A 124,200-nucleotide genomic window follows, 5' to 3' on the forward strand; every position below is an offset into this window, starting at 1 on the left:
ACCCTCTTACCAGCCTGCAGACGGGGCATTCAGGACTGTTTGAGACACACAACACAGAGGCATGCATGCACCTACACACCCATGTGGAAAGACAAAATCCCACCGAGTATGTATGCACATATGTAATTCTCATGCTTTAATATTGAGAAAATTCCACTTGCTTTTTTAAAATGAATTAATGTTATCAAAACAAAAGCAGATGCTAAATCACTGAGAAAACCCAAACCCCAGAGCAGAGGCTACACTCCTGTTTGGTTAACTATACAATTCTTGTTCCATTTTCCTCTCTGTGAAAAACTGAAATCCTGACCTCATTCACATTTATGAAATTATTGCTGAATCAGTATTCTGGTACCAGATTTCTGACATACTCAGAACGATCACGAAGACCTTTTTTTATGGCAAACCAAGGTTCATTGCTGATGGAGAAATAATGTTGAATATTTTGTACTCTTTGACTCTTCCAAGGACGATTAGCGCCAACCTAGTATGTAAGTGGAAATATCAGATATAGGCAGATTAAACAAATTTAAGCCCTAACAAATTTAAGCCTAAATTGAAGATTATATGAGAGCACCTAACATCACAGCATTTGCCATTGACACAACGTTATTGAGATAACATGGCTGTAGCAACCAAGGACACCACACCTACCATGATTCCCAGTTTCACAGGAGGGGAGGAGAATGGACATAAGTAAAGCAAATTTGTGATTTACTGCAAAGCTGAATGAACCATTGCCCAGAACAAACAAATGCAAAAAATACAAAGACAGGCAACATTCCTCCACTCACGACAGGAACTGAAGAGGAGGTTTCTGAGGTGTTTTGTGGAAGGGCTGTCAAACAGTTTATGCACCTTTATGTCTGGCATTTAGATGGCATAAATACCTAATACCCGCACATGTACCTCTACACACTTAAAGGAATAGTCTTGCCCCAAGGACGTTTTGGACCACATGGTACCCTTTGGAAACAACTGCTTTAATGGGACAGAAGATAACCTACAGCTCAGCTTTGTAGAAAAGCATGTAGCCAAAAAAGAATGGCAGAGGAAAGATCTGTTTTCAGCTCACAATAGATGGATACTATTTGTAAAGTGGCAAAGCAAGAGTTAATCTAATTCCCTAAAGCTCCTTATAAAATGACAGTTCTTTACCTATACTTATAGCTAATGATGCAAGATGCGAGGAAGTGGAGAATCAGGCCCACTTGACTCTAATCCTACTGAGTAAAATACATATTTGTACATTAATCAGAGTGCGCACAGAAATACCTATATAACAATACATAAGGAAATGAATGGATTAAAGCACAGAAAACTCCAGATGCTGGAAAACATTTTGCGTCCTTATTTTTAGCAGTCAGCATCAGCAAGATTGTCTTTCAAAGGAAGGAGAGAAACTGACTTCACAAAGACACTTGCGTTTCAGGTCAGCGGTACTTAGGGAGTATTTCTGTTCCCAGATGGCTTCCTGAGTATATTTATAAGATGCAAAAAAAAGGACCTGCGAGTATTTCTGCACTCACTGCATTTTAATCTGGACAGGGGATTAAAGGGAGGTGCTTCCCATTGCTTGCATAACGGTCGCTAACCCACTTCACATACTGATGCCTGTCTGAACAATTTCCACACCAGAAGGACAGAAGATACTTGGTCCCTGAAGCCCTACTAGAGGAGCGACAGAAGACCAAAAGATGTACATGGACATCAGCACCAAGGATCAGACACAAGTTATTGCCAATCTCTGTTATTTACTCCTGAAATTCTTTGCACAAGCAACAACAATGTACAATGATCTGATAAACAGTACGGCTTTTTTTTTCTTTCTTTCTTTCTTTCAAGGTCAGTTCCAAGAAACCCTTGCTAGAATCAGCTAATTAATTTTTGGCCTCTTTAACTACAGGGTATTTGAAGCCACATGTTATGAATCATTTTCAGTTGAGATATTAAAATCAGATTACAACAGAAAAGCCTTGTAAATATTTGCCTTCAAATGAGGCTAAGAATAAATATATATTCAGTAATTCATCCATATTTAGCAGATATTAAAGAGACAAAGCATAGCTTTAAATTCACGTATCACTTTATACAAAGAGGGGAAATATGAAACTTGGCTTGATTAGCTTGTTTCTTCCTATGCTTTGTAATACCTTATTAAAATTTGAACTTTGAAATAGATATTATCAGTCAAATAATGTCAGCAGAAATATTTAATCTGTGGTTAGAGCTTTATTAATAGAACTTTTATTTGAAGTGTTTTATGTCCAAAGAGAAAAAAATCATAAAAAAGAAGGCTGAAATGGACTTGGAAGGTTGATTTGACTTCACTGATTCTAGTTTGAAACTTTACATATCTTGCTGCTAAAGAAGACTCCCTATATCTAGCTTCACACACACACACACACTCTCCAGACTTCAAAGACTGCTGCACTCTCACTGGGGAAACTGCTCCTTTTTGACTGGGAAGTGTCCAGGTCTTCATGCAGCGCAAGGTTCAGCTGGTCTACCACACGAGGCAGACAAAGACTGTTGTGTTCGCTGGGAAAGATGCATAAAAGATGTTTTCTCTTTTCCTCCCCTACGGATAGCATTCTAACCATTAAAGAATGTCCACACAGTATAGAAGTGAAACAGGAAAATCATTGCTTCTTGCCTGTTTTTGACAAACGAGTATTGTTAACTGATGAAACAAATTTGTAGACCTCTGATAGACCAAACCTGGAAATTAAATACAATTATTCTGAGGAAAATGAGGGTGACATTGCAGAGCCTCCAAGGGAGACATTAGAAATAAAAATCACTTCAGAAATTCGCTTATAGAGGAGACGCATTTATGGAAATCTGAGTGACTGTCATTCCTAGTATTCCATTTTGTGCTATAGTGATGTCATTGGAAATAGATTTCAGTTTCCCTGTAAAGTATCTTTTCATCTCCACTGACACATGCACCGAATACTGCAGAATGCACCCTATAAAGCAATATATATGAGAGAGAGAATCATGAAGTCTTGCTGTGCGTTCTTGTTTTTCCAGTAAATATTCTAGTTGTCAGCCCTGTCAGTTATGAATCTGCAAGGATAGGATTTATCTTGAAAATAGCTGAAGGAGAGAGAGGGGGGAGAGGGAGAGGGAGAAAGGGGAAGGAGAAGGGAGATAAGAGCGAAGGAAGGAAGGAAGGAAGGAAGGAAGGAAGGAAGGAAGGAAGGAAGGAAAAGCAAAAGAGAAAACATGAAAGAAAAGCGAGAGGGGGGAGAAATAAAGAAAAATTAAAAGAATGAGGAGAGAGAGAAAGAATCCTACTGGACAAATTCTAATAAAATGCCCAGTTTCTTGGTGTGAGTATTTGAAGGAATACAAATACAAATGTGATTTCACAGGGATTCTGATTTCAAAAGTGTTCAATAATCTTAAATTTATTTTAAAATGCAATGCCTCTATTCTTTGTTGCAACCAAAGTCTTCTTTATGTAAGGACAAAATAGAAGAATTCTGCATGTAGTCAAAAAACCCCACTAATGTACCAGACTTTCTTTCTTTTTTTCACACATACATAGATCTAAATATTTGAATCATAAAAAACTACAGGGCACAGCTCTTAAGAACAAAGAGGGAAGGGAGAATGCCTGCCAATTCAGCATGGTTTTAGTCAAACCAAAACCAGTACAAAGCCTGAAGCCAAGAGGTACCTGCAAAGATCCGATCATCCTTATTTTAAACTAAAAACAAAACAAAAAGCCTTTCAGGTCTCTACCTCCCTGCTGATTTGCAAATGCCTGGCTTTGATAATACTCCATGTTATCGGTAGAGGTTATGGCATTATCCACTGTGAGCAGTTCATGAAGACAGGCACTAAAAAGAGGACTTTGAATTCTCTACTTGACATTTTCTTTCAGAATGAAATTTATTAAATGTATTAGAAATCACTCTATAGTAGCAGGGTGAAACATGTTGTTTCACTTCTGAAAACTTGACTGAAATCACACAGCCATGACTGAAGTTTCTGTACATAGCAAAGGGAGCTAAATAAATTGCTTTCCCAGGACTATGGAAGTGAGGATGAGAAGGGGGATGAAGGGAGCTTATTACAAGCATGAAGTATTAAAAGACATGATAAAATAACCAAAGTTTGTAACAGGGAAGGTTTTACTGTGTTGCTGGTGCTGTTTTACAACCAGTCTGCAGGAAAAGAAAACCTCTGCGATTAATGCTCTCCTTGGCACTGCTTCTTTCGCCCCCCAGTCCATCCACAGGTGCCTGCTGGGTGCAGTCCAAGGCAGGAGGACCACATACCATCTGCAGCATCCCTCAGGAGAACCCAGAAGATCATTGTAGAAATTCACTTGGATTTTTATTCCAAGCAGCATTAACACTTGTTCTCCCTCCTAACCTCCCCACTCAGTAGCAAAGTCTTTATTCAGGTACAGAAAAAAAAAAAATAACAACCAAAACCAAGGAGAACACAGTTCCTGCCAAACAAATGCTGATCAGGGCCAGAAGCTTTGGGTCCAACTGTCCTTCAGTTTACAGACAGAACTTTTTATGCCAAACAGGAAAAAAACTAGAAAATTCAGAAGTGAAGGTTTCTACTTTTCTACTTTGTGTTCTTCCAGCCTCAATCTTGTTTCCTTTTGGCTTGGGAATTATTTTTTTATTATTATTATTATTATTATTTATTTATTTTTAGCAATAGGCATTACTTCATGCATATAGATGCTACTGTTTGTGGCATTCATCCTGCAGGATAGCAGAGTTTACTTTGTTGTGACAATGTTAGCACTCACACTTTCTTAGTAGATCTCCACCATGTGACATTACTGGTATACTAAAGCAAGCTTTTAAATTTTAGTACTTTTATAACTAAAAAAAGGCTACCAGAAGATTGGTCACAATGATGAAGAAAAGGGCTGATAGCTGTGACATGAGATCAACTTTTTACAAATGCATCCATTGCTAATGAATGTAGTCCAAATATTTAGACATTTGCTTTAATTCATTTCCAAATACCAAAGAGCTACTAAACAAAGTATTCCTGTTTATTTTAATATTCACAGTTTTGTCGTTGTTGTAGGAGAATTTATAAACAAGTGACATTAAATGGAAGACTGTCAGAAGGAACCAAGGGATTGGGTTCCCAGGGGTCAGTGCACTGCAGAGAAAGTTCTTCCCCAAAGAGCAGCAGCAGCTTTTCAGAGTCCTGCCTCAAATTAGCAGTAATATTAAAGGCAAGTGTTGCATGATTATACCAGCATTTCTTGTATTTTCTCTCCAGCACCCCAGTATGCTGTATTAATTCAATTCTTCCCTTGGGACAAAGGCATAAAATAGCATGAAAAGATGCAAAATAGGATGCTGCAGTTTTTAGCAGAGGAGCTGATTTGTGATGGTTTCTATAGCACTGCAATCTCCAGATTGCCCCAACCAGAGGGCACAGTTAGTTTAACAGGGTTGGTATGGCTCCAGTATGCACCCTTTGGGCAGGTCCACAGGACATAGCAACCAGTTTGGATTATCAAGCTGAAGTATGCATAGGCATCTCCCCTGAAAAGTAGCTACGGTCAGAATATCTCGCTTTCTGGGGCACACAGGGCTGGCTGAAAATCATTTCCCATCAGCAGAGGACCAGCAGCCTTGTCATGGACCTGACCTGAGAGTTACCTCCCTTCCCTTTTGCTGAGCCCATGGCAGGAACTGGAGCAGGCACACAAAGGACATGGTGGGAGCTGGAGGTTCTGAAAGGTGTGAGAAGTGGCAGAGGAAACTGAATAATGAAGTAGACAGGCGGCTGCTCAGGAAGGCAGGAAAGCGATGGCTCACCAGGCTGAGCTTTCCATGCTGCTGAGGAGGAGCAGTGTGTACTCTTTCAGTAGGTATGCCAAACATATGACTGCTGCTGATGGGGAAGGAGTTTCAGCGAACAAGCGCATTCTTTGTAATGCAAAGGAGATGTTTCATTACAAACCAGTTGAGGAGAGTTACTGCGGCTCCATGGATGCGTGAAACGGAGATGCAGCATCCTGACCCATATGGCGTGACCCAGCTGTCAAGGCACCATGGCTGCATGGGCCAGAAAGCAGGTTTTCTGAAAACATCACACAGAGTGAGCTTCTAGGTTTTTATATTTAAACCCTTGAATTTAGTGCATGGCAACTCCCAGAAGGAGTATATCCTACAGTTGTTCAGTATGCAAGCACAGCTACAACCTCAGCATTTAAACCAATATCTGAAATACATTTTAAGTGAGAAAGTAGCAGAGCCACTCACTTCAGTACACAGCTTAGACAAAAATGCAGACTAGTTGGCATCTTTTTGGCTTATAATGCCACCTACATGGCCGCAGTTTGAATCTTGCCCTGACAAAACCCTGTAATGCTCAGGTTGCAAACCTTGTTGAGAAATCTTCAACACCCCTGAGGGGACTATTTTTTTAAAACTGGTTAAAAATATTTCCATCCAGCATCAGTTCTGCAGTTTTCCCCTTTAATGAGTGAAACCAAAGCACAGGGCCCAACTTTTCTGCCACTCTCCTACCGTACAAAAACAATGCTGGCATGTGCTTTGTGCTGCCTTCCCCCATCACCCAGTGGGTGAATTTTGTAGCCTGCCTTGTTAGTGGCACAGCAGGCCGCCAAAAGGAAACTGAGTTGTTTGTATGAGATGAGATGTTGGGCTGCCAACTGTTATAAATCTTGTGCTACTTACAGCTTCGGCTTTTCTTCAAGCCTACTCCACCCCCTGCTGTGGTTTCGACTGTTGGAGCAACATTAGGAGGCACAACTGAAAGCAGTAATATTGGCATTTGTGAGGAAAATAAGAGAAAATGTGAGGAAGTGGCCAGACACAAATTTTTCATTGCAAGAACTGCATGTATAGGACTTGTAGCCACAGAGATTTGGGCCGTGATGGTAGAAAGGGGATTTGCCCTCTGCAATATTTACCTGTAGCTGTACCCATTGCCACCAGCTTGTTTTGCAAGTGTAACTGCTTGTAACCTCACACATGCTTCCCCACTGTCATATCATATTAAATGAGCTATAATTGTAGTCTATTAGAGTGCAATAACCTAAAAGTGATAGCGCATGACAGCACCTGTCAACACGTCACGGAGGATTGTTTGGAATGCTGAATTATACCCATTTTATACCACATTAATGAGGCAGCTCATTCTTATCCAGTCATAAATAAACAGGTTTCAATTTCTTTATACACCATGAGAAGCCTTTTTTATTATTATTCCTTTGCACAGATTGCCACAGAAGTCATGATAAGGTGATCTATTGCCTTAAAAGGAGTATCAGAGTGTGGTCATTAATGACAGTGATGATGTTATTTTTATCATTATTAATTGCTCTGTGAATACATCTTGGTGTGACTGTTTCTTTCCATTTTTCTGGAGAAGAAAATCGAGAAACATATATAGAAAAACAAGATTGTTTGTCCCTAATAAAGTTTCAATATAAAATAAATGAATTGTCTGATGGCTTCAGCAGCACCCAAAAGACGGACTGATTGGGGGAGAAACTTGCTCCCTTTAAGATCAATGGCTGTGCTGGGGCCTGGTTCTCCTTCATAAACTCTGTAAGTCAGGTTTGAAATGGGAATGGAAAGAGGAAAAAGGGAAGTGACAGTGGGGAAAGACAGAGAACAAGAGGCTTTCAGCCAAATCAAAAGAAAAGCAAACATATCAAAGCGCGTGTACAGTGCCCATTATTTTCTGTAACCTAACTGGATCAAGGTGTCTTCATTTTGAATAGCTGCTTAGGCTTCAGAGCCACAAATAACTGCCTGTACTCTTGTGCTGAGCCCGTGTGAGGAAAGGCTGATACAGTCTCCTGCAAATGAAGCCCCCTCCTCCCTGACCCAGGCAGAGGCCCCGTGCACCAAATACACTAGGTTGGTGATGCTGAGAGATGGATGTGGGGGGGATGCTCATGTTAGACTGTTTATTTCCTTTTTTTACTCGAAGTTACTCAGCTAATGCAAGGAGTAACCTGTTCAGGAATTTTTAGGTGTATATAAAGTATGATGTGTATAACTAAATTACACTTCTTAAGAGAGAGGACTAATAAAGGGTAGATGGTATTTATAAGGTAGAAAATATTTCAAATACAAGGAAAATTAAGGGATTGGGAGGAAGGAACCAGATATTAACCAAAACAATCACAAAATCCTGTTCCTGTGCCAGGCTCCTCCCCCAGGGGGCATGTCATGGGTGTCTTTCAGGATCCGGGGAAACAGCCTCTGCTCCTTCTTCGATCTTTGGACTGTTACAGAAAGAAGAGTGAGCTTAGAAGCACAGCCCACAGGAGGCATGCCAGCTTTTCCCTAGTGTGTGAAAATCATGGAATCATTGAATCATTTAGGTTGGAAAAGACTGTGAGATCATCAGCTCCAAACTTTAACCCAGGACTGCAAAGTCCATCACTAAACCATGACGCAAGCACCGCATCTATGTATTTTCTAAACACTTCCAGGGATGGTCATCCCACCACCTCCCTGGACAGCTTGTTCCAATGCTTGACCACCTCTCAGTGAAGAAATTTTTCCTATTATCCAATCTAAACCTCCCCTGGAGCAACCTGAGGCTGTTTCCTCTTGTCCTGTCACTTGTTACCTGGGAGAAGAGACCGACCCCCACCTGCCCACAGCCTCCTCTCAGGCAGCTGTAGGGAGCGATAAGGTCCCCCTGAGCCTCCTTTGCTCCAGGCTAAACACCCCCAGTTCCCTCAGCTGCTCCTCACAGGACTTGCTCCCTAGACCCTTCACCAGCTCCGTTGCCCGTCTCTGGACACGCTCCAGCACCTCCACGTCCCCCTTGCAGTGAGGGGCCCAAACCTGAACCCAGGATTCGAGACGTGGCCTCAGCAGTGCCGAGTACAGGGGGACGATCACTGCCCTAGCCCTGCTGGCCACACCGTTTCAGATACAAGCCAGGACGCTGTTGGCCTTGTTGGCCACCTGGGCACACTGCTGGCTCATGTCCAGCCGGCTGCTGACCAGCACCCCCAGGCCCTTTCCCACCAGGCACTTCCCAGCCCCCCTTCCCCAAGCCTGTAGCGCTGCGTGGGGCTGCTGTGACCCAAGGGCAGGACCCGGCACTTGGCCATGTTGAACCTCACACAGTTGGCCTCGACCCATCGATCCAGCCTGTCCAGATCCCTGCCTGCCCTCCAGCAGATTAACACTCCCACCCAGCTTGGTGTCACCTGCCAGCTTACTGAGGGTGCCCTTGATCCCCTCATCCAGATCATTGATAAAGGTATTAAACAGGATTAAACTGCCCCCAGTACTGAGCCCTGGGGAACACCACTGGTGACCAGTCGCCAGCTGGATGTCATTCCATTCACCACCACTCTTTGGGCCCGGCCACCCAGCCGGCTTGTTACCCAGTGCAGAGTGCACCCGTCCGAGCCATGGGCAGCCAGTTTCTCCAGGAGAATGTCAGGGGAGACGGTGTCAAAGGCTTGACTAAAGTCCAGGGAAAAACATCCACAGACTTTCCCTCATCCACTAAGGGGGTCACCTTGTCATAGAAGGAGATCAGGTTAGTCAAGCAGGACCTGTGTTTCATAAACCCAGGCTGGCTGGGCCAGATCACCTGGTTCTCCTGTACATGCCATGTGATGGCACTCAGGATGATCTGCTCCATAACCTTCCCCGGCACTGAGGTCAGGCTGATGGGTCTGTAGTTCCCTGGATCCTCCTTCCGGCCCTTCTTGTAGATGGGTGTCAAAATGAGAGATCCAGCCTTGGGAGCTGACACCTGGGCAGTCAGCACAACCAGACATCAATCTCACCCATCCTTGGCTCCACATGGGACCCCCGGTTGGCCCTCTCACCCACAGTAACCACCAGTTTGCTGCAGGAATGTTGACTTTGTAACTCCAGTGCAAATCCGTGAATCCATGACACCTACCTGACTATTCTGACACTGCATGCTATTTCATTCTGGTTTATTTCTCAAGACTGGTAATTGGTAATTTTACTAGTAGTGGTTTTGGTGGTCTGCTTAAGAATAACTACATTCTTCATTTGTCAAGCTTTATTTATTTTTTTACATATTTCTTTTGTAGAAAATAATCACTTGTATATTTTTTCTGTAATCTTAGTTTTATAACAGAGAAATTAGTTTAGAACTATGTCCTTCATCTTCAAAAGAAATGAGTTAAACCTCCTAATTTAGAAAAGAAATCATCATTTGCCTCAGAAGTTGTTTGAAACCTTTCTCCCAACTAATGCGCCATCCTGTGAAAGCAAGGTGGAAGGACTGAGGGAACCAGTGTCATTGTCCTTAGGTACTAGGCAAACAGAGCAGGTAAAAATTGTTCCTAACTTTGGTTTGAATTGGCTAATAAATTTACTGAAAAGAAAAAAAAAAAAGGTTATTTTAAAAAAGAAATTATTTTCATACTTTCACAATATTTAAACCTTCTGTTCAAAAGTTACTATTTCTAAACTTCTCTAAATTAAAAATGCACTTAATAAGTATTTCAATTTCCCCAATGAAATGAACCATTAACTTTGACTTCAACCCCAAATGACTTTTTTTAACCTTTTTTTTAAAATTTTGCCAAGAAAGCCAATAAAATTTTGTGTTTCAGGTCAACCCAAAACGAATGTTTTTTTTCTTCAGTTTGACCAGTGAACCAAAAAATCAATTATTCACACAACTCCACTTTAAAAATGTCTTGGAACTGTCTAATTGTGCATGTAGGCAGTTACTTACTGTGTGATCTTATTACTACTCTCCTAATTCTTGCTCTCTCCCCTCCTAAATGTTGTGTTTTGCTCTAAGTGAAACCACGGACTGTTACGGGCAGGCACTTTGTCTTCCGTATGCCTGAAATGTGTGTATAGGGCAGTTATCCCTACACCAGTGGTATATAAGCGGCACAGGGCTGCATCCATTACATGTCCATCAGCCCTCCCTAACACCTAGATGCCTTTCTCATCACTGCAAGTGACACTCCCAGTATGCAGGATTCATGGCCTTTTATTTTCTCTTGGAAGTAATAATTCAGTTTTATGGACTAATCATTTAACCTTTCGTATTGGGCCTGTCCACTGCAGTGCGAACTGGAAGCCAGCTCAAGGAAGGAAACACAAGAGAAAACTTACAAATCTCCATAGCAGAGGGATGGCTGTGTTTGATTTCAAAACTGGAAAGCAGATGAAAGAAGGAGCGAATGACAGAGAAGGTTGGAAGAGTTTCGTTTCTGCCTGCTCGCCAATGCTGGCAAAGGAAGAATAGATAAACGAATGAATGGCTCTTGGTGTACATATAATTACCAGATCATTCAAATACATCTTTATTTTTCACTGTCTCTTCCAGCTTTTTTGTTGTTTGGTTTGTTTGTTGATTTTTTCTGTCTTTCTTTTTAAAAAAAACATGTGGTGCTGTTTTCTGGTCTCTGCTTAAACTGATCTGATTTTATTTCGGTGGACCTACACCTCATTTACAGTGTGGTAGCAAAGCTTTCTTTGCAACCCAAGAATAACACTTTAAATAAGATGACACTGTAAAGATGTTTGATTCCTCCTCAAAACCAAATGGATATTTCTCCTTGAACCAGACAAATGGCAGATGCTGCCAAAAGCTCACTGTAGCAAGCAGAGACAGAGAGGACAGCAAGGTTTCACTCATACAATACCCCCTAGATTACTCTCAATTGTTAATAAATAACTTCTGTGTCGGGTTTTGTTGATTTTTTTTCTTTAATGGTTTTTAGTGCCCTTATAAAGTGTCACTGCATCCCTTTTCACCCCATAACTAACAATGCAGTTGTAACAAATCTGCCTTCAAACATGATATGCAGTCTCAAAAACATGTTTCTCTCTGAAAGGGGACTCACTGGCAGCTTATAAAACAAGCCCTTTTCTGTTTGTAAAGCATTTCCCATACATCATCTGTACATATAAGCCATAGCTCTCTGTGCATGAGCAAAGCTGACCCAGAATCCCTGCATGAGACTACTGTGTACTGTGTCAGTGCATTGAAGGAACACTGGTGGCGATGACCACGAGCAACTGGCATGAAGCTTCCAAAGAAATCCTGATGCTAGCCTAGAAAAGTGACCTTTCTCATCCTGTCCCCTGCCCTCCACACTATTATTTTCCAACAGCAACAAACTATGATTGTAGACATCCTTTTGGATCCTAGTTTAGACGGTAAGAGATGGCAAAGGTAGCCAAAGAAAAACCATTCACAAGTCCAGACCCCAAGACTAGCCAAGACATTAGCTCAAAAGAAGACCTAACATTTTTTGTGCCAGTCATGGCTTCCACAGCCCCGAGTGCAGGCCACAGTCCCACACAGAGCACATGAGAAGGAATCAACACCTGAGACCAGGATCATGAGGGAAAGCTCTGGGAGCAACATCCTTCACTGCTAGCAGAAAATTACACATCATTTTGTACGTAGGGAACATACTACAGAATAAATTGTACCTACTTAATTAACTGTACTTTGCAGTTCTATATTATTAGCTGCTGAGGGCAACTGGCAGCTTGGCACTGTAGGCAGTGTGGATTACATACGCACCCTGAACCTGCTAATTGAGTATGAGTGAGTGTGTGCAGCTCGGCTGGCTGATGTCCCAGACCCTCCCGTACCACTAGCAAAGTGTCTTCTGCTGGACACCCGGTGCAACCATGTAGGTTAAGGTAGCATCACCTCTGTAACCTACACGTGGGGAACAACTTGCAGAGCACTTGTTCACTGTATGATATCAAATCCAAGCCCAGATTTGCAAGGGCTGTGCTGGGTATGGAAGGAGGCTTTCTTCTCCTCGGCTGCATTTCTAAATGAATCTTTATGTGATACCCAAGTACTACTCACATTTGCCAGCTGATGCCCCACATCAGGCTCTGCTCCTGATTTTGTAAATTCCATGGAGACCCCGGGGACAGCCAAAGTGCAACAGTAAATAGATTTGGGGGCTTGGTTTTGTTTTTTGGTGGGTTTTTGTTGGTTGGGGATTTTTTTGCTACTCTTCTCTATGCCAGTGGAATTTAGAAAGATCAGTGCAAATGATACAGGCTTGTGTAACGCTTGACATCAATTTCAGCAACATCTGAGCTCTCTACAAAAGAAGTTTGCAGTTTAATTAGGATGGCTTACATCCAGCAACTGTGTTCAGAATAAACAAAAATTAGAACATAGTTTTGTTTTTTTTCCTAACGGTAGCTCAGATAGGGACAGGGGAGCATTTAATTACACCGACACAGTCTGAGTTTGTTTCAGAAGCACACTGCCAGGGCAGATGCTGTGGTTAGAGGCCAAGGGCAGACCCACAGGCTAAGTTAGATGGGGTGCATGCTGTCCAACATGCTAGTGGGAAAAGGGACAGACAGATATTAGACATCTGCCCAGAACCTCTCTTTTTGTGGTCCCAACTCTGCATAAAATACAGGAAAGGATATGTGAAGCCTGATTGCCTTCACAGATAATTTCCTATCTTTTGAACTCCTCTTCTTGCTGAAAGTATCATGGATAAATCACATTAGCTTTGATCTAAGCCTTTCCCAGCACCCCATAAAAAACAACTCTGCACACCAGGGCATGAACACCACCAATAAAATGGGTGCACTTAAGGGTAGGATTTTATGGATCCATCTGCCAAGCATTTCTTCACAAGAGGAGAAACACATCATGACTCTAAGCAGATGTCAGGTCTCACCAAACTGTTCTTTGCCAGCAAAACATCAAGCCATCCCCATGATTGCCTGACCTAGTTTCTACACTTTGGAGCTGAATCTGAAGAAATCACTGAGGTCCTGACTCTGAGGGAGCACTTCAGGGAATGGAGCATGGGAGGAGACAATGCTGAGGCCGCTGAAGTCCTTTCCTTGTTCGTTCTTGACCAGTCATGGTCCTCACGTGCATAGTTATCTGAGTTCCTCTCAGGATGAAGGAGAGGGATAGATGTATACCAGATTTATACTCAGTGAAGGAGTTGTCACAGTCAGCCTTCCTGATCTCTGAGAATGGCAGAGTGGAAGAACAGGCACTGCCACTGCATAAAACTGGTAAATGGCACGCATAAAACATGAGGGCACTGTTCAAGGACATGGATAAGTAAATGTGACCCTACATTCATAGAATTACAGAGTTATTTTAGTTGGAAGGGACATTTGGAGGTCATCTGGTGTGACCACCTTCTCAAGGCTGGGATAGCTTTGGCATTAGTAAACCACACCTACTGTAGTGAGAGTGTTCAATCAGTCGTGAAGGAGAACATGCTTTTTAGATCCCTGGAAACACCCTCTGACACCCTCAGTCCCCTGGAACCCACAGAAGTTGTCCATGTCCCTCATGGGGAACCCGGGAGGAACAAGTGGCCCATGAAGTGTTCAAGCTGCCATGTAGCCCTCATCAAGCCTTACCATTTGGCTGGGACAAAACTCTAAGAACAGGGCCCACCTCAGTTTTCCCAGCCAGCAAGGCAATCCAAGCAAGACGCAACTTTTGTGCCCCAGTGTGTTCAGAGCACGCCTAAGCGGATCTTTCTGTGAGATGCTGAATTTCCCTTTCCCTCTTTGTGTAGGCTGTGCTGACTGTCACAGAAGACAGACTGCACAAGGGTACTCTGAGGTCAAAACACATGTGAAATGTCTCCAGATGAGTGCCCTTCCCACTGTCTTCCATTCCTGGTTTTCCTGTCTCTTCCCCTGCTGCTCTTGCTGGTGTATAGACTCCCAGCATTGCTTGGGAGAGGTGACCATTTAACTTCTACCCTGTCAGGCCTCCAAACACCTTTCCAGCTGCAAACACAAGGGCAGAGCACAGGCGAGCACTCACCAAAAGGGCCCGTGCCCTGGGAGAGATGTACTATTTGCACAGACAAAAGCTCCTCCTGCATACCTAGGTGCCAGCAAAACCTGACCACCCAAATGTTTGTGCAAAGGGAATAAAAGGAGCAGGAACGTGATCAGATGGAATCGCTAGCCAGCTTTAGCAAACACGGGCTCTAATTAATTTTTTCCTCTCATTGTTTACCCAGCTTTGTATGTAACTGAGAGCTGAACCGGGCTTATCAGTAATTACCAACAGTTCTGGAAACTTCACACATTATTGTGCTGTGTTACTACACAGGGTAGTGATCCATTAAGGCAGGTGTCTCTTCGTTCATTGCTGAACAATTTAAAAAAAATCAGTAAACTCCTCCAACCAGCTATTAGGCTTGCTGCAATGGAGGGGAAAAAAGGGGGGAAAGCAGAGGGTGGCAGCACATCTGTTTCAGATTTAATTATGAAAGTGTCCCGGACGTAGTGGCATGCTACCTCGGCGGCAATGTCAGAGGATGCTCTGCCTGCAGCCAAGCTCCTTTCCCAGCCCTAGAATTGCATTTTCCCATTCCATAGTGACACCTGCTGGGAGCAACTGAGCAGAGATTCCCCTGCTGCTCTGCTTGGCAAGGGACTGTGGAGTGCAAAATGAAGGGTCTACGGCAATCAGGCAGATTGATTCCCCTCCTTTCTTTGCAGATTAAGCTGGGCTCTTATCAGAGGGAAAATGGATCTCTGCGGCGTGATTAATTCTCAGAGACACCCTGTGCAAGCAGACCCTGGGAAGCAGCACGGGAGCATCAGCCAGAGGCCTGCAGGAGGAAGGAGCGAAGGAGATCGGAGGGTTGTTTGGGTGCAGAGGGCCAAATTTAGTCCACGTGGCAAGAAGATGAAAGCCAGGGTGAATTTTTCCCTTTTACAGAAGCTGAAAGGTCATGCGAGAGGAAAGGTCATGTTACACTTGCTGTCTGCTGACAGTCTTTCTGTAAATGCTGACCACTGTAGGAAAACAAGATCCTGGGCCCATACCTTTGGTCCGATATGATATGGCCATTCTGACGGAAGCCTGAACCGTGGCTTCCCTATGCTTTCTGTTCTCCTTTCCTCCTGAGGATTTCATTGCTCCTGCTCAGCATTTAGAACTTGACATGCCTGGCATGTGGGCTGCAATGCACGCATGCAATAACCAGGGAAATTGAAAAATCTTGCCCTAACCCTGCACTTTCTGCACTCGAAGCTGAAGGGAAAAGACAACCCGGCAGGAAAAGTGCCAGAATGTTTTAGAAATACATGACAGACACCAGAGTCATCACACATTTTCCTAGGCAGGATAGTAATTTCTGCAATGTGTTTTTAACCGTGAGGAGTGATAGGAGGGAAGCCACTTAAATCTAATGCAAACAGAGGATTTGTCAGTTATGCAGTTTGTATAATGTCATACGTAGAAAATGTTATAAAAGTGGAGGGATTATGGAGAAGAGAGAGATTTCTAAAATTGGAGGCCTCCTTTTAGGGCTTTAGCCCCCTCAGTCTTCCAGATCACTGGGAACGTTTTTCTTCGAGGCAGGGCAGGAGCCTACCTCAAGAACTGTGACAGCTCTCTAAGCTACACGTTACTTAAGAAACTCCACTCTCCTCCTCACTGCTACCTCTTCCAGTTTTTGCCAACTGCTGCTTCTCCTCGTTTCAGCTCTTCAGTGATCCCTAACCATTTTAACCACAGCGGGGCAGTTTCCAAATGCTTCCAGGCTGTTTTTTTCCTCCCTTCAAGGCAGCAGCAGCATCTGCAACCAAAACCCTTATCTAATATGGGGGCTTCCCGCTGTTTTGGTTTTGGTTCCAGCTTTAGCTTAAAGGTGTTAGAAACGGGACTGTTTGTCTGGCTGATGCACAGTGACAGCATCAGTTATGAGCAAGTCTGGAAATTCTTCACAGCAGCGGTTCGATACGGTTAATTGTGCTGACCTCATTTAAAAAGCACTTTGAGATCTTATGAATGAATATAAGTATTTAAAAAAACCCATGTATTATAGTTATTAATATGTATTACTCTCAAGGCTAATTCTTTAAGCAAGAAGTTATTGAAGCACCCGGTTCTAGCAAAAAAAGTAGAGCAGCACCAAGGGAACAGGAGCCTGGTAGGCTGTAAAGAGCTTTTAGCACAACATTTAGGGCTGTCCTGCCCCAGAAACGGCCTTTGTTGTTATTAAGGTAACGCAAGACCCCTGTGAAGAGTAACATGAGCTTCGGTGTATTAGCCCCAACTCTGTGAAGGCCGGCCGAACTGAAACCCCCAAAATAAGCAGGGCGGCCGGAATACCTTTAAATGGATAAAACCTGAGCCAACAGCAAACGCTCCGCAAGGCAGGAGCAAAGCCAGGCTCTCGTTAGCGCTAACAAGCCGCTTTCTCGAATCAGCTCCCGGCAGAGCTCCTTTCGAGGGGACACGAAGCCCTCCGGTGGCCGCCGGCCGCCTTGCAGCCCGCACCGCACCGCACCGCACCGCACCGCACCGCACCGCACCGCACCGCACCGCACGGCGCCCGCAGCAGCCCGTGTCCCTGCGCTCCGGCCCCGCTGGGAATGCCGCCGTCCGGCACGGGGCAGGGCTCGCCACAGCCACACACCACCGGGCTGCGCATCCCCTCTCCAAAAATGCCGTCGCTGCCTTCTCCCAGACCGCTTTGCTCTCAGCGGCTGGCTGGCAGGCGTAGGCACCGGCTCATGCGATTTCCATCCCGCGTTGTGGCGTGCACAAGGGTGGTGGGGTATTACCTATGCTCCCTCTTAAGCTGAACAGCAAATGCAAACCCCTACAAACGCGATGCAGGCTGCAGCTCTTCCTCCACAAAGGAGCTGGTGGGTATCCCTGCCTCGTGAGGTGAGAGTTTGTTCTCGCCAACCGTTTGTCTTAAGCTGGGAGAACAGGTAGTTCAGAAGCCCACGTAGTACAGGTGTCCTTTCCAAACTTAAAGCCACACCTTCAGAACTCTTCATCAGTAGAACCCAGGTGCACTGAATCCCGGCACAGGCCAAGTGCTTTTTTGTTAAATCGTTCTCTCAAGGCCCTGTCTTTTTCTATTATTAAGCAGGTTTTAGACGCTCTTGCATCTAAAAGTATCTCTGTGTCTCAACATACAAGCAGTGTGTTTGTGCTGGAATAAGGATCTGGCCAAATAACCCAGGCACACGACTGATCAAAGAGTTTCAGATACCAAGATGTAGGGCACTAGCTTCTAACTGGAGCCTCTGCTTTGGTCTCTCTAGTTCACGAATTTCTTCCCTTTCTGAGTGCAGAAGCTCCTTATTAAATTAAAGAGCCTATAGCTGATTCATGCAGAGTCTTCAAGGGATATGCTCATTTCACTGGAGCAGTGGAGATATGGGCACAGATTACCGAGGGCATTGAAATACGCATGAAATTTGTTGGGGTTCTTTTCTGCAGAGAAAAAATGTCAGACATGACTTTTTATAGCAAATAATAATTGGAACATAATTACTTAATATTCCCATACATCTGAATCACAAAGTAATGCTTCTTACTGCAGAAAGGTTATTCAAATATTTTCCTACTGGGTGAATCTCAGGTTAGACTTGTAAGAGGGTCTCATGTACCAGAACCAGCTGTCACTGTCCTGTCTTCTGAGTGTGTACGTCATTGCCTTGTGACACATTTCTATGGGACTGTTTGTACAATAAGGTACTACTAGGTTTTCATTAAGGCTAGAAAAACGAAGCTGACAGGAGTTGATTTTTTTTTATCAGGCTAGAGCTTTTTTTCCTGAGAGCAACTAGAAGCAAGTGCCTCTTGTGGATTGCATTCTCTGTAGATACAGACTTAGCAGTCTATCAGAAACATCTTCCAAGGAAATATGAAGCACTGCACAGCTTCTATACAATACTGTATGAATCCGCTGAAGAGCCACAACCTGCAAATACCACATTCTGTTCTAAACCCCACCAGGCTCATTTCCTCAGACACAGCTAACATTTGGGAAACCCATGAATTAATGGTTTATTGTGCAACTCAAAGAACAAAACAATTATTTGGAGCTACAGCGATGGGACCACAGTACTGGCACACTGGGCCTTGTTTCTGTGGTTAAGGCAGAGAGCGCAGTTCAGGTTATATAGTTCCTCCTCTCTCTTTGAGCAGCTCTGTCTTGCACACCACAGCGTAATCACCGTCAGCTGGCAGAGTCCAGTACTCAAGCTAACTTTTTGGAGCTGGTTGGTATGTCCACACTACATAACTACATAGATATCTCTGGAGACTGCATTTTAAGCTGTATCCTCCCACGTCTGGACGCCGGTGTGGGTCCTGGAACAGCTCAAGTAGCTGTGCAGGCTTGTCTCAGCACCAGACATGTCCAGGACTGCTGTGGGCATGGCAGCAGCACAGCAGTGCCTCGAAGCATACGGTGCTCCGAGGGAGCCCTAACACTTCCCTCGCTAAAGCCTGCTCCTCAGGGAAGGCTGAAAGGGTGTTCTTGTACTGGATTATGTGACATACATGCCAAAGAAACAAGCTGCATTATAACCTTAGCACTAGTCCTGGAACATATAGGAATATGCTGTTCATATTGCTTTGACTAGCAAGTTGCTATTTAAAGTTCAGGGCAAAGCTTTAAACCCTGAAAAGGTTTTGACGTAATTGCTGGGAGCTGGCATAGGGCAGGGGGGGAAGTGATGATGGTGAACACCACAGACAGGACTTTAGAAAAGAGGAGTAAAAGAAGGACTGCATATGAAACTTCAGTTTCCTAATCAATACCCACCAGAACTTCTGGGTAAGCCCTACCTCATATATATATATATCTCATATAACTCAGAGGTTAAATGCAAGCTGATCACCCCAGCTCCTCAATTTAATACATCTCTCAAGGTTAACAATGACCTGGGTATGAGATCAGTCACTTTATTTCCTATGGAAAATTCTCTTATTCTCCATTAATAAAATAATTAAATTCTCTGCAGTGTAAAGTATTTATTGGTTAATTCTTCTTGAGAGTCACTTCTCTTGACTTTGTTCAATGTTTTGTAAAATTCAAGATTAGGCTCATCATATTAAGAGCAGGAGTCAAATCTGTCTCAAATCTCATAACGGCATCCTCTCCTGCTGCAAAATCTGGTCCTGGGCTGAATATGGGAAGACAAAATTAGTCCTTTTCAAGAAGCAATCATCAAAGATCAATGACCATCAAAGTACTTTACTTGGGGGAAAAAAAAGAGAGAGGCCAAATTTCAAGATAGCGCAAACAGTCAGTGAGACTGGAGTGCTTGAAGCTGGTGGAATTTTTTTAAGTCATTCACAAATACTATATCTACTCTTGACAGGTCATTTCATTCTATTTAGCACTTTTTATTCTCTGTGGTTTATAAGCTCTTAAGCAAATGTAAGAGAGAGGAAAAGCTAACGCTTCTGATAATACACTATATCAGGCTGACAACCTAACTGAATTTCCCCTGTGGTGCTAGCAAAATGCTGTTCCAAAAAGTAATAATGCATATGAAAAAAAAAAAAAAAAGAAAAAAAGAAAGAAAAAGAAAGGAGAAAAGGGGGGGGAAAGGATCATAGAGATCATGCCGTCACATTTAATTTCAGAGAACAAAACCTGAAGCTGATTTCTCTTTAGATCAGTTGTATACCAGTTGGAATATGGGTGCCTAGCACTGCGACAGAGTAATATGATCCGAGCTTTAAATAGCTGCCAAATAACCATGTGGTGGCTGGCAGCACTAAACGTGTTGCAATGAGAATGATCTGTTTCAAAGTAAAGCCACATAACAGAGTATAAGTCAATCTGATGTGGTATGAAAAGGAGGGGGGAACGTTTTTCATTATCTTTTTGTGTTTCTTTCTGTTTAAAAAGTGTTTCCATCTTAACAATGCATCACTTTAAGGTGGGTTTTTTTTGTTAACTGGCTTAAAATCTGAATCATGTGCAGGTCATTTCGAAGAACATCTCCTTGGGCACCCAGGCATAAGGTGTGGGGACAATGGTGCGCCGAATGTGAAGTACCACCGCTGAGACCACTCCCTTGCTGCAACCCAGTTCAGAGTGGCTGCCTCCCAGTGTGAAAATTACGAAAGGCACCTTCCCAGTTCATACCAAATGCATCCTTGGCAGTGTTTAGAAACAGATAAGGAACAGAGCTATGGCAACTAATAGGGAGTGAATTCTGCTCCATGTCTTCCCCTTGTCCTCTCAGCAAAAGCTGGAGCCTTGCAGGACTCCATGAGGCTCCTCTGAGCTCTTTGCGATGTAGGGAAAAATCAGGTGCAGAGTTTGGAGGTGTCTAATATAGGAGATGTTGCCAAGCCTCCATTCCTTCTTACCTTCATGTCAAATGACTCCCCTGATCCCTATTGTCAACATGTCTCCTGGGTAGATGAGCCACATTGTGAACTGGAAAGATAGACCAATTTAAACCGTTAACGTGAGTAAGAGACACGGAGGGAACAGTGGTACTGTAAATACTTGTGATTCTTCATCCCTTCTGTCACTTTTGATTATAGATGACCGACTTCTGTTTTCAATTTCAGTGTCTCCACCAACTTCACAGCATTAATCCAGACTTACTCTAAGTTAACACAGCAGAATTTCATGTCAACATACTTTATCTAGTCTTTACTGCGTAGAAATCACACTGCTGAAACGACAGATAGGAACAGGAGAGCCAGAGGAAAACCCCACTGCTGGCCCAGAAGATAAATAGCTCATTTAAGAGGTTCAATATGACTTCTTAAAAGAAAGTAAGTACAACATACTTTGCAGCCAGTTAGGATTTTGCAAGAATGGGGTCAGCAATCCAGGCATTACTTGTGATTGTCCTACCAGCCGTTTACTAGCACACTGTGGAGTACCATCTCAGCTGCAGGAGCTAGGCACCCTGCAGAGAAATGAAGCAGGCTTCACTTTGCACTTCCTCAAAGAAGAACATTGCTTTACCTCACGAATGTAAATGTCAATAACCAGCCACGTACACCATGAAGGTTAGCTCCAGTGAAACCTCCAGCAGCCACCCCAATGAGTAACAAGGATAAACCAGGGGGGCAAATCCTTTCCTGACTGTTTTTGTCTGCAGCTGCTTTTGCCACGTTGTGTCAGCTTGTCCCCCAGGAATCCACAACAGCTGCACAGCGTGCTGGCAGAGAGCATCGCAGAGGGACGCTCACCCTCCTTTCTCTCCCTCCTTTCTCACTTCCATCCCTTCATTTTCTCACTGCCTCCTTTGTGGGTAGTCATGGTCCTCGCCATGGTTGTGCTGGACACGCAGATGATGGTCAGGCTGAAAGTAATCAGAAAATGCTTCTTACCTGCCTGTTCCTGTTACCATCACTTTTCCAAACATGTTACTCAAAAAAAAGTATTTCTTTTCTTCCAATATGACTACAGGCTATTAAACCAGTCAGGCAATTAAAAAAAAACCAAACAACAACCCTCCCCAAAAAAACCCAAAAGCAAGCCCAAAAAACTACAGATTTGTGAGAAACACAGTTCTTTGACCAATTTCACAGAATATTTTGATTACAGCATTTAATCCCCTTTACAATCTTTTACTCGGCTCTAACAATGAAAATCCCTGCATCGACGCCAAGGATTTTCTAGACAAAAGCGTATCTGGAACAATGCCACGGAGCGAGACTCCTTAGCTGGCTTGTCTTCCCTGAGAGTTGTTACAAACCCATTCCCCTGCACACAGCTCTTTAATGAAATCAGGAGAACGAGTGTCAGACTGTGCTTTTGAGTAATATCCATACAGAAATGCCTCCCCGCCACCCACACCACCATCCCCTGGTCTGCAGCAGCTACTTACTACACATCACGTGCTTACCTACATATGTGTTTCTGATGGAGCGAGCCACCCGTCCCCACTGTTTCAGAAGGAACCTGACTTTCGGTTCTGCCATTAAGAAGGTGGTATCCAATTAAAGCAAACTGACAGAGCTACAGACTATTGCCAAAAGTGCGACTTTGAGTGCAGAATTTATGAGTACTCAAGCAATTTCTACTGACGCCAGAAAGGCTTCCTGAAGTTTCTAAGGAAACCCACAGAAACACCTTGGATGTTCAACCGCCATTATGCCCACAGTCTGACCCAAAGGGTTGCCTCCTAAAAGGCTGCCTTGCACACAAGAGTGTAACTAATTTAGCTGCATAATGGAGAGAGTTCTGAAGATGCACATGGGCTGAATTAGGGCTCCACGGGAGCCTTTGGCTCATTCCTTGCAGAGTTTATTAGTTGCTGCTGCACACATGGTTAGGTTTGCTGGAAGAAGTCCAGCTCTGAGGCACCTCTCAATTCCTCCAGCTTCTAAAAGTTGCAAGAAAGCGGCTCAAGCATATTGCCCCCTCTAAGCTGATGTGGAGTAGGACTGTCCCCTGCAGAGAAGCAGACAGGGTTTGGGAGGGGCACCTAGTCAAATAACTCTTGATTATTGAATTTACCTCCACAATTACCAGTGAGTATCCTAGACTGTAAAGGGGTTAAATACCAACAGACTGTATTATCTGAGAAACAGTATGTGATTGTGTAATTAAGGGTAGGAATATAATACCATATGCACAAGGAGCAGGGTTAATTTCAGCATTTCCTGGCTAACCAAGGGCATTATGGCGTAACCCTAATGGTCTCCGGATGGTTATCATTTATATGGAGTGCATATATGTGCTTATGAATATTTGGTTAAAATTCACCCATCATACTCTCTGACAGTAATTAAAAACACCATGTTAGCTGCCAATAAAAATATTTTTGTGATCTGGTAATTATTCCAGACCTTGTGCTCCCAACTTCCTTACCCCCAACCCCTCTTGTCTTCCTGTTCTATAATGTATAAAGCTAATCTTGATGATGGAAAAATAAATAAGTAGCAGGGAAGGCTGGAAATCTTCCAATCACAAAAGCTCCCAGAATGGAAGCAACATCCAATCTGGTCCACCACATCTTCTAGGTGGGCATTCCTTTCCTGCCTTTTAGTGATGCTTTCAGTATGCATAACAGCTGTGGAATTAAGCATTATGAACAAGAAGAAACCAACATGCAGTCTTTACTTTTCCTCATCAGTCCCAAACTATTCTGCATTGAGTTACAAAGTGAAAACCAGCACACCCTCAAGATGGATGTAATTTCAACTTGGGCCCAATGCCAGTTTCCCCATTGTTAAAAGTCCACCCCATCTTTTCCATACCATGCATGCAGTCCCATCCTTACCCCATCTTCCAAACATATGTGTACATACACATAGAACCAGCCACTCCTACAATACAGAACCAAATCGATCTCCCCTACTGTCTTAGCTAGGCTCACTGCTTCCCCTGCGATGACTAGTAGGCAAGTTGAATTTTGTCTATAATGCAGATTTTTAATATTTGGGAAAATGAAGGCTACGTAAAAGATAAATTTTCATGTCCTAGATATTGTCTTCATAATAAAGCTTTTTTAATAAAAAAAATCACTTTGCACAACATGGAAAAGGCTTGTTGGAAGAGCCAATTATTCCACTCAAAAATAAAAGGGTTAAAACTTGATTAAAATACTAATGCTATAATTCAGAGTACAACTTTGTCATAACTTCATCTAGTGATTTAACTACGGCATTTTGGCTTATAGAATCATGCAACAAACACGGATTTCAGAACACAGAAGTATACAGCTTTCAAATGCATACAGAAAAGAGAAATGTGTAACAGGAGCAGTTAAGTTTTTACATGTATGGACTAGCACCAGGTCGCTGTTCACGGCAATTGTCTTCTCTCTTGTCCTCTTCCCATGGATGCTGCATGAACAACTGCACTCTATTTTTATAAAGTGCAGACATGTTTGCTTGTATTAAAGCTAAGGCAAGTATTGGAAAACAGAAGAGGTAGATTGAATTACTGAGTTTGAATGTTTTTCTCCTCTACCTTGTACCATTCTCCACAAGCAGAAGCATAAAGTAAATGTTAAAAGACAGATGTATAGAATGTTGATCTGGCCCACTTCACGTTGGGCTTTTGGTTGCAGAAAATTTTTGCCTTCCTCTGTTTGCAAAACAGCAAAAATGTTGCTAATAGTACAATATGGGGAACCATGTGTGTACTTTCTGAAGAATTAAAAACAACTAAAGGTGGTTTGTTCCTGCATTGAGTTTTGTGTCCTATACCCTTAAACAAGAAACACAAGAACTTCCAAAAGTCTGCCTGCACCCTTAGGATTGCCATAATAGTAATAACGTATAAAATTTTGTTCCAGTTTACAATTCTCATGAAGTGCCTGTATTCCCTTCAACAGTGTATGACTAGTCTGAGTGTAAATAAATGGCACGTCCTACCAACAAGAACAGCATTCCTGCTAATAAAGCAAAAAATACTCCTACAGGAGCCAGCATAAAAGACCAGCCATAACGTACATAAACAGCAAAGTCTGGGCAATCCATTTTTTTCACGTTTGTGTAGTTTTCCAGATCAGCCATCGCCTGGACCCAGATGACATACATCACGACTACCAGCGAAAACAAAACACCTGGAAAAGAAACACTACGTTTTAACAACAGAGTGTGAGACAAATGCTGGGTGCATTTATTGTAAAACCTAGAAACACATCAATGCTTGAGGCTCTGTCTGCAAGGCACAGACAGCCACCACTGGATATTTTTTGCTTTTGGCTTGCTCTAACAAGCATTATCTCCATCTTGCTTCTGATTTGCACTGAAAGGCATACTCCCACGACAAAGAATCTATCTGGGTTTGGTAGGTAGATTGAATAACAGGTGTGTTTAGGACAAAATTCAGACAGGTATTTACTGTTTTGAATTCAGGGTCAAGGGAGATGGAAGGAGGAGGAACAGGATGGGACAAGATGACCTAGAAAAAGATACCTACTTTCACTTCCCAAACGTTGGCATTGTTTCTGTCACAGACTTTTGGATAAGGTATGAAAAGAAATCTTTCTATCATCTTCACCTCCCTACACTTGCTTCTTTTTTCTGATGAAAAGGGCTTTGTTTGGAACATGCTACCTTCAGACTATTCTACTAAAATATTTTGCTGACAAATTCAGATGTATTGTATTTAATTCAAAATCCTTCACATTAGAAAATCAATTCCTGGTATAGGAACAAAACCCAACAAAAATGAAATACTAGCTATGAAGCAGGCTATTAGTATTAGCCTCAGGTTGGATACAACAGTTTCCTGGAATTAATCCACCACATAACTCACAGCTTTCTCCCAACCACTCCTCTGAAAGGCCTTTGGATTGTTTACACGTGATAGTAATAGGAGCACATGTCTTTACAAACTTTGTTAACCTCTTTGTTACTATATACCAGAAAGAGATATAAGAAGAAAGTGCTTTCCAAAGTATCAGTTGCATTCCTAATATTCCATTTCACTTCAGATGAATGTGGACACTTGAGAAATGCAAGCCTGCAGCACAGATGCTCTAGCAGATCTGCTGGAAAACTGAGGGCACAAGTCTGAATTTTCTGCATGCTCCAGCCTGTACCCACTTGCTCCCTTAGCTCCAGCTGTCACAGCACAGTTACAGCAGCTATTCCAACATTCAAATATTTGAGGGACACCACCCTATGTTTTTATCCCAGGATGTTTAGGTGCCTCATTAAAACCACAAGCCAGTGCATAATCTTGGGAACACTTATTGCCAAAGTTGGGTCTAAAGGCTGCAGAGCCACAGAGCATAAGTCAAAGGTATGTGTGGTCTCTTCCCCATCCTCCTAAATACTTGCAATGCCGCCCTGAACAAATGTGACGCTTCTGGCAAAACCCACAAATGCACTTTGTAAGCACCCATGGACAAGTATTTGATTCCAGAACCACTTGTCCTGGTAAGCTTCCATGGTTACCTTTGCCCATCCCCACCCTGGGATGCTGCCTCATCACCTCCCTTCCCTGCTCTTCCTACCCACTTATCAGGGAGCAACTCTTGTCATCACTCCCTCATTTGCTTCAGACAAGATCAGACAGGTTAGCTGCAACAGTTTAAATTAGTGATCTGGTGACATTCATGTTGGTGTTTTATGGTCAAAATGTAATAGCTTTACATTCTGGACATCCTAAACATCTGACAGGTGAGAGCTCACAACTTAATGTTTGCGAACACTGGCTTTTGAAGGCCACCAAAGAATGAGCTCAAGTAGTTGACCAGAGGCATAATCAAAATGTGACTGAAAATCCCAAAGGATGTGCAATTTTTATGGGGCTGAAAGAAAACAGGAAAACTAAATAAAGGAGGCAGACACATTTTCTGTCTATGAAATATACTTTCAGGATTACATTTTTTACTAGGGCTCAAATTCCTAACAAAGTTTGAAAAAAACCCCAACATTCAACTCTAAAAGGCACAAATTCAATTTTGAAAGTATTTTACCTAAGTAAAACTCAGTCTTGATGGAATTTAGTACTGCGCTTATATTAAACATAAAACAGTGAAACAATCAGAGAGAAGGATCACCTTATGGCCAGACATAAAGAAGAAGAAATTAAATCAAAGACTCTCCAAATATAAGTCAAGAGAGGATTCCTATAAAAGGATCTAATGATAGTAGATAATGTAGGCAACATAGGAAAATTAGAACCAAACAGAGCTAGTAACTTTTGATGTAAAAAGATTCAGGACCAAGTTCATAAATGGAGTTAGTACAGATATGGAGTTTGTTCACAGTTTCAAAACCTCAACCAAAAATGAAATTATAGCCCAAAGATTTGGAAAGATACATTGATAATATGGCAAAGTCCACATGAACATTGGAATTTCCCCCTTCAGAGGGCTGTGCCTATGCATTTTCAAATGTCTGTAGTCTTCTATTTATTCTCTACATCAGAGCAAACTTAGTCAAAAACAAGAGTAATTGCAAAAAGCAGTGAGGCATATTCCTTTACTATAGCAGCAGGTACATATAACCAGGCCTTGCACATCTGGAATGACCTCTGGCACCCTGGGCAGATACAAAGCCAAGTATCCCGGTTAGTTAGAAGCATCTGCCGTTAAAACAAGACTTTGTCAGAGGTGCTTTAATCTAAAAATGGGCACCCCTTGCTCTTCCAGCAGTCAGAAGCAACACCTTCCAGATGGTTAAACTAAAGCCGGCGCCATGTAGGTATAAAATGGTAAGCCAGCGCTGCCAGTGGTAAAACAACTTCAGGGAAGCTAAAATCCATCGGGTGATTTCACAGCAAGCTGTTAATACCTGTGTGTGGCAAATTGTTGGGTATGGAAATTTGCTGAAGAAATGTATGTCAAGCAGAGATAAATGTCCTTCTTTAAAAGAGAAGAAAATGAAAGGCAGAATATGTAAACCCTCTTAGATAATTAAGGCACTAAAGGAGTATTTAAGGGTTCTCACTATCTGCTAAAGGAGGCTAATTAGTAGGTATATTGCTTAGTGTGTTCAAGAAACGTCTTGAACAGTAGAATCAGACTAAGTAAAAACTGCCCATGTCCTGTTGCCTCCAAGAGCATTTCATGCATTAGTGCTCCTTTTGTCTAATTTTCACAGAGGTATGATTTTATGGGAGTTAAGAACTTATACAGGAGTTTACTGAATATTTATTCTGGGAAATCTGTTCCCGCAGTTTTGCACTTACTATCAATTGTGAATGTCATGAACTCTCCTAGCCAAACTCCTAGGCAGAACTACTGAGATTGAAATATTTTTAGGAACAATGTGTGCTGTGATGTATTTCTACATTTTCGGCATTTAGACCTTTTGCATAGTGCTTGGGTGTTCATTTGCCCTTGCCTTTTAGTGAATTTAAAATAAACCAGCAGTTGTAAGAAGCAGGAATGATGGGCAAAATTATTCCTAGAACATGAAATATGTCTGAGAGAGATTAAGAAAAATAAATGCTTCCCTCCTTTTTCTTTCTTTTTTTCAATGCTGCTTTTTTTTTTTTTTTTTTTTTTTTTAAGAACACACATGTTTAATACACAGCTCTGTGCAGTGTGATAAGACACAGGCTTCTCTGAGGTCAGTCTTTTCTGTCTTTTGCATTTATTCTTTGGAATTTCTTTCAAACAAATACTTGTGCATATTGCAGAGGAGAAAGAATACAGAACCTTTAGAAATGTCTATGAATTCAAGAAGCAGTATGCTGGCCTTTAGTACTCATTCTTCCCACGTAGACATGCTTTTCACTTGTCAATGGTGAATGGCTGTTTATGGCACGAATCTTTCACTATGCAGACACGAAGACAACAGGTGCTGGAAAGAATGATGGGAGCTTTTTACTTGTGCCTAGAAGTTTAGAACTTTTTATCTCACTTGAGGAAAACTTGTATATGTGTGTATGTATTTTTTTCGAATTGTATTTTTCGGTCCTGTCCTTATTACAGATTCTACCACCTACTTTGGCCTTTTGTGACCTTTATTTAAAAAGTAAGGTTGACATTCCACTCTGAAGTACACGCAAAGGATCCCACTTAAGGAGTTATGACAGTTGGCATATACCTCTGAAGACAGATTTTTGTCCTCATCCAGGAGCTAGAATTAAAATACTGGGGTTTTTTCACTCTTTTGGCAGGAAGGAGAAGTCATATTTGAACTTTTATTTTGCTTCTTCACAAGGGTGTGCTTCTGTAACGCTCTGTGCACATCCTGAGGGCTTGCTTGTTTCACATCAGTACAAGAGGGCAGTTTTCACCACCACCCAGGCAGGAACAGGCCCAGGGTAATTATGGACTTTACCAAGGGCTGCTCTAAGTGATTATTTTAGGGCAGCTTTCCCTTCTTTTCCCACGATCTTTGAAGCAACTATAGGGCTTCTTACAGTTTGCACTGCTGTAGCTGCTCATGGTCCATCCCCTGATATTCTAGACATGGAGGCAGGGCTGCAAAGACAGTGCTCATGTCACTGCCTGTGGCATCATTGAACTGATATGCACTTTTTCCCCACAGGTGTTAGCATCTGCAGTTTCACCTGCAGCCTGAGGTAGTTAATGTGGTTATAAAGCTTAACAGGGAAAGCTGCTAGTCAATGAGCTGCCCCCAATACTAACAATTGTGTGTTCCCCTCCATTTGTGGTAGTTCAGCTGCACCACTCAATAAGTGGGCAGCCTTTTTTCTTAAAGATCAGGATGAAGAAAAGGCAAGTGTGTGACCCTGCCACAGATCAGACAGCAAAATTGCTCTGTGGGTAAGATTGCTACTATTCTGGCCTCCAGATATGTGACACTGTGGAGAGGCTTCTGAGGTTCCTTTTGTCCTTTTGCCCTTGGAGACCCTTTGCAGTTCATACATATGGGCACTAATGATGCTGGCGGAGAGGTCTTGAGTCAGTAATTAAAGGGCTCTGAGGGTGAGAGGTAAGAGCATGGAATGCAGGTGATGATGGTCTGTACATATAATATAAACTGTACAAAAGTTGGTACACACTGCATCAGCTCCTAGCTTTGTAGCTAGCATCACAAGCAGGGCTTTGGCTTCTGTGACGACGGGACCCTCTCTGAGATACGAAGACTCCTGGGGAGGGGTGAGATCCACCAGACAAGATGGGGAAAGAACAGCAAGCTCTGTAACCTTGTGGGAAAAGATGCAAGCAAGGACCATTGGCAGATGGACAGCAAAGCCTCCAGATAAGCAGGAGGAATGGAGAGCATCTGCATGGGACAGCTCAATGAGGAAGGCTCATACACTTCCACTCAGAAAGCTGCACAACTGAAAGCCCATCCCAAAGGCATGTACATAAATTAACTCAGTGTTGGAATAACACAGGAGGAATTCAAGTTTTGCAGTCACTGGATGATGGATGGTGCCACTGCAGCTGCGGGCATGGTGAGACAGCTTGCTTGATTGGAATGCATTTCTGGATGAATACAGACTAAGAACATACAGTTAAGATGGGGTGGGATGACTGCAGTCTGCACAACGAAATATCTTGAATGGATGGAGATCTTCTAAGTAACATGAGTTTAGGGATTAAAAGCGACAAGGTGGACAAAAAGGGTGTAGTCATGGTGGGCATCTGCTACAGGCCACCCAATCAAGAAGAGGAAGTGGACTGGAAAAACAGTTATGATTTCTGGTTCTCATAAGGGACTCAGCCACCCCAATACCTTCTAGAAGGGCAACACTGCAGAGAGCAAGCAATCTAGGAGATAGGTAGCTGGACTGCAACAAGGATAACTTTTTGAAACAGATGTGGGACAGACCAACTAATGGAAGTGCTTTGCTGGACCAGCTACTCACAAATAAGAAAAAACTGGTCAGGAATATGATAGATGGTGTTAGCTGTGGTTGTAACAGCCATGAAATGGCTGAGTTTAGTATACTAGGAGGAATATGGCAGGTGAGTAGAAAATAAAGTCCCAGAACTTCAGGACCTCAGCCTGCAGGATCCCAAGGGAGGCTGCCCTGAAGGACAAAGGCAGCCTTGAAGGGCAAAGGGGGGCAGAAGAACTGGTTGTTCCTCACAGGCAACTTTTTAAGGCACAAGAATGGTCGCTCTCAGTGTGCAAGAGTTCAAGCAGGTCTGACAGAAATGAAAGTTAACTTCATACAGGGCTGCACTAGCAAGAAAACAGTCATCAAGTTTGAAAATAATATTTCCTTTTACTCAGCACTTGTGACGTTGTATCTGGAAATCTGTGTCCAGTTTGAGGCCCCCTGGTGGAAGAGAGATAAACTGATAAACTGAGGTGATGACCATCAAGACGATTAGGGGATAGAGGACAAGGATAGGCCAAGCGAGCTGGGGAGTTTTAATCTAAAGAAGTAGTCTTCTTCTTTCTACACGGAGTTATAGAGAAGATAGGGACACTCTTCAGAGACCTGCACACTGAAAGGATGAGACACAATGATCACAAGCTGCAGCAAGGATTATTTCAGGTGGATATAAGGAAAATATATATAAAAAAACATTTTTCACAATTAAGTTGGTCAAACTGGGACAAGTGCCCAAAGATGCTGTGGAACATCCACTACTGGAGATTTAAAAAACTTGACTAGATAAGGCTCTGAGCCGCCTGATCCAGCTTTGAAGACAGGCCTGCTCTGAATGAGAAGTCAGACTAGATGGCTACAAGAGGTCCTTTCCAACCTAAATTTACTCTGTGTCACTCAGGATCTCTGTTTAGGCTCCTTTCCTAGGTCCCTCCAAAAGGCAAGTCTATCCCACCAGCATGATTTTAATTCATGATATAATTAAACCCTCACCTACAGGAGTACTTGTGAGAAGAGCTGAGAGCAACTCATTTTTTGTTTTAATGTTTTTGTGGATCTAAAGTGTTGGATAGGATAATGATATTTAGGGTAAGTATCTTCCCCAACCAGACCTGTCCTACTGGTGGGACTGGGAATAGGTGCAGAACAGTTTGGTCAGGAACTGTGTCCCCCTACCCAAGTCAAAATGTCTTGTGCAAACTGAATGGCTCTAGGGTCCTATATTCTGCTGTCACCACAACCTTTTGGCAAATCATAGCAGGATTTTGCTAAATATCTTTGCTTTTCAGCAACAATGTTAACAGCTAAAGTAACACAGCTCTTCTCTGAAGGCCTGATTAAGAACAGTCCTGAAGTCGAAAGGTACTACAGATATGTATAGTAAAAATTCAGAATTTCCCTTGAAGAACAGCTGCTCTATAGGGACAAAGGTTACGAGGGGCAAAGAGACAAGCCCAAGCTCACACACTGGGATAATAAAGCCCACTTCACACACCCCCAAAAATAGTGACTCTAGATTCCCTCAGTAAAAGAAAGAGAGGTGTAGGGTTCCCCCATAGGTGCATTCAGCTGATCCAATTAGGCCCTTCTTTCAGGATGAAATGAATTCCCAGCTGAGGGAGCTTCTTACATACCTACTAGTTTTACTGCCAATGAATGTTATGGCCTCTTGCAGGCCTCCTAGGGAAGCCATGGAAGACTAGCATAGACTTGGGGATCTAAGTTTCCCCTGCTTAAATGAAGGTAGATGAATTGACTCAGAGTAGAGAACACACATGTCGCTTGGCACCTCTGCCCATTGGGTCCTGATGTCTTTCAAGTGCCCTTTACCTCTCTAACAGCCTCTGCTACTTTCTAGTGACAGATGAGGGTTTTACAGATTACAAATGCAGAAAGGACTCACATGGGCTCTTACCCTGCCAATTAGTAACAAAAAGCATTGAAGTATCTTAGGATTTCTGTCAGACTATGAATATTATTTTATGTCGTTTAAAAGTGTGGAGGAGCAATTCTCAAGGGATCAAATGCAAGTATGTAGGAGTTTTTTTCAGCAAAAATATTATAAAATACTTCCAGCACTTCACTGAAGGTCCTTGAAAAGGGAATAATGATCACTAGCTGCATAGAAATTGCTGTGAGGTGAAGTGGGTAAGCAAGGTCAGCAGGTCAGCAACAGAAGCAGAAAGAGAGCCCAGGCCTTTTGGTCCTGACACGAGCGGCCCTACACTGTAACACAACAGTGCTCTCACAGCACTGCCTCTCACCAGGCTTTACAGAAAGAAGAGTGATTGAGCACATTCTATCTTGTACATCTATCACACACCATCATTTACATCCCATACAACTGTATCTTGCACACCAGTGTGATATCTCCCCAGACTTTTCAAGGTTAACTGAACAGCATCACAGAGAGCTGCCCATATCAGCTGAATCCTGGAAGGGTGCATCCTCCACAGTACATGTGGGTTACAAGGAAGGAGGGAATTCACTTATTTGTTATCTTTCATTCACAGAGGTTTAGAGCTCCCACTTACTCCAATCACATCCAAAACATTTCTCCTATATTGGTCATGTGAATGTGCTCTGTTTCCCAATTTCTTTAGAGCTCACCATAATCACCTTTTGTGTCACTGATAAAAAAAATCCTTTCCTTAGCTAAAGCTCTTGAGAATCCTGTAAGGCAGCATCTCTAAATATGCATTCTTTTTCCTGCTGAAAAAGTAGATTGAAATTGCAATAGAATTCCATCATTTGTCCTGGATTTTTTTTTTTTGTCTTAATCCAAAAATAGCTTTTAGAATAGTTTCATGGCTAAATAACTGTGGGAAGACTTGTCTTCCAGGCAGGCACTCCACAAGCCAAAGGATAGAAGTGTATGCTTTTTTCTTTCTTTTAACCATGCTTAATACAGTTTACAGTTTTTGGTCAAGGAAAACGGAAGAAATACCTCATCCTTTCTATTCTTTAATTTACTAAAGCAAACAGTATACCCACCAGCAATGATGAAAAAGCCTCCTCCTGCTTTGTACAGAATGTGGCTGGCAAAGGGAGCTGCACAGATGATGAAGAAACTCGCCATCACAACAGTGAGCACTCCCAAGAGCATGAGAACTGTCCAGAAGCCTCGGTAAACTGGAGCAAGTGAAGAAGGGAAAAAGAATACAACACTTTTTAGAACTTGAACAAGTGACACATTTGGCTAACAAAGATTTTTCTTTTCTCCCTCTCTTTTCACTTGCCTTATTAACGAATGAAACATTTACTCTATTGTACATATACATTATATATCATGTGGTCCAAATTAGGTTTGAATGCCATTCCCTACCTAATGAACATGGAAAATAGGTTGTAAGTTACCACAAATGAAATCTGTCTGCTCAGTGTTTAGCAGTGATTAGTAAGATAGCAACTTGACCCAATTTATGCTCTTTAGAAAATGGTACACCAAAGCTGTAGCAATGATTCTTTGGGATAAATGATTGGATTGACAGGATACAATTGTTTTACCAAAATTGTCTGGGAAAAGCAGAGAGCTGCAATATCTTGACATTCTCAGTGCTCAGACCATATCAGCAATAGCAGTCTGTAAGTTCTCTACAATTTACAGCTGGATAATTGTCCTTATATATAGTCCCATTCAATAGACAGAAATCTAAAGAAGGAGGGGGGAGAAACTCAAAAAATGTAAACTGGTTTCTGAAAAACAGTTAAGTATTTTAAACCAGTCTATTCCTGCTCTAAAGCTCTTTGTATTTTATTAAATTTAAAATGTGATGTTTCAGAAGCCCCTGTTAGACAGTGCCAAGCAGTGCTGAATTAATGGATGCAGCTGGTGATAAATGAGCCGAGAGTTTTGTGACATACTCTGGCCAAAAGAGTCTTTCTAACAATTATTTTTTTAGCTGGTTAATTGCACATCCATTTAACAAAGTCATCATTTTACAAATGCTACAAGAGTGACATAAATTTTTCCCATGAATTTAAAAATTGGTACATTAACACAACCCATTAGTAAAATTATGAGTTGCAAAGATCTCCATCATCACATCTGAAAATCTTGAAGCACTGACAATTCAGTCAGTGAAAAACATTTCCACCCAACTGAGGGAAAGCATATAAGCCAGCTGGCAAGTCAGGAAAAGTGAGTCACAAAAGAAACTGCCACTTATCATTTGACAGCACCTACTTACTGTTATAGCAAAACACAACCAAGCAACTATTATACCGGTTCGTATCCTGAAAGTTTCAAATTCATACAGCTTGTTAGAGCCAGCTATTCTGGAATAATTTGGGTTTGCTCTTATCTGAAATCTGAAGGTGTGCTAGACATTATCAGCTAATCATTATCATTCCCACTAATATGTTCCAAAAATCTACAGTTTTTAACTTGACCATCTTAACTCATGTTAAAGTATACACCATCTTACTTCTATCAGCCTTGTAAGTGTGTTAGCTACATCACATTCACCACATCACATTAGCCACACTTGCTAAATAACATCCTTTATAATCCAGGCAAACATTCAGAGACAATTTTCCGCCACACTGATCAGCAGATTTAGGCACAGGAAGGATGAATGTGCCTGAAAGTAGCTGGCAGAAGGGTTAAAATTGTGTTTTGGTTCATATCCAATACAAGTCTTCTTTCCACATAAACAACAACAACAACAAAAACAACAAAAAAGGAAAGAGTAGGTAAGAAATAAGGCTGTGGCTCAGCAAAGCAGTTACGTAGGTGTTCTGCTTTAAGTACTCTACCTCTTACAGGATTTAGGCACCTGTTTAAAGTTAAACACATAGTTAAATGATTCACTTAATGCAAATGGACAGTGAACGGAGACCTAGAAAGGTAAATCTCTCAAGTCCTTCAGTGTTGGGTTTCTGAAGCAATTTCATATTATTTTACTCATGGGGCTACTTTGCTAGGCTTCATTGCAGTCCCCAAGTCCATGGGACATTACTTCCTCATTTAAAACCTAATACCTCTAAATCAGTCTATAACCACCCAACTCTTTTACATAGATGGCCCAAGGTACTTCAAAGTCATGCTACATAATAGGACACATTGGCCAAAATGGACCTTGAAAAAGCTTGCTTCGATACCATTATGGTAAGTCACCTAAGTTGTACAGCACTGTTTCTATTTTCTGAATGGATGAGGACACAAGATTCTCCAGCATTACAAAATCAGTATCCAGTTTCATTATCTGCTCTTCATACAGGAAGCTTTGAAGTCTGCTTTTAGTGAAATTTTACCAGAAAAGCTTGATTTGTTCAAATATTCCTGAAAACGGAAAACAAAAGGAGTACAAATGTAACCGATGAACATTTTTTTTAAACCTCTTTGTAACTAAATAACTGAAAGGATGTTTCTTTACTCAACAGCATAATTATTTTATGCGTTATATGTGAAATATTGATTTGACCTAACTATCACCTGAAATAAGCTTCCATTGTATTTTTCTAGAAATAACTATTTACCCTACAGAATCATGGATAAATACTGATGATTCTAATACTTGTTTATCCAGCTAACTCCATCATTAAACAACAATTAGAAAACAGAGTATAGTTGACAGAGGAAAAGTCTGCAATGCTCCCAAATCTGTGATTTTTCCAAGAAAAGGACTATGCCCTCTAATCTGCAAGACAGCAAGTAATTTGGATCATTTGTGGCACAGGCCTGAGGAACCATCCTAAGAGAATTTAGACTTTTTTCTTTATTAAGGGAGTTAAAAAGCAACCATTTTTCTGCAAAGAAGGCTTCACTTATTTCATACTTAGATCATTTTTGCTCAGACCACTTTTCTGATTTTCTCTGCCTAGATGGGCAAGATCAGTTCCTACGGGGCTAATCTTTCAAAATTACAATGCAGCCCTATTGCTGTCATTTAGCTTAGCTGGCATCTGTAGATGAACACAAAAGAGCTGGTTGAAATTAAACCTTCCTAAGAGTGAACTTACTCTTCAAGTCAAAGACTTTTCCGCTCTGAGGTGAACCATGACAGACAAAATGCAACAGAGGATGCTGCTTTGAATTATGTTTCTTTATATCCCACGAAAAGGGCTGCCGTTGTGATCCAAGCAGCCTGTTTCAAGAAATAATGTGTACCTATACAAGTGTTAACAGAAGTTTGCACCATTTCAAGTCCCACTGAGGCAGTTCATAACACAGCCCATGTTCTGGTCCAGATGACAAGGAGTACTTGCCTCTGTAAGGTACTTCACAGATATGTTTGAGTTAGCTACCTCAAATACACGCATTATTCCAAGTATTCCCTACAACAGATGAAATAAAGTACAAGCACTACCGCAGAGTCCAAGGTAAACCTATCTGCAACAATAATCTTGGATACCATTGCTCTTGTGTTGCAAGGTGCTAAACAGAAGGTTCTGTAACTTGCCTTGGTAAGCTGCCCCTTTGTTGGGTACAACATTTGCCTTGGCAGTGACAGGCAAGCCTAAATATAAAATACTATTTAAACTACAACAGGAGTACAGACAGTACACTTGTCTTTGAGCTCTGCACCGTTCGGCCTGTATACTATGGGAATATTATAGCTGCAGTATATTCCTCCAAAACCGCATGACCTGTAGTTTTCCCTTGCTACTTGCTTTTCTCTCTAAAGATCCTAATTCGGATCCCTCTGGAAACTTCTGCACCATTTGAAAACTAGAAGAAGTATCTGGTTTTGAGTAAGGGACCAAATTTTGGAGAAATGGTTGAAAATTATCAAAAGCCCCCTTTTTTAGTGTACTAGACCCCAGCATTGATTATAAATTGAAGCACAAAATCATGTTTTAAGATGCTACTGATGCATGATGTGAAAGAGAAGCAGAGATACATTTCACAAAGTTACACAGCTGCGTCACCTACAAGACACACTTGTTTAGTAGCCATGCACACCTCTGAAGCTCCATAACGGGTTATTAAGGAACAGGTTAGCTGACAACACAATGTGACACCCATCTACTGTCAGAGATATTAACATCAACCTCATGAAACCATACCACATGTATTATTGACCTTGCTGGCTTCAAGTGTTTTAAAATCTCAGCCATCGGCCCATACACTTTCTATGGCCTATCAAAAAAACAAAAAAACCCAGCCACTTAATAAGGAATTTAATATAAATACATATTATAAGCATTACAAAGCTGAAATACTTTTTGAAGCATGTGTGAGTACAGTGCTGCATAAACATTACTAAGGATAGGCAAAATGACTTGGAAAAGTTGCCTTGAATTTTCATCCACAAGCTCACATCCTGAATTAAAGCTTTCCTGTGATTTGACTGTGGATTTTATTTTAGAATATGTCTTTTTTTACCTCTCTATTTAATGTAAGAGATATCAAAATGCTTTTGACAAAAGTATCGCCCCCATAATGCAAAATACAGTGAAAGGTGAAGAACCTGAACTGCTCGAAATCAAGAGTATCTCCTCTGCAGATAAACAATTGTAAATGAGATCACAGATCTCATCAGCAGTGCAGAAGACACACCTGGCAATGCAGTAAACCTTGCAAGACTTTTCTCAGTTTCACTCAGTACCTTTTAGTATCCCTTAGTAGTAATAATCTTTTTTGTTTAATAACCTTAACAGTAAAACAAATACAATATTCACAGTATTAATACAAAGCTTTTTTAAATACTTCTTGCTTTATCACTGCTTGGTGGCTGGGGAGTTCTCCCTTAGTAAATGTACTGTATTACAATCTCTCATGGGCAATTTTGTGACTGTGTTTTGAAACAGTATTTTTTTGTCTTAGAAATAGGCTACTGCTAACATTTCACTGTACAATCTTTATTTTCAGATTTCATTGCTGATATTTTCTGGACTACCCTACATCAATTTCAACCCAGTAACAAACCTGCCAATAAATTTGATCACACCATTTTATATTTAACAGTTGCTGAACCAGTATTTCACTTCAGTCCTATAAACATTGTGTATTCTACATTATATTAGGCACTACTTCAAATGCTGGCAATGTGCCCAGTACTGGACAAAATAAGATACTAATAGTCAGGAAAAAAAGTATTAGCAGCTACAAATCAGAGTATTAAACTAATGTGTCAGTGCAGCCCATTAAACGGCTTCCAATTTAGCTTCAGAAGGCACTGGGGCAATTTACAACAGTTAAGGAACTATTGTTTATGTCCAAATCAAGTTGAAAAAAAACCCTCTCAAAAATAAAATGAATGACTTAACTGAGTGCTAGATTTTGCACTTCTTTTTCTCAAGAATAATCTCACTATAACTAACAGAACTACTGGTACAAGAAAGGATTTGTTCATTTTTCAAAAACAGGCCTAGTATTGTCCTTTAGTAAAAGAGTTTTATAGAAGTGTGATAATCCTTGAATGTCAGTGTTAAGTAATCTAATGACATGATACCATGCATTAATCTAGCTAGCAATGAATTATTATTTAAGTACTATATTATTATGTTTTCAAAATAGCCTGACAGGATAACCAAATTGATTATGATTATACAAATGTATGATTATTTTAGAATGTAGAGGTCATCACTCTGGCACTTTTATTGTATGGGCTAATTTATTTTTTTTTATTCCTAGGTTGTAGTTTGTCGCACATGTTTGTGAATCTTCCTATAAATGAATTTGCTGGCAACACAGTGAGGTGCTGTCTAAGTCTACTTAAGAGCTGCACACTACAACAGCTGTCACTATAAACCACTGTACCATCACAAAAAGTCACTTGAGTCAGGCTTCCCCTGAGGTCGTTTAGATGCCTGTTTCAGGTCAAGATAAATGACATGGCCTACAAATTTCTTTAAGTGCATTAACCATAAATGATGGTTAGCACAGCTGTGGACCACACCTTACACTGCAGGTAGATGAAGACCTCTATACTCTGCCAAGATATTTAACAAAACCAGTGAACGAACAAAATCATTACAACTGTGGTTAAATGATACAGCAAGTTGCAATTTCAAAGCAGTGCTGTCTAAACCTTTGAAACTGATCATGCATCTGACAGAGAAGATGAAAAGATATCTGAGGCATTAAAACATGCATTCAAATCTCCAATGTAAGCATCACTGTAGACTGTTCTGTCTTTCCATCTAAGGCTATAATTCTGGACACCAAGAGCTCACGGGTTTGTACAGCAGGATGAACCAAGCTTTTGGCCTAAAGCTTTCTAAGGTATATTATAACACTGAACTTCAAGGTCCTCAGTGTTTTGAATCTTTTAGGAAAAACCACACAAACATCATAAAACCAACATACAAAAAGATGTAAACAAGCTAAGAGGGAATTGATTGAGCTTCTTTTGAATTCTGGCCCAGAAAAGCTCTGAACCAAATTCCTACTGATACTAAAGCGAAAGGAGTTATGTCAACAGAGAACTTGGTCCAGACACTGCACTCAAAAAATCATCACAGATTTTATGTTCTTCAGGAAACTTATCTTTGCCCGAGCCCTTCTTAATTGGATGGTAACATGGCACTCCACCAACAAACCAAACTTGCATTTCCACTAGGGGCTGCAGTTAAATGCAAATTCCTCTGACAAGGTCCCAAAGGTCTCTTAATCCCAACAGTCTGTAAAAGAAGTCACCTGTCTTTGCTTGCTCAGAAACTAACAGTTCTGTAAACAGAAAGTCAGAAATTTTAGAAAAATGTGTTGTACATACATGTTTGATTTTTCTAATTAAGTTTAAAGGGTTTTATTTAACTGCTTTTTTTTCTACAAAAAGCAAAATAAGTATTTTTCAGATGACAGAATATTTCTTCTTATCCATTCCTAATTAAAATAGAACTTGAGGGACTCACTAACACCACAGTGATACATCTGTGTGGGAGATTTTTTTTTATCCCCCAAAGGTGAATATGGCTATGAGCCATGAAAATGGTACTGTTGTATCAAGAAACAGAAGCAGAACCAAAAAAAGGGACAATAACCTCAATCTTTTGGTAGTGCCCTTTTGTTCTGTGCTTAGCTGATGCAAGGTATGAGATGCAGCCAACTGGATATACAAATAGTTGATTAAATCTTCTTCGTGAAATCAAACTGAGGGGTTTTGCCCCTGGCTTTTACAGAGAAGCATTTCCTCCATTGTGAATCAAGAAGAGGATAACCTTCTAGCATTTCTTAATTTAGCAACTGCAGTTGCAGCAAGGTTTTAAAAACTCATTTGCGGAGTATCATTGGCAGGACTGTCAAACTAGAATAAAGAAGAAACAAATTTTGAACTAACAGAAGAGATGATGACATAACCTTCTTCATAAAAAGTTGTGAAAGATTCTTGAACAAGCATACTTGCTCCAGTAAATAACTCAGCTTGGATGCTGAAAATGAACTGGAGGCATTAAAAAAAACCCTCTTCAGTTTTAATGAGTTCAAAAGCAATCCAACTGTATCTATTTATACAGCAGGAATGGCTCTGAATATACTCTACTTGGGACAGCATCTATAGTACAGTTCTGTCTATTTTTAATCTCCTAATATGAAATATAGATAGGAAAATTATATTTGAGCATTGGTTCTTTTGGCAAACATTAACTAAAATTAATTAAACTTTTGATGATATTCCTTCTCCTTTCCTTATTCTTTGTTTGTCCACTTCTGTGTAATCATGCAGTACAATTTGAGGATCCTTTATGAATGTATGAGTGAATGGTGGAATACAAACTCTGTCTAGATTATTAGGAATTGATGACTCTGTCAGTTTCAAATGGAAAGATAAACTGTTCTAGATGCACTGTGAAGTTACAGATTAGATCTCTGAATGAGGTCTGAATTCTTCCTAGACAAACAGTTCATAATTTCTAAAGATTAATAGGAGCATTATCAGTCCAACTTATTTTCTTTTTCATGTCTGCTGCATAAAAATTGGATTCTGAAGACACTTCAAAGTTAGCAAAGGCACAATTATAGTTTCAGGACATGAAGAGATCACTTAAGTCACCGAGCCAGTTTGCTCAGAGACATGCTGCATCCACACATCACAGGTTATTTTAAAAGTCATAGGAAATAGGTATCAGAAGTGATTTATTTCAAATACGTCTGTATAAAGCCCTTGATCTGATGAAATGTGACAAATATTTTTAAGTAGTTTTTAAGAGTTGTACAAATAGGGCTTTCCAGGGATTATTCAAACATAAAGTTTTCAATTACTGCATAACTTCCATCTATATATGTACCTCTGTTGTAGAACTAGAGTTTCTCAGTTTTAGTATCTCTGTTTAACAGTATTCTAAACTATTATAGAGAATATATATACTCTCTAAAAAAGTTTAGTTCAAAAACCAAAACTGCCCATTGCTACAGTGTTAGACTACATTATTCATGTACAGCACACACTGTTAAGAGTGGTTTCAGTGCCTCAGCTCCCTATAATGTCAGTGGCGAGAAACTGGCACATGCAGCAGTCGGTGCAGTATATCTGAGTTAGTTGAATAAACTTAGACAGTATCAAGGCCCCTCTCCTCCTTCTTCATAACATAAAAATGCAATATATTTCCACATGTGGCTATTTATTTAACAGAAAAACATTTTTACTGGAATACATGAGAAGGAGTACTTGTTTAATGCATTCAGCCCAAGGAAGATACTTTTTATGTCAGAGAAAAAAGGACTAAAAAGGAAATGTCTCTTTTTTTAGGAATTACTTCCACTTTGCCATCATGCTTAAAGCTGAGCATTCATTTAAGTGCTTTGCTAAACAGTGGTTTAAATATGCATGTTGTAAAATTATGAGAAGTACGAAAAACCAAAACTCTATTAATTAAACTGTGGGGAGCGATAAGGCTGTTTTATACTGAAGCATCCAAACTGTTTTCCTGAAACTAGGCATTGTATCCATGCATTTTTCAGCCAAAAAAATACTTACTGATTGCAGAGTCATAGGAAGTTGAGTTGTGTTCATCTCGGATAAGAGGAAATGGTGACAGGTAAGCATGTGTACAATTCTTAGAAGGTGACTGGTTAGCTAAAAGTGAAAGAAAGCTAAAGATTACTATTTTACTGCCTTAACAATAAAGTACTTTAAGCCTTTTCTTCAAATGGGCAAACTGAGTTTCATAGGTCGAGATTCCAGGTTCTTTCCCAGGTAATAGCTAGCAGTGGATTTGGTTTGGTAAGAGATACCAGCCTGGTTATCCAGCCAGCAGTATTCCTTAAAGGGCAACACAGATTTGTACTATAGGAACAGTAAAGCAGCCTTGCCAAAGGCACACAGCAATTTATATGCAATGCATACATACGGTTTTTATAGGCATATGTACCTTTCTCTTGTGAGGGTTAATTATGTCCCTCTCATTATTGCATATCCCACCAAAAAAACCAACAAAAACACCAAAAAAAAACCCACAACAACCAAACAACCACCAAAAAAAAACACCCTAGGAAATTACTTTTTCTCTGTGAAAGAACAATGAAAAATATCAAGCATCTTCAGAAAGTTTACAGTCCCCAAAAATATGAGTTTAGTCTATGGAATCAATATGCCCAGAGAAGGGTAATTTCACCCTTTATATTAAATGCATCTAAAACATCACCTTCTCCCTTGTGAAAGATAAAGGCTGACTATAGCTTAAACCACATTTAAATTTCAGATTTCTGACCACAGAATTCTCCAGATAAATAACAAGGAGAAATTAACTACAGTGAATATTACATTTGCCACCTAAGACCAAGCAATATATTCAGTAAAATATGGGTTATTGAAGTCAAATTCGTATGATGGCACCTGCTTTTCACAAGGATTGTGGAAATCTTGCAATAAGGAGAGGGAGCTCTGTACCTCAGAGGTATGGTCAAAGACAGGAAAAGAAGTTTTGCTTGACCTCTTCTTCATGGGAGATTTTGGTTGTAAAATACTATCTGATCTTCCAGAATCCTGGCATGTAGTAAAAGAAAGCAAAGGGTCATCTTTGAATTTAGTAGAGGAATTTTTCTGGAAATGATGTGTCCTACACCACTTTCACAGTGGAATCGCCCATGCCCTCCTTAACCCACTTGTAGAACTAGATGGAGAAACTCTCCAAGCAAAAAGTCATGGACCATCCTAACCACTAAGCTCCTTTTCCCTATGTATCAGAAATAAACAGTCTGTTTAACTGTAAGTGGCAGGAGACTGTCCTGATAAGAATGGACTCAGGTTAACAGGGCAGCCTTAACACTCACAGCATAAGCTGAAAGTTAAACATGTGGTATGTAAACATACTTTTCCCAGGCTTTCCTTTAGTATAGATTACAAAAATGTTTGTCAAGAATTTATTTTAGGGTAGCTGAAGAACCAAAGAAGCCATATGAAACCTGGTGATTCACAAGACAGGAAAAAAGAGCCCAACAATTTTGAGAACAAACTACTGTAGGTGTAAAAGGGAAAAGTTACTTACTGTACCAGAAATTCCACATACTGGCATTATTTTCTCCTACATCTCCACTAAACCAGCACCTCCAAAAGAAACCTTCATGATGGAAAGTGGCCTTCTCTCCCTATGGGAGGGGAAAAAAAATTAAAAGGAAGACATTATCATACAATTCTTAAATGGCTGAAGAAATCAAATTCAATTGAAATTAAATGTTGAAGTAGAAACCACCACCATCATAATGAAACAGCCTGTCTGAATATAGGCTAGCTATAGCATATCCAAACAGTTATACTTCCTTTGAAAGAATGTCATGTTGCAAAAGTAGTATCACAAAAGACAAATTCATTTTAGAGTTGATTAAAACTGGTTACAAGAGGTTTTAAAGAAGGCTTGTAAGCCTCCAGGTCAAAATGAGCATATTCCAACGTTCATACAGAAGTAAATTCTTGCAAAATAAACAATTCCAAGAAATCTACATATATAATTCTCATTATAAATAAAAATGTCCATACTAACCCCAGCATCTTCAGGTACTTTTGAACACCTTCCCACTTCTGTAGCAAGAAGCCAATAATCAGTTCCAAATGCCACCAAAAAAAGCAAAACCCCCAAAGCTGCAAAGAAACCTCCAAAAAAAATCCCCACACTCAGTTTCATTATCAAAGTTTTCTTAAAAAAAAACACTTAGTTTCTTAAGAAGAAACACTAAAATAAATCAAATTACTGGGAAAGTGACTAAAAAGCTGTTTGGAGAATACAGTGCATAGCTGAAGAAGTTTCTCTTCACTTGACTTTCTGCCTGTGCCCTTCTTCTCAATGCCCTGCGAGTCGATTCGTGTCTCCTAATTAGTGTTCCATGTGTCTGAGTCAAGCCTGACAGATGAAAAAGGCCTTCTATTTTAGGACACTGATGGCAGAGCTTCATTCTGTTTCTGTTTGGGCAAGGCCAGTCAGAAATAGCTGACCTTCCCCTAACTAATCAGGGATTGACTTGAAATATTATTGCAGCTGGTGCATCAACACCAGTGGAGATAGAGATGGGAGTTGCAATGGCTCTGTCCATCCACGTGAACTGCGTTACAGAGCACACAGAAGCAGCAAGGACTTCCAAAGTTCAGGCTTGGTGGTGAATGTTTCCTTGGCTGCTAGTAGAGAAGGAAACACACGCAACACTTGCAAGTTACTATAAGTCACATTACTAAATGAAAGCTGAGATTTTTTTATGGAACTTTAAAACATGGTAGCCAATTGCAAAATTGCAAAAAAATGCAAAGCCATTGTGGAGATGCCCTTGAAAAATCCTAACCTTTATTATAAATATAGTTAGTTTTTTAAATTTACATCTTACCCTTAAAGTAATAGTTTTAACAACACTAAGTGTTTAACTGCTTTATTTATTCACATGCACCTTATTTGCATATATCACAAACACATGCAATTAATAATTCTCCCCAGCACCTAATGAAAAAGACTTCAGTCTTTTTAGAAAAAAGATTATACTTTCCCATACATGTGCTTTGGGCATTTTGGAAGGTGATGAGGTAATATATTTAAATTCCAGGACTTACTGCACAAGAAAAAAGCTTTTTCAACAACTTCTTTTCATGTCAAACAGGCCTTCCCAAACATCTCTAGTGGATTACAGGGCATGCCTCTGTAGAGATTTGTTGAGTTTATACTATGCACCAGATCCTGCAGTCCTTACCCAATGAAACTTCATCAGCATTATCTGCCACCAGAGTAGAAAACATGCTAACTGTCTTCCCATGCTGGGAAGTGCTGGGATCAAGAGAAGGATGAAGTCAGTTTATTCCAGAAAACGTTTATCACAAAATTTTACTGCAACAGACTAAGGTCTCCAGAGGGACTCCTATTTCCAATATCCCAGTGTCCGTTTGGATAGTGCACCAGTGTGCCCAAGGAAAGCAAGGAAAAGACTGTTTCTACCACCTCTCCTCATCTCCAGACAGATGAACCAGATGTGTCCTCAGTGGTTTAATAATGCTACATTATCTGTCAAACACCATATTCACATTTCTTACAAGTCATATTTTATTCAAACCTCATACTATACTAACTTTACAGGCAAGCACATCTGATTTTTTGTGGCCTTTTTGCACTGCATAGTTTCAGTGTAAGCAAAACAGTAAATGAATTTTCAGTTAGACTCTTTCTGCTATATTTGCTTTCCCTTATAGTCACTGATGCAGTTCACTATGCTATAGCAGAAAGTGATGTTTGGAAACAGAATTATGTATGAGTACTGCAAAAGGGGACAAACCTGAAGCTGGTGAATCCCAACCATGAAAATAATACAAACACTTTTCACACTCATGCTTTACTCTATAATTCTCAAAGCTCTTTTCAGAGATGGTTATGCAATGCTATTCATACCTGTAGCTAAGGGAAGTGTAGCACACAATGGCGAAATTATTTTCTCAACATTATATCAGAAGTAAAAAGAGAACTCCAGCCACCTGACTCAGCCACTGAAGCACAAATAATAAAAGAAATAAAATGGCTGGTTTCAGTCTTATTGCACCTACCCAGCTTCAGGTCAGAAATACATCAGTGACTCTGTGAACCCATTTCTGCATGACAGTAACCTACCTTCATGAGTAGCTTCACTGAAATCAGTTTGCATTAAAAGTTTCACTGAATTCGAATGACAGCTGAATCACTGCCTGTGCAGTACAAGCATTTATTTTTAATATAGTGTACACGCATTCTGGTCTCAGTTTAGCATGTTCATCCTGAGAGGATCTAATTTAATTATTCTTTCATATTTATGGCACATTCTCCAGCAATTCTATCTTCCAAATAGTCCAACATCTCGAGTATTATGCCAGGCTATGTCAGGAAAGAATCAAAAACCATGTTAAGACTTGTTATGTCAGCTTAAAAATTCATGTTATCAATTACTTGAATACTTATAGAAAGTCTCAGGGTACTTTTTCTTCAACTAAATTAAAAATCTGAAGGCTCCTCAATAGAATAGAGAAAGTTTCAAGGCAGGGAAAATGAGAACAAGCTTATAAAGCCAAAGCAATCATTGTTCTGAATCTTTTATAAAATAATTTCCCAACTCCTTCCAAAACTCCTAAATTTCTACAGAAAGCCCAGCATTTTAAACCAAAGTGACTTAGCCAAATTTATCCCTACTACAATGACAACGAAGTAACTAGATCAGTTTTAATATAGAACCAGTTTGGCCAATTAAGCCCAACATTCATTCATTTTGTTGATCCATAGTGTGAAGATTGAAGGCCCCCATATAATGGATGGATTCCAATTTCATTTCACAAGGCTGGCAAAAGTTTGATGATCTTATTTCTGTTATTAGTTCCAGATAGGGCCAAACTAACTCCTAAATCTGCATACTCTATTTATGTATCTAAATAGTTCCAGCTTCAATATAGTATCTCAGCCCCTTCTTGGATTTAAAAATAGAAAAGAAGAAAAATACAAACCAAAACAATAGCAGGCTGTTTCTTTCTTCCTTTTCCATCTGAAGGAAAAAAAAAGCTTGATTAGTTTATGGGAGGTGGAGGTTGTTTATTTGCTTGTTTACGTTTGTGTGTGATTGAGTAAATGTCGTGTGTGTATGTTTGGAATTGGCAGGCAGCTCCTTATCTGTGCTGGCAGATATGTCCATGATCTAAAAACAGCATTTTAGAACTGGCTGCATGTCTCACTATACACCAACACCAAGAAATAATTTCAGCAGCTGCCTCAGAGCATAGTCCTTCTGAGACCTCAATGCCCATTTACTGCCGAAGAGAAACATTCTGAGCAGCGATGGTTTATCTCGCCCGCTCACTTAGATCCTCATCCTGTTCATCTTCCCCAGCTGGGAATGTTATCCACTGCACCCACATAATCAATTGTCAGCAGCATGCTGGGCAGACATACAGAGTATAGTACACCTTGTCCGTTAAATCTTTGGCTGGGATTCATCTTACCCAACACTAGACAGCTGCAGGGTAGCCGTCTCCAATTAAGCTGGTCACCTCAGGTTTCCTTTACAGTCATAGCGGCACTTCTACAGCACAGTCCATCTGACCTATTTTTGGATGACTGCTTCAACGTGCATGAATCATGCCATAAAAGTGCAATTTATTTCTTCCTTTCTTTCTTTCTTTTTTTTTTTTTTTTCACTGACTAAAAATGGGCCTGGAATAACTAGTTTGAGATAGATTAATCTTAATACTACAGTGAATCAGGCCACAAATCACAGAATCACAGAATGGCTGAAGTTGGATGGGATCTCTGGAAGTCACCTTGTCCAACCCCATGCTCAAGCAGGACCACCTACAGCTGGTTGCCCAGGATCATGTCCAGGAAGCTTTTTAATATCTCCAAGGCTGGAGACTCCATAACCTGGGCAACTCATGCCAGTGCTGTCACCCTCACAGTAAAAAAGTGTTTCCTGATGTTCAGAGGGAACCTCCTGTGTTTCAGGTTGTGCCCACTGCCCCTGGTGCTGTCCTTGGGGTACCACTGGAAAGAGCCTGGCTCTATTGTCTTTATACCCTCCCTTCAGGTATTTATACGCATTCAAGAGATCCTCCTGAGCTCTCTCTTATCCAGACTGAACAGTCCCAGCTCTCTCAGCTTTCCCTCACAGTACAGATGCTCTAGCCCCTTCATCATCTTAGTGGCCCTTCACTGGACTCTCTTCTGTATGTTCATGCCTCTTTTGTACTGGAGAGCCCAGAACTGGACCCAACACTCCCAAGTGTGGCCTCACCAGTGCCGAGCAGAGAGGAACGATCACCTACCTCGCCTTGCTGGTAATGCTTTGCCTAATGCAGACCAAGACACCATTCACCTTCTTTGCAGCAAGGGCACATTGTTGGCTCGTGTAAAACCCGAGTAGAGACTGTAGAAAGTGTAAGTCCTCTACACATGGATGAAATCAAGCCATAATGAACACAGGTATCATGAAGTCATTCATTCCACATGAGCTATACTAAGCTTATGAAGAGATAATTATGGTAACTACCCTCCTTCTGACCTAAGGACAGAAGCAGCCCATATCCCAGCAACAGCTTCAACAGGAACTCTAATAAATCAATAAGACCAATCCTCTTTATGAGGCATTATATCTACACATTTTTAGGTATCCAGGATCCATTGTTATGCATTTGCAGGAATATGTGATAGAGTTGCAGCCACGCAGATGAACAAAGCTGCAGGTTGTGTATCTCATTTGGACCCTGCCTCATACCCTCTCTGTGCTCAGGACTCTGACAGTCTACAAAGCATCACAGATGTATTCAGCCACAGAAAGGAAGAGAAAACTTTAGTATGACTGTGCGTGGGTCACTCTGTTTCATATATCCCATTCTGCATTATATCTTACATTAAATCTACACTGGATAAAATAGGTAAAAATATGGGAAGGCATGATATTGAGCCATAACACTGATACAAAGTGTGGTGAATCCACGCCTCTGCAAGTTGGGCAAGAAAACTAGAACCATCAGAGGTACAACAAGGTGCACCTGAATTCCTTACACCCTTGGTGAGTGCTCTGAACTTTTCTTACAATTATAGGAAAGCCAGGCCAACACCATTAATGTTCCTTGCAGTGCTTTAAAGGAATGACGTGCAATTTTCACAGAAATAAGTTGCCTAATTTTAGGATGTGTTCCATGCAGTTTCCCATGGAAGCAGTTACACACCTACAACCCAGAAACAGTCAGAATTGTACTTTTCTTCACCATTCTTATTGCTGTCTTACATGGGTCCTTCCACAGCAGGAGGCTATTATGAATCTCACTCTGGGGCAGGAACTCCTTCCATCTACTGCACAAGACACTTTTTGGTACACATTTTTAGATTTTATTCAGGAATCCTGCGGAACTCGCCTCCAGCCCTTTCTGCGCACACGCTTCCAGCTTCTACAGAGCTCCTGATGTTAAAAAAAAATAAATTAAAAAAATCATAGGCACTCTGTGTGTGCGTGCGTGTCTATGAAATAAGGGTACTGTGGTATGACAGGAAATTAACTGGAGTCAACAGCAGTCATCCAGGCCATCCTCTGCTCCATAGCAGGAGCAATAGTATCTAAACCATTCCTGGCATATTTATTTTATCTGTTAAACATTAACTGGAACTTAAACACAGGTGGAATTAAACCTGGAAAGCTACACGCCTTAGTTATGGTGCCATGGAAAACTCCAGAAATGGAAAACTAGGCCCAATGTCTGAAATAATTCCTTCCTTTAACAAGATTTTTCAAAATGCTTTCTAAGCCTCTGTCGTGCACATGAGCACTTATAGTTTTGAGGGTGGAGTCAATTAAAAGGTTCCTTTCCACATTCCTTAAATCTGCAGATTTTTTCAGAGAGATTACACTTCAAATGTCTTTAAGATGAACAGCAGTTTCCAAACTCAAGTTCATTTACAGTACCTCTTAAAATGTTCTGGACCACTGGATTGTAACTTTTTCTACTGGGCTCAATTTGTATATGAAAAGTTGAAATGACTGTTGAATGTTACCCTAATGATCTGAAGCGGTAAACCAGAATGAAATAAGTCATCGTTAGATTCACTAAATTTGATGACAAATTAGACATTTGGGGGTCTTGACCTTACCTATTTGTAATGCAGGAATCCAAGAATATGTTCCATTTACTGCAATAAATTGCTGTAGTTGTCTTAGATCTGTCTTACAAAAGTATTTTACAAACTTTATTTAAGAATTTATAAGGTTTAAAATTTTCTCCCCTGTAGAAGGAATGAAAGGATCTTTTATTTTCAAAACTCTGTTAGATTTCAGATGACTTCTATCATTGCTTTCACTTTATCATGGCTTGGAGTACACACAGCCACAGAGCTGGCTGATGAAGGGCAGCTGCAATCCCTCAAGCCCTTGCTTGGCAGGTGACATCAAGCATTTACCACCACGGATGTTTTTAGCAAAGGGCTGCATAACCCTCGCCCCTTCTCTTCATCAGCAAACTGAACCTCAGACGTTCTCCCTCAAACTAGTTCTCCTCCCATTCATAATTTGAGGCAAGAAAAGCCCACGAAGGTGGCTGAGGACAGTTCTGTCTCTGGCAGCTCAACACCGCAAGAAATATTCCTTCTGCCATTACAATATTTTTTTTTCATAACCTTCAATTTATTTAACATTCATCTTCAATTAGGACAGCAGAACTAGACACAATGTTGCATTAGCATTCAGACCAAATAACTGATACAAAAGTAATAGCTTTCCTGCTTTTCTACTTCAGGTTCCTCTATTTCTTACCAAAAGATGGAGTTTAGGTTTTGGGCACCAAATTGTAATAAAAACTTAGGGTTGCTGGTTATTTACTCTGACTACCAAGTTCATCTTATAATCACCAACTGCCACAACAGTGAGGTGCACCCCTAAGTGAGCATCATGCTTTGTTTCCAGCTGTGCCCTTACACTTGGAATACGTGTATGTCATGAAAGCTCAGAACTCAGATTGCATCATGTCAGTACCCTGCATAATTTTCCTGGTCCTAGCATTGTCCATAAAGTCAGTAATTTTGTTTCCAACTCTTCTTCCAGGTCATGGAAAAAGGGGTTAGAAATGAAAGGACCATCTAGACATACCCTTTCTACAGGGAAGATTATCCATTCACAAAGAGTCTGGAGGCATATCAAACAACTCTGAATCCATGTGCTGTTTGCCATTTCTGAAGATGCATTGTTCTACTGTCTTTAAGAATCCTCCAGTAATAAGTCAAACACCTTAAAGCAGCAACTAAAGTCAAATACCTTAAAGTAATGTAAATGTACTATATTGATAGTCTCCCTTTAGTCAGCCAACTATGCAATTCTGCACCCACAGATACTAAACTGGATCTAATTTCATTAAGACTGTGATAAATGGTCTTCATTGTATTTCATTCTGTTAATTGTTAGTCAATTTCCTTATCAGTCATACCATCACTTTATTTGGGGACCTTTCTCTTAAGATTTCTTTATTCGGGAGCCTTTATCTTAAATTTTGTAATTGCAATGACAGAATATGAGCGGGAACCTCCGAGGTAGCAGGAACCATCTGTCTTCAGTTCAAAGGCAACAGAGATATTTGCCATGTTACTATATATAAATTCCTTTTTCTTATATATTATGCAAAAGTAATCGTGTAATATGCACTATGCATATTAATAATCTTATCAAGTTTGTCAGTACAAAAGTAAGAAGAGGCACCTATATGACTTCTATTTTTTTCCCTCTGTGAAGTTTGCACTGACAATGTTATTGGAGCATCAAAAAGTTTGGTTATTCTCTGCCTTACAAGCCATTCCGCATGGAGACAGTTTGAAATAATAACCAAAACTAAGGAGGAGTTTTCATTGTCAGGGAATTCAATATGAGACTTATAGCAGACACTAACATTTACATTGAACCTCAAAAATTTCACCTGGGCTCAGTGTTAGCACAAAAGTCAACCTGCTTTATACCCCAGGTACCTAAGGTATCTAAATTCTTCTGATCTTTTAATGATCCACCTGTTTTAATAGTTCCCTCTGATAAATCTTCAGGCTTTTTCCATTTATTTTATCAGAGTTAAAATGACCAAGGAAAAAAGTAGTGCAATATTGAGCAGACAATGTATTATCGATTCCCATGATGCTCTAATATTTTAATACCTTGTATCCATTTTGTCCATTTCAGAGGAATTGTATGCAACTGTGATCTCCATTAATATTATGTTCAGAATATATATATATATCCACTGAGAGGATCTGTTATTCAAAGTGGCCTTAAAGAGCTAAATTAATAGGATGTATTGGTTAAGCCAACTATAAAATATCACAGACACCGGGATATTACACAGCTGAGTTATTCTGGAGACCCTGATAACATCTTTGTCCCTATGTATACGCTAGACTAAGCTTTGCCTTGGTATCTTACAAGTTACCTACCTAGGAATATGTCTTCCCTTCCAGTTTTGGGTGGTTGGGGTTGGTTTTTTTTTTGGTTTTGGTTTGGTTTTTGGGTTTTTTTAGCTTAATTTTTCATAACCATAAGGAAAATCACATTCCCTTCCCCTTTTTAGATTTGTGACCTAAATCTGCTGAAGACTCTTGATCCTGTGATATTTATTTCTTCTGAAAATATTAAGATAGAACTGACATTATCCTATTGTCAGTCATTGATTGGTCTTTCTCAAACTTTCTCAACTGATGCTAACTTTTAAATTTTAAAAATCATAATTTTTCAAAAGCTTCATCTTACAGATAATTAAAAACATATTAAAGCATATTCCCTTGTGTATTTTTAGAAAATATTTTATTCTTATATATAATACTGTAATATAGTATAGTATTTTAGAAAGTGTTTTTTTTTAAAAGGTATTTAAAACTGCAGCCTGTCTATTGATCCCTGGCCTAACAGCTACAGAAAAAAAATCCCCCCTGCCTCCAGCATAAAGGTATTTTGCATGTGACAGTCGCTTCCACCTGCACAACTCAGAGACTGAAGAATGCTGTTTTACTTCTTTGTATGCAAATACATTATAACGTAAGAGTCGTCCACAGTCCCAGCTGTCCCTGGCTGTAATGGAAGCACAGCAGCACATGTACTAACATCAGGAGGGACGTCCTCCTTCCCTGGTGCAGCACCCCAGCCGCACAAGGCGGCAGGAAAACACTTTGCCACCAAAACCACTTGATGAAGGCACCGGGCTGAGCCCTGTGAGAAGGCCAAAGAACAGCCGTAGCGGTGGGACACTGCCACGTTTCCCCTTGAAGGAGGCAGGCTCAGGTGCGCAGGTTCAAGCCATCCTTCTACAGCATCCAAGAGAACGGTGCAGGGGACCCGCTGCCACGCTCCTTGGGCATGTTTCTGCCTCCAGAGCCCCTCTACCCCACCTGCTCTCCTCAGAGCCTCAAGCCCCGAGGTTGACGGGTTGCAAAACTCCACGTACAAACACACACAAGAGGCCAAGAGGTCAAACTCCGACGGGGCGGGGGGCGCCAGGGATCCCGGCGGCTTCCAAAACCTGCAGGGATCCTTATCCACCCTCCACCTCGCCCGAACACGAGGAAATACGAAGCACACGCTCGCTAACGCAAACAAAACACTAAGCTTTGCGCCCGCTGCCCGCCCCGCGGCCTCCATGTTCCCGCCGCGCCGCCGGCAGTGCGCATGCCCGGAGCCACCGCCGGCCGCAACGGGGTGCGGGCCCGCGGCCGCCGCTGGCCGGATGGAGGAGGAGGAGGAGGATGGAGGCCGCGGAGCCACGGGCAGCACGGCCTCGGCCTCCGACCGCTTCGTGCGGTGCCTTTACGCGGTGGGCTTCCTGGTAAGCGGGGGGCGGCGGCGGCGCCCTTCCGGCGCGGCCTGGGACGGGCGGCCGTGCCTGAGGAGGGAAGCCTGGACTCCCGCCCCGCAGGGCCCGCGGCGCGGCCCACAGCCGCTGGGGGAGGCGGGAGGGGGGGCCCGCAGCCCGGAGGTCCCCTCAGGGCTGTCAGGAGATGCACAGCTTGGGGTCGGGTAGGCGCCCACACACACACACAGCCCCCCACGCACACACAGCCCCCCCCCCCCCAGCCTCCCCCGTGTCCTTTGCCTGGCTGAATGAATCCTGGGGGCGCCCACCGGCCCCGGCTCGTTGCGGAGCCCCCCATATTGGAGCCCAGATAAGGCAGCTGGGTTTTGGGGTGCATCGCTTCCACTGCCTCTTCGCAGTTTCAGTGTGGTTTGTAGCCAGCCGCTGTCATGTTTTGTCTGTGGAGGCCTTGGAGCGGTTTGATGCAAAGCTATGATTTAAAAGCACAGCAACCTTAAAGCTACGTCTTGCCTTGTGCTTGTCAGAAAGCTGTTCTTTCTTTCCTTGAAATACCAGTGGTTGGTGTAAACCGAAGAAAAAAAAATTTTAAAAAATGCTTTTTCGGGAAAAAAAACCCTTACTGAAAGAACACGGAGTGCAGACTTTAAAGAAGGTTTGTGTTGTGTAGTGATTAGTGAACCTTGTGAAAATGTCATTTGATTTAAAATTAAAAAGGGATGACTTGGACAAAATAGGTAAAACAAAATGAATACAGAATTGCACTGTGAAATGTAGATATTTTGTCCTACCTACCCATAGGTTGGGCACTAGAAACAGTTTAGTTGGTTTGGGTCCTGGAGCAAATAAATATTGCAGGAAAAGGTGTGTTTGAACAAGCTTTGTTTCTTAGCTAACTTTTAAAGCGCTGTGGTTCTCCACCCCTCTGATGTCTTGCTGACACCAAGCAGGGAGTACCTACTGAAATAAGCACAAATGAGCGGCCTTTTAGAGGATGTAAAGTGAACTGAAATACCATAGTAAAGAGCCATTGCCTGTGATGCAAGCTTCCTGTAAGCAGGCAAATACCGGGTATTTGTCCTTCAAAATAAGAAATTATAGGTGAAATGAGAAATAAACACGCATCACAGGATAGTGGTCAATGGGTCTTGCTCTACCTACGTGCCTGTGACCAGTCCAGTACTACCAGGGTATGTTCTAAGACTTGGCCTTTCAAATGCTTCTGTCAATGTCCTGCATGACGATCGAACCTCTCTTCAGGTTTGCAAGTGACACCTAAGATTGTATTGTTGAAGATACCCCTAGGTATTGTGCTCTGTTTGCTCATGTTAACATGTTTAATAATTATTTTAACCTTTTAAGTCTCAATTTCAACCATCAAAAGACAGTTAAAGACAGACTGAGAATTAGTGATACACATTGTTAAAATTATTCAGGTTTTGGGCATGCTGTGAAGGGCTTGTCTAGTTCAGCTCAAGCAATCGCTGATAAAAGGTGCTCTTGCTCTGACAGGTTCTGCTCTGAAATAGGACACTGTATGCTGTGCCAGGTAGTAGTAATGAAAGAACTATGGGGTGAATGTGGTTAAGCTTAACTAAAGATAAAAAAATCAAAAGGAATGAGTAGGAGATCCTTCTACTGTTTAGGATGGGCAGTTCCTTTGGCCTTGGCTCTTACAAAACATTTTTCACTTATGCTTTGCTTTTTTTTCTTTTTTTCATGTTTCTGTATTCAGTATACTTCTGAAGGTATACACAAAGGCAGTTTATAGGCAGACTCAGACCTACCATAGCTTCTTTCCCATTGTAGTCAAGATTAAAATACTGTATATTTTCCAAATATGCTGTCTTTGCACAAGTAAAAAATATTTTTAGGTGATTGAAATTAAAGACCACTTTGAATTTAAACTACTGGTACCAAGTACTTTTCTTAAAAACCAGATAAAGTTTATATTAAAGGAATCTTTAATGTTTAAATACATATCTTCAGAATGATATCTAAAGGGGGAAAGAGGATTGCAATTTTCAAAGTTTAAACTCCTCTGTGAGGCAATCCTTTATTTTTTAGTTTACGTGATTTTGTAATTTTGTACATGGTGGATGCATTGTTGATGTTAAAACAAACTACATTGGCCATGAAAATAATTCTTTTAATCTTTGTTGATGTGGAAATAATTTTTTTTTTTTAATATATTGACGGTTATTAAGCCAGGTTGTCATCATCTTTTTGAAAGTGATCAATTATTAAAACTTTCCTCACTTCTTTTCAGGATTTATTTGGTGTGAGCATGGTTGTTCCTTTAATGAGCCTTCATATCAGATCTCTAGGAGCAAGTCATACAGTTGCTGGAATAATAGGTGAGTTGCAGTACTTGATTAATTTACCAAAGAATATGATAATGTGACATGACCTGGATTATACCTTATTGCAAATGGGACATTGTAACATAATTCTTGCTAGTAGCATAATAAAAAGGAAGGCAAATATCCAAGTAAAACCATACGGGCAGCCATGCTGTGTTAGACCCAAAGACCTGCCCAAACTTGTGTACAGTAGCCAAAAGCAGGTGCTTGGAAAAAAGCACTGTTGGAAAGAACAAAGAAGGCTTTTAGTAATACTTGTGCAGATGCTTTTCCAGCATCCCAAGAATTCACAGCTCAGCAACTCTGGGAGCCAGAGGTGTTGCTTTTAGTTTTACTGTTATTTACAGACTTTGCAAACAGTGCTTCTGCAGGTGGTTCTCCTGAGCTTTCCGAAGCCCATGAGTAATCCCAGTTTAAGTTCCTTGCAACTGTCTTTTGGCAAAATATTTACTATCTTTAAGGAGTGACTACAAGTAAATTCTTGTAAAATTGTAAAATCCAAAAATCTTGTAAAATTGTAAAATCCAAAAAGCTTAGGAATTTTATCTTATGAAATGAAGTAGTAAGGTAAGTTCTGTGGTTCTAATGTTCTTATTTATATTTTATGGTGGTCTTTATGGTTTGTAATGGTAAAAGTATGATATTCTTCATAGCTCTGTGTGGTTGACATGGGCTCTGTTATTCAATTTTTTATTAATTTGCATTTTTATTTTGAATAAGATTTAGTGCTTTTCATGAAATAATTTTGGTTCTACTCGGAGTTGACAGAGTACCATTTGAAGCAGCAATTAATCAAAACTATGTTTTCATTTCAACAGTCTGCTTTGATTTTTAACTTTTTAAAAAAAAAGGAGGTTGAAGTTTGGTCTTATAAATGAAAAAGGCTGGCACATGTTTCTCGCTTCTTCTCTTCTGTCACTAACTGCTGCTAAACTAGCCTCCAAAATTAAAACATAGGGTCTGTGGGTTCTTCAGGGCTTCTGTGGAGCCTTGCAATATGTTGGAAGTGTCAAGTGGAAAGTAATTAGTGCCTCCCAGTAATTACATTCTCTCCTGATTCTGAGAAAGCAATTATAAATACCAAGATCTGTTTTGTTTAATGCAACATACAGGGTAACATCCTTCTGCATTACATAGTTTCATAATTTTTCACCATTTTTCTTTTTTTTTGTCATTCCTGAAGCTATTTCCTTGGTTATCTGCTAAACTCCACCCTTGGTTTGTTCTGCTCCATCCTCCTGTTCTAGTAAATTATTCCCAGAACTTCTGTCATGTTTTCTCATTTAAAATTTTGTGAAGTTTTCATTTTTAAAAAAATCAAGTTTACTTTTAAACATTGTTATTTTACTTGTTTGTTTTAGGATCTCTCTATGGTATAATGCAACTGTTTTCCAGCACTTTTGTGGTGAGTTCTAACACTGCATTCCTAGTTATGTTCGTATTTCTGTGGATTTTAGGGGGAAAGGAAGAGGTTAATAATAGTGTTTCTTGACATTTTTAAAATGTTTACAGTGTTCATAGAAGCATTTTTGTTTGGAGGGTCCAGTTTTTAGGTGGTATGGAAAATGTTTAGTTTATAGGGAATTGCCAGAATTTACAGAATTAAACAGAAAACAGTCTTTAGACAAAAACTAGAATCCAGATTTGTGCTCAGATACGTTACTGAGCACATTGCAGTCACACAGGGTTCTCTTGAATGTTGGTGCTAGTAAAGCAGTTTCCTTCAGTGCTGTAGCCTGTCCAAAAAGCAGTCTCATGAGTCAGCTCTTCATAAGCCTGTTACCTGGAGTTTGCTTTCTCTGCTTAATGAGCAGTGCCTTATAATTTGCCTTATGGCCTAAACTCGTGCATTATGTCTTTGAGCTTTGTTTGGTTTTGTTTTGTATTAGCTTTTGATTTATTACATCTTACTCTAAGCAGGAGTGCAAAGACTAAACCTCTTGAATGCGTGCTTAACTATCAATAACTGAGATCCCCATATTTAGACAGGGGCACCTTTAATATTAACCTGGTGCCTCCTAGCTTCCAAGAGAGCAGATTTTGAGTGTCTCATGAAAAAAAAAAAACGGTTTCAGCGTTTGTTATCCAGGCCACTTGGGGTAATTTTGGTTCTATAATCTTGTGACATTTTCTTTGAACTGCAAGACCATTGACTACTTTCTTAAAAAACTGTTCCCTCTGTGGAATCCAGCTGATTTGTAAGCATGCTAAATGCAAGTTTACTGTTTGCCCTTCTCATTACTACTACCTACCTGTCTGCACTCAGATGACAAACTCCTCATAGCTAAGATCATTCCTTTTAGGATGCTCAACAAGCATCTAGTACATAGCAACCATTGATGCAAAGCAAACGTTTGTGGTTCATTGTGACAACTTTTTCAGAGGGCCCCTACTACTAATATGTTGTGGTGTTTATTGCAGGACTATTTTTCAAAGAGAGAAATTATTTTTTAAAAACCTCTGTGCATGACATTAAATGGAATCATAGTTTCGGCAGATGCACTGCTGGCAGGGCAGAACCCTGCTTGTGACTTCCAAATTTTGAGCGCCTAGGAATGTTGTGTAATAATCTTACTAAGCTTTCATTGACAGTCCTTTGATCTCTCGTCTCAATTTAATTTAGATGTACTGATTGTTCACTGTATATAGTTAAATGTTATAAAAAGCTAATCTTAATTACCTGCTTTGTGAAAGGGCTGCTGGAGTGATGTAGTAGGAAGGCGGTATTCCCTGCTTGCTTGTATTCTTCTCAGTGCACTGGGTTACTTCCTTCTTGGAACGTCCACCACTGTGTTCCTGTTTGCTATTTCTAGAGTCCCTGTAGGTGAGTAAACAGCATTTTGAAAAAATCTCTACAAATCAAGTATTCTTTGGACTTTTTCCTGAAAATAATTTGAAATGTGGTTTAACCCAGCAGGCAGCTAAACACCATGCAGCTGCTCGCTCACTCCCCCATCTGCCCAGTGGGATGGAGAACAGAATCAGAAAAAATAAAGTAAAATTCATGGGTTGAGATAAAGACAGTTTAATAGAACAGAAAAGGAAGGAATAATAGTATAATTAGAAGATACAAAACAAGTGATGCATACTGCAGTTTCTCACCACCCACCAATTAATGTCCACCTAGTGTCCGAGTAGCGGCCTCTGGCCAGCTTTCTCCCCAGTTTGTATGCTGAGCGTGATGTCATATGGTATGGAATATCCCTTTGGCCCATTTGGGTCAGCTGTCCTGGCTGTTTCTCCTCCCACCTTCTTGTGCCCCCCAGCCTATTCTCTGGTGGGGTGGGGTGAGAAGTTGAAAAGTCCTTGACTTAGTGTAAACATTACTTAGCAATAGCTGAAACATCAGCGAGTTACTAACATCAGTTTCATCCTAAATCCAAAACAATTTAGCAGGTACTAGGAAGAAAATTATCCCAGCTGAAACCAGGACAAATGTATATTCAACAACTGTCACAACTTTTATGGCACCTTGACTGGCAACTTTTATGAGACCAGGAGTGCAGCAATACCCTGAAAGAGGCTATTGTAGGGCTAGTCACAACAAGTCACTGCTGGAGATCGTGGCCTGCACTTGCAATGGAGAATGGAATGATAAGTGCATTAGTGCTGAAAACATATCTCAAAGTGATAGTGCAAGATTTGGCTGAAATTTGAATTCACTGCTTCAACTTTTTGTTGCGCAAATGCATGTATGCTTGCAGCACTGAGATAAGTTTGTGCCAGGGTTTGTATCGGAGTTCTTAACATATCTGAACATCTACTGCATATATTCTGATATAATTAGCATTGCTATTACATATCAAATAAAGGGCACTTTTGTGGCCCATAGTTTTGGTTTAGGAACTGTTAATATTTCGTCATTTAAAGACAGTTTGCTAATGAATTAGTTGGTTTAACATTTGATTACTTAGTAGAGGTAATACTTTTTAATGCTAACAGCACTGTCACTGTGACAGCATTGCCCTCGTCAGAGGGAAGGAATATAAAAGATTGCATTGTTAATATTCCTGCAGTATGCTTACCCTTCTGTGCCTTTCTTTTGCCACCCACAATGAATTTGGTGTGTTACAATCTCATACTCAGCAAAGTTGGTACAGAGCTATGTTCATAAATGAGCAAGCTATTCCTACTCCACCATTACCCATCCATGAGTTCCTACTTTAGCGGGTTTTTTTATTCCTAATGTGCTTCAGCACTCAGTTACTTCCTTCTGCAGGAGCACCATTTTTGAGACAGATGCCTGAATAATTTAGATTCCTCAGTCCAAATCCTTGGACGGCAGGATGATGGTCATCACCCAACCTGCTGCACGAGCATTTAAGAATTTGTGGCTAATGGAATCTTAAAAATATAATCATACAGATTTTGACCATTGATACTTCAAATAGCTTCTGTCATTTTTAATCTTTTGGACTGCACGATAGATATTTATTCTTTTGCTTATATTATGTTGCAGGTATTTTCAAACACACACTCTCCATCTCTAAAGCCCTGCTTTCTGACTTGGTTTCTGAGAGAGATCGCCCTTTAGTAATGGGACGCTTCAATGCAGCCTCTAGTGTGGGCTTCATTCTGGGGCCAGTTGTCGGTGGCTATCTTACAGAGTTGGAAGATGGCTTTTATAAAACGTCCTTCATCTGTGCCTCTATCTTCCTTCTGAATGCTGGTAAGTTGTATGTCATATTTTTCATCTTGGGTCCCTTCCTTCCTCGCTTTTGTGTTTTTATGCCATTTGTTGTACCCTGAATTCATAGTGTGTTTACCATCTATGGCATACGTGTTCTGTATACCGATACTACCCTTTGAATTTCGACCTGTGTGGAAGAGTGGGAATTTTGAAACAGTTAACCTCCAGGTGCTTCTCTTTTGTATCGTATATCTCACTTTTACGTTCAGACACAGGAGTAGGAATTTTTAACGTGCCCAGAAGTGAAGACTAGAAATCGGAATTTTGGCTTTAGCCTTTAGATATGTTTATATGTTGTGAGTATGGCATCTCAGTGTTTTCTTCCCTTGCTTTCGCAGAATTTGAAATTGAACCGATAGTGTGAGTAACACTAATCTTTATAGTCGTTTAAAGTGAAATGATTGTTTAAGTCCTTTTTTAAATTTGGATCTTCACATTAAGGAAACTGTTACAATCAAACTGATACCTTCCATGTAAAGTTAATGCAATGTAATGAAATCAGCTAATTTCTTGATCTATATATAGGTCTTGTCTGGATGTTACCATGGAGTGAAGAAAATGGGAGCAATAGGGAACATCAACAAGGCAACAACAGAGCAGACAGTTTCTCAGCAAAAGCAAAGCATGACCTGCACTTGAAGTCAGCAACTAATGGAGCTATGGCAAGCGATGGTCTTTTCCAGTCTCCATGGATCCAAGTTGCAACAGTGCTGAAGAGGATTAAAGGAATTGCGTGTTCTGATCTGTGGGATATATTTTTAGTGCGGTTGCTGATGTCTGTTGCTATACTGCTGTACTATAGTAATTTTAGTCTGGCCTTGGAGGAGAGATTTGGGGTGAAACCCTTGTTTGCTGGATACCTAATGAGCTATAGCAGTGCACTTGGAGTCGTGGCTGGTTGTCTGCTTGGACCAATAACAAGACTCTATCAGCACAACACTTACAGGATTTTGTTGCACTCTAGCACACTTACCTGCACGTTGATGCTCCTGTATGCGTCAGCGCTGAGCATATGGATGGTTATTTTGTCTTCCACATTCTTAGCCTTTTCAACTACTATAGGTCGTACTTGTATCATTGATCTTGAATTGACCATTGGTGGGAATGAGGCCAGTGGTACTCTCCTAGGTGTTGGACAGTCTGTGACATCAGTGGGACGTATACTTGCCCCGCTTCTTTCTGGAATTGCTCAGGAGTTCAGTCCTTGTGGCCCTCCAAGTCTAGGGGTTGGACTAGCTTTGGTAGCTATTCTGATAATGAACGCAAACAAACAAAAGTACTGTAGCCGTGGAAATGTTAAGTTAAAAAATCAATAGCTGCAAATTTATATTGCATAGATGTATCTTTCAGGAGAGGCAATATGAACCTGGGGTGATGCTTATGTGTGTCAGACCTGTACCTTCTTAAAAGATTCTGCTACTACTGTACATTTTGTTCACGTGGAGGCAAGTACATACAAATATTTCTGTTGCAGGATTGTTGACTCCAGGCAGATGTTATTCTAACTGGTACCACTGGAACACTTGTGGGACAGGTGTTGCTGTATTGTACTGGCTGGGATTTTTTAATGGTTTTTAAACCTTTTTGGAGGTAAAAAAAGAATGACATGAAATACACAAATCCTGCTTGTAGCTCACATTTGAAACAGTGTTTAGATTGATAGATTGTTAAAAGACAGAAATTGATTCTTACTGTTTAACCAGAGGTTAATTTTTATTATTTTATCAGGAGATTTTGCAATATAGCTCATTAGCCTTAATTTCTTATGCTGTGGTCTGCTGTCATTTGTCTGCTGTGACAGTAGCTTAATTAGCAGGGTGCTTGCTTATATGATTTAATTAAGCATACGTTGTCTACTTGCTACACGGCATGATAGGCACTTTGGGGTAGCCATCTGACCCCTGCTGATTCCTAGGTAACAGAATTGGGTATATGCTAACTTCATGTATTAGAAGGCCTGAAATGGACAATTATTCAGTGCCATTCAAACTGAAATGGAGACTGAATTTAAGCTTTATTGAAACTGGTGGTTTCTGTTTAGTAATAACTTCTGAGCAACTTTGTCATAAATTATTTGTTAATATTTCCTCTGTGTTTTTTCTACCTTTGTTTTAGGAATAAATTTGCTTCTTAATTCTTTTGAATGGCTGTTAAAAGTGTGCTGGAGCAACTAGCAGTAGTTCATGGGTTTGGATTAGTGCATTCTCTCTCATCTTTGGAGGCACAAGTGACGTTTCAGTGACAAGAGAAAAACTTTATTTGTTGGTATTTTAGTCTTCATTAGTCTGTACTGCTTAACTAATGAGAGGTTACTGTCAGGGCTATACTGACAGTTGGAGCACTCTCCTGTGCTATTTACTGTTCAAGCTCATATTACTTGCCAGTCACCACTGTTTACATTTCATTTGAAGCATACAAAAAATGTATTTTGCACTGATAACATTCTGTATTTCCTAGTGTTACTTGACCAAAGTACAAAGTCAACTATGTATAATTGTTGAAGGGTTTTCTGATTAAAAACAGTTTAGTTATTTCCTTGAACATATCCATGCAAATAGTGTTGCTGCTTCAGGAGAGTCATAGATGGTCTTTTGAATTTTTTATTTTTGTTTTTTTCCTTTACCTTTTCCAGTGCCTGCTATCATTTAAATTCCAGTGGCAGCACCATGGGAATGTGTATAGAACAACGAATTGTTTTAATTTTATATATTGACATGATTGTGTGTCACATTACTGCTATGAGTTCAGTACATATCCTCAGAGTTCCTTATTGTAATAATCTGTGTTTCATTTCTCCCTAGAAACTTGAGGTGTTTTCAAGTGTCTTGTCTCCTCTTATCTTGCTTGGTAAATGTCCCAAAATATTCTTGCCTTAAATTTCCTATTTTCTTTCCTTCCATCTTTTAATTTTATTTTATTTTTTTTTAGCTAAACCCACCGTTCTGTAAGTCAGGGACTTGTGTTTTGCAACTGTAGCAAGGGATGATGAAAAAGGGTAGGAAAGACCCCTCAAAAATTAACATATAGAAAAGATTTAGTAATTTTTCCTATACTAGTTGGTTATAAGAGGTAACATAACATTTACTTTTCTAAGTATTGATAAAGGTTGCATTATGTAAACATCATAATTCAGTTTATACTGACATATACAGCTGCCTGAACATTACTTCTAAAAGCTTCAAAACTTCAGTGTTTTTGTTTATACGTAAGTGAAAAGTGTGCTTTCCATATCCAGCAAATGTTTTTTATTGTGAAAAATAGTTCTCCATATAAGGTAAATAAAAATGAAATTAAATAATTGAAGTGAGAAATGTGTGGAAGGCTGTGGTCTCAGGGACATGTTGCAACTGACATTGCAGAAGAGTTTTTTACTTGTAGGCCAAAATGATTTCTGAAATGCTGCAGAAATGTTTCTTCCTTGTAAAGGCTCAGTTACAGAAAAGTTGCACTAATTATTTTTTTTGTTAAGGAATAGAAATAAAATGAAGTGACATACCATGTCTATCATTTTGTCACTGTGTTTTTCCCCTTTTCCTCTGCTGAAACTACAGCACAAAGTAGAGGTGTTCAAGTCGATACGAAGTGCAGATGTTTCTTTTTTTTTTTTTTTCTTCAAGCTGTTCCTTAAAATGATCATTTGAGTCTGCCTGCTTTTCATATAAAAGGCACAGAAGCCAAGGTTTCAACCAAGAAGTGGCTTGATAGTGAATGAAAAAGAAGAAATAAAAGAAAATAGAGAAATTACCAGTTTTGAGATAGAGTGCTTAAAGCTATGGTTCCTAGTGCCTGGAGACCGTGTTCGTATCTCTTGTGTTGTCTCATAGTTGCCATAACCATGAAAGTTCAGTGATGAGTAAATGACATCCCTGGAGATGAAGGAGATGTGACTCCCCCTTTTCAGGGAGGAGCAGTTGCAGCTACTTTTGACTACAGTCTAGTGGGCTTTACTGAATGAATTACCAGTTTCTTGAATCCAGTTGTGTCTGAAGACTAAAAAAACTAATCTGAGTATGTACAAAAGAAAAGAAGTTTCTACCTGCAAATCACTGCAAATTAAGATTTTTCTCTTACTTGCTGTTACTTTAGTTTTAGGTTGGTTTTCTTGGACTTGTAGGCAGGGTTGCGTTTTTTTTGTTGGTTTTTACCTTTTGAAATTTTCACTTTTTTAACAGCAACTACTTTTCTGACTTTATGATCAGCTGATGTTGAAGAGTCTGTGTATATAATATAGTAATTTATTTCAGTAAAACAGCTAGTAGCATATTTTATGTACTGATTTTCTTGCTTTTAAATGATGAAGCAAATGTAAGTTTTATTCCGTGTTGGTGTATGCTGCATACAGTTGAAGAGATTCTTTATAAACATTTCTGCAGATTTCAGTTTTTCCTGTTTTATTTTCTCTGAATTTACTCACTGCAGCACCATCCAGGGGCCAGTACCATCATTTTCTGAGAACAGGTTGATCATTGAGCTGATAATGCAGCAACAACACAGGACAAGCATTGCTTACCGACTGGCTCGCTCCTTAACTTCAAGCGCTCTCTAATGCCGTCACGTTCTAGCTGACTGGAACCTCTGTTGGGTACGTTCAGGTGCTGCCAGCCCCCATTTCTATATGGGTGCTATGGAATACCCCTGGGTAAGTTAGGCTTTATAGCCTGGCACTTTGGGATTTGAAAACCCAAGACTTGACTGTGCTGTTATTGCTATAATTTTGGAGACTCATTTGCAGAGAGCCGATCGTGAATCTTGTTAAGGGAGTACATTAGAGCCTGAACTTTGAGAATCGGATGATCGTGAGTGGAGCTCAGACTTTTCCTCATAAAAATGAGAGTTTGTAGAGCTTGTTTTAAAGAGAAGTCTTGAAAACCTTCTGTGTTAACTTACAAGGAGAAATGAAGCCAAATTTCTAGTTATTTTAAATCCTAAATTAACATCGGAGAACTTTTTTTGAGATGTGCTCCACGATAGGAACTGGTCTTCCATTCTGTCAAACTTGTAGCAAATAGGAGGTCTTCGATATGAAGTGTCTTTTTGTGGCAAAAAAAAAAGACTTTTTGAAACATAATCTGTGGCAATTAGACTGCTGTTGTAACTCACAAGCCACAAATTTAAACCTGATCATGAACCAGGAACGCTCACCTGAGCACCTTGCATAACTAGTGCTTTCCCTTCCTCAGTCTCAGTCCCTCATATTCTGTCAAATCACACAGCTTAAAAAAGCTTCCAAAGCATGTCAGTGCTGTGTGGGAGCCACATCAGAGTTTGCCAACCTGGGAGAGGAACGATGCTAACCCAATCTCCCATCGTGTTGTCCTATTAGAAGATCTCTCTACCACCTGCAAGAAGAATCCTTCTGATGGACAAGATTCTCAAGTGGCTCAGCACGGTATCCCAAATGAGCAATTTTCAGCCCCAGTTTTGATTAACTCCCAAATGCTAAGGTCCTTTAGATTGTTCAGAGGAGAATGAAGCTGCCATGCATTTCTTTATTGTTATATTTTAAGTCGCTCCCCATTTAGCTGGCTCTCTAATAATTAAACGGGCTGAGAGGGGGATGAAACTCTTTGACTTGAAAGCTGTAAGACAGTTGCCTTGTGGTCGTTCACACAACTGTCAAGTGCAGCTGCAGGTTTATCTAGAAAGTTCACGTTATGTCATCTGCTAAAATGAGAGATTAAAAAAAGACTATTAGTCCTCTCTCTTAGACTTGAATAGCACCTGAATCAGGTAGTCTATGACTTTTCTCTCTCTACTGTGTCCTAAAGCAGTTCCTCCTTCTCATGCTTGGACTTGATACCCCCCTCTGTCACGTTTTCTGGCCTGGTCTGCAATCTATTGTTGGCTTGGCTGGGGCTGTGTATTGCAGATGTCATGATTTAAGCATATTCACAAGCATATTTTTATAGGATCAGATCTCTAGTAGTAAAAAAAGCATTTCTTCAGCCAATTTCAAAATCCATCTTTTCTTTAGAGGCTAGGGGGTGTTGGAAGAACTTAAGGCAATTTTGGAAATGGCGACCAGCTGAAGCATTTCTTGCAGTGTCTGCCTTAAAATGTTGCTGGTGTGTGCAATTGGTGGACTTGGCATCTCTTGAAAAAGGTTGTGCAGTGTGTTTGCTCGTAAAGACCCCAAGATATTCTTCATAACAGCATGTATATTACTTTGGCCAAATTTTTAACTTTGTTTCTCCGTGTGATTTCAATGGGGCTTTGGTGGAGAGGATATTCTCGAGTTTCTGAACTGTTACTCAGCATGGTTCTCTTTTGTTGAACACCTTTGGTTTCAGTGAAGTTTGAATTGTACTTTAGTACCAAGTAGGACAGCCCTTAAAATTTAAAATTTCCCTTGAATTAGGGAAAACCCTAATTCAGAGTGTAACACATTTTTCCTACTGTCCCTAAAACTGAGCAACTGTGCATTGTGCTTCCACACCAAGGCAGTAAAATATGCTACAGAGCGTACTGGGGAGTCCATCTGGAAACAAAAAATTTGTATGTGGATTTGGAGAGTTTCCCAGTCACTGCTGAAGATGTGGTTTCCTGAAAAAGTGAAGAACGTTCCCAGTCAGTACATGACTTTCCCCATCAGATGGTGCTCGAGGACAGATTTACTGGTGATTCCGTTCTCCAGCAAACTGATGGGAACATGAAGGAAAATTCTCCTCAGCAAGCTGAAGGCCTTTTAGAAGGATCAAAATGTGCTATTGAACTTGCTTTTCCTTTGCAGGAAAAGAAACAAAAAAGATAGGAAACGGCAAACCTCTGACCCAAACCAGAGCAAGAGTTGAATAAGAAGGGCTACCTGGGATATAGCCTGTGTCACCTGCTCCTGCCACTGCTGCTGAAAAGGAGAACACCCAGAAAAGTAGTTCCCAGAGGTGATGAGGGTCTGACCCAGCACTAGTGCAAAAGAGCCTGAAAAGGGTGGGAGGAGCAGGAGTGAGGAAGGAAAAGAGCACTTACAAGGAGACAGAGTTCCAGGAGACCTGTGCTTCTGCTTCACAGTGTAACCATGCTGGAGATCTGCCTTGATGCTTGTATTCTGTGGATCTCAAAGTGCTTTGGAAAGGTAACAGCATGCTAGCATTTTTTGCAGCACCAAGAGCTTAAGACCACATTTCATAAAAATGACCTCCAATTTGATGTGCTTATACTGTGGGGCACGCAATTTAAGTACCAATGATCTGAGCGTGCACCATACTAACGGACAACCAGCAAAGCAGTAAGGTTCCTGAAACCTGCATTCATTACTTAAAATTGTGCCATGAAAACTGATATCCATGTGAAAAAAAAAGGCAGCTTTCCCCAGATACGAGCCAATTGCTTGGTCATTACCAGCAGGTGAATGAGAAAACTCCACAGGGAGTAAACTAAATGTTGATGTGCAACATTTCACATTTGTTTATTTATTTGGTCAGATTTCAGATGAGCCTGATATAAAACACCTAATCTAAACAGTCTGATCTGCAAGGAGGACATGGTTTCAAAACTGAAATCCAAACTGAAGGCTTATTACTCAGACTTGATCCCAATAATTCAGTAACAGAGTACTCACTGACAGTTTCAGTGATGAAACATATTTTCCCATTGAAAGACAAGTTTAAATTTGTTTTTAAAGCTTGCTGGCTTTGTTTGAACTCAGTTTTATTTCCAAAGAGGAGATGATCATTAAAGGATAGTTAAGTATTGCCTTCCACAAAAATCATTTGTTGAGAATAGCCATGAACATTTGACTCAGATTTCTAGGGTTCACATAGCCATTCCTCTACATCTTAGACTTTGCATTTCACACACAGCAGAAACTTCCATAGCTGAAACCGAAGAAAAAGACTAAAAGACATGTGCCAATACAAGAGTTTAGCAAGGTTTGACATTTCAAATACATACATGAAATAAATATTTTGGCAAAGCCGTTAGAAGAAAGTCTTAAATCCCCAATTATAAAACTAATTTATTAACTCCACCCATGAACCTTTGAAAGAAATCTACCCTGTGATTTTAAAAGAAAATTCTGATTTTTAATAGTTCTTTCAAGACAAGCTTGAATAAAAAAAAATTAATCTTATTGCCCACAGATTTAGAAACGCGCTAATGAAAAAGAAAAGTTATGATTTCACAGTGTACATTCTTCAATGGAAGCTATCAATCTTGTAACATGTAGCATGAAAATGATTTCTGCATTGTGCTGAAATGTGTATCTGTGCTAAAGCAAGCTCAAAACTTAAGACAGATTAAGTGGGACAGAAAGTGCAAATTCCTGAGAGCTACAGTTAAGTATCATTTATTTTAATGCACCCTCCCTTCCCGTATGCACTCAAATGGCAGCCATTTACACTGGGATGAAGTAGTCCATGTTTCTTATGTGTGTTATTAAGGTGCACAGTGACTTCAACCGATTTCAGGGCCTTGCTGTGCTACTTCTCTGTACAAACAAATTAGATGGAACATTTTTGTTCCTTGGAGTGCGTAGTTCAGACAGAGAAAATACTATCTTTCCCCTTTTACAGATGAAACAAAAAGTAAAACAAGTTGACTAGGCTCACAAATGTGACTGAACCAGCTTTCTTGAGTCTCAGTGGTCCCTGACTCAAACAGGAGGCTGCTTGCTTTGTCTACGTGCAGTACTCCGCAACTATTCTACTGCTGTGTTTGTACTGCAACCAAGAAACTAAGGTGCAAAAAGCAATTTTGAATAAGAACATTATTTATCTGCTTGAAGTTTTCTCTTTTTAGGGCTTCTGGTGTCCTGCTAGGTACTCTCAGCTCATGTTGACATTAGTGAAAGTCAAAGTAATTCAGATTTCCTTAGGTAATCCTCAGTACCTTTCAAATGTAACATATTGCCAAAAATTCAGGAAGTAACAATTCAAGCTATTCAGGTCTTGTCTCTGTTGCAACTCCTTTCTATAAACTGTATTTGCAATCCTGCTCCTACAGCCTGTTCCTTCTCTTCTTTTTCTGCATCACAGCTCTTTCAACAAACTGGGCTTCAGGAATATATTTACTCTTCTTACAAAGTCTATATGGTAGGTGCATTGTGCAATTTTCAGTGTTACTCATATTAAAGCTCTGGTTAAAACAAGTATTATTTGATTATAAATAAAATCTGAAATGATACAAAATTTTTTAAAGAATCCTTTCATCACTGGACTTTCAACAATGATTTTCATTGGATAACTGGGTATTGAACCTGCATGACTTGGTTCCACAAGAGATGATGTGATAAGGCACATTTCCGTTCTATCTTAATAATGGAAATAATGTAATTAAAGCATTGCCATAAGTTATTTATAAAAGAGATAATTTTTTTAAATGTCTTCAGCGTTGCAATTGTTCCAGTATTCCTTTTACTTAGTTAATGGCATTGACTTTACCCAAATGGAAGTTGTTAGATCCACACTGAGGCTTGGTGATTTTTTTTTAATGGATCCCATAGTCTGATCAGATAGTTTCAAATCCTAATTCAATACGTCCATAGTTTATTACCAATAGGTCTCTTTTTGCTAGGTTCAGTACGGCTGGTTCTCAGGCTTATTTCTCTGCCTTTCCCCTTGTGATGCCTGCCTGACTAACCGTGGTGGTGGCACGGGTCGTGCTGACCCATGGTCTGCAGTCAAATCTTCACTACTCAAAGTGCCAAATCTTGGTCTTGTTAGCAGGGGCTGCCTGAACCCAATGGATGGCTGAGGCAAGGTGCTTGGCTCCTGCTGCTCTCCTTGTCTGTCCTGGCTCCCGTCAACTTCGTTCTTCCACTCCACCCTAAACTCAGGTGGTGGCCTCTGCTGTCTCAGTCTCTGGTCTCTCAAGATTTTCCCTGCTCTGGGTCTTAGATTGAGGACTGTCGTCGCGGCATCCATCTCAGAGTCACTGCTGTCGCCCACTGTTAATTGAAAACAAAATCAAAATTTTAGGTGCGGATTATTACTATGTCAGGAGTATTCAAACAACAGCACAATGAGCACTAGGAGCCATAAAAGAATGTTTCCCCGTGTTTCCTAAATTCAGTGCTTTCTGATTAGACCCAGTAACAGGCACTTAACTCTGCCAAGACAGATAGATTCAACCTACAAACACCCCTCCCCTCAAAACTGTAACTTTTAAAGCCCTCACTCAGCTGCTCCGTAATCGCCAAGTGCCCCCATTTGAGTTGACATTTTGCCAGTTGTGGCTCTGGACATGGAAAAACCTGTTTCTGAGCTACCTGGGGTTTAGTCCCCACTTACATCCAAGGAGGATATAAAAATGAGATTTCTCACTCTCACATCCCATGAAATCTAATCTGAGGCATTTCCAGAGCGTGACATGTACAGGAGCTCTAGAAACTTGACTTTGGAAAAGGAGTGTCAACGCTGAGCAAAGGATCTCCCAAGCTCAATGTACAGATGGGAGGAAACATCCTGTCCTTAACATGCTTAAATGCAAGATATCAAAGAAAATCCACAGGGCAAATCTCACAGGTTGCATGTGCTGCATAATCCTTCATCCCCTCACAGCAGGGTAGAAAACAGTCAAGGGAAAGCTGGTGTAATCATTCAGAAAATGCTCTTCAATGATAGCTATCAGGTAAAACTTTCTGGATGTGTACATGTGCATATGTTCCCTGGCAGACTTAAATTGATTAACATCTTTATCAGAATTGCACACTTCAGTCATTTCATAATCATTTTAACAATCATATATGAATGCCTCAGATTTGTTCTTAGACTTAAGTCAGATGTTATGTTTTAAATATATCAAAGCAAATAATCATGTATTGTGCAACTGTCAGAAGAACAACTTCCATTAGTAGCCTACATGTTATTTATTTTAAAAAGGTGAGGAAGAGGTCAACAAAATACATCACCACATAATTATCCATTCACCCAGATAATTATATATCAAGGAAGGTCTTCATCAGACTGTGTTTGCAAGCTTTCCCCCCCCTAAATATGTCAAACAATATATTTTTTGACAATTGAATCATCTGGAGGCACATTTCCTCTTTAATTCTAGGTGACAGTAGGTGACCTCTGCAGACATAACTACAGAGTAAGAGACATCCTACATTCAGAGGAACAAAGATGTAATTATTAACAGACAAAAACATGGTCTATTGCTAAATTAATTTGGAAGGGTGGGAAGCTAATTGGGGTGGGGATCAGGATGTTTTAGTGACTGTGCAGATATTTAATCTTCTCAGCAAGAGATCTTCATGGTTGCTTGTCATGAAAAGAAATGCTCCTGAGCATGGTATAAGCATGGTAATGCAACCAGTAATAAATAATCAAAAGTAATATCCAGAACTGGGCAAAGTTTTTACATCAAGTGGTTGTCTTTCTCCAGTTTTTTTTATTTTGTTGTTAGAATTCAAGAACTCCAATATAGAACATTTGGGAGTTCAGGCAGGAAAAAAAAAAAAAAAAAAAAGACATTTTGGTTGTAAACCACAGTATTTTGAGAAGTTCTTCATGATAACTGTAAACCAGACCTCATGTCCTCATTCTCCTGGTTAAGTTCTCAGAGCAGTGTCCTCTACCCTGACCCCAAGAAAAGAAAACAAATGGGCTCATAATCCAAGAGGGAGATCTGGGCATTATGGAAGAAAGACAAGTCAAATGAACCATGGCAGTGTTTCTGGTGCAAAAGTGTTTCAGGCTGCTGCTTGCTTACAGGAGATGTGCTGGAGGGCACAAGGCATTTGAACTGAGAAAGCCCAAGACTCTGCTTCCCGGGGCATTTCCCCACACTCAAATACCTGCTTTAGGACTCATTGCTTTTAATGCTCCAAGACCCCTGCTAAATATCCAACACCTACAAATATGCTGTGAGGGTATTAACTCTAGAGTGAAAGCATGTGCACATAAAACAATGTTTGTTTCAAAATTAATATGCTGATTTATTTACATCATTCCGGGAAAAACTTTCCTTCTATGTAGGTAAAATGACTGCAGCACACTAAGAAACAGCAGAAAATTTTTCATTACCTCTGGAAGATGTTTTATTTCTCACTCGTAGTTTCTCTGGGAGTTTTGTGTTTTTAGGAAGTGAAAGGAATCTTTTCGTATTTGCAGCAGCCTGTGTGCAAAGAATTATAAGAAATGTTAAGTTATTGCAGACTGAAGTACCTGCATAATGCATTTTAAGATACATGACTGAAGCCTGAATGGGTTTATGTAGCTAAAGGGCTGGAGAGTTAGTTTGGGATTAGCTAATATGTGATCTTTTACTACCCACTGAAGTTAATGTTGATTGCTGGTTGAGGACTCTGCTAACTAAGATAAAGACTGAGTAATCTCAAGCAGCTTAATCAAAGGAAAGACTAGTGATATGCCCTCTGAGATCAAAGTTAATAGATGTATGCTTTCTAACCTCAGCCTTACCTGTACGAGTTTTCCTAAGGAAGGCAAACACTGCAAGTGGCACTACTTCATGCAACCCCAGTTTGAAACTTTTTATTAGTGAGCTGTAAAAATTAGGTTGAGACTGAAGCTTGGGCACAAGAACTAATCTGTATTCTGATCCTGGAAGTGCTTTATACATATAAATGACTATACAGTTGACTAGTCACGCTGAAGCTGATGCGGAAGTTAGGCACCAGCGTGATCATTTACCGGTTCAGGGCATAAAATCCTTGTTTTCCCAAGACTAAGCTCTAAAGGCCCTGGGAGCAGTGCAGTGCGCAGCTCATACTTCCTGGAACGTGAGAGGTACTTTCCCCGACAAGTTGCTTTTTTTATAAATTCAAAGTTTCTCAAGGGCATCCTTTCTTACATTTATTAGAAAGATTTTTTAAAACCTTTACAGTCTACCAGCTCTCCTCTACTTGTACCATTCACTGTTGCACACTCAAAGGGAACCTGAAAGGAAATTTATTTTCCATGAGAGATTTTCCCTCTTTGAATGCTCAGGACCACGGTGCTTTGTGGTGGATTTATCCGAGGATAATGACTTTTAAAATTACAACCTGTGCATTTTAAAAAGCTGCCACACACCCTGTTTCTCTCCCTGCCCTAAAAATGTCTCAGTCCTGCTGAGCCTCTTCATTATCCCACCTAGTAAATAATTTATTTGTATGACAAAGGCAACATATATAACTGGTTGAGAGGGAAAAGATCACTCATGGACAGACTTATTGTCATTATTAACACCACAGTAGCCACGGTGATGATCACAAATGAGATATAGCATTTATTGGAGACATCATTCCAGCCTCAGCTGCTGAAGAACGACTGTATCAATGAAGACAACAGTCATTAAGTATTCCTGTAACGTGGAGATACATATTTATAGGATGGTTAATTTCCCTGATACCTAAAATGAGAAGATGGTTTGGGGGATCAGCTTCCCTGCTGAATCAGTGTGCTCCATTCAGATATGGTCTGAAGTCTGCAGTGAAGTATTGCAGGATTGCCTCAGAAAGCCAAATACTGTCATGCCACAACTTTTCTTGTAGGCAGAAGGGGTTTTGCTGTTCTGTGTCAAAACCTAAAGTCCTGGCTACATTTTATGAATACGAAAGAGCCCACAACATTTTTCAAATTAAGATCTCCCTGACTCGATTAAAAGTTCCCTTTCCCGTATTTTGGAGCATACTGTAAGTAGTTTGACTACCTCAAATTTATTTTTGACCTTGATCATCCACACTTCATCAAAATACTGGTAGAGAATACTGACTATCCCTTAGAAGTACACTGTGTACAGAGCCTGTTCAGCTCCTCTGAGATAAAATTATGGCAGCAGATTCCACTCCCATATCACATTCTACAAGCCTGAAGCTTTCCTGAAAGGGTCAACACAAACTAAGGGGCAATTCAAGGTGTGAGTGTGACATTGTATGTGCAGTTGTCTTCCAAATTCAGGGTTTAATTTTTTCTGCATTTCAGAAGATTTTTTTCTGCATGACATTTAGCTACAAATAACTGCTTTCTGTAAAACAACCAGATGCAAGTACCGGTCTTTCTCTTGACAGGCTGTTTGTTTTCCTCAGGCTCTCCCTAAGGCTGTGCCGGCGACGGATCAGAATCTCTTTGGCCTGCTTTTCATTTGCATCTGCAGCCAGGCTATGACGGTTATATGACATTGTCTGAAATATAAAAGCATTGGTCACATTCTGAAAAGCATAATATCAAATGTGCTGAACTATACGCACAATGCAAAACAGGCTTTTTGCTTTAATGTTTTAATAAGTATCATAAATCCTTGTCAACAAAATCATATTGCAGATGATTAAGAACAAGAACAGTAATTATGCCAGCATTTTTTTAGTCATCTGCTTCACAAGCACCTGTTTTGTTTGGGTTTTTTTAACCTGCTGATATTTATAATGAAAAAGTAATTGAAAAATGCTGGCTTAATACAGTGTTTACCCCTACATTGTACTAGCTCCACTGATATGTCAACAGAAGATGCACGTTGGAAAGCGATGAGTCACCTATGGGGAGGTCATTTTTACCTCCAGCAAGCTGAAGCTTGCTCCACTTTTGAATGTTTTCCAAGGGCTCAGGCATTCAAACTACTTAGCCACAGGAGGGTAAATGTGAAATGTCCTTTTGCTTTGATTTCACAGTTTTTCCAGCTCATCACCTCTGCTCTTAATGCAAACAACTTCACAACTGGAGGCAAATGGGAAATCTAATCCTATATCAGGAAGTGAGCAAAATACTGATTCAAGTGGACAGTGTTGGGTTGGATTATGCCCTGTGATCCTTTTTAAATAATGTAAGTATATTGCAGGTAATATGACAAAGCCATTAAGCTTTATCAATAATATAATATCAAGTAAGCTGTTTGCATAAAGGAGTATGAATATGTTGCTGTACATATGATAGGACATGGATTCATAGGTAACAGAAGTAAGTAACAGCATTAATCATTATGCACTGGTACAGCAGATGTACTAGCCCAAAGATATGTTAGGAAGGTAATCAATATATTTGAAGAGTAGTAAAGTATTTAAGTACGCAAAACTTCATCCTTACTCGGTGTCGTATTTGATAGAGATTCTTTGTTAATATTTCCCGCATATTTTCCATTTCAGTGGGAGAAAGTGGCTTTATCTTTCCTTCATGATATTCACTGTGGCAGGATAAAAAAAGGAAAAGAGAAAAGAGAGAGAGAGAGGAAGAATATTTTTATTTTTACGACTGGGAATTACATTTGGATTACTTCCTTTGTTACAGTTGGAAACAACATTTCAAAAGAACTGATGAACAGGTGAAAACAGCATGTAGGAATGAAATCTTGATCTTATTTGAGTCAGTGGTAAGGCTTAAATCTCAGTCTCCAAAATTTGATATAAATTACATTAAACTTTAAATTTGCTTAAGGTACTTTTCAAAATGCCCCTCAGGCTTCCCTTATAGCTATTCACAGCAGATGGGCAGGCACTGGTTCAAATCCAGCTCTGCTCTACATGGCAAATCAACGTTCCCTTGAGCAGCTGCCGAACACAGCTCACCGAGCACTTCATGTGTGAGCTGCAGGCAGCTCCCGTTTTGTATTCACTTACTGTTCAGGTGACAGTTGGACACAGAGTGTCCTAGGTCAAAGCACTTACGCTGCCTGCAGACTGGGCTGTGAAATAAACGACGTGACCCAGCCGCAACGTGCATCCACGCTGGCATCACTTGCTTACCTGAGTGATACCGACGATGGGACCTTGCTTATCATTCCGCTCTCTGCCATCTCAATGGCATGTTTGATTTCCAGCTTCTTGTATAAAGAAACAATGCTGGATTTGGGCTGGTTCTCCCGGATTAGAAGTCTTCGCAGGTATTTATTGTCAAACTTTTTAAACCTGTACATGAGGTAAACCAACCCAACCAGTTAATTTTTACTGTGCATAGTTAAGAAAAGCCAATATACTGTAGCTAAGGCATTTGTGAAGGAGTTTATTGCCTGGGAATGTGTCTGTTCATATTAACAGACTACTGGTGAGGAACATTAAAAAGGGTCAAGTTCATCTTTGCTTCATATAGACAGTCTTAACGTATGTTTTCATTAAGAAGTTAATGGACAGTCTCTCCAGCAGCAACCTTTAACTTTTAGGTATTCTGTGTTATTAGACAATATTATTTTTAATTCTCCATTTTCATCAAGACAAAGAGAACATCAAATATTTACTGTAATAACAAATAAAAGGTCTAAATTTGCACTGACTGCTTTTTCTTTGAAATTTTAGCCTGCTTTTGTAAAACTTTGCAAGTTCCCCCTTCCTCTAAAGCAACTGCAACCCTCTTGGATGCTTAGTGAAAAAATATTGATTACAGCTGGAGTGAATTTGTTTGTCAGAAAATATTTTGCCCTCTGGCCATTCTGAAATTATTCTTGAATTTGCGTCTGAAGGTCATGAAGAGGTGGGACCCTCCTTTGCTCTGTAATCTGTTAAAGACCTCACAGACTAGAGGAGAACCAGGCTGAGTAAAGCCGTACCCATGTCACGCATCTGTCAGGTGAGTGTCCTCACTGCGTTGCCCTCAAAGTCATTTGGAGAGGGCTCTTCTCAGCCCTTCCTGCTGGTGTTATTCCTCTTTGTATAAAACACTGAAATTCTTGTTGGAGCAGTGCCTAGGAGGTGGGTGAGCAATGCCCATGCTTTGGGTCTACAGGTTTTGGGTGTAAAAGAGTGTGCTGCTGAGAAACAGGAGTTAGATCCAAACCAATGACGATGACTCAGCAGCTAAAGTGAAAACATGAATTATTCAGATATTGCTGGTGATAATCTTTTTAACCGATACTAAAGCCTTAAACAATCAAGAACTGTGGAGCTGCCTGCCATTAGGATCTCACAGGCACCTCATGACAGCTGTGCCTTGATCTTTCTAGAGAAAGTCCCAAAGCTTTTGTATGTTTCCCATCAAATAGGGAACTAACCCCTCACTTAGCACCGCAGAGACATACAATTTGCAGGAAGAAAGCCGGATGGGATGAAAGGCTCGGCAGACATACAGGAAATGCTCTGAAACAGTCAGAAACAGGGAGGACACACACCCTCAGAAGGTACCACGCTTTACCCTGGGATCAGAGGGCTTCCTTTCTTCCCAGCTGGAGATTTTGTTCTACATGCTTGTGGTTTAGTAAGAAGACATTGTTTTGCTGCTTTTCCTTTGTAACCCACATGTTCTAAAAACAAACATCCGCTTTCAAGAATAAAATGCTGAAAATGAAATCTGATGCCCAACAGCCTTCACTTGCTGCTGCTGAGCCAGTTCAGCCTCTCCTGTATGACAATGAGTTTTAAATGCCATTCTTACTTATCTCTCCAAAAGTTGTGACCCCAGTGTCCACACACATCTTCAATTCCAGTCTTCACGTGGTCAAAGAACTAAAGGGAAATGTTGGTTCATTACATAAACTTATAGACATCACTTGGCTTGCCCTCAGAAATTATTCATTTCTAACTTACTTCAAAACAGAAATGCCTGGTCAGAATTCAGGATGATGCTTCAGTTTAACTAAATGCAATCTAACCAAACTCAGAGATGGACTCTTTTTTTGTTCCCCTGGAGCTTACTTAGCTCACAGTCCCAAAAGGACAGAAATTAGTTGCTAATTTCCTCAATGTCAACCTTACTCAGCTCCTACCTGAATATGAAGGTTTTTCCCATATTTTCACTTCTTTTAAGTTCCCTAACCACTCCAGGCTATGCCTGGGATTTCTCCAGGCCTGACAGTGAACCAGGTATGACTTTGTGGAGGAGCGAGCCTGAGTGGGCTCCCCACGTCTGCACCTCAGGATGCACAGAATAGAGCTGAGATACCTAGCATCAGGTCCAGAGTTCCTACATTAGACAACTGTGGTCTAGTCTCACCTTAAAGCATCCTGATCACCTAATATTAGAAACACACTCTCTCTCAGCCTATTATGAATTATGAAAGAGTGAATAAGTCCACCTAAGATCTCACTTGATCCCCAGAGGCAGCTCATTTGCTCCTGATTCAAGCACCATAGTAGGGGTCTCTCAAACTCAGGGGAAAATCCTGGTATGTCCAAACGTTCAACTCTAAAAGGATGGACTTCTAGATGCCTAGACTGAATTCTTTGCTGAATTTGGTCCTTATTATTCCTCATTTCTGGAATTTCAAACCACCTGCCACAGGTATGCTGCAAGGAGAAATACGTTCAAGAATATGCATGGCTAATAAACTGCAATAATTGGAGACACACATGTACCAAATACAAACCCATAAAGAGGCTGATGATGTGAGAGTTAAGTAAGTTTAAGAGTGTGTTTAGGAGGTGTTTGCATTTGTTTGATTAACTCAAATTAAATGTAATGTGATTAAATTGGCAAACATTTCCTAATGTAGTCAAGTTCTAAAATAACATGTATCTCATATGTTAAGCAAACTACAGAAAGTTAAACTACCTCAAGAAGTGAACAATTAAGAAAATGAAGATTTCAAAATAATGGTATATATTAATGCTAATTTTGGTAATTACCAAAGGATAAATATAAGCTTTACAGTTATTGTGCTTATAACAGCTATTGAAAAGAAATCTAAGAGTGTGTCCCTCTCTGTAACACTGTACACTGAACCCTTGTCTTACTGAAAGCCACTAGGAGTTTAACCTATATGAAGGTTTCTTTTATGACACTGAAGCTGCCTCATACCCTGTTATAAATTTCTTCACTGACAGCAGGCTGCTTTTTATTTGACCTTTTGACATCAAGAAACTCCACCAGTGGACGAATTGTTATTCCCTGTGAAGAGGAAAAAAAAAAGGCAAAGAGTTATGGGTTGGGTTCTTTTTTCCCCATGAATGTAAAGAAAAAACAAAGCCTTTAAGTCTTCTCCATCTCTGTCAGACCTGAAAATGGCAGTGAATACTTTTTTAGCTCTGGATACCCTTTCACCTTCCTAACCCCAAAATCCAGCCTGACACAATAATTATAATAGTGAATTAATTCACTCTTGTGATTAGCAGGTGTTCCACTTAGCTATGAAGTCCTTGTCAGCACACAAACTCCACTAATGCAACAGAAGGGAGGAAGGGGCTCCCTAGAGCTAAGAGTTCCAAGAGGGGCACCCTGACCAACCCCATCAGGACTATGTCACTTACCCTATCCATAGTATTTTAAAACTTTTTTTTCAATTCTGTTATGCATTAGAAAAACCCTCACTTGTTTTCTGAATTAATAAACAACCCCCATCATTCCAAAGTAAACATATAAAGTCCTGTCTTTTAGTGATTACTTCCAAAACAGGTACTCAAAGATCTGTCAACAATAACATTAAAATTGCTATTCAAGGCCATGACACTAAGACTTTTTGTGTCCTTGCCTGATTATTCTGAGAGAAAGAACAAAAAGTTTTGGCTATCCCAGAATGATACAATGGTTTTGAACAAGTATTTGTGGAAGAATTGACATAATTTGTTTATTTGTATAGGTGCACTGACACATGGGAGAGGAATGTATCTCTGATGGTGTTGAGATCAGTCCCTACTATCCCAGAATAATCAGGTTACATATTTCTTTTCATAAATGAATCGAGCTTTATCTTAAAAGCAGTTAGGTTTCTTTGCCCCATTGCTCATACTGGAACACTCATCCTGAACCTCATTGTTCTAATAATTAGAAAGCTGCTTCTTAATTGCATCATGGTCACTTTGTACCACTTTGTTCTTGTGCCAGCATTTGTCTTTTTAGTTTAAACAGTGTTCCTCCTTCTCCTCTCTGGTGTTCACTCCCTCATATAAACAGTAATTATATTCCTTCTCCTCCTTCATTTTGCTAACGCCAAGGCATCCTGGTCTCCTTTCACACGACAGGCTTACCAGTCCCATGATCACTCCAGAACACGACACTATCCTCTGACGGAAATACCTGTCTCAGTACATCTTAAGATCAGATTTGCCTTTCTTCTGTATCCACTGTACTGGTGGCTTAAAACCTACCCTGTTACCAACTAGTACACCTGTGTCTTTTTCCCTTTCTATTTATTTTTTTTTTTCAAACAAAAGGTTCTCATTTCATAAGAGAAACCCCTAGTAAAAAAGTTCTAGCAAGAACACATTTGCACTTATTACTGATAAATTTCATTCTGTTTCTATCATATTGGCCCTCAGTTATTCTATTCTTTCTACATGATACCACATCTCCCTGTTGCTCTGAGAACACCTTCCAAACTCTGTCATCAAGAAATACCAGCAACAAAAGACTGCTACGTTTATGTGCCATGGTCAATAATGAGAATATTAAACAAAACCATTCCTAGAAACCATCCTTGAGGAATTCCATTTATAAAACCTTTTCAGCCTTTTATCTGACCAGGGTGGTTGAACACCAGAGCAGATGCCCAGAGAGGCTGGGGAATCTCCACCCAGAGATATTCAGAACTTAACTTGACATAGCCCTCAGCAACAAGATCTACCTTTGAAGGTGGCCTTGCTTTGGGCATGGGGTTGGACTAGACACCCCCAGAGGTTCTTTCTGACGCAAAGGACCATATGCTTCTATTTCCATTTATAGGAGAAATTGTCAGCTCCTTCCTCATTCACTTTACAATCGTCCTAATGTCAATCTAAACCTCAGTTTAACAAATAATTAAGCTAACAATCTCCTACATAGCCCTCTCCCCCAAAGATTTTACAATAGTCCAGTTAGATGAGATTACTCTAGAAAATAAATTTCCTTATCAAAGAATGATACCAGGTTTCCCTTTGGTAAACCATGTTGCATTTCATAACACATTTCATTTACTTCCAAATTTTAAATGATTTTATCCCTCAAAATCTCACAGCTTACATGCTAAGGTCAACTAGCTGACCTCCAGCTGCTCCAGCCACCTCTTTCCCAAGCACAAGCACAGATACTTGCTGCTTCCCATGGCACCTTTATCGATGTAAAAGGCAGGCTAAAAAAATATATTTTTTCCCACAGACCTGAAATTCCACATACTAGCCTCTCACACCTCTCACCGCTCTGGATAATGAGTAGAGTGACATGTTTATTTGAGGGGCTTAGCCTCCTCTACGTTTTGCTGGGTTTAGTCACTTTCCTCTCTCTTGGTCACTCTTGACCAGGCCTCCATGGCCAGATTGACACCAGAGACAAGTTCTTCACGTTCTTCCACAGAGCTGCTGCTTTCGGATGGATGTCCAACTGGTCTGCAACATCACTGCCTAACACCCAGACTCAAACACTTCAGTTCACCTCTCGGTGCCCTCCGTGCCTTCCATCCCCTGCTTACTGTGCACCGAATCCAACACCAAACTCCTGAGTAAATGCACAGCTTCAAATATTCTAGCAAGGAATTAGTGCTAGGGCTGTACACAGATTATCTTTTATCTCTGCTCCAGGCTCACTAGGTCTTAAATGCTTAATACTACTTATATGTTAGCATAAGTACTTAATATCTGGCATAGTTTTGCTACCTGTCTGTGGCCTGCATAGCATTTTTCTTTTTAAACTATGACTATGAACCTTCAAGTATGATCCTTCCAGTAAAGTTAGGACATTTGTTTTTCTACCCACTGCTTATTTACAACCTGTCTGAGACAGAAGTCATACAGAAGAAGAAAAGCATTACCTGAATGAAAACGGTAAAGAATATCACCACGATAACAGCAGTGATGAACAATTTCTTCCTGGGAAACACAGCAGGAGGAAGCAGAAATACAAGTGAAAAACAAATAGCTCCTCGAAGGCCTCCATAGGCAATAATAAATTGGTCCTTAAAAGTGAGAGGAATTGTCCGGAAAACATTAATGATCTGAGTCAGAACAAAAACACCTGAGGGAGAAAAACAGAAATACAAGCAGGAGGGAAAAAGAGGGAAACTAAATTACACAGAAATCCCTCACAATGCTAATAATTGTTTTAAAACGTTTCTATTTGCCTTTTACCTATATGTCATTGAAGAAATGAAATGTTACTTAGCAGCTTGAAAACATCATGGAAGAAAAAATTAAAATGCCTAAGCAGCATCATCTGAAAGATACTTAGTGAGCTAACTACCTCAGGTCAGCTGGATTTAGGACTTGAAGCAGCTAACTGATCTCCACATGACAGCTATCTTCTAGACTCTGCACTGCTGGAACAGCAATAATTCTCTGTGTCAGTGTACACCAAGACTCCTAATTGTTTTTTTTAATAGGTTTTGAGATGCTTTTGAATACTTTGGCTTGTCACCTCTGTTGGTCTGTGCTTTGAACCCTGCAAACTCCTATTCACTCAATTTCACCTGCACAGACAGGAAGGATGCAGGACTGGGGATGGAGGGAGAAGATGCCAGTGCATGCTGATGTACCAAAGCCAAAGACTCCAGGGACATGATGCACCAGAGTAAAGGTATAAAGGCAGATGAAGAGAGCAAGCATGGGGGCCAGGAGCTGGGGGGCAGGCAGGCTGCCTGGCTGCTTTTCAGCATAAGGTATTAATTGTGGGGTTTCAGGAGCAGGAGGGAAAATAGTCCAGATTTCTGCACTGGGAGGGAAAACTTGGGAGCTGGAACTAGAGGTGCAGAGGCAGATCAGAGCATGAGCTGCCTTTACACACAGAGGGACCAAATAATTACAGCTGAAACTGGGGCAAGGGGCAGGTTTAAGACCTACAAGACTGAACTGGTCTCAAGGTAAAAGAGAAAGAGCTAGTAGTGCAAACTCAGGAGGGCTCAGGCAGTTTCTTATAGGAATTTTTTCTTCACCTGAACAATGCTTCAACTACAGCATTTCCTGGTTTGATGCTATTTATGCCAATGACTGGGAAAATCCCAAAGCTAGTAAACATAAATTAAAAAAAAAAAACAAAACCAAAACAACCACAACCTATTTAGCTGTTGTATAACTGCTAATTCTTTTAAGCAAAATTTGCTTATTTGTAAATAAATGTTTGCTCAAATATATGTCCTCTGAGTAACAAGTGGACTGCCTCTGACTTTAGATGGGCAGGATCAGGACCAAACAGAGTTTGGGGTTCCATCTGGGAGAAGGTGGAAGCTGACCCTGCAGTCTAGCACACCTTACAAATAAGAAGTCTGTTGTACGAGCTGATGGAACTCTGCCTAAATTTTGGCATTTTCTGCTTGAGAAGAGGTAAAAACTTTACACTTGCAAAAAATACTGACACGTAGTCTGAGACTTACCCAGTGCCCTCCAGATTAAACAGAAAAGGAGGGTGAAGCTAACGAAGGCCCAGTTCCACTCATGGTTCTTCCCAACTGTCGACACTCCCATGAAGATGAAGATTAAGGTCTCACTGACACTGCTCAGCATCTTCATGAAATATTTTATTGTTGTATAGGATTTTTGAGAAACATTTTCCTCCACATATTTATTCATGGTCATGGCACAAGCTGTAATCCTGAAAGGCAAACATTAACTTGTATTTCATTGGCTTGATGTTTTTTTAGCCTCTCTCATTTCTGCAGAATATTATTCACTTTTCCACAGTCATCTTTAAAATACAAAGATTAACTTATTCCATAACCAATCTCAAATTTATAGACTTGGTGAACCTACAGTTTTGGGCATGAGATTTTTTTTTTCCACAGTGGAGAGTTTTCTGAGAAGACCAGTACATGAAGAGTTTTGTCACATACTAAAATCCACATGATCTGTGCAGAGGTCACCTCAGACTCTGTGTTTTGAAAGAGGCAGAGTTGAGGAGAGCCAGGGGCAGCCCTAGAAAACAGGGATTGCTGCTTCTGTTGCTGCTGAGGGACATCAGACGGGCTGGCAACTGCATGTCCCAGGGCAGGGCTTCCCTCCCTTCCCATCAGCAATTGTCCCACCAAATCATCCCCCTCTTCAATGGCAGTGACAGCAGTCAGCTCCTCTTTCCAGGCAAAGTAAGCAGCAAGGCTATAGACAATTTGTCATCCTCCACTGCTTTAGGCCACTACTTGCTTTGACTGTGCATGGGGTGAACAGGAGAAAAACGCCACCAGAAATCATGCTGGTGCTGTTGTGCATTTAAAGCACCTACAAATGAATGAAATAGGCATCTGGGCTGATACACGAGATGTGTGTACTGTTAAGTACACGTACGTGTCTGTGCTCTAAGCCTGTGTTAGTTAAGTAGTTTCTTAATCAGCAGGAAGAGCAAAGAATGACATTAATGGCTGCACATCACTTGCTCAGTACAGCTGCCTATGGTGCAGGGATGGCTGAGGACCACTCAGCTACAAAGTTTATCGATTTAAGGATAGTTAGCAGAGATGACTGGAGGATAACCTCAAAGTGGTGCCTCAGTGTAGAGAAGCACCATCTGAACTGCCTAATAATTATCAGGGTGGGCAATTAAGGCAAGATGCATTGTGAAGTAGATGTCACTCCTAGTTCTGTTATCTAAGGCAAAAACATCTTCTCTGATTTCCCAGTTAAAAACATTATACACACTCATGTACATACCCAGTCAAACCATGCACGCTAAATGTAAAGAGATGTATATTTGTTGCCTTTCTGAATACAGCCCATGGGGACTTGTCCTACAGTTATTTATCCCAGTTCCACTAGTTTTTCAGTTCATAATTATTTGCCAACATAGGGGATATTTTTTCCTACTGAAATCTCCACACCTCTCTGTCTCATGGAGGAGGATGGTAGGTTTGCCAGCATCTCTTTGGAAAAGCTGAAGAAGACTCTCCCATGTCTCATGGAGATCCCACTGCAGAAAGTCTTCTGCTGGCCATGGTCTGCCTCTAAGCCAAGAGCCCCATCGCTGACCCTGAACAGGTTTCTGCTAATTAATTGAAGTTAGTTTTGTCCAGAAGTTTCCTTCTCTTACATGAAGCCAGCATGGCCTGCTCTGCAGGACAATGGGCAAGATTTGAAACACAGTTGTAGATCTCTGATCCCACCAACACATCCACATCCTCAAAATGACTGGGCAGCATTACTTCTGTGGGACAAATCTGGGAGGACACGTGGACACTGGGAGAGGACACAGTGTACTTTGCTGACCTCTGTCAAGCAGCACATCAGGGTGAATAAAACCCAGGGAAGAGGGTCTGATATGGGGACAGATGCAGTCCAGCAGGGCAGGTGGTGGCTTATAAATACAGGTGGAGAGGGTTTGCTAGCAGAACAGTGCACCTAACGTGGCCTTCACCCTGCATTTTCATCCACCTACAACGGATGAAATAGGCAGATCTAGTCAGCAAAAAATACAATGTCCATTGCCATGCATAAACTAGCTCCAAACCTAAGTGAACTCACGACTAAGAAGGAAAGCTTGACTAAAACTACGCCAGACCCCCATCCGCATCTAGCACTGGCATAATTAGTCAGCTCTCTCCTCATTGTCAGCTGATCTCACCACAGTCTGGAAGAGAAAGATCCTCTGTGGCCCAAGAATAGCATGCTGTCTGGGAAGCAGAGCTCATCATGGGTACATGGGATCCACCACGGAAGAAATGATGCAGATTTCATAAGCATACAAGCTTCCTCCCTCCAACACTCAGCAGTTTAGGTAACATTTTTAGTTTGAGCATGTGGTTGGGACAACAGAGGTCCTGCATTTTTGCCAGTACTGACAGACTGCCAATGCTCTTCACAGGTCTCCTCCCTATTCTGATCTTACAGTTGCCCAGACAGGGGACTTGTTATAGATCCCACCATACACCCCAAAAACATATATGCCTGCATACCTCAGGAAGAAAGCAGGAGAGGACCTAGACTGTGCATGGATTTTGTCCTGACAAGGACCTACATCCATTCTCAGAAGCTGTCAAACATTCCCAGGTTCTTCAGTTTACACACCGTTCTGGTGACCAACCTCAGAAGTCTATGTGAAGAAGGTCTCAAATCTACTTAACACATTCACCCTCCAGAACTCTCATATTCAGTGGCAAACCAGCTCCTCGCAAGCTACAGGCTGCACTGACAGACCTACAAATATCTCAGGTTACACCACAGGTCGTGACAGCTCTCCTCTGCATGTACTGCTCATCTGCACAAGTATGACAAGTCGGATGCACCCCAGCTACCCCCAGCCAATTTTGCACTCGGTGGAGCTGGCAAGTGCAGGGGCAGCAAATGCAATACAGCAAGAATGCAGCGAGCAGGCTGCAATTCCAGAGCCGTGGTCATTTCAGAGTCTCAAAGCTGCAGCTCACTGCCCGAAGCATTAGGGTTGTCAGGTCTGCATCAAAGATTCTGCAACAAAATATTCAGTACTATTTACTATCTTCTTAAAATAAATATTTTTCATTATTATAGTCATTTAGGAAAGCCTTACAGCTTGGAGAGTGGGGAATCATGCTCTGGACATGGTTTGTTTTTGGATCCTGAGGTAATGGAGACACTGTAAATAGATGTCCGATATGAATCTGTCACCAGATTAATCAGGATCTTTGCAAGCTGTAATTTAAAACACCTACCATGCTTAACCACTAGAATTTAAAGGGACAACACTCTTATAATATTATTATCAGTCACATTTTGCATTCATTCAATTAGTCAACTAATTGATGAGTTGGTTCACCAGTATAATAAATAGTGCTGTACATTATTTGTTACTCTTCAGGTAAGTAATAATCCACAGCCTATCACTGCTCATGTTATGAATCTGGTGTCACTTCAGAGTAATTATTTATGTTAGAAAAAAGCCTGTTGAAGTGCCTTTAATTTGAAAATGATATGGTAATATAGAGTTAGGATTTAATATACAATCAATTTCCTTAAATATGCAAGTAAATATTCCTTAAATATGCAAGATTTTATTTACATTATTATAATGCCTTCTTCCAAAACTAAATTTTTACTGTCACCATAATCTAAGCAAAAGCTTAGGTGTGTTTTATGTTACATTTCTCATCCACATACTTTAATTTTGGCTTCCACTTCACTGACCTGTGCTAGTTGCCTTGGTCAAGAAGGGGAGGGAAAAAACAGTTAATTGCAATTAACCTGCAACCTTCTGTGCTTCTGAAGAATAAAAGTCCTCCTGTACAAACAGTACAGTTTCTGTCATGACTGCAATAAACTAGGCCACTGGGTTCAATCCTCAAGTTTCCTTGACCTACTAAATTTACAGTAGTTTCAATGTTTGCTCCTTTCAGCCTGCTAATTCACTGTTAAAAAAAAAAAAACCAAAACATATATTAATAGTTCTGCTGCTTCATGGCCTTTATGAGAAATTAGTAAGGAGAAAATGCAGCATTATAATTAGAAATGAAACCTATCAAATAAAGTTCAGATTCACATCTGTACATTTTACACCCGTGATCCTGATTTAAGCCCAGCTCTAATTATAGTAGGAACCCTTTTCTCTCCTTCTGAAGAGGGCTTTCTTACTGCAGCTCACAGGGACATGGTTGAATCCCTTCACTATTTCAGCTGGGTAACCTGCTGCAGGGGTTTTACATGGATGCTTGAGGAATTGTTTGTCCTCAGTGTGAGTACACAGACTTATCAGAAGAGGACAAGCACCTTTCACTCCCCTCTATTCCCCTGCCACTGAATTCCTCCTTGCACAGAAATGAGGCACTCTGTGTATGTATCTTATATACTTGATAACACTGTACATTCCTGATCATGTCCTCCCCCTAAAGTATGGCACAGTGTGTAACCACAAGGTCTTGCTGAGTACCTTTATGAACCTGGTTATGAAGGAAGCAGGAATCCGTAGTTTAACAGACTGACGTGGATGTGGGTGAAAAAGGGGAGATCAGGCAATTATTCCCTATAGGCTGAACTATAAATGGCCATGGAAGCATCTAATGAATAAACAATCCATTGTAATCCAGTTGTAAAGGGACACTCCAAGGTCATTTGGTTCAACTACATGCTCAAAGGAGGCTGACTTTTAAGTCAGACCCAAGCAATCCTGCCGTGAGTCATTTGCTGCAGAAAACTACAGGGAACTCAATACCGGTGCGTGTTGCACCGTGACACACGGCAAAACAGTCTCTGCAGTTCAAAGCCCAGCAAAATGTGAAAAGGACGGGGTAGATTTACCCCAAGGGGCTGCAGAGGTTACAGGAGCTCTAAGGCCCTCAGCAGCACTGCTGGGAGGGGGCATGCTTTACATTTCGTGACAGCTGAGACACTAAAGGGCTGCAGAGAGCCAGTCCTGCTCCCCTTGGGTGTTACTGATGTATCCAGCACCCTTAGCTATTACAAAACACATTTAGAGTCAAAAAATGTACAGGACATTTTAAAGATAACTTCATTGCTACTGTGCTGTCGGAGGGAAATGGTACTTTGTGTTTCCTCCTCTGTTTTGCACCCACGAAGGGGTCACTGTTACCAATGCAAAGGAATAGGCTGTTAGTACCACGGGGAGCACTGGTGTGCTGGTTGCAGGCACTGGCATGCGGTGGGGTCCACCGACCACCAGCAGACCTGCCGTGCCCTTTCCGCTGTAACCTGGATGCAGGGTGTCCAAATCAGTATTTTCATGAACACTGCCACAATTTTTTCGATGTACAGTCTAGCCACACATTTTGGTTTAGAAGCCCTTTAAGTATTTGATCAGAGGACATCAAGGGCATTTGACTTAAGAAGTGGAAGAAACTAGAAACCACACAAATGCTATGAATAGAAGCTAGGGAAAGAGATGGCACATTTATGAACTCGGTCAAAGTGGATGCATATGTTACTTTATTTAGGTTCATATCAGAGAAAGAAACCCATGCAAGCTTTAGCTTCTTACTTGTATTAAAGTATGAACTCCTCCCGTTCCATGGCCTATTTCTGTTTCTATAGTACTACTGAAATCATCAGCTGTAAGTTTCCATGTAAATTGCTTCCCAGCCCCAGAAAAACTTATACTGGCATGACTATGATATCAAACCTATCTTCACTTTCCTAGAAGATAATCATCAGATGAAGTATTATCAGGTATTAGTGATACTCAGAAGTAACATCTGAACTTTCATAAAAAGCTATGCTCCTAATGCCTGAATGACTCATATTTGCCACTAGAACAATAGAAAGTCATTAAAGAAGGTTGGCCTTTAAAAATACTACTTGGAACCAGAGCAAACCATTTAAGTATATCAAATGTCACAAAGGCTCTTTCTAAAGTTGAGGTTGCTACAGTACAAACAGCATCAAGCGAGAGGCTGTGCTCGCTCTTTACTGAAGCCCAGGAGTGAAAAAACAGGAGTGAAAATATTTTTATCTGTTGGAAGTGGGAAGAATAATATTATTTTATACATAATGACATATACAGAGAGCATTGTAACACACTGGCACACATATGAACATACTAAACTAAAGGGTTAAATTACCATAGGACAAGATGCTGCAAATTTAGATTCGCCCGATCCTTATTGTGCTTGTAATCCAGCAGGAATTTGCCTTAATGATATGTACATTGTCTTCATTGAATGGTACTTACTGGCTGCTCACATGACTAAGTGTAAGATGTAGTTTCACAATATATTGGCATTGGAAGTGAAGCCAGTTCATGAAGTTCCAAGCTACCACTCCCACTCCCTCCAGGCCACCGCTGCCCCTACATCACAGTGGGCCACCCTCAGCCATGCCCTTATTGTAGGGTCACATGAGGACACGGGTCACCAAACTGATCTGGGTTAAAAATAACCCCACTGAAAATACAAGGGATTATTTTTAACTCGGAACACTTCAAAGATATGGTTTATGGTGTGATGCCATGAACAGTTTTAGTGACACAGCTGGTGTGGTGGCAAGCTGAGAGAATGGGATGGAAGTGGGAGGGGAGAGGCCGGAAATCCTCAAGCCAACATCCCTGCCATGCATAGTGGAACAATGCCACATGGCAAAGTTTGCAAAATCTGGTCCTCTCTGCAATTTCTATTGGCATTCTTACTTGGGTGCTATTATTACTGAAGTTTGGGGTACTTACGCCATGATGCCTGAGAGATGAAACATTTCGGCTGTTATGTATGACAAGTAACTGTACAGGAAGACAAAGAGTGGCTCAATCACTCGGATTTTATGCGTGAAACGGGTGGTAAAGGCTGCTACAAATCCCAAAAGGATTCCAATCAATACTCCACCGATCCCCACTATAAAGAAGTTAGCAATCCCAGCGAATATGTCAATAACCTTAATTGTGCGCATCTGGCAGAAAGACTTGAACAAATTGTACAGGACCTATGAGGAAAAAGAAAGCACATTATGTTTCTGAACTCTTCTGATTTCCCTTCATGTCATTATGTTCCTCTGCTTCGATGCTGTACTTTGAATTTATCTACCTACCTTGAACTCACTTTTGAGATATGCTGTTGTTTACCTCTAGCATATTACTTATCATCCATAAATAGCAGGCAAATATATTGATTCCCATTTTTGCAAATCAGACAGGTTTCTTAACCCATACCATCTTGCAGGCCAGAAGCATAGATCTATCTAATCTTTAAATTCATTTATTCGCAGAGCTTCCAATTTCTCCACAAATGGCCATCTCAGATTTTCCCCAGAATGAAAGAAATAAAAAAGGATGAAAAAAAAAAAAGTTTCATAATCAGTGAAAAAGCAGATGCATTTGATCTACATAAGACACTGAGAGCTGCGGTACTAAACTAGACCATAGATTCATTTGGCATGTGGAGGGGGGGGAAGGGGGGAGGCGGGGGGCAGGACAGTGACCACCTCAAGAGTACTAGAAACATGGCATCCATGGAGTGCTCTTTCTCTGATTTATTAACCATCAGGAATTAAAGAAGTCAAATTTCAGATTATTTCTAGAGATTTGGATTTACTTCCCATTCAAAGACCTGTTAACATGTGTTTGCCCAGTTTAATTTTCAAAGTGTTTATAACCATCCTCAAAAAAACCCTGGGTCAATGGGATTATCACATTTTCTTAGCCAGAGAGCCTTTTTGTTTTACGCAGGAAACAGAACGATGGGAAGTCCACATTTCTCTAACATCCAGTATTTTAGTCACTACAAAACAGAAAAAAATGGATTCAGTTACTCTTAAAGAAACCTTAAAGGGCGTCCCCATCTGCAGACTTACTTGGGAGATTTAAGCATTTGGTGGTGCTGCATGTACATTCCCAGCCATGTGATACTGTGATGGTTACACAGTTCCCTCATACAGAGCAGTTTGGTCACAGGCACCTATTCCTATCATGGTGGGTTCCCAGGCTAAGCCACCATGGTCATAAGAAACACCTGACTTGGACAGCTTGCAGGAGTTAAACCTCCACTTTCTTTTTGGACTTCTTAGTAAAGCAAACAGGTTTCTCAGAAATGCTATTTGAGAGAAAAATGTTTTATCAGTACTTGCATTGTGCCAACAATATAGGTGTTTGAATAGTGACTGGGAAGGATTTGTCATGTTTACAATCTTGTTCTCTCTCACATGACAGAAAGTAAGTTGTTCAGCTCTTCTCGGCCAAAATTTCACAGGTCTTACAGAGATAAGAGTTTTTCACTATAGACTAATGCAAAGACACTGCCTATTATGGGTCCTTTGGACTAAGTAAAAAGAAAGAACTGAAAAAGAAAAGAAAAAACATATTTCAGAGCAAGCATGAAAAAGGTTAAATCAAACCTAGCATGGTCATCAGAAATTTTCATTACAAAGCAACAAAAAAGGACAAGAGCAGGAGTATGAACTAATTACTTGGTAACAATGATGCCCTCAGGATGAGTCCACATGGGAGAAGTGTCCTTTTTCACCCTTCATCTTGCTGCTCTGGGGCAGACTTCCAGCCTTTTTGCCCTGTCCCTTGTTACTATGTCCTCTGCAGGACAGGAGGGCGGTGTTAGAGGCTTCACTAGTTTTCCACCTGTTTTGATGTGTACACCTTGGGGATTTACAAGATGGGAAGTACACCAGAATAAAGCCTATTGACAATAGGTGTGCCTTTGTTGGTCACTTTACAAGGACCTCTCAGCCTGCAGATTCCCAGGACTCTATGAATCACAGATTGGAGAAAAAAATACTGTTGGCTTCTGTTGCTTGCAAGGACAGGAGTTTCCCTGAGTCACTTATTGAAACTTGGGACTACTCCAGAGTTGTGTTACTCTTCAAGACACCTACAGAATTTGACCTAGCAGAACACTCGCTTGGTATGTATTAGGGAAGATGATTATTTTCCTTAATTAAGAGTTTCAAATAGCCTTTTTTATATTTTAAAAAGTAACTATATAAATATATATAAGGCAAGTCTCCACAGTAAGGCCACTGAGACCTGCTTGTAAAGAAGGATATGATTTTGGTCTACTCAAGCAATAGCTTTTCCATAACATCACCTCATCCGCACAGTGAAGTATTCACCCTGCAAACAGAGCGGAGCCTGCTGTTTCCACAGACAGACATCCCCATAAATCTCAACTCTGCTGCCGTAAGTTGTTCGAAAGAAGAAAAGCAATGTTCTTTGTACTTCAGATCAAAACGAGAGCGCAGTGGTAGAAGCAGCAGCTAGGACTACAGAATGTCATGAACATGATTTTAATCTCATTCCTATTGTTCTTTATTTACACTGCAGTAAATGAGATCAAAATCAGGTTCACTTCCCTTTTACTCCACAGCACTTCAGTTTTACAGCTCTCTCTAAACTTTCAGGGGAGTTAGCATCAACTCTGGTCACATTTCGTAATCCATTTGGGTATGAGAATGGGGGAGGGTGTTCAAGTTCAAGATCTGCCTTTAGTCAACACTCTTCAGCTGAACTCGCTGAAGGTTACATCAAGGATTATTAGTCACCAATCGCTTTTTAATCTTGTTTCAGAGTATATCTGCTCTTCCTGGACACTAACTGCTTATTTCATTAGTTCTCAGCTATCAGTTTTTAATTCTGAAATTACTTTAAAGCACTCTAAAATAATGTTTTCAGCAGAGATGGAATACAGATCACTGCTGTAATGTTTTCTAAAGTGGGAATAATATTATTGTAATGACACTGGCTCCTTCTCTGTGATTTTAAGCCCAGAATTGGAATTTGAACTGTTAACACTCAACTTCAACTGTGACCTTGCTATTTAATATCATTGTGCCAGTTATCACTGACCCAGTCTTTCCGTAAGGCACCAACGGTGAACAAGAAGCCAACTGGCAAACACTGTCCTCAGTCAAATTCAAGCTCCAAAATTCCGTCAGTGGGGGAAAAGGATCATCCAATTGCATGGGCATATCGCAAAAACTATCAGGCATGAAAGCATCTGAGAAATGCAGCAGAGCTGAGATTCCTGAGAAAGTACACGTCGCTTTGTATCTAAAATGAAGGTGTGGTAGCACATTTTCTGAAAAGTGAAAGCATAGATGACGCTGCTATCCTAATAAAAGCTTTCATTAGAAGAAGCCAGGCAGTGCAAGCGGGATAGCAGGAAGAAGGGCTTAAAGTATTTAGAAAGCACGTTTACTAAAGCCATGCTGTTCTGCACTGCCCATCTGTGCAGCCCCTGGGTTTTTTGATACTGCAGTGGCTGTAGGAATTAGGCAGCTTCCGTGGATGGCCAGCCTGCGTTCAACTCCCCTCCTGCTTCATCCCCACATCCCACCGGAGGCACATGCCAGGGTAGGTGGGACTCAAGGGCTCCGGCAAATGGAAGCTGGAAGGTGCCAGGCTTTGCCTGCTAGCTAGTTTCATCAGCTCTCTGGGTAGCACAAGGGCAGAGGAAGGGACACTATTTACAAAACATCACCTCCTTTGAGCAGACAGTGGCATCACCCTGGCAGTACCACGGCAAGGAGTGACCTGGCAGCGCTGCCTTGGCCAGGGGAGATGAGGTCCTCTAAGGGCACTCCAGGGGGGGGTCTGTGTGACAGCCTGGGTCCCATTTTAAGGATAATCACATGATTGCAGGTGTGCAAATTCATAACAAGGACCATTAGCAGACCAATGCTTAGCACGTGGAAACTACCTGACGTCCTGCCAAGTGCTGCCTTTAAGCGATAGCTGGGAAGCAAGACCAAAGGTACTCTAAATTCCTTCCACTCCTTCGTGAATATATGTATGGCCAGTATGTTACTGGGCTGGCCCTGCAGATTCCTCAGAGTATCTCCCCTGTGTTAGGGGCATCTGGGCCAACATGCCCTGAGACAAAGAAGGCAATAATGACGCCTACAGGACAGCCGTGCATCATGGTTACTAAATTGCCATGCTAGCACCTATAAAAATGGTGGTTCGAAGTAACTTGCTATTGGGCAATGGCACGCATGAATACTTCCATCATCAGGATGCAGTGTTCTCCTAGCAAATCCCTCTGGATTAACTGCTGCTCCAGTGGAAAGGTGATTGATTTTGTGATTGGGAAAAATTATTTTGGTTGGAAAAATCTACCCAAAAGAAGTTTTACATTAACATAAACCCAGACCTTTTTCCCCCAGAAAAACTTGTATAAAAAGAATTCCACCGTATGAGTGGCCAGTACAAGTGAATAGACAGACACAGCTATGGATGCAGTGCTAAGCCTTTTGAAACTCAGTATTTACACCCTCTTATTTTCAGGACTGGCTTAAGTACCAGTTTAATAATGGCAGCCGGTTTCAGCTGTAAGCTAATGAAAAAAGCTAGGCTTTAAAGCAAGCCCATAAGAGAGGATGCAATTCAGCTGGCTGGGTAGCAACAGAATCAGGTAAAGCATGAAGCAAAAGTGAAAAAGAAAACAGCACTCCCACAGACACAAAAGAAATTATCAGTACCAAGGGTCACGTTAGATGATGAGATATACATGCATTAAGCAGATGAGGCAAAGTCCTACAAAAGTGGAAAACGGAAGGACAATTGTGCATAGAATGGGATAGGAATAAGAAGTCAGTGACAGAGACAGGGAATGTATGGACCCAATTCGTGAATCCTTCCGATCCTTCTGGCATATGAAAAACTGGACCTCTGAGTCTCACAAAACAGCATCCCAGGACATAGCTGTCACAGGCAGGATTTCAAGTAAGGCATGGATAAATGGAGTAATGTCCCAGCCACGGTGTCATCAGGTACAAATGAGGAGCATTGGGGGTGTTAATGGAATTTGCGAATTGCTGTCCTCAGGTCAGCACCACAAACCCAGTCCAGCTAGTTAATGATTAGAAATTACTGCTTCCAGATGCCTGTCCTATCTCATCTGTAGCCTGGGACAAACGTATTGGTGGTCTCAGGGCAGTTCCAATTGGATGGGCACATGCAAAAGGCCAGCATCAGCCGGGTCCTGCGCCAACACAATGACTTGCCCATTCTCCCTGTGAACATTCTGGGACACCGCACATCGACCCGTTTCCCTCTCCTGCCCCATGACATTTCTGCAGGTGAGGAAAAACTCCAGTTTCTGATTACGGAAGTAACAGAATTCAAAGATACAGAAACCAAAGAGATCAGGTAGTAAAATCCCTAGAGCAAATACGTTACCATTACACATTACTCTGGTACAGTAAGACTACCATAGTTTCTGAATCTCAAGTTCAGAGAATTACAAAAACACAGTAGCACTCCTTGACTTCCATCTATTAGCAAGCTGTAATAACCAGATACAAAGCAATATAATGGAGTGATGTGCAAACAACCATTTATCATTTTTATCAGCTAGTCATTTACCAAGTAACTTACCACAGTTATAGCATCATTCAGCAAAGACTCTCCAAACACCAGGATGTAAAGCTGCTCATTGACATGAATATTTTCAAAAACAGCTAACACCGCCACAGGATCCACAGCTGAAATGAGGCTGCCAAAAAGCAAATTCTGCAGCAATGTGATATCAGTCAAACCAAATGCACTGATCTGGCAAATTCCATAAAGTGAAATTCCAATGCCAATGGCATTCCAGAGCGTGCCCACCACAGCATACCAGAATATGGTACCAAAGTTCTCAAAGAAAAGACGAGTTGGCATAAAATATCCAGCGTCGAGTACAATGGGTGGTAAAAGATACAGGAAAAAAACATCACTGTTCATTACAGGCGGAGACTTCTCCTCTGCTCCAAAAATAATCCCACCAAGAAGCAATCCAACCAGAATAAGGAGACAGCTTTCAGGTACTATTGAGGGCAACTTGTGATACAGATGAAAGCCTTCAAAGGAAATTCAAACACAAGAAAGTGAAGTGGTTATTTGTACAGAATCCAAAATATTATTCTGGATTCTATTATCTTAGATTCTATAGGAAACAAACAGTGGTTGCAGGGCAATTCCATTTTCATTGCAAAGACTGAACTGGACAACCACAACAGGTCAAGGCGAATGTGTCAGCTAGGATGGTTAATTCAGTTAATTTGGTGGAGAGACAATTCAATAGCCAGGCGTTCCAGTTAATAGCTAGGCTGGCTGGGGAACTGTGTGCAAGGGTTCTGTTTGTGAAAGCGCGGGGGGTTTGCCATGTGGAATACTCCAGAAACAAAACCCAAACGGTTTTCTAGGGCAAATTACATCTCACTAGAGAAAAAAAAAAAAAAAAAAAAAGTCATACTAACCACTCCTTCCTCCATGTACAGCTTCACAAAGGAGTTTAAGGAGTACATTAATTTTATTTTTACAAGTCTTCTAGAGTCTCAATGCTAGGGAGTGGATCCAGCATATGACCTGCACCCAGTCACCCATGGTCACTTCCCCAGCCACCCTGAAGAAGCACTTACAGACACAATTACTCTTTTAATTTTAGCAGAGCCTCCAAATTAATTTCACCAGAAGCAACATGTTTTCCATAAAGTGACAATAAGTTGTAGCTTGTATTATTATGCTTGTTCTTCTGTATCATGTGAATTGTGGTAGTGTCAGGAGTCTCTCATAAAAATCTGTGCAAAGTACTGAAAAAATGGATAAAACCAGTTCTGAATGAGGATTTAATGGTTGAATGTTCCTCAGCCTACAAAAACTCTTGAAGCCATGCAGTTTTGATTTAAAGATTTCCATTAATTATAGAAGTTGGCTGTTGTAAGGATAATTTTGGTAATGAATGGGAAAAGTTTTGAAGGAGCTCACTCTGGCCAATCTAATGGAATGATCAACCTTAAGCACCAAGGTCACATTCCAGGTCTTAGTGATGCCAATCTTTTCCAGGCTCCTCCTTATCTATATTTGGCCCACATAATTACATAGAAAACTATCCACACCCACAAGATCCCACAATTCCTGCCTAACTAAAAAGCATTTAAATTATTTTAAATGAGAGCTGCACGGAAACACTGGGTGTGGTAATAACGGGCGTCTATTTCAGTAAAACCATTTCAGTAAAATTCACACCTGTAGTTGAAACAGTTAAACTAATGCAAGCTTGGTATAGTTCAAACTAATGCAAGCTTGGTATAGCTCACATCCAGTTTCCCAATGTCAGGCTTCTGTATCTTCTAAGACCTATCTTGTTAATTCTCCCTTCATCACAGATTTTTTTCCAGGTAAAAGAAAGCCTGAACTTATAATGACAAAAACCAAATGGTTAAGAAGGACCAAGGGGAAAGCTGTTTTAATCCACAGATTTTTTGCTTACACATTCTATAACGGTGAAAACTATTTTTCAAAGCAAGCAGCTCAAGCTGCATTTTCTTCCCTTCTGGATAAACACAGACTGGTTTTTAATATTTGGAAACACAGCCTATGTGATTCCTTTGAAGGACTGCCAAATCCACCATCATTCCTCGAAACTGTAATCACCAATATCCTATTTTAGTAGAACAGGTATTGACCCTGGAAACACAAGAATTTGTGGTTGAAGACTTGACTCTTCACCTTTCAGCCACTTCCACATTAACATTTTATGGTTTGCCTTAGTTTCTGCAGTAGCACAGTGACTGAAGTTTCCCCGGAGTAAGTATATTTTGCTAAAAGATTTTTAAGCCCTTCAAAAGTATCTCAAATTATTTTCACAATAAAAATTGAAAAGGAGGGAATTTTTGTAAATGCAGCTTTTAATGAAAGCAAAAAACATCCCAACCAGTTGTAACGCAACAGCAATGAAGTGCCCATTGTGAATATAAAAATAAAAATCTGCTTCTTTCCTTCTTTACAAGTCATTCTTTGGGAAGTTCACACCCTCCCAGAGCTTTTGGGACTGCGCCTCGTCTATCCTTAAAGGTAGTGGAAAGGCTCCCACTATGTTCAGTGTCCTTTTTATCCAAGTAAAGAGCATCGAAACTCCTGAAAGACTGCCTGCCTCCATGCAAAGCATTCAGAGGTGATCAGGGACAGGCTGGGGTTCCCCATTTAAAGGCAGAGAGCTAGGATTTAGAACCCAGTGCACATCAAGTCAGGCACAGGTGCCCTGCAGAATGAGGGGCATCTTCTCTGCTCTGATGGATCCACAGCCACATGGTCAGGAGCGTCCTGGGAGCAGATCCCCTGCAGTACATGGATACTCAGATTTTTATGTTGAACCCAGGACTACAGCCATTTTCTCCTCCTCTGACCGTGTTCTTGGGATCCTGAGTATGCAGTGACCCAACTTCAACAGTGTGGAAGATGCTTACCCTCAGGCCTTTGGGCAATAGGACAAGTGAAGTGCAAGCTCACTGTTCTTCAAGCTAAAAGCTTCCTATTTCTTGGATAAAATCCAGCACGGTCTGATGCTGGAAAGGACACTGAGACGTGTACTTCTGATTATACGTGAGTTTTCCAAGGGCCCTCCGAGCAGCTTAAAACCTTTTTTCAGGAACAAAGTGTTGGAAGGGTATCAGCTCAGTTCCCAGAAGAAACGCTTCTAATCATACATTTGTGATTAAACGCAGAAGTAAGTGTAATCTGTATCAGTTAGACAACATTGTGCAGGTTTAACAGCATAAGAATTAAGCAAAACTGAGAGGTAAGTAGGCTAGTCTCACTACCTAGAGACTGCAGCATACTTCGGGTGCACTGGGTCCCACCTTATTTACTCACAGAGTCCACCAGCATGTAACATACCTCCTATGTGGTATCACCACACAAGATAGTAAGTAAGTAGAGGTAGCCAGAAAATAACAATTCCGTTCAAGGCAATTTCTTAGATTTCAAAATGTGCCCTTGTTCTGTGCTGAAATAAAAAGCACCATGTTTCTAATGTCTTTGTGAAAATGTACCTTGTCAAAATGTTTGAGTTCTGCTTTACAACTTCAGGTTTTCCTTTCTCATGCTGTCTTTCTTGCTCCCTCTAAACCTAGCCTACAATGACATGATCACAGCCAGGATCGGAAGAACCTTTCAGGTAAATCCCCCTATAAAAATCAGCGAATGCTGGAACATTTCAGCTCCAGTGAAACTGCTCTCCAGTGAAGACACATTTGTTCAAAAAGACTCGTCAGGTGATAAGCAAGTGCTGCAACAGAATTGCCTTTGGGATCCTTCACACATTGTGAGAGCTGTTGTTAAATGCGGCCCTACCTTCTGAGCAACCTGCCGCTGAAAAGACCTTAGGGCTCCGTTCGTAAAGGTTTGCTACCCGGCAATGCCAAGCGTAAGCATTCAGCACCTAGCCCCAGAAAGGAATTTGCGATGCCAGATTAAGCACCGAAGTTTCCTGGGCAGCATGTGAGTCTTGAGGTGGATTTCATGCAGCCTGGCATGACAGGGGTGAGATGCCAGTGCTGCCTAGCAGGAAACACTGGGGAGAGGAATGCACGGAACAGCCTCCTCGCTCTGCTCTCTGGGCTACAGGCAGTGAGACGGTCTGGAAAAAAACCCTCCGTCCCTTTGAACTGAGACACACGGACCACTCTTAGTAACAGAGTAGGACGTGGCAGAGCTGACATTTCTGTATCTCGGTGGTTAGAGAGCTGCCCATCTGGACTACCTTCAATATAAAAGAAGGCACAATCAGTGCTGTGGGAATGTGACCTGGGAGCGACAGCAGCCTATCCTGGGATGGTTTACCTGATGCACTCACTGGATAAGGAAGCACAGACAGAACTCCAGGAGTAAGAACTGGATGTTCCTAATTCCAGTCCCGGAGTCAGGGTGCCTGCAGATAGGTGTGGTGAAGCTGAGCACTGCCACACCTACGGCCTCTCCTGGACCTGGCCTTCATTGCTTGGCGCATGCACGCTCGTAACAGCAGAGGTAATGCCCTAGATTAGCCACACTGGCTTTCATTTGGTATAACTGAAGGGATTTAAAAATCATATGCATTTTTCCTCATCTGTGCTATATGCGTATTTACTGTAAAGCACTCAGATCAGAAAATTAGTTAAGTAATTTTTTTTCTTTACTTTTTAGATGCCTATGCACTAGCAAAATGTCATGGTAGCTGGAATGCACAGTCCTATATAAATTATATATTAATGTGCATGTATGTGCACTTACATTTCAAACAGCTTCCCTGTAATCTTTAATAAAACAAAAACTTTTTCACTAGTCAGCTTATTCAAGAGTTCTTGCTGCATCTAAACCCAGAAGCCAGAGCACTTTTACAGCACTCAACTGGCTAAGTTCTTTATGAAACTCTGTATTTTCTGGCTATTACAATTCATGATATGCTTGAGCATATCACATTTGGACTCTCTCCCAATTCTGCAACTGCCTAAACACATACTCAAGACTAAGCATGCATCTTTAATGCATCAAGATGCAAGCATCCTTAATGCATCAAGATACATGCATCCTTAATGGATGCAACATACAATATTTCTGCAGAAAGTAATGCAGCCATAGCAAGTTGCTGGGGTAGATGATCAGGCCCTCAGCCACAACGCTAGCTGTGGCAGCAGGTAAGTGCAAATTGCTGGTTTTGCAGACTCCTAATTAACCTGGCCACTAACCGGAATGTGACAGTCTATTTAAATGCCACCAGCAGAAGTCGAAGTTTTATCAAAATGAGTATGACCACAGATTTTTATGGAAATCTGTGCTGCAAATTCAGAGTTCTGAATCAAATAACTGGAGTGCGAGTAAACAAACCTTTGTTACCACGGATTTAATCCTTACATTAAGACTATCTTCTAGGTAAGAAGACACAAAGTTCATAATTTATAGAGACATACTGATTTTAAACAGCTCTTTAGTACACCACTTCCTGACGTTCCTTAGATTGTTACACTGTGCCCACTTCTCTGTTTGGGAAGTAGAAAGCTCATTAAAAGCATTACATACGAGCTGCCCAAAACTCAGTGAAACTATGCAGTACAAGTGTGTTCCACATGAGGGAAGAGGTGGCCTTCCTTACTCATTCAGCGCTGTCTTTTTTTGCCTTTCTCGGGACGTTAAGTGAATGGTGGGAAAGCAGGAGGAGGCTTACTCTACGCTCATAAATATTTGCTTTCCATCGATCCGTTGTTCTCCTCTGAAACTGTCATTATGCCCGGTGCTACTTTAAGAGAAAGAAGGCAGCGCTCAATGACCGCAGGGCGAGCGGGGGAAAGTCAGCCGCGCACCGGGTGCGCTCCGGGGTTTACAGTCCTCGTAGCCCGGGGTTTGCGCGCCGCTGCCGGGGGCTGGAGGTAACCACCGCTTCTCTCCTCCGCACGTTTCCTCACCGAGAACAACCCGTGTCCTGCCAGCCCTGTCACGCCCGGGCATCCCGCCCCGCGAAGGAGCATCAGCCCCGGCCGCCCCCGCCCCCGCGCCCCCGCCGCCGGGCACGGAGCGCCCCAGCCCGGCTGCCCGCGGCGGGCCCGGGGGGGCGGCCCGGGAGGGCAGGGGAGGGGGGGTCGCCCGAGGGCCCCGCTCACCGATCTTGGCGAGGGAGGCCAGCAGGATCCAGAGGGTGATCTCGAAGGGGATTTGCACGTGGGGGTAGTCCAGGGTGAAGACGTGGAGCCGCGTCTCCTCGAAAGCGGTGCCGCTGGGGCTCGGCGGGGTGCCGGTGCCCATCGCCGCGGCGCCGGGCAGCTGGCTCTCCGAGGTGGCCCGCGCCTCCGCCGCCCCGGCCGCCAGCACCGCCAGCACCGCCAGCACCGGCAGCAGAGGCGCGGCGGGGCGCGGGGGGCCGCCGCCGCTGCCCATGGCGTCCCCGCTGTCGGCCGGGCGCGCCGCTGCCCTACGGCCCCGCGCCGGCCGCCGCCGCCACCATCCCGCCGCCGCCGGCACCTGCCGCCGCCGCGGCCCCGCCGGCTCCGGCTCCGCCTCCTCCCCGGTGACGGGGCGAGTCCCGGCGCGGCGCCGCCGGCCGGCCGCGGCGTCCCGCTCCCTCCCGGGCCGCCCCCGGGGCCGCCCCCGCGGGGCAAAGCCGCGACCCGGCCCCGCCGCAGTCGCCGCCGCCCCCGCCGCCCCCGGGCCCGGGCGGCCGCTGTCAGGCGCCGCGGGAGCGCCCGGGCGGGGGCCTGGTCGCAGCCGCCGCCAGGTGCTCGGGCTGGGAGCGGGCCAGCCCGCCGCCGGCCGGCCGGGTACCGGCCAGGGGGCTCGGGCACCGGGGGCAGCGCCTGCCCCCCGGTACTCGCCGAGGCGGCCGGGCCGGCGCGGAGACGGGCGCAGGCGGCCGGGCGCCTCTGGCTGCGGGGTGCGCCGGAGGAGGCTTGTGTGCAGCGCAGTAACGCACCTACATGCTGTATGTGTCGATGGAAACTAATCTGCAGTGCTAACACACTCCGTGTGGACGTGTACACGCCTAGCTATACATAGACGTGCGCCTCTATATGCATATATCTATAAGTAATTCACATACCGAGAGAGAGTCTGTGTATGTATGTACATGCATATGTCCGGACGTGTGTATCTATATACATATGGATGAGTGTGTGTCTCTATATATTTTAATAAAGTAATTTTCACATGTGTATGTATATGTATATGTACAGATATATATGTTGCCATTACCAATTACAGGAAAGGTGCTTCTGCCAAATATGTGAAACCAACATTCTGTTCCCACTAATTAGGAGTTAAATGCTGTCAGTTTATAGAGTTACAAGAACACATTCTGTTTACATACATGTATGTAGGTTCGTATATTTGTATATACATGCCATATAATGCATACCGTATAATATATGCTATATAAGTATACTATATCATGTATTCAATAAATAGGATATGAATACAGATCATCTGTGTGTTGCCCTCCATCAAAAACATGATAGGCACAATCCTGTTCCTGTTAACTGAGAAATGTACATTCTGGCAATTCAGAGAGTTAAATGAACACACTGTATAAACATACACGAGCATTCATACATACCATTTGATATATGTGTATATAAATACATAACTAATAATATATTTATGTGTGTGTGAGTGTGTGTTGCCAGTATTGAACGTGTCAGTCACAAAACCCTGTTCCTGAAGGCAATGGGATACGATTCCATCAGACACTGCTGAGCACCAGCTTTCTGTATTTCCTGAAAGAATGGAATCTCACCCATGATTTACTCATGACTTCACCCCTTATGAGAAAGACAGTATTCCAAAGCTCAAACTCGTAAAATCTTCGTAGCACACCGTTCTGCGTGCCTCTAAGAGCAAAGCGTATCTGTCTTTACTTCAAATGAAGCAAGAGGTAAGAGCTCTCCTTTTGTCCCCAATGGCAAAAGGTAACCGGTGGCTACTGTTTCTCTAGGCTAGGGAGTTAAAGCTCAGGCTCAATTAGCTGAATATCTGTAGCTGTCAGTTACCCCCAGAACCTGAAGACAGGGCACTAAGCCTGTTTTTTATGACAGATTTAAAAACACGACACTAATAAAAGGTTTTTCTTTTATTTTATCTACAAGTCAGCCAGGAAAACACCTTTGAATATAGAACCACTGTATACACCATCTAACCCTCTAGCTGCATGTGGTATCTTCACAGGTCCTTTTACTTGTTATAGTAGATTCTCTGAAGTAAAAGAAACAGATAAATATTGCCAGTTCTGAGGACATTTCTTTTAAATGGGGAAAAAATACAAAAAGAAAATGCCCTTTCATTCCTGAATCTCCTGGTCCCTGTTGGAAGACCATCCATAAAAACAGAAGCCTAACCCTCAGGTGAAGGAGATAATATTATCTCCCATGTGCAAATCATACTGTAAACCATAAATTTAATTCTGTCTACAATCGTAAGATCTGTACTTGCACATCTCATTTTACAACCTTTCCTGCAGATGAAGAAAGCCTTCCTGAAAATACAGTTATGTAAGTCTCAATACCTGCTCTCCTAAGAGCAGTGTTACAGATCCTTTCTAGTTATCTGCCTGCAGGATATTGCACTGGACTGAGAATAATGTCAGTGAAAAAGCATTGGGAAGAGCAAGCTGGCCAAGGCTATTGGAAGTATTGTTATTTACACACTGTCCCATCTACCCTTTTCTCTAATATCACCTCATAATCCCCCTCTGTGCTAGGGTTCATGTCCCTATTCTATAGTCAGAGCAGAAATACACTGTAGACCAGGGAGGTGGACCACCGTCCGATAGCCCTGAAGGTACAGAAGCTGCCAGACCAGCATTTGAAAATCATGAACAACTGGCTGAGGATCTTCAGTTTGCCACAAGAGGTGAAGACTTTGGGTGAGAAAGTGCTGAAGCGTACAAATGTGGAGGAAAGTCCCTTCTCACGGGAAAAGTTCTTCATTACTGCCCTTTTCATTACAGGCAGCAGAGGGATGAAAAAGCCTGACTTCTGCTTACTGGCAGAGACAGAGTGATGTTTTGGCACCTAGGTCATGGCAGACACAGGAATGTAGACCCCTTCCTCGGGGCACCATCCACATATTTGCCATTATTTGTCCTTTTACTTTCCTCCTCTCCAAAAATAAAAGGGCACATGCAACAGAAATCCGTCTAGCTATGACACTGCTCTGGTTCTGGGTACTAGACTAACTTTCTTTTGTTATAATGTTATGAAGATGAGAAGTTGGTAAATGGGAAGAAAAAAAAAAAAAAGAAAAAGGAAAGGCATCATTAATCCTGAGGTTGGTGACTTACATGCCAGTAATAAAAAGGGTAATAATACATTGACACAGAATCAAAAAAAACTTGGAGAGCAAAGAAAACTGGAGTTGAGATTAATTGCCGGAGTTGATACTGTCTATTGTTACACCAAAATAATCCATTTTATGGATGGATTATATAGATGAGAATATCCAACATTTGGATAGGAACTGCCTTCACAGGACTGGATGACAGTTGGGCAGTGGACCGTATTTGACTCTGGAGCTTGCTGAAATAGATGCAGTGAAGGCCAGTACAGCCTAAGGTGCTGAAGGTCTTGTGGACTTTCTCCCAGTATTTGCGGCATTGCTTTTAATTGCCACCAGCACTGTGCAGCTGGTCCCACAGATGCTGAAGTGTTTCACCACTGGTGGAATGTTTTTAAATCCAGGCAGAGATTTGCCTGAGACAGCAGCATGGGGTATGATATTCTCTCTCCTTCACCCAGGTGTCATGAGACAGCAGCAACAGGTTCACTCCCCTCCATCACCCTTCGCACCGTGCCCAGCCCTGCTGGTACCCGCACAAGAAGCCATGACTTGGGACATCGCCACACAGAGAAAAATATTCCTGAGCCTCAAAGCCGCCCAGGAAGGGGAGGGAGAGGGGTCCCCTCAGCCAGGGAAAGCAACAGAGGAGACGTGAAGGTGTGTCCCTGGCGCCACAGTGTCTCGTCATGGCTTTGCCCCTGACAGCTCAATGCATCTGCTCCCACTTCAGAACAATTTTCTGGCGGGTCACTCCGCACCATTTCAGTGATAGCACAAACAGAAAGCACGTACGCCGCACTTGCCTGATTGCAACTAATCCATAGAGGACTTCCCACCTTGCCCGCACCAATGCCTCACTGCCCACGCTATGCCGTGCCATCTGCACCCCGGTGTACTTTCATCTCTTTAATTCTGCTCGCAGGCATTGTCTGTTTTACCAGATACAGTGCTAACAGCACTTCACGTGACAAAGTGCATGCTATTTTATACATCAAGATGGTAACTCACATAATTCAGTTTGTTTATCTTTTAATCCATTTATTGATTACTACTGGAAATTACTACCAGAGCAAGGAACTGCTCAGGCTACCCACAGAGTGCTGTTTAGGAAAGAGAGGTATTGGCAGTTACACCATGCAGGTTTGCAATAGCTCAGGTGGTTTGTACAGGGTGTTATGACAGTTTGGTTTTATTTCTGCTATAGTGGGCATTGGGACTTTTTGTTGTAGGCGTGGCTTTAACTTACCGGGTTGTATGTCATCTGTTATTACTCCAGCTTTATCTATATAGTAGGCACAGACCTATCTTTATCTGCTTTCACAATTGAAATAAAATATGCTGATTTGAACAAATGAGTTCAAATTTTCATCATTCAATTTTAGAGATTCAAAAAAACACATGAGGTCATATTTTCATACTTAATTTTCTGACCTCTTTTATATCAAGACTTTCATATCACAGTAACATTTCTGGAAAAAGTACTGTGACTATTTCAATAACTAGATCTCCTACTAGCAATGTTACAGGTGTTCTCCAGTAAATATCATCCAAAAAATAAAAATTGTTTGGGGAAAATCATTAATATTTATAAATACATATTTATTAATATTTTTCTATAATTTTCATTGCTGTTTTAGTTTGACAGACATTTTAAGCAGATAAAAAAGAAGATGTCTTCTGCTGCTGATATTTTATTTTGATGGAAGTTAACTGTGCAAAGGAGCTTTTAGGTTTCACACTTAAATTTTCCCTGACACAGTCCAGCTAGCAGTATTGTAAAATCTGTGTTCCTGGTTTAGAAAAAAAGTATAAATTTCACCTTTCTTCTTAGCCACTTCTCTAAAACAGACAAAGTTTTTTCCAATTTTCCTCAAAAGTATAATACAGGAGACTTAACCAGGGACCATCTTTCTGAAATACATCAGTGTGTTAGTGAAATACATTTGTCAAAAATTCTAGTATTTCTGTTAGAACAAAGAAGGAAGTTTTCAGGTTACCTCCAGTAAAAAGGTGGTTCTTCTTGACATCTGCAGCTGCATGGGAATCACAGTAGCACAGGGAAAAACTATGTAACAGGCACCAAAGAGGTGACATAGATCTTTTTTACTTATTTAGAAACAGCTTCAGTGGAGATTTAAGGATTATAAAATGCAAACGTGTTTGACTGAGAGTTATTTTCTCTGGGAGGGGAGCTGGTGGCTTACCTACATGCATTATGTTGACAAACATTCTTAAAGTCTCTCTTCCATTAGGGGTTAGACTCTTTTTGAGTGCCTTGTCATCAGGGCCTTGACAGTGTAACTGTCTCTAAATCCATTAATTAGTGAAAGAATATCTTAGCTATCGAGTGATTTATTATATGAAATCAATAGTCCATTGAGGACATGTTTTTCCACAGCCTTTTCCAGGGCTGCTTAGCAACCACCCCCATAAACCAAGTCCACCAGAGGCATTATACCTTCCTCATATGGGCACTTTAATGGCAGCAATTTAGTTGCGCAGGTCTGAACTTTGCTACGCTCCCTTAGGGCCCTTACGATGGGAACTGTTTGGTCTGTGCAGCTCGGTTTTTTAATTGGAAAGGGTTGAGGAAAGGGCACAGGTACCAGCAGCCACCTAGTTCTCCAGAACGTGAGGAGTGGCAGAAGCAGCAGGCCGCACGGCTACAGGTGCAGAGCACAAAGGAAGGAGCATAGCTATATTTTTAATCTTCAAAAGCAGCCCCATGGAGAACGCAGCAGCAAAGCTGAGCCTGAGTTTGTGGCACAGAGCGGAGACAGCTGGCACTGAACGCAGTGATCAGCTCTGCTTTGTCGGGGTCTCCTGCGGCTGCAAGCAGAAGCTTCCACCTGGCAGCACTCGTTGCAGTTATTCCAGCATGAAGCCCTGAGGGAGCAACGTGTTGTTGCTTCTGCAGATTATGGGCAACGGCCTCCCCAGAGCCAGAGCTAATCTGGGTATCAGAGTAATTGCACCTGTGTGAACACTCTCCCGAAGACTTCTCCTAAGGCCTTCCCCAGCTGGCTGATATGCAGACAGGCACTTCTTCTCTCCGTGAGTAAGCATCTCTAGCAGGTTCAGCCAGGAAGCTCTGAGAGAGCATTTTGTGCCTTATACCAAGTAACAGAGAGGCCTTTGCAGTGCTGCAGGGCATCAGCATTAAATGTCATCCTGAAGAACAGAAAAGGGACCTGCCGTCAGCTCCTGCAGGAGGGCTAAGTGATGTTTCTAGCTCCAGAGGGACACTTGCAACCCAGGAAGGCTAATAACGCACGATGTTAATTTTTGCAATTACTTGAAAGTAAACTGCACTTCTGTTCATAAACCAGGCAAGATCGAGAGGAGCTGCCCAGAGAGGGGTTGTGCTTTTTTCCTTTCTTTCACTACTTGTGTTCTAGGTGATCTGGGTATCGCTAGAAAATGACATTGTTGGGCACATTTGCTGGAAACCCAGAACCAGAGATGACAGACCGGTCTCCATCTCTGAAGGATTAGAACAATTTAATTGTTTAATCGCTAAGCAACATGTTTAATGTTTAAACTGTAAATTCTCTCTTTAGCTCATTCTGCACCAGGACACTTAGTCATTGAATGATTTCTGAGGCTGTGTCCCCACACTGGCTGTCAAAAGTAGCCACTGTTCTCCAGCCTGGCACTTGTCATTGCCATGAATACAGAAATACTGATTTAAATGTTTAACTTTTGTGGGAAAAAAAGTTAATGACTAAAAGAATGCCTCCAGTTTCAGCCTTACAATGCCATCATGACCAACAATGAGAATTTTCTTTTGAAAGCAGAGTTTGATAGGTTTATAAACATATTTTTGAATGATTTCCCTTGAGTTCAAATGTTGGAGCTGGTGACTGGAGTGATTCCTTTAGTTCTATAGTCTATATTAACAACTCTGGCAAACCTCTGTTTGTAAGCAGCAAGGTAAAGGCTAACCCAGTCCTAGAGTCCTGGGAGGTCTTCTGATAAGCTACATTTCCTACTCCCTCTTTGTCAGTAGATTGATGGCACTAATGTGTTGAATAAATGCTGCTTTCAAAAATGCTGAGGGGTTGTTGTTTTTTCCCAAAATCAAGTTTCGGTTACAATTTTTTTCAAGCTGTTTTGAAGCAAGCAAAAAATGCACTGAGACTTGCTCTATCTTGAATCAAATAAACTGCTATCTTATTCTCTCCTACCATGACCAGTTCCTCTGGTCCAGGAGCTTTCTTCTCTGTACTTGCACTCAGCTCATGAGCACAGCCTGAAGTCTGCTTCCCCCTTCACCAACGAGCTGGTTTGTACAGGCACGGCAGGTTAGATTTAGGCCCTTGATAAGGGCTTTTCTAAGAGGAATCAGATCTTCAGGAGGAGTCTAGAAATGCTTACTTAGGTGCCCTACAGAACATCATCCTGTAGTCAGTGATGCAGGTCAGTTTATAACCAGAAGCTGGAGTTGCTATGCATATGTGGGTACTATAGGGAACTCGTCACCCTATGGCCCCTTCCTCACTTGCCCCTTTGTTTCTGACACTGTCTTGTCTCCCGCCTTTACACCAAGAACTCACCTGTAAAATATGAATACACGCACCCTGTGCTTGCTCAGTCAGAGCTGACCAGTACTGGTCATCACTGAGCCAAGAGGAACCATCCTTTAACAAGGGCATAAAAAACTACCTTAGATCCTCCACAATCCTCAAAACTGACTCTCTGTCTTGAGTGAAGCTAGACATACCCCACTGAAGGCAGGGAAGCGTTCCTGACAGCTGAAGCAGAAGCAGCCCTAATAAAAAGATGGCGTTTTGCAGTTTGAGTTGCAAGGCAGTTTGTGAATTGCTGCAGTGGTCAGTCAAAGAATTAACTGCCTGTATGATAATACTGTGTATGCAGGGGTTAAATAGTGAGCTTATGTTATGCAGAAAAAGAATAAACCTAAAGTAGGTGGCGTTTTCTATATGCTATGTATAACTTTCTGTTAAGATTCAGAAATACACGTTGTATGTCAGAAGTTGATGAATTCTCACTTCTTTTCAGTGGCTTTAGTTTATGTTTTGCTTATCTCTTCCCAGTTTCCCTTATTTCTTATTTCTCTTTATCCAGCCTACTCACTGAAAATAATTGGCCATTGCTTGCACCTCTTACGTCACCCTATTTTCACTGCAGAAGGTTAATAAACGCTTGCAGAATCTTTTAACTGTTGATCTCAGTTGCTTGGCTTTATGACCAGTAGACAGCCAGTGTGAACCTAAGTTTTCCACTTGACTTGGTGGAAGTTTAGCTTTAAATTTTACACAGAATGTTACATATGGCTTGTTTTCAATAAAAATCAGTCAAGTTCATTGTTGTTCCAAAGTCATGTGTAAAAATAAACCTTCCTCACCTCTTCACGTAATCCTGTCCTTGGGAAAGTTAGCACAGAACAATCAGGTGAGAAATTAATGAAAATCATTCATTCATTCAAGAAGAAATATCATGGGAAAGTCCCCACGCCCCGTTGCTGCATAAAGTGTGTTTGAGAAAATACAGTCAGTGAGCCTGTGAGAGTTAAAAGAAAGCCTTTGGTTTGAAGTTCCCTGTAGGGACCATAAACATAGAGTCAAAAGAACTATGGCTCTTAAACTCTGCCTCTCCGGTCTGGAAATAAAGAGTAGGGCATTCAGCTGCATATGAACCGCCCTGCCTCTAACCTGCAGCCCAAATTTTAGCGCTTCCTAAGTGGAATAGCATCAGTGTGGGGAGTTAACAGAGCCTCAGTCTAAAATACTCAGTGGTGCAGTGGTTAGAGCGAGCAGCAGCCAAGCATCAAAATCCTTTGTTTTATAGAAAGAGCTTTCTCTTGATCTCAGCGATGATATGGCTGAACCCCATGCCTCATTTAACTGTCCAAAAGAGTGTAAAGAAAATGAACAATATTTTCATTAACAGAGTTTTCCAAATAAAAAAAAGAAAAGTAATAGGGCAAATTACTAATATAAAACTTTTTAAAGAGTTTTAATGCCATTTTAAGTTGGAAAGATGGATACAGGAGCTTTCAGGAATGGAAAATGTGGACACTTCATTGGGAAGCTTCCAAATGAGTCGAAAATTTTTATTAACAAACTAATAGTCGCTGGCTGTTATAGAAACAAGCTAGACACATCGGCATCATAAGTAAGATGGCAAATTTTCTTTGTCTCAGTGAAATGACTTCAGTTAATTTTAACAGCATTTGATAAACTTCTTAAATGCAAGACACACACAACTTATACCGCTGGAAAGATCTGATGAACCCTTTCAGTGGCCACAGTCCTTTGGTGATCATCAGTGTCACTTGACTTCCATACTGTCTGTATCTACCTATATTCTGGGTTTGATTATACTGGCATACTAAGAGTTCAGGAAAGAACAATTTTGCTGCTCCTGCATGGTCTAACAGCCAACCTTTTACATGTGTGTGTGTATATATATATATTTTATATCTATACATTTACACATGCAAATATATGTCTAATTTTACATATATTTTATATATCTCCATGTAATTAGCTCTGATCAACAGTCCTACATATTAAATAATTTCTCACTTTCTTCATGAATGCAGCTATTGCAACTGGAATCTGCTCCTGTATTTTTAAATCATTTCAGCTAGGCATAAATCCCAAGCATTTACAAGTTATAAAAAAAAGCAGTAGGATTTGATTCCACAAATACATATGGGGATCACAATGTGAGCATACTTTTTAAACAGAGAAAAGGCTGCACAGGGAATAAAAGAACAAACAAACCAAAAAAACCCATGAAAACCATTTTAATAAGCATAGCAGGAAAGTGTGGAGGAATGGTAAAGTGCCTTCTGATGCCTACAAAAAAGAAATCTAGTCACAGAAGCCATGTCAAGATAGCATTACTATATTAAGAAAATTGTATCAATTTACTTATATTTTAGCCTCTCTCTGACTGCTTTCTTGTGCAACTGTCTTTCTTGGAACATTACATCATGGAAAAAAAGGGTGAAGCAATTATGTTCACAGCCATTAACTACTGGTATTTTTTTTTAGTTTCTCCTGTGTGACACACCATTTACATCTCTTAAGGAAGGAACATACTGCCAAAAATCAGAATTAGCAAAATTTCTAGCAGGATTGGGTAAGGGGTTATTATCTCTTGATACACAGAGATAAGTAAATCCCATTTTCCATTTGCAGACACCTTGGAAAATGCCAGGAAAATAATAATGCTCGCTCTGAGGAGAGGAACAGAGGCTGCATATCCGTCCTGTGCAATCAACCTCTGCTTGTGTTGTGGTGAAGTAAGTTTGTCACATAAGCAGTTTGGTTCTCATCTCAGCTAGACCAGCCTGTTGGTGACAGTCCTGTAGTGGCAGCAGAAACGATCCCACAATGTTTGAAATAAACCAGAGCAGCTAGTTATCTGAAAAACCTCAGAGAGGACAGAGGAATCAGCCTGACCTGTGTTTTCTATTGTAGAAGTCAAATGCCTTAAAACTTGAAGCTGCATGAATTCCAGCAGTGAGGAACTAACAAAATTTTGACCGTACATGTAGTCCAGCTCTGGCAGCAGGATTCCCAATCCAGCTGAGGGCAATACACATGTGGGCAGATACGTTCTTGGGGAAAAATGGCTGGCTGCCTTAGATGAACATGGGCACAGGGCTCATGGTACAGATGATGATACAGCTGTTCCGGTTCTGGAAATTGCTTTTTTAGAGCTAATGCAAGTATGTTGCTGGGTACAAAACTACAGTAAAAAGTATCAGCACGCTTTCAACAGCTGCTCACAAGCTCAGCCCTAGCACCATATAAAATGTGCACAGGAGCTGCTCATAGGAAGATCAAAATCTATTAAAATCCCTTCAACTCCTCAGTAAAATATAGTTGTTTTTTTTTTTTTTTTTTTCAGGATGGCTCATCTGTCCTTTAGCAATGGCACCTGAGCTCCTGGTAGGGCTCCTGGAAAGCAGCAAGCACTTCACAAGGGCCTGCTTGCTGCTTCCCAGTACAGGTCCATCAGTCACTGCCTGTAGATGCTGCCTCTTACAGCTGAGCATGAAAGGAGCCCCGGGCTGATAAAATGGTGCAGACAGCTGAAGCCAGATGTGGTAGATTCCAACACCTCACTTGTCCTGCTGCTGCTATTAAAATCACAGGCCAAGCTGAGCAAGGTGCTTTCTCCCTCATTGTTCACTGTGGTGGGATATGAGGTTTGATCATTGCTAAAAGCCTTGTAGCTGTGTGCACTTTTGAGGTCTTCTCCAAGTGACTACCCACAAGAGGGGAAAGGAGCCATGGATGAAAGGTTGGACTAGACGATCTCCAGAGGTCTCTTCTCAACCATTCTATGATTCTGTGGTGAGAAGGGATTTTACCTGTCAGCTCTGCAGTGGTTGCTACTCTGGGAGCTTTTGATGAAGCCTTCTCTCCTGGGATTGAGCCTCAGGTTTGTCCCACCTGCAGCGTGTTAAAACAGGATGAGCTCAGAGATGCAAATTGCCAAAATCACCATGGTCAAAAGAATGGCAGGTTCAGATGCAGTTTTTGGAAACAGGCATAATTGTTAGGGTTCAGAGCTGGCACTGAGAAGTTGGCTTCTAACTCAGGAGGTCACTCAAACTCTGGGCTTGGACTGTCCGATTTACCCTGAGAATTCATGCCTGAATGCTTCTGTGTGAGGCCAAAACCAGAAAGTATGTAAGTCTCCTCACTGTAAAAAATCAAGCAATTGACCCAACCAGCAATTACTGCAGGATCCAGATAATCTCCACATACACAGAGGAGGAGAAGTTTGGGGCTGCTTGAAAGAGAAAATCCTGCCTTGTTGAACTCAGTTGCAAAAAAATCCAAATCCAAATATGATTTCACCCTGTATTATACTTTTGCCAGTGCGGAGATTTTTGGTTATAGATAAGGATCAGCCAGGGTTTATTGCAAAGTTTATTTTGTAGTAAGTCTGTAGCAGCAATTAAAGTTCCAAAACAGTTTTCACATACTAGTAATTTAAAGAAAAGTACATCTCTGAAGATGTAATTTTCCATTTTTAATCTCCATCCAAAGATATTCTTTAACTTTGAGCAAATTCCTGTCAAACAGTTATAATTGTATGAAAAAAGATACTTTTCCAGATGTAAAAAAAGATGACTGCTGACTTTTTCCTTTCTCTTCTATAAGATAAGCCAAAAAAGCTGACCTCTGAAGACTTGTACATAAATAACAACTCAGGAACTTGTTCGTAAATGCACTGTAAGATTAAACTGGAAAAGAACTAAATTATAAAGCTTGAATGCTGGGTAATAAGAATGCACAATAGAAAAAAGGTAATAAGGTATTTTGATTCATTTTGTGTCACAACCTGCTTCCATACCTGAGGAAGCAAAGCTAATACATGTGGAACTGAGGCTCAGCTTTAGCACAGATATCAGAGCATGGGTGGCTTCAGCCTCCAGTGTAAAAGCTGTATCTACAATAATACAAGTGTTCATTTTAGAATTATGTCAAGCGGCCTAAAAAATAATAATTGTCCTATCACAAGGTAAGCTCGGCAGAAAATCATTCTTCATTATATAGAGCGGTTCTATGTGCTATTCTAGTATAGAATTAATTTACTTAATTTATAAACCCTCCCAAGAATAGACACTTTTCTTGGGTTATCTTTAGACTAGTAAGTGGGTACCATGTAGAAGTCTTTGTAGGATGCTAAATATATTGAGACAAATAGATCATTAATCTAACCTACCACCCAGCTGTACTTCCCATCCTGACCACTCTCCACAAAAAATAGTCAGATTCATTCAGAGCGAAAAAAACTCAGACATAATTTCCCAGAAATCAATGAAGATCTTCACCAGCATCATTAATTATATATATGGAAGATGCATCAATACTTTCTTCATGCTTGACAGCATGAAGTTCTCAAATAGGTAGCTATAATATTTGGCTTTGCTGTGAAATGTGTATAAGATGCCATAACATTTACGGTATCTATGACACATGCAAACCAGGATTGACTTTAATACTTTCCATTTTGTGTGTCTTTATGTTCTTAGACTGGCAGATTAAGTACACCTCTAATATCTGGTTAATGATATCTTAGTGCACTGATCCATTATTTCATTTTCTGATTTTATCTGTATCATAATAAGATATTTCTTTGCTTACAACTTTTCATCCTTTTTATTACAGAATTTACTTGTCTTTTTTCCCCCTCCTTATGCTTGCAGAAATTATTCTCTAGAAAGCCTGAGCAAGGATACCACAGTGGATACCAGTAAAGTGTCATTACCAATATCCATTTGTCTCTTGTGAGAAGGATATTTTAGGATCAGAAGGACAGCAGTAGTTCTGCAAAGTATACTAAAAATAAAACTTCTCAGGCTCTGGTGGAGGCATCAACAAATTAAAATACCTGAATGAGGAAAACTCCCAGCTTTGTGATCATGGTGAGACCTGCCATAACATTGGACATAGAAGGAAAAAGATACTAATCTGTATTGCTGTGGCTCCTAGAAAAGCCAAACAGTGTGGGTACCAGTTGTTTACTGGGCAGCTTGGAAACATAAAATAACTTTAACAGTACAAAGCCCTGACCCTCATTTATGCTTCTGTTTAATACTGACTAGTCCTCAGCAAAGGCACAAGTCTGAAAAACATAAGGACACAATACCTCCATTTCCACAAGCTACTTAGTGCTTAATGGAAGTTTTCTTACTAATTTCAATAACTTTAATTGTACAGGATCAACCCTTAATGCTTGGCTTTACTGAGACTACTCCCAACCTTGAAGTTAAGCATTAAGGTCCAGATCCTTGTGGGTATTTACGTGTTTAATTATTTTCCTGGATCAGAACTAGCCCATAAAGGCATGTTCCAAATTCTTGGTCATAAAGGCATGACAGTTCCTAGATAATTCTCTCTGCCACAGGCAGCCCGCCAACTGGAAAGCTTCTTTGTCTCAAAACTTAAAGAATACCGTGTGTCAGGCTGGCACAGCCAACTAGTCACTAAATTCAGATCACGTAATACATACAGGCATGGTGTTTTCTTTTGGTGATACAAACCCCTGGAATGCAGTATAGCACTTCAAAAAACCACATCTCCTCTAGTGTGCTATGTACTCTGTCTTCATGCCAACAGGTTTTAATTTCACACGAAAAAAGGAACAAAATGTCTAAAAATAGTTTTTAAAAGGAAAGTATCCTGATAAGGATTCTGACTTCAATGGATGAAATAGTCTTTTTCAAACGCAACTTGAAAGCTCCCTCTTAGCACAGTCTGCTTTTGGTCCAATTTAGTCCTGGCAGAGGATTTGAATGTGTCACTTTTCGTTGTGGGCTCTTTAAATACATTGCTTAATTCCATCAACAGAGGTCACTGCAGCTCTTTTTCTCTTTGGTGAAAGCATACCTTTTCCAGCAGATAAAGCAGAATTAATGCTCTCATATAGCAGAGTATTAGTTTATCCATTAGAGACTGGTACAAGAAAATTTACACTTAGGGGGAGGCTGGGGAAAAAACCCACCACAATACTAATAAATACTAATACTAATACTAATAACAATAACAATAACAATAATACTAACTTTAATAATAAAGTAATGATGATGATGATGGTGATGATGATGATAATTATCATCATCATCATCATCATAATAGAGGTATTTTGAGCTTTGGAACTTAACCTAATTCATGCAGACTTGTTTATAGTGATATTTTGAACTTTCTCGCTACATTTATCTGTCTTTGCACTACCTAGGAACAAGTCCTGTAAATCTGGTCTTGGCACCAGCTGTTATATCTGCTCTGCAGTGCATAGTAAATCAGTATCAGGCATTTTTGCATTAGGGAACAATAAGAATAAAGCTCCTGAAAGACCTCCTTCAAATTGCTAAGACTTGATTAACAAATTTGTCAGCAGTCATCACTTTCATTTGAATCTGTGTTTGCATACTTATGAAAATTATGGGGAAAATTTTTGGGATATTTATCAAGAGGAATTCAAGCCAAAGGGTCCATTTGAGCCAGCAGTAATGTGAGCCTTGCAATTTGCTATTGCCATTACAGCAGATTGAGCCAAATACACTTGCAGACAGAGAGCTCTTTAGAAATAAACAGGATACAGAAGTTGTACACAGTGAGATGTTGTTAAAAAAATAACTATATATATATAAAACCTTTTTATGTGTACATGCAGAAATAGCTTAATTTATTGAAGGGGGGAAAGAAAATGGAAGAGAAGCAACTTCCAAGAGTTTCCGTTCCAGGTTCCAAGGAAAAAGTATATTTGCTACAGTTATTCACTTCTTAAAAGCCCTCTCAATATTACAAAGTTTTTGTAACTATGCAAAACATGCAGAACATATGTAGTTTTTTGAAAGGAACAACAGCGAATGTTCCAGGGGAAAATGAGTGATGAATGACATCTTTTTTACATTACATATGTTTTATACATATATCTTAAATATGGCAAAATTTTATGATGTGTTTTAGGACACTGAGTGTTTGTAAACAGAAGGTCCTGATGCCTGTCTCGAAGCAACGAACAAACAATGCGATTTCTGTGTGGATTTTTCCATTTTTGTGGTGAGAACTGGATGAACAGTTTCAGCTTGTTCTTTTGATCCTGTCTGTAGGTTTCAGTCACCTGAAAGCCTAAGGGAAGTAAAGGTAGACTTGAGGTCAAGGGACCAGGGTCTCATGTTCAGTTCCTGGCAGCGTTCCTGTGTTACGTGTACACAGGCTCATTTGCTTTGTGCAAGTTTCACTACTTTTCACGTGGGGTTTTAACACTGGCCTAATTCTCAGGATGCCTTCTCTCTGAATTGTCTGTGCCTTGTGTTCACACAGCACCTGTAAGACACTGTGCACCACTGCGAGTATTACCAATGTTAATCACCATGCAATATTGAAACTGAATATATTTGGGCATCTGGCTTTCATTTATAAATTTTTTTCTCAATAAAGACATGAATAAATCTAGCTAGAGAGCTATAGGTTTTGTTCCAAGGTACCTTTAAAAAATTAGAGCCTTTTTATTTTGACATCTGCACATTACTCACTATTTTCACTCCTTATCACTGCTGATAATAAGGCAGAACAAGGAGCAAATGGTGTTAGACCAGTATCAACTAATGAGTCTAAATTAACACCCAACATACATACCAGCAAAAAAAGCAGTTTAACTTTGAGTCTCTTTTATGATAATTTTGCATATAGCAGAATAAGTTATTGAAGGGAAAGCATGGAGCAGATCTCTAATGATTCGACCTGTGTTTGTATGTGTAAAAGGCATGTTGCAGATGACTAATACCTGTGCCCCCAGCTCACTGTGGCTGCTCTTGACAGATGCTTCTTTCTTCCTAGCTTGCTCCCACAAGGGTAGAAAAAAGTCAAGGATGATGTTCAGTTTGGATGTCTACTCCTGACCAGCTGTTCACTATTTGTGTGGCTGCAGTCTGCCCAGCCAAAGAAAGGAAACTCTGAAAATCAGTTTGGCATAGTTTTCTTCAGTCCATGTCTCATTTCCTATGATTGAAATGTAACAGAAACTAAGTTTTTTTCCAGGAGGAAGGGTGGACCAGAAGTAAACAAGAACCAATATTAACTTTTGAAATTTCACACCTATAAAACCAAAGCAGGAAAGAAAAAGGAGTTTCACTTGTGATTAACATTGAGACAGATTCTCAAAAGGAAATAAATTAGGTAGCTTACCACAATAGATTTTCAGTCCTCTTAACTGGTTCAGAATATTACTCATGTTACCTTACACATCTAATTTTAAGGTTCTTAAGTACAGTGAGTTTGACAAAACAATAAATGTAATTGTCCTACCTAAAAAGCAAACAAAATATGAAGATAAGGTAATCTGTTTTCCCACTCTTAATGTTTGTGTTTTATCCATATACATAAATAGAAAATTAGAAAAAGCACCTATGAAGAAAGGAAGCTTGGAAATATTTGTTATATTTTCTGGAGTCTCCCACAGGCTTTTAAATAGTAGTTTCCATTCATACATGACCATAAAATATGAGTTTTCAGGGTCTAATCACTGCAGGAAAAACCTTGAAAGTATCAGTTCTCAAAACCAACGTACCAGCAAGAAAATAAGAATAATTTCACAATTATGTTCACCTTCTTAACTTAAGTAATGGGTTTTATCCATAGCAATTCAGTGATTTCCCCTGCAGATATCACTGGTCCTCTTTCTCTGACTATGTCCCTTGTAAAATTAAGCCGTCCTTCTGGCACTGAATGTGGTCATGGTTACTTCCTCTCTACCAGGCTCTCCAGCCTGAAACTCTGACCTACTTTTCTGAATCTCATATAACCTTCCTTAATTGCTCTAAACACATCCAAACTTACTTTTGCCTTTTAAGTTGTCCTACTTTCTTGGCCCACACACAACAGCAGTAAATCAGTTTACCTAGAGCCCCCACCAGGGCACTTGCTCTTTTCCATCTGTTAAAACTTCTCTCTGGCTTTGATAGACACACGGCTGCTCCACTCACTTGAGTTTCAAACCACGCTATGAGGCGAATTATCCCCCCTGCTTCTACACTCCTTCGCTGATGTTCTCCCCTAGTGTGACACACAAACTGCTTTTAGGTCCTTCATAGCATCTTTCCCTGTCATGTTTGCTGGCATTACCATGTAGCCAGCATGTTGTTTCCCCAGGTGTTGTAGGTGTTGTACAGACAGCAGCATCAGCCCTCACTACACAGTCACAGACATTCCCAGTGGCACCATTTCCCCTGGGAGAAGGACCAGTCAGTGCCTTCTTTTGGTGCAATGTTAACTGGTATTTCTGGAGGTCACAGCTTGGACTCTCCCTGCACTAGCTGCTATTGTGTCCTGATTGCTGCTGGTCCCCTGGTTGCCGCATGCTCTATGGTAACCTCTCTGAGGAAGAGATTTTCCTTTTACTACACGTTCCTACTTGCCTGGCATATTAGTTAAAGGGTAACAGCAAGCACAACAGGATCCAACAGTTAATCACACCACACAATAAATACAAAAGTATTGCCTGTTGCTCACAATGTACTATTGACCTTGATAACTCCCTCCCCTTTTCTGCAATATTCTGTTTGATAACTGTTGCTTTTACTATTAAAATATTCTATTATGACTGTTCTTATTTGTCTTTTTTTCCTCATTGGTTACCCAGTTCTGTTCAAATGTATCTCCTATTTTCTCTGCTATGAAAAGTACAGGTTATTCATCATTATTCCTTGCTGAAACTCACCTGTCCTGCACTATCCCCCTGCCCCAAGGACATAGTCTTAAATCCCTGAGTTCTTATTTCCTCTCTGGATTTTAAATAATTCTTTAACCTTCTGGGCATGAGTTTCCTGTGCCAGCTCACCTTAAATGAGAGCACAATTGAAATTCCCCGGTAAATAGCACTGTACCAGTCAAAAAAAAAAAATCTTGAATTGACTTCCCTTTGCAAATTATCAGCACAAGTTTCCTGGATGTGACCCAGGTTAAGGAGTTTAAGAATGCCCACACACATGAAGACTTAAATCCACCAGCAGCAGATTTAAATTCATGCCCTAAACCAGTTCAGAGCACCTATAGATAGTGAAACATTGCTGTAGTTACTGCTATTTAAAACATAAGCAATGCACTTCTTTAAGGAGAACTCTTTTGTCTTTAAGTATGAAATACCCATGAAAACAAACAAACAGTGCAACTTTATATATTAGAGCATACTTCATACAGCATCTGCAGCATTGCTTCTTGGCTGATGGCCAGCAAAACCATTAAGAGCAATTAATGGCACAGAAGGAAATTTTCTTCCAGTAGTATTTTCTAATTGCTAGGAAATAAAACTAAAAATAGAATTTACAAGTTTGGAGGCCAGACTACAAAAGCTGGGAAAGTTCTATTCTAGATGCTCTATAGCTTTATACTCTGAAGTTCTGGCTCACTGATTTCATCAGTGGAAAGATTAGGAATGAACCAAAAGAGGCAGATTCAACTCCAGTTATGCAGTATATTTATTCGTATTTTAGAAAGAATTATTTTTCTCTAGTTCTGATATAAATGGTCATTAGAAATTGAATGCTTTTCTCCCTACCTACAATGGGTAATTAAATAAATGCTGCACAAATTTTATAATATTTAATAAAGAATTTGGGAGTCAATTTTAAGCATGTCTGTCAACCATACCCTGACCAAACTGCATGGACTCCTCTTTTTCATGATGTATGTCTAGTCCCTTTCCATACCACTCTAGACATCACATTAACCTTCCTGATTTCGCACAGTTTGTATCTGTCCAGTGTCCCCCAGACAACCCATTTACTAAATCTTCTAAAAGAGGAAATGCTGAATGTGCAGCTCTCAGTAATTCCTCTGTTTAATCTCTCTCCTGAGTCTCCCTTTGAAGATGAGACACTATCCCTTCGTCACCCTCCTCTCAGATTTCCTTTTCCCCTTCGTCGTTGTCCCCAAAAATTGCCTCCAGTCCACATCTTCCGCTAGCCATTTTTGAAGATCCCACCCCCTTCCGACTCTGCAATGCAGCAGCAGGTCCCACACCTCCATCACCCAACTCCATACACCTATGTCAGCTCTGTGGCCTAAGGACTATGTCATGCAGGTGATGATTTTGCCCTCAATTAAATTTCAGGTGGCAATTTGTGCAATTTAAGACCTGATTTTGTATGCTAACTCTTTTTCTTAAAATAATTTTTTCAGTGAGACTTATGATATGTCAATATAACTTGCTATAGAATTGAGATCTGGCACAAGGCTTTTGTTTAAAAACTACATGTAGCCCTTCCTCTTTTGGTGAAGATGGGTTTATTTGTTGATATTCAGGTACATAACTATGGCACTTCTTATTCAGTGTTGGTACAAAAGCCAGATCCTACCTTCTTTTAATAACGTGCCACTGCTTTCATAAAAGGAAGCTGTAAAATTTCTCTGGCACAATGAGGAAATGCAAACAGAACTTAAGTTTCATAAAGCTTTGTACAGTTTCAGTGCAGATGATTCATTATGACCTGCTAAACACAGAAGCTGCAAACATGAGAAATGGGAGGAAAGGGGTTTTATTTTTTTCCTCTGGTGGTGTTTTTGATTTTTTTTTAGTTTAGATGCTACCTGTCCTGAATCAGAAATCCGTTGTAAGAAATGTGAAGTCATAACTCACACCTGAAAGCTTTCTCTGGACTAGGACATACAAGCACTTAACAGTAATACAAAAAAGAAAAACATAAAGGTAGCACTGCTATCTTGAATTCTTACCTCTCTAACTCTTACAGTAGCATTTACAGACCTCTAGTTGGGCAGATAAGCAAGCTCTGAGTGGAGGAGAGAGAGGGAAACTTGAAGAAAACATGATTGAACTTGGTGCATTTCTCAGCTGTAGATTTGAGTTTAGTGCAGCTGCAAGGGTGGGCTAATGGGCTTTTGGACTCCAGTCATCCTTTTGGATAAAATCAGCTCACCTGTAGTTTCAAGACAGATGACAGTGGCAATGATGCTGCCATTTTGCAGAAAAGAGCTCCACCAGAAGAACTAGGTGTCTAGAGCTTTAGGCTTTATCCATAATGACTCAAGACCATAGCTACTTTCTTCTCCTACCACTAGGGAGACGCACCATTGAGACTGGAGCATGGGTGCACAGAGCCAGTTGGAAGCGAGCTCAGTGGGAAGGTCGGGAGGTCACTGGCTCCAAAGCATGTCCCCCTGGTTATTTCTTTTTTTAGCAAATGTATCTCTATATAACATATAGGCAGACATCCTACAAAAAGCTGGGTACAAAACACAGGGCCTCTCTTTCCTGGCTAGCCATCAGGCTACAAAGTTAGGCTCCCTTTATCTTTTCTCCTAGTTTCTTGCTTCCTATCTGCAGTGCTGGTCCAGCTTCAGTGTGAAGACTAGTCTACCGATCTGGGCACCGTCTAGCAAGGTGGAGTGATGAATGAAGGTTAGATGCTCTACAGTGAAGCTTCCCACTTGCTGAACCACAAGAATATTAT

The 124,200-nt window shown here is 41.0% G+C and overlaps 3 protein-coding genes across 3 annotated transcripts; 1 reads left to right on the forward strand and 2 right to left on the reverse strand.

The window, feature by feature from the left end:
• Nucleotides 1–24,195: 24,195 nt before the first annotated feature.
• On the reverse strand, nucleotides 24,196–45,120 carry TMEM182 (transmembrane protein 182). Its single transcript, XM_037377264.1, has 5 exons — nucleotides 44,816–45,120; nucleotides 44,324–44,423; nucleotides 42,814–42,912; nucleotides 33,947–34,084; nucleotides 24,196–25,295 (listed from the first exon to the last, which is right to left on the reverse strand). The coding sequence occupies exons 1-5, from the start codon at nucleotides 44,954–44,956 to the stop codon at nucleotides 25,072–25,074; spliced, it is 702 nt and encodes a 233-aa protein (XP_037233161.1). The 5' UTR covers nucleotides 44,957–45,120; the 3' UTR covers nucleotides 24,196–25,071.
• Nucleotides 45,121–54,271: 9,151 nt separating this feature from the next.
• On the forward strand, nucleotides 54,272–64,938 carry MFSD9 (major facilitator superfamily domain containing 9). The gene is made up of 6 exons (XM_037377012.1): nucleotides 54,272–54,597; nucleotides 56,852–56,939; nucleotides 58,307–58,350; nucleotides 59,640–59,769; nucleotides 61,405–61,614; nucleotides 62,161–64,938. Exons 1-6 carry the CDS (start codon nucleotides 54,412–54,414, stop codon nucleotides 62,949–62,951), a joined length of 1,449 nt encoding a protein of 482 aa, XP_037232909.1. The 5' UTR covers nucleotides 54,272–54,411; the 3' UTR covers nucleotides 62,952–64,938.
• SLC9A2 (solute carrier family 9 member A2) lies at nucleotides 64,553–103,456 on the reverse strand. The gene is made up of 12 exons (XM_037377011.1): nucleotides 103,070–103,456; nucleotides 97,050–97,513; nucleotides 91,398–91,648; nucleotides 84,706–84,923; nucleotides 83,152–83,354; nucleotides 80,232–80,321; nucleotides 78,870–78,940; nucleotides 77,252–77,413; nucleotides 76,596–76,692; nucleotides 75,569–75,700; nucleotides 73,602–73,692; nucleotides 64,553–71,518 (listed from the first exon to the last, which is right to left on the reverse strand). Exons 1-12 carry the CDS (start codon nucleotides 103,341–103,343, stop codon nucleotides 71,148–71,150), a joined length of 2,424 nt encoding a protein of 807 aa, XP_037232908.1. The 5' UTR covers nucleotides 103,344–103,456; the 3' UTR covers nucleotides 64,553–71,147.
• Between the last annotated feature and the right edge of the window lie 20,744 nt (nucleotides 103,457–124,200).

The sequence above is a fragment of the Falco rusticolus genome, chromosome 2 (genome assembly GCF_015220075.1).
Source record: "Falco rusticolus isolate bFalRus1 chromosome 2, bFalRus1.pri, whole genome shotgun sequence".
In the NCBI taxonomy this organism is placed as follows: domain Eukaryota; kingdom Metazoa; phylum Chordata; class Aves; order Falconiformes; family Falconidae; genus Falco; species Falco rusticolus.

Excerpts from the sequence above, each read along its gene's own strand:
- TMEM182 (XM_037377264.1), bottom strand. The coding sequence starts at position 44,956 with ATGAAACTGAGTGTGGGGATTTTTTTTGGAGGTTTCTTTGCAGCTTTG. Across the intron at positions 42,913-44,323 it reads TATGTGGAATTTCTGGTACA|CTAACCAGTCACCTTCTAAG; the intron begins GTAAGTAACTTT and ends TTTCACTTTTAG. Across the intron at positions 34,085-42,813 it reads TTCCTATGACTCTGCAATCA|TTTACCGAGGCTTCTGGACA; the intron begins GTAAGTATTTTT and ends CACTTGCTCCAG.
- MFSD9 (XM_037377012.1), top strand. The coding sequence starts at position 54,412 with ATGTTCCCGCCGCGCCGCCGGCAGTGCGCATGCCCGGAGCCACCGCCG. Across the intron at positions 56,940-58,306 it reads TACAGTTGCTGGAATAATAG|GATCTCTCTATGGTATAATG; the intron begins GTGAGTTGCAGT and ends TGTTTGTTTTAG. Across the intron at positions 61,615-62,160 it reads TATCTTCCTTCTGAATGCTG|GTCTTGTCTGGATGTTACCA; the intron begins GTAAGTTGTATG and ends ATCTATATATAG.
- SLC9A2 (XM_037377011.1), bottom strand. The coding sequence starts at position 103,343 with ATGGGCAGCGGCGGCGGCCCCCCGCGCCCCGCCGCGCCTCTGCTGCCG. Across the intron at positions 83,355-84,705 it reads TTTAATCTGGAGGGCACTGG|GTGTTTTTGTTCTGACTCAG; the intron begins GTAAGTCTCAGA and ends TTTCTCCCTCAG. Across the intron at positions 80,322-83,151 it reads TCTTTACCGTTTTCATTCAG|GGAATAACAATTCGTCCACT; the intron begins GTAATGCTTTTC and ends TCCTCTTCACAG.